The sequence below is a fragment of the Hyperoodon ampullatus genome (assembly GCF_949752795.1).
Source record: "Hyperoodon ampullatus genome assembly, chromosome: 5".
NCBI lineage: Eukaryota > Metazoa > Chordata > Mammalia > Artiodactyla > Ziphiidae > Hyperoodon > Hyperoodon ampullatus.
The window spans coordinates 86454089-86598267 of NC_136918.1; the positions used below are offsets into that span (position 1 = coordinate 86454089).

The 144179-nt window shown below is 37.6% G+C and overlaps 2 protein-coding genes across 2 annotated transcripts; both read right to left on the minus strand.

Annotated features, from left to right (window-relative positions):
* Positions 1-1125: 1125 nt before the first annotated feature.
* GRAMD1C (GRAM domain containing 1C) lies at positions 1126-94004 on the minus strand (the record flags this gene model as incomplete). Its single annotated transcript, XM_079704153.1, has 18 exons — positions 1126-1206; positions 6743-6848; positions 7067-7177; positions 9117-9174; positions 10293-10469; positions 12048-12151; positions 13125-13267; positions 14701-14819; positions 18989-19126; positions 25403-25562; positions 29067-29199; positions 31597-31715; positions 53945-54025; positions 59290-59385; positions 59978-60081; positions 70380-70464; positions 88202-88351; positions 93978-94004. 18 exons carry the CDS (start codon positions 94002-94004, stop codon positions 1126-1128), a joined length of 1992 nt encoding a protein of 663 aa, XP_079560279.1.
* Positions 94005-109153: 15149 nt separating this feature from the next.
* On the minus strand, positions 109154-139995 carry ATP6V1A (ATPase H+ transporting V1 subunit A; the record flags this gene model as incomplete). Its single annotated transcript, XM_079704868.1, has 14 exons — positions 109154-109304; positions 111065-111236; positions 113230-113324; positions 114429-114632; positions 116519-116582; positions 117179-117293; positions 117387-117509; positions 122223-122331; positions 122859-123021; positions 126838-126989; positions 129809-129946; positions 130226-130440; positions 132520-132648; positions 139911-139995. The coding sequence occupies 14 exons, from the start codon at positions 139993-139995 to the stop codon at positions 109212-109214; spliced, it is 1857 nt and encodes a 618-aa protein (XP_079560994.1). The 3' UTR covers positions 109154-109211.
* Between the last annotated feature and the right edge of the window lie 4184 nt (positions 139996-144179).

A 144179-nucleotide genomic window follows, 5' to 3' on the forward strand; every position in this document is an offset into this window, starting at 1 on the left:
GACATCACTTGTATTGAGACACATACGCCTAAAAACTTTTAATGAAGAGCCAAAGCTCATGTCTGATTTACAACTTGTCAGTGCACTTATACTGGGAGATAATGCCCCCCCAAAGTCTTTCTTAAAGAGCTAAAGTTTGTGTCTGGCTTACAACTGACTGACTAAAGCCACACATGTGAATGAGTAAATGAAGCCATACGTGGCTACTGAAAAGTAGTCCACAAATTATAATATTTTCAACCAGATGGCTCATTTCCACCATGAAAGTTTGCTAAGCTGAAGCCAAGCTTAGTTCAAGTATTCATTTGATCTGTCACTAAAATGCCCAGATTTTAACATAATCTTCTAGTTTTTAAAACTCAGAGCATGGTTCTTCATTTTGAGAGGTGGTATCCTACATGTTCCCTTTTCCAAAATGGACTCTTCTGCCATATAATGTATGAAGAGGCAAGATAATCTCACCTCTGAGAGCCACCTGAAGAAACACCTATTTCTTTCATAAAGATACCACATGGCTGAAGAACCTTTCAGATAATAATCATCAACATGCAGATTCAAAAGGTTTGACTACTGAATTTACATGCTAAATAAATGAAGATATTGTATTGATAATATTTACAGTACAAGAATCTATAAATGTTATAATTGATGCCTGAAAACTGATCCTTCAGAGTTAGTAATGATTTAGAGACTTCTTATATTGTCTTCTTTATCCTCTTGAATGTATCTCAACTGTGAAAGCAGCCTATTGGACACACTGATTCTGTGCTAACAGATAAACTTAAAGCGTCAAACTTCAAACCTCACTGTGAAAATGAGGCCATACCACTCAGTTCAGAATGTCTCATTTTCTTTTTGTATCATAGAAATTCAAATCCACAATATATTTCACGCTTCACTGGAGAAATTCACAGCTTAGAATAATGTATAAGAAATGAAAGGATGGATTCCTAAGAGACTAATTCTCCAATAAATGTTATTAAAAAGAATGTTCACATTAGAAGTACAAATAATGAGAAAATATGGAAATGTTCCTATGACAATTCAAATCCTTCACCCTCTAGTTTTCTTCAAGACGTTTTCTTTTGGTTCCACATATCTCTATAATTTTGGTCCTTAAGATCACTAGCTTTGGACAGCCATGCCTGTCTTGTTCTTATTTAGTAGATCAAAGGTTCTCTGTAGCATAATGAGTGAGCTCTTCAACTGCAAAGAAAAATTTTCAAAATCAGATTGTTTAAATTTTTCTGATTATTTGTATGCCAAAAGTTTGCATTTAATAAAATTCTGTCTATACTGATGCCCAAATAAAAGACTAACTATAAAACATCTGATTCCTTTGGTTATCTGTCAGTGTGACTGCTAGCGTTCTTTTCATTTGCTGTAGTATTGCACTTCTTCCTACAACATATTACTGTGTGCTTTACCTCCCAATAAGTCTATGTATCAAATGATCCAAAGTGAAGGGCTTGTTTTCTGAAATGGTTTCTGAAGCTACAGTGGTCTCCCCACCATCCCCTAAACAACTCAAGTTCCACTCAAGGCCTTTGCTTGCTATTATGCTCATGTTCATCTTCACCTATCTAAAACTTACCCGTCCCCACCATTTCCATGCAGTTTTCCCTAATCATCCTGCCTCTAAACTCCTAAAGCTTTACTACTTACTTTGACACTTAATTTTGTACTTTTTTTTAATAGTCTTTAACAATACACATGGATATCTGACTTCTCTAATAAAATTGTAGACAACTTGAGAGCAAGAATTATGTCTTACATATGGACACAAAGGGGGGAAAACTGCGGTGGGGTGGGGATGGTGGTGTGCTGAATTGGGCGATTGGGATTGACATGTATACACTGATGTGTATAAAATTGATGACTAATAAGAGCCTGCAGTATAAAAAAACAAACAAAGAAAAACAAAGAATTATGTCTTATTCTTTTTTGTATTCATTCACTCATTCATTCATTCAACAAATATTTTTTGCTTACCTGTTACATGCTGGGCACTGTGCTAAGTACTGGGTATACAATGGTGAACCAAATAGGCACTGTCCCTGCCTTCATGGAGCTTACAGACTAGTGAGGGACTCAGAACTAAAACGAATAATTACACAGATAAATATATACTTACACACTGTATGAAGTTTTTCACTTGGACAACTGGAGGATAGTAGTATCATTTTTTGAAATTAGGTCAACTAGAGGAGAACCAGGTTTGGCTCAAGATGAAAACTTAATTCTGTTTTGGACATGATCAGTTTGGGATGCCTGTTAGCCTCGAGGTAAAGATGCCAAGTCAGCAAGTGGCTGTATGAGTCTGGACTCAAGGAAGAGGTCAGGATGAGAGACATGCTTTGGGAGCCATTGGTGCATATGGTATTCCAAGTTAGGGGAGCAGCTAAGATCACCTAGAGGGCAGTAAAGGAGAAGGGAAGAGAATCTAACGCAAAAGCCTGCGGCACTGGGAGAGGACGAGGTCAGGTAGCAGAGATGGTTTTAACCAGCAAAAAGCAGTTTTACATTATGCTAAGTGGAAGCCAGGCATGAAAGACTGTATATTATATGATTCCATTTATATGAAATGTCCAGAATAGGCAAACCCATAGAAATAGAAAGTAGATTAGTGATTTCCAGGAGCTGAGAGAGTGAGGGATGGGAATGACTGCTCATGGGTACAGGGCTTCTTTGGGGGATGATAAAATGCTCTGGAATTAGATAGTGGCGATGGCGGGACAACCTTGTGAATACACTAAAAATTCTTTAAAAGGTGAATTTTATGGTATGTGAATTATATCACAATAAAGCTGTGTTTTTTTCCATGGTTCCAAGGAAGGGAAGATTAGATACATTTCAAGAAAGGAATGGTCAGCTTTGTCAAATGCTGGCACTGTAAGATGAAAACTTAAAAAAAAAAAAAGAAAAAAAAGGTATATTAACTTTAAAAGCCAGAGGTCACTGGGGAGCTTAGCTTGAGCAGTATCAGTGGAAGATATGGGGGAAGAAATCAAGACAGTGTGAGCTGAAGAGTGAGTGAGCAGATTAAATACAGGCATCCAATTTTGCTCCCTCCTGAAACACCACCAAAAGCACGGTAAAGGGATTCTTTTTTAAGACATAAGTGCACAAGGACAGAGGAAAACAGAAAAGGTGACAATAGCAACACAACTTTGGAAACTGGGTAGCGGATGGATTACTTAGCAGCCCTGAAAACGCTGAATCCTAAACTAACAGTAGGGAAAGCTGAGAACCAACTGAAGCTGAAGAATCCTCTAAAGCCTCGGGAATTGACAGGCATCTGTGGAAATGGGAATAAAGAGGAAGGGACTGAAATAAGGATTGGATGAACTTTTGGACATGTGGCCTCTCCTACTACCTGGGCAGAAGTCTGAAGTCCTATTTTCTGGAGAGGATAAAAAAGAGGGTCTCTGGCAGTCTGGCCAGGAGGACACCAACACATCGTTAAAGATAGCAGTACCATACCAAAAATGGGGATTATACAAAAAACGTGTATACTGCATGTTGAGATCATCCCTTTGCCCTGCCCTCCTCAATCTCTCTACTCTCACTCACCTAAAATGCTGGCAGCCAGCTCTTAGTCCTTCAGGAAGGAGACTGGAAGAGTCTTCTCTGCGGAAACTGACCAATCCAAGAGAAAAGACCTAAAGATACTGACATCAGGATTTCTTAGCCAACGGCCAGCCAGATCTACCAAGAAGTTCAGAGTAGACCAGCCCAACCCACACGATAAGAACTTTGGATCTATACAAGCAGACAGCAAAGGACTACAGACATCTAAAGAAATCCTCTAACCCTAAGGATAGAAATCAAAACAGGGCGAAAGGACCTTGCTGGAATGTGGGTATGCAAGAAGAAGAAAAAAAAATTTTTTTTAATTATCAGTAATATGGTCAGAGAGAAAGATATTATGGCCACTTTAAAAGTTCACAATGCCTTAAAAATGAAAATTCAGAGAAATGGCAGCTCTTTGAAATTAAAAACTTGTTAGCAAAAACTGAAAAATTCAGTAAAAGAATTTGAAGATTAAGTTAAGGAAATCTCTGAGGAAGTAGAACAAAAAGGCAAAAAGATGGAAGCTGGAAAGAAAAGGTAAGGTCAGACAACCTATCCAACAGAAGGCAGACACCTGATTACAGGTGCTATAGAAAGTCAGGGGAGAGAAGGTGGAGGAGAGAAAATCATCAGCCACATAGCTCAGTATATCCCAGGACGAAAGGGCACCAGTTTCCAGACGAAAGGATCAGGAATCTGGCAGCCTCAGAATTCTCAGTAGTAACACTGGAAGCCAAAAGGCAATGGAGCAATGCCTTCAATTTTCTGAAGGAACCTTATTTCCAAGCTAGAATTCTATCCCCAGCCAAATAATTAATCAGAGGGGAAGGACAGAATAAAAAAGTTCAGACAGGTGAAGTCTTAAAATATTTACCTCCATAGCCTCTTTCTCAGGAAGCTACTAGAGAATATGCTCCATTAAAAGGAGGGAGGAAACCAAGAAAGCAGAAAACATGGGATATGAGAAACAGGAGGTGGGCAACAGGAGCCCCAAGATGATAGCTGTGCACCTGCAGAGAGGGCCACTGGCCCTGCCTGGAGCCCGTCAGAGGCTCCATGGATTGAAAACCTGAGGTGACTGAAGATGATGAGAGGAGACAGAGCATCAGGGCATGAAACACTTATAAACAATACAATAAAGTAATCAACTGTAATAAGAAGACAATTTCAGGGGTAAGAAAAAGTAGCCGCGGTTCATTCTATGGCTCAGCTCAGAACAGTAAACTTAGTCAAAACAAAGCCAACACTGAATACTGATCCAACCAAAATTACAACTTCCTTTGGAGGATGGGGGATTAGAAATGGGAGCATGAAGAGGTGAAAGAAAACAAAATCCCAGTCTCCATAACAGGAAGTCAAAAGATAACGTCTAAAGCTGAAAAATCAAGAAGTATCAACACATGCTTGTTGTTTATAAATATGGAGGTAAACACCAGAAGAATAAACCAAGAGAGTTAGATTGTAGTCTTTGGGAAAGAAATGGAGAAGAGGATACCAGGATTGCTATTTTTCTGAAACAACCCTGTCGAACAAGTTAACTCTTCATGTGAATGAGTGACTTTGGTGAAAATAAAACCTCAAAAAAGTGAAGGAGTTATAAAGGATAATATAGTGACAGCCAGAGTAGGCAGCTCCGAGAGTGCCTGACTGTGGAAGGGAGGAGAGCGATAGATGAGCAGATAGAGAAGGATGTGGATGACGCGGGTTTTCTAATGTAGGAGATAAGAGAGCAGGGGAGGTGCTGATGGAAAGATCCAGCTGAATGAGGGAGTCTGAAGATGGGGAAGCTAGAGGGGTGGATGGAGTCTCCTGCCAACTCGTGCTGAGACTTGCGTCCCACAGGCAGAGCGATGCTTCTAATGGAGTGCAGAACAGGATGGGTGCAGCAACAGGGGAAGGTCTGTAGATCTGGTTATGGAAGGAGAGGGAGGGTCTCTTTTCTCCTTGAGGCATGGTCATGAGTTCAGAGTCAGCAGGAAAGGAGCGGAGAGGATGAGAAGAAAAGTGAGAGTATGATCTACTCCTTGCTGAGGGGGAGGAGAAAGTTCCTAACTGCAGGCACTGTGCATCTGAAGAGTGCCTAGTGGAAGCACCTTTAGTGCCCCACATGATGTTCTAAGAAATGCTCAATAATTGAATCTTCTAAAAAACAAACCAATGCATAGAAGAAAAGGATGGAAGCAAATAAAACAAAATTTTAAAAGTGATTAGGGGTTTCCTTGGTGGCGCAGTGGTTGAGAGTCCGCCTGCTGATGCAGGGGACACGGGTTCGTGCCCCAGTCTGGGAAGATCCCACATGCCGCGGAGTGGCTGGGCCTGTGAGCCATGGCCGCTGAGCCTGCGCGTCCGGAGCCTGTGCTCCACGACGGGAGAGGCCACAACAGTGAGAGGCCCGTGTACCGCAAAAAAAAAAAAAAAAGTGATTATGTCTGAATGCTAGTAGGTTCTCTTCTATTCTCTATTTTTCAATTTTGAAAAGTACCTATGTATTACATTATAATGGAAGTATTTGTCCTCATTTTTCAAAGGGAATCCTAAGTTTTGGTTCATAGAACCGAGCAGCACACATTGATGACACTATGTTCAAGAGATAACGCTTATAGCAAAACACCAAAACAACCTAAATGCTCATTCTTCAGTGGAGAACTGGTAAAATAATTATGCCACATATGTACAGTTGAATTCTATGCAGCTGTTAAAAGAAGAGGATATGGAAGTATCTCCATGATACATGGTTAATAGATAAAAACAAAATAATGAGCAGGTTAATAGATTAAAAACAAAATAATGAGCATGGTTAATAGATAAAACAAAATAATGAGCAATCTACCACTTCTATAAAAAGCTGATATTGAGCATGAAATTTTATATAGAAGGACCAATAAAAAGAATGAGGTATATGTATACAAGCTGATAGGGAAACATCTTCAAAATATATTACTAATTGAAAAAAGAGGGTATGCAACGGTAAGTACAGTACGTTCCCATTTTGTTAAAAACAAAAAGTACAACTGACTATAAAATGTATAATCCAGAAACTGGCAAGGGTAGATGCCTCTAGGAGGGGGATTTCTTCAAATAATGGTACAGTAAATATTCTCTCGAAACCAGAGGAGCAGCTGATTCACTGGGATGACTACTAAGTAACGTGGTACACAGAGGTGCTGACCTGTTCCAGCATCACGATGGAGTCCCGGAGCACTCCTTTTAAGCGATGGGCCTGATCTTTGCTCTTTTGAATATTTTCTGCTCTTGACACCATATCAGAGGCTAAACTGAAAGAAAAATACCATCTTAAAGATCAAGGGAATAGCTTCTAGGCTTTCATCTCTAGAAATCATCAGTGCCCTATAAATTTGCAAATAAAACAAAAAAGTAAACAAAAAAGTTTGACTAGGGAATAGTTGGCAGACCAAAATCTCTGAAATTGGAATTAAGTTCCCTGCAGCAAAGGAATTATTGACATAATAAGTTGCGAGGGAAGAAGACTTACTTTACAGATTTCTCTTCCTGGAGGTGAAGACGGTAAAAGGACTGAGCAGCATACTCTATCTTTGACAGCTTCAGAAACAGCGTCACATTCAATAAAACCAGCAACAGCAAACTAGGCAGAGCAAATCAGACCTGGTTAATCCACTATTACTCAGACCTAAAGCGTTGCTAGTGCAGAATAGATACACAAAACCTTCAAAAATGTATATTATCCAGACTAGTTTCCAATTATTGTTATTATTTAAATCAATTACCCCTATATTATTGTATGAAATACCTATTTCTAAGTATTCAGTGGATGTTGAGGGAACAGTTAGAAGATAACTAGTGACAATAAAGTCTCCAAACAAGCAGGTTGGGATTGTCCCTGACGTCTCTTCTCTGCTAGGAATCCCAGCCAGTGTGGATGTGCGACCACCGGCTTAGAAATCTACCATGTTAGCTTTCAAGATCTATTTTGGGGTGCTTTTGTCTTAAGCAATTATACATACATAATACTGCACTTCAGAAAGGAAATGAAGATCAATATGGATTTGATCTTAGATAGATCATGATGTACCTCTTATTCTCAGCAGAAGCCAAAACAAATTCACATTCACAAAATCACCGTTCAGCAAAAATTTCTTCTAGTTCAACTTAGACAAAATTTCAGATCCCAAACATATATTAATTGAATCATACATAAAACGTTACCTGCTAAATAAACTTACTCTGTTGGTTCTCACAATAGTATTTCAAGTGAATGAACGTATCTCATTACACATACATGTAAATACATAGGTGGCATAATACCTCTCCGATTTTTTCTGTTAAAATATTGATTTGCCCTTAAAAATGCATCATATTCCGTTTTACCCATCCAGAAGAAGATTTTTCTTGAATGAAAACTAAGGTAGTAGCAAGAAAATCAAATCTATGAAATTATTGTGTCACTGAAATGGGGTATAGATCAACATTTCAACATCTGACTGTAAATCTTCTACAAAGTAATACAAAAGATCACAGATAATATTTATTATTCAAAATTGTCACAGCAAACCAATGGAAGCAGAATATGAAAACCTTTTATAAAACTCAAAGGCACAACAAACATTTTGTATGTTCTGAAATCTATAATTAGAAAAAACAGCTGATATAAGAACTTCATTCCAAAACCCAGAGTGTATCATCCAGTCAGAACTAATTCAATTAAATGTGATGGACTACCTCAAGATCCAAGTACAGCCATGGAGATAACAGTAGTCTAAATAAGACTGGCTGAGTAAATTCCAGTAGAACACTCTGAGATGCAGACTAATTGCCCCAGTATTTCTCACCCTACAATCCTCAGATTATTTGCATCAGAATAACCTGCACGTGCGTTTTAGAATACTACTGATTCCTGATCCCTACTCAAGACCCATTGACTCCATCTGTAGGACTGGGGCTGGGAAGTCTGTATTTCAGCAAGTGATTCTTATGCACAGTAAAGGGTAAGGACCACTGGTCTAATCAAGTAGAGTAAAATAGCATTGTTGGGATTTCATCAGCCTGCATATAAAAATATCCCCTTGGGCTTCCCTGGCGGCGCAGTGGTTGAGAGTCTGCCTGCCGATACAGGGGACACGGGTTTGTGCCCCGGTCCGGGAAGATTCCACATGCCGCGGAGCGGCTGGGCCCGTGAGCCATGGCTGCTGAGCCTGCACGTCCGGAGCCTGTGCTCCGCAATGGGAGAGGCCCGCGTAAAGCAAAAAAATATATATATATATTCTCTTTAAATTTATGGTACTTCCCTAAAAATCTATGATGGTAGAAACAAATCAGATTAGTTTAAAAAACAAAAACATTTACTGAACGTGTATTTGGTATTCCCTTTAATTTAACAGTTCTTCTGAAAATCATTCAAAAACTATCAGACTGAAGCATATAAAATTACTGTTTTTGTAGGCCAAAATTGGTCAAATTGTGGTAATTTCTATATAATAATATACAAATACGTTCAAATTCTTTTGGAAACCATTAAAAGATAAGCGAGGGCACAAGCAAACTAAGCATTCAACACAAATACTTACAAAATACTCATCACCACAATAAGGACGGTGTTATAGCTTTCAATTTCCTTTTTCTTTCCTGCAAATTAAAAAAAAAAAGGCCATATTAGAATCAGGATTGTTTAATTTCATTTGAAAAGTACTGGAAAAGAAGTTTTTAAAATTATTTGCAAAGACAAAGTGATTTACAGTGAATTCCCTGCACCCCTCTTTTGACTTCTGATATCCTGAGTATTAGTAAACAAATCTACAAAAAGAAACCCTGTATCAGTTCTGCAAATTTGGCCTATATTACAGATTAATTTGTTCTAAAATTAAACAAGCAATTCAATATATCATGTATGATCTCCATGTCTGCAAATAATATTTGAACTAGTTTTACGTATAATCCTTCCCTCCTTAAAAAACAACTTTTTAAATCATCCTCACCTGTTCTCTGTTTCCCAAATTTTGTTGCCAAATCCCAAAATTAAAGAGCTATTAAGTTGAAATGGTAGAAAAACATATTCACACTAAGATGTAAACCTTAGAAAAGGATTTGATAATGTAGAAGGCTGAGAAGGTATGACAGCTTTATAGCACTGAGAGGGAGGGAACAACAGTTAGTAGGGGCAAGATGTCTTCAAAATTGAGAGTAGAGATAATAAAAGTCAACTTCTATCTCTGTAATTTTGCTGGGCTGGCCCTGACAGTACATAAGGATTAAAGCATACAAACATGGTAGTAGATTCAAGGGTAGAAATCAAATGTATACAAATGCTAGGCAGGAAGTTAATGAGTGAAGTGTCCAGCAATAGGGTAAGAGTTGTGGGGAGGGGTGACCTGGGGAGAATGCACGCCAGTCAAATGGGGCAGCTACTACTAAGCTCCAACCACCTGCTGCTATGAAGGGATGTGGGTCCAGGGCTGCCAGATCTGAGACTCTATATAAAAATGTCCAAGGTTTAAAATACCATGTGAACCCAGTAAAATACTTCTACTGGTCACATGCCTGCCATTTTGTAAACTGCTCCTTTATACTTATATATTGGTTTTCTTTAAGGAATTCAGAGTTCAACAAACATTATTGGAAAAGGAGAGGAGAAAGGGAGACCTCCTAACTGACGTGTCTTATAAACAAGAGGCATATTTGGCTTCATATAAAGTAAACTTATAAGGAAAAAAAACTTTCATCTCTGTTTACCAGGTAAGAGCTACCTGTAATATCCCCTTTGGCATCTAAGCCCAGGTCTCCAGAAGAATGCTGAGAAGAAAGTTTAGGAGCTGTTTCTGCTGTTCTGTTGACTGTTCGCCTTCTCCTCCGTAGGCCACTAAGTTTTCCAGGGTCTTCAATGGACTGATTTACCATAGATTCTTCCATTAACAAATCTGATTCTAAGAAGAAAAAAATCTTTAGATAGTGGAGAAACCTTCTCAACTATAAGATACTGGGGGGTTGGTCGTTGTTCTGTTCTCAGTTTGCTTTTTTTTAGACCTTGGAAACTTTCTTTAACTACTACTCAGATTCTCATGGCCTAGATTCAAACTTTACTCTTAATGAAAAGTTTTGGAGTGTATGATGATCCCATAATGAGGCTGCATTATTCTAGGAAGAATGAACTGTATTAATTAATGACAGGATCATCAGAGCAAATTTGCCATGTGCTATATTAAATATTAATGTAGAGATTTCAGTTATGGAAACAACCCACTTACATTGGATCATTAGAAAGATTTCCAAAATAGTTTATAGTACTTGATTGTCAATCTCAAAGGAAGGAGAAGCATATAATAGTTCTAATTTACAATGAGGGTTTGCAAAAAAGGAAGCACTAGTAAAGAAAATCTGCAAACAACCTATCAATAAAAACCTCATTTTTCACATTTCTTTTAACCTTTCCTTTCACCAGATTTTTCATTAGAAGTTCATTGTCTAGTGGCCAAACTCATTTTTGAGTTTCATTTTTCTAGTGATCTGGAGCTTAATAATGAAATAACCAAAGACAAGGAAACAAGGAAAATAAATAATCAACAAGCTGGATGATGAAGCCTTAAATTACCCTGAGTTGACTGGCCACCACCTTTTCTTTAACTAAAATTAATTATGCTCACATATGTATATATATGTTTTTTCCTCATATATTTTAAAGAATATCCAAACAGAACAACTACATCACCTCCCCAGTCTAGTACACACCTAAACCAAATCCACACATGTATGTGGTACCATTGCTAGGTGGGCCTGCGTAAACCCAGGAGAGCTGCATTGGTAAGGGAGATGTGGGCCCGAGGAGGCTCCAGACCTTCGTGGGCACAAGTGCATACTTATGACCGGATTACCCAGTCCCTCACTGCAGTCAGCTTCCTTGGCTCCTTACAAAGGGAGGGAGTGTGACAGCTCCTAACTGTGTGATCTTGGACAAGTCACTTAACCTCTCTCTCTCTCTGTGTTTCAATGGAAAAAAAAATTAACAGTACTTATATTTCACAGGGTTGTAAAAAACAGGTTGATATTTATAAAGCACACAGAACAACGTCTGGCATATCATAAGCATTATATAAGTGTTTGGTAGACCAATGAAAATTAGAAGTTTTGAAATTCCAAGTGGAGTAGTTGGAACCACTTCAGTAGGAGTCATTCCAACATCATCTACCAGTTCCTGCTATGAATCCAAATGAAGAATCCATCCATTCTGTTAATAAATGCCATTTTGGGCTTCCCTGGTGGCGCAGTGGTTGAGAGTCCGCCTGCCCATGCAGGGGACGCGGGTTCGTGCCCCGGTCCGGGAGGATTCCACATGCCGCAAAGCGGCTGGGCCTGTGAGCCATGGCCGCTGGGCCTGCACATCCGTAGCCTGTGCTCCACGGTGGGAGAGGCCGCAGCAGTGAGAGGCCCACGTACCGCAAAAATAAATAAATTAATTAAATAAATGCCATTTTTACAAAAATAGATAAATCAAGAAATTTACAAACCAAGCTGTTTGAAATAGTCCGCCAAGGAGCTCCAGGAATTCTTCTCAATTAAAGATTTGACAATGGCCCATGGTTGTTTTCTGTATTTCAAATCTGTTGAAACTCTAATAGATAAGGAAGCAAGAAGAATAATTTACAAAATTTAATTATATTATTAACATTACAATTAGATGTAGGAATGAATTCAGCGGAAAGCCAAAAGGATTCAAAGTCATTAAGACTATTAAAAAAAAATTGTTCACTGATAATGAATTCTTTAAAAAATTACTGGGCGCTGCTAAAATTTCATCAACTTGGCATTTTATTTCTTTCCTTTCTCTAACCCTGAATTTTCTTTACTTAAATAGCAATAGGGCTTCCCTGGTGGCGCAGTGGTTGAGAATCCGCCTGCCGATGCAGGGGACACGGGTTCGTGCCCCGGTCCAGGAGGATCCCACATGCCGCGGAGCGGCTGGGCCCGTGAGCCATGGCCGCTGGGCCTGCGCGTCTGGAGCCTGTACTCGGTAACAGGAGAGGCCACAACAGTGAGAGGCCCGCGTACCACAAAAAAAAAAAAAAAAAAAGCAATAAAGGCTCAAAATAAATTTTAAATTTCCTAAATGCCTCGTATAAAAAATCTCTAGTGGTCATACATTAGCTGCAAGTCACTACATTAGCTGAGACTAGGCCAATTGTGTGATGGCCCAGCACCATCTTCAACACGCCAACATTTCTGGTCTCCCATCGCAACAGAGCTGTTTACCGCCCACCATGTGCTCCTCAAGTCTCCCAGTCCCCTTGCCATTAAACGGGGTCCTGTGACCAGTTCTGGCCACTGGACTGTGAGCACAGCTCTACAGCTCTCTCTTCCAGTGGCAAATGAAATGACACAAATTCTGGATTGTGTGGCCCCGGGAGGTCAAAGCCTTCATCAGCCTGGGTCCTTGGATCCCCGCCCCTCTGCGGATTGCCGGTGGACACGTAAAGCAAGAAATAAAGCTTTGTTGTGTAAGGCTACTACTAAGTTTTTGGGATTGATATGTTACCAGCACACAATGTAGCCTGTCCTGACTAAAACACTCATTTACAGCAGCTCACCTCAACCGGCATTTCTGCTTTGAAGATCGGATGATATAGTATCTGTTCAGAGTATAGAAGTAATCATGGTAGGGGACATCGTGTGTCAGCACTTCTGAATCTACCAAGTAAAACTGTGCTTCCCGACTTTCTTTATACAGTCTCTGCCAAAATAAGATTAATTTTTTTGCATGTACATGTTTAATACATCAAATTCCTCGCCAATTTAGAGCCTATATACTCGAATTCCTTCTCACCCATTACAAAAAACATGAGAAGCCTATATACAGAGCCAGAAGGGCCACCATGTTGGCTGTGAGATCTATGAATTGAGATGGGACCTGCAGAAATAGTATTTGCTACCTCTCTGTCATTTCACTGTATAATTGTTTTTTTCCTTTCTTTAGGCATGAGGAGGAGAAAGGAACTACATAATCTCTCGTGTGTGTTAGTAATTTATAAAGAATTGTAAATGTTCCTGGTAGGGAAACAATTCAAAATTCAATTGAACAAAGCCAGGACCCCACTCTAAAATTCATCAAAGTTTAACAAAACCACCCTTCACCAAAAACGTGAAGGAAGGAGACAACCAAAAAACACACTGCTTTTCCTAAACAGGATCAGAAGTGGTTGCTGGCCAAATCTTTCTCATTTTCACCTTACCGATTCTACCCATCCTCTAAGGTTATCAAAGACTTTCCAATTCAAAATACAAAACTTCTCTTAAATGTTTGAAAATCTTTGGAAGAAAAATATTTAAGGCCTTGAACACTGACAGACAAAAACTATGATAGCACAACTAATTCAGATGTTAATAAATATTTTCTAACTTTGCAGAACAGTTATACTATATGTCAACAACAACTGGCCAAACATAAACCCCACTGTATGACAGTGCCATGCTGGCCACACAGTAGACAGAGCATTAAATATCTTACAATCTCTTCCTCATATGTCACAGCAGCCATCTAGTTATTTGTCTCTAACCCTTGACATGATCCAGTAAATCAGATTCCAGTAGTGTTCTTTTAAAAACCATTTATTATGGAAAAGTTCAAACATATACAAGAGTTGAAATGAACATTATACAATAAACCCTCATAAGCTCATCAACCAGCTTCAACAATATTAACTCCTGCTCAGTCCTGTTTCATCTGTATCTCTCCCCATATTCCCTCCCTCTACTCCCATCCTCTGCCTGACTAGATTACTTTTAAAAAACACCCTAGATACCAACATAGTTTCATCCAAAAATACATCAGTATATCTCTTTATAAATTCCTCAGTATATCCCTTTAAAAGATAAATATTCTTTTCTTTAAAATATAGCTACAATACCATTATTGCACATAAAAATGAACAATTCCTTAAATCTCAGAAATACCCTTTTACAGTTGGTTTGTCTGAATTAGGATTAAGTTAATTTGGTTGATATACCTCTTAAATCTCTTTTAACCTGTACAGTTTCTCCTCTATTTTTTTCCTTGCCAATTATTTGTTGAAACTGTCCTGTAAATTGGTGACTAGGACCTATGACAGGCATCTTCCCTCTTCCCACATGCACGATTCTTTTGGAATACTGGCAGCATAGACATACCTGCTTTTCAGTGGCCGTGGTGCACTTTCCAGTTAATGGATTATTAAGGACTATAGTGTAGGTCATGGTTCTCAGTTGGTCACCTCCAGGTTCTACATTCCAAGGGGTAGATACTACATCTAATCACAGCAAATATAAAAAGAGTTAGTTCTAGAAGTTTGAGGGGTATGGCTTGGAATGGAATCAAAGAGGGAGTTTTTGAATTATTTCAATTTTTATTTTTGACCAATCCTAACTTCCTTATAACTGTGTTATTAACAAGAGTAAAATCACATGTTAGGCACTCTTCTTGTATGTGACATACGCCCCATCTCTGATCCATTTACTTCTAAATTGTAGTCCATTAAAAAACTTTTTTCTTTTCTCTAGAAGATAAAATTAAAAGTCATTTCATCAGTAGGCTTCTTTTTAAAGTCCCCAGTACCTACGAAGAGAAGTAACGGTGCTGGCCTTATTAAACAGAGACAGAACACTTCAACATTTCCATCACTGAGGACAAGACCTTGAATTATGCAGCAATATGATCTGATCCCAACTTGTGGGGAAATCATGTCGATGAGAAATCATGTAGTGTTAATGGCTTATCTGCCGAGATCTTTAATCAAGGAGGGAGCAATGGAATATAAATAAACTATGTTAACCTTTTCTATATGAAGAAAGCTATAGAATAATCTCTCTGCATCTATGGCAAGATATTGGTCAAAATTCTCTTTTATTTACTTAGCAACAACACAGTGAGTAAAAATACACTTTGAACGGAAACATATCTTTAGAACATAGCACCATACATTAACAAAGGTCCTTTAACAAGCCAAACACTAGGAAAATATAGGTAACAGCATCATGAACTCTATTCAAAGATCTGGCTAAGCTGGCTAATGTTGTTGGCACAGTGGATTTAGGCAATTAGTATGTCTGGCTGCTATTCATCAATGTCCTAAAACATAGGAGCATTTATCTAACCCACTACCCATTATCAAAGGATTGAAGCAAGGCTTTATGATATATCCAATTTTGCTCAACTTCTTTCATTTAGTTAGGCCTAGAGATTTAATGAGGGATCCTGAAGCTGCCTTTTGCATATCTAGAAAAATTGTGCAAGCAAATTAAAAAGGCAACATTACAAACCATGGGATCTACAATACAGAATTTGCTGTAAAAATGATTTATTTAGTTGTCCAAGAAAGAGATATAAAATTAATTCTATAATACTTTTCAAAAGATCATTTTGGTCATATGTCAGCCTGTTTCAGAAAAATTATACAAATAGTCCATTGTTAATCAGTAACAGAATTTAAAGATATCATTGAATTCTGCCATTAAAACTGCACACCATTCAACAAAGCAACTATCAACAAAGATAAAAGTGTCTCTTCCACTTGTATTTTCACCAATGTTGCCAACAAGCCTATTGAACATAATGTGCCAGAACATCGTCTACTTCACAGAGACGGAAAGTAGAATGGTGGTGTTCAGGAGTTGGGGAGAGTGGGGAATGGAGAGTTATTGTTTAATAGGTACAGAGTTTCAGTTTGGGAAGATGAAAAAGTTCTAGAGATGGATGATACTGATGGCTGCACAACAAAATGTGAATGTACTTAATGCCACAGAATTGTACTTTAAAATGGCTAAAACGGTAAATTTTATGTTATGTACATTTTACCACAAGAAAAAAGATTGGTGAATCTAGGTAATGGGTATAGGTTTTATTATACTATTCATGCAACTTTTCTGAAGGTTTACATTTTTTCAAAATTAAAAAGTTGAATAAAAAGACTTAAAACTGAGCTTTGAATTACCAAAGTAGTGTCATACAATAGTAAACAACGATTTAAAAGAATCCAATTTGATAATTTTTATTGAAAATTATTAAGAATTACCATCATTTTTAATAATTTTAAATAATTATTAAAAAAATAGATCCAGCAGTAGCCATTTTAATGCTGAAATTAGGTTAAATCCACAAATAACTGACCATACTAAACTTTCCCATTAAATTCTTGATATTTTTAGAAAGGAGCCTTTGAGACCCATTCTGAAGAAACACAACTTTGATTACTAGGCAACAAGTTCAGAAGATAACATAATAGTGTGCAATCATAGCAGATTATCTCTTTTGGGGAAAACCTTCTGACTAATTCTAGGTCTAAAGTCAACATGCCTATAACTATTTATACTTGTGATTAGCAAGAAGCCTTTGCTGCCCAAAGCCATTTATAGCATCAGATAGCAAACACAGTCATCCATATTGAAGCTAGATATGATATCAGACACCAAATGCAGCTATGATTCAAAAAACAAACTTCATTTAGTACCAGCGTGGAATAACATGCTAGTTTCTTGTGGGCCTTTTCAGCCATAAAAATAGTGGTGCAATATCAACAGGCATCATCTTAGAAAATTAAGAGAAATAATGTATCCTACTCTTCTGAAATAGCAAGTTCTCCAGGTAGACATGAATGGCAAGAAGATACAAAATAGATTCAGAACAGAAATAATAAGTTAAATATAAGCTACTGAGTGAAAAGAAAGATTTATATCCCTCAGGTATTATACATTTTTAAAACTGGAAGAACTGGGACTTCCCTGGTGGCTCAGTGGTTAAGAATCCACCTGCCAATGCAGGGGACACGGGTTCGAGCCCTGGTCCGGGAAGATACCACATGCCACGGAGCAACTAAGCCCGTGCACCACAACTACTGAGCCTGCACTCTAGAGCTGGTGCTCCGCAATACGAGAAGCCACCGCAATGAAGCCCGCGCAACGCAACGAAGAGTAGCCCCCACTCTCCGCAACTAGAGAAAGCCCACGCATAGCAACAAAGACCCAATGCAGCCAAAAATAAATAAAATAAATAAGTTAAAAAAAAACTGGAAGAACTGAAAAAAGTAATGATTTTTGAAAACATGACATTCTTAATATAATCACAAGACTCAATAGCTATCAATTAGAAACTGCTTTGCTACTCTACTATAAATAATAAGGAAAAATTACTCTTTACAACTGAATCTATATCAATGATATAATCTATGAATATGTAATTATGTTTACATAAAAGTTTCAAATAAAGGAATAACATCTAATTGTTACTAAAATGTCTAAATTATAAACTATATTTAAATTGATTGTAGAGTAACTTTCTCTTTGACTATGTCAAATGACTCAGCTTATATGGATCTCTGCCACTGCTGATTTCTAATTTTATATAGCAAGCTAAACCACATGCTCCCAAAGTTTTAAAATATCTTGAAATATTTAGGATAAATTCAATTTCAAATTGACTATAAGCTTATTTGAGATGTTTACCAAAATAGAACTTTTAATACATAATCAATAAAATCTTTTTTATAACTAATTTCCTAACTGGAATTTTTTTTTTTTGGTATTTTCATTAAGGTAGACCATAGACACTGCAATCTCAAATTTCCATGAATTTGCACAGAGAAAACACACACATGTACCACTAACCAGATCAAGACAGAGAACTTTACCTGCATCCCAGAAGTCCCCTCCCAGTCTTTACCCACCCAATTACCAACAGCAGTTAACTGGTATGCTGATTTTATGCCCATAAATAAGTTTTACCTGTTTTTGAACTTTATATAAAGAAATCACAGTATGTACTGTTTTGTGTCTGGCTTCTTTTGCTTAATACTACAGAATATCAGTAAGATTTACTCATATTATTATAAGTAGCAGGAGTTTTTTTTTCATTGCTATACAGTATTCTTTTGTGTGAACATACACAATCTGTTTATCCATTCTATTATTGGTGGATATTTGGGCTGTTTTTTGAGTTTGGGGGCCATTATAAATAATGCTGCTATGAACACTGCAGTACATGTCATTCAGAGTACACATGTACCCATTTCTGAAGTTTATATATACCTAATAGTAGAATTGTTGAGTCAGCTTTAGTAGATACTGCCAAACCATTTAGCAAAGTGATTGCACCAATTTATACTCTACTAGAATCCAATTTTTCCACAGTAGAACCCTTTTAAAGGTGGTTCAACCCAACTAAACTGCTATGTTAATAAATAAATGGAGTTTTAGTTCTCGAAGGGTCTGAACTTAATTGTAGGTAGGACCTGACTAATTCGACAATTATACTATTTACATGTGATTTTAGCAAAACACCTAAACACTAGTTTATACATCACCAAAATAAAACGGAAGCCTGTCTAAATTTTCCCCTTGACAACATAAATCAATTTATATAGGCTCAACCCTCTAAGGATAATAAAATTCTCCCCAATTTATCATTAGATAAGAACACAAGACCAACCTATTATATTTCTAGAACTGGCAAATATCTGCATAAAGCGTGAACTGGTGAACAGCAATTCAAACATTCTCTCAGCACTGATATGAAAAACACGGTTGATATAAAGTCTTCCATGAAGATCTTCCTCAGGAATATTTTCTGGGAAAACAAAAAACATGGAACAAAAAGTGAAGAAATCAAGGAAAGGTAATTTCAAGGTTTTGTTTTGGGCACAAAATGGTTTTTAAATGTGATTACAATGATCAGCACATTACAGGACACTATTAAAACTCTAAATTGGTATTATATACATATGTACTATGTAAAACTATACATAATAGTATACAGTAATTAAACTATATATGATCAATAGTTCAGTCAAAACCCAAAAGATATAGAAATATTTAACTTGAATATCAAACTCCCATAATCTATCATTCAAAAGAATATTTCATGAATTTGTGTGTCATCCCTGTGCAGGGGCCATGCTAATCTTCTCTGTATCATTCCAATTTTAGTATATGTGTTGCCAAAGCGAGCACTCAAAAAACTATTTCAAGAGTGACAAGGGCAGTTCTGAGACACATACGGGGGTATCAACCACGGTGAATAGCAGGTCCTATTTCTGAATACGCAAACATTTGGTAATTACTAAGTCATGAATGACTCGAATATCTCTCTGCTGCACTCACTAACTTATTAGCCTGAACAGTGTTTCAAATTTGACTTAAAGCTCACTCCTCCAAGACAAGTATCACTGTATCCACTACCTACTCTCAATACCACACATTAAAAGAAATCCTTCTGAAAAGTATTCTTCAAAGCTAAATAAAGCCCAACGGAATATTATATTTTTCTAAGAATTTGACAGCGATAATTATGTTGAAAACTCCTGGTAGCAAATGAAGAAGCAACATCTGCTCACCTCTCCTCATGTTCCCTGGAAACACTGCATAAAAGAGCCCAGAAATCTATGGTGCTTAGCATATGGCAGGTATTGTGCTAAGCACGTTACAAATATTCACTCTTCTTATCCTCACAGCAATCCTGCGAGATAAGAGGTATTAACATCTTCATCTCCATCGTACAGATGAGAAAACTGAGACACTGAGAGAATTGCTGAAACTCGCCGAAGCTCTGTGGCTAGTGAGTGACTGAATTGGAATTTGAATTCACTGTAGCTCCAGAGCACACAAACTAAACCTCTATTTTATAGTTCAAGGAGTTTAACTTAGAAGAATTAAAAAGAAATTTTTTAAAAAAGGGACATCTAGGAATAGGAGCCTGGTAGAATAAAGGAAATAAAATAAAGCAATCCAATGTGAAATTTTAATGATTTCAGGACTGGGATTATTTATTATTTCAAGGATTATGCCTGTCAGTACAGAATGACAACTGTGACAAAAGCTCCCCACAGTTCACAAATCAAGCTCTAAGAATTATCTGTGTCAAGCATCTGTCCATGTTAAGCCATGAGAAGCAGTCACTTAAAGTAAAAGATAGTGGTCTAAGAATCAGAAAAACTCTTCTAGCTCTGCCTTCACCCCAGCTATTGGTTTTTCTCCCTCATGAAATGGTCTGTGTCTCCCTATTTTGCTACAGGTGCAAAGAGCTTAGGGACATCAGGTAGATACTGATTTACCTTCTCCTTGCAACAATACTATGTGTAGGCAAAAGCTATTCACTGCAATTTCAAGTAATGGCTCCTTCGGCATAGAAATGAATCACTGAAACTAGGCAATTAACTAAGGTTCTGTGAGGCAACTTCCTAATTAGGCTTGAGAAATAGCTTTTTCTGACATAGAAGTAATATATGTTCATTGTAAAAATAATTCATGTATTCACAAAGAAAGCAAACAAGTACATGTGATTCTATTAATCCTGCTCATCACCTTCACAGAACTTATCCCAACTTGTAATTATATTTTTATTGGCTTAGTGACTTGTGTATTGTCTCTCTCCTGCACTAGACTCTAAGTTCTATGTGAACAGGGATCATGTTGATTTCAAACACCTAAGTACATTACATGTTTGGCACACAATAAGTGTTAAATAACTTTTTGAATGAATAAGTGACTATGGAAAATGCAAAAAATCTTAGGGTCTACTTTTATTTATAGGACTTTAAATTTGCAATCATATTTTTAAACTTTTTAAAAAAATAATTTTAGAGGTACAAGTAACTAAACTAGGCTTTATTCCTATTTTTTCCAGTAATGTCCCGTTCTGTTCAAGAACCCAACCCAAAGTCCCATGTTGAATTTAGCTGTTATCTTCTTAGTCTCCTCCAATCTATGACAGTCCCTCACTTTTTCCTTGTTTTACAGTGCCCTTATACATTTGAAAAGTACAGGTCAGGTATTATGTAGAAAGTCCCTCAATTTGGGTTCATCTGAGGGTTTTTTTTCATGATTAGACTGGGGTTTGGATTTTGGGGAAGAATACCACAGAAGTGAAGTACCCTTCTCCTCAAACTCAGGGTGTACACATATCAGCATGACTTATGTGATGTTAACCTTGATCACTTGGTGGTGTCTGGCAGGCTTCTCCACTTCAAAAGTATTATTTTCCTCTTTCCACATTCTATTTGTTAGAAATGAGTCACTAAGTTCAGCCCATACTCAAGGGGAGGAGAATTAAGCTCCACCTCCTGGAAGGGGGAGTATCTACATATATTATTTGGAACTCTGTGAGGAAGACTCGTGCTTGCTCCCCCATTTATATATTTATTCAATCATTGGTATCAGTATGGACTTATGAATAATTATTTTATACTTGAGGTTTTAATGCAGTATTATCATTATTTATTTTGCTGCTCACAAATTTTTTTTTTGTTTGGCCATTAGAAGCTCTTTCAGGTTGACTCCTATGTCCTTTCGACATGCCTCTTTTTTTCTTTTTCAAGCACTTCTTTATATTCTGGCACTACAAGATGTTCCAGGTTCATTTTGTATATTCCCCAACTGGGCCCCAGAAGCAGCCATTTCTCTAAGGAGTCCTGGAACTCTAATTTTTCAAAAGTAAGTTTCCCATTTAAGAAGGACATAAATTACACTTATATAAATATTTCAATACAATATCTTCATATTTCATTTAAACTCCATTATTCGATACAATGTTCTATATCATGACTGATAAAACATAATCTGTGGTATTGCTGCTGGAAATTAACAATAATACTTTTTGTATGTAAATGTGTTTGAGGAAGTAAGGATATGAAATAAACTATTTCCACCTGGGATTATTTTTTTTAATATTTATTTATTTGGCTGTGCCGGGTCTTAGTTGCGGCATGTGGAATCTTTGCTGCGACGTGCACGATCTTTAGTTGCGGCATGCATGCGGGATCAAGTTCCCTGACCAGGGATCGAACCCGGATCCCTGCATTGTGAGCGCGGAGTCTTAACCGCTGGACCACCAAGGAAGTCCCTGGGATTATTTATTTATTAAATTCATGGTACTTTAAAGCTTCCTACCTAAATAACATCACCAATAATATTGCTGGAAATTTATTAAGCTAGCAGGTGGCATTTTAAATGGGGAAAGGAACACTGCTCAACTTAGTAGCAGGTTACTATTTCCAATAAAGAAGAAATACTATTTCAACCATATAAGTTTGAAAGTGGCCAGTGGAAATCGTGGGGAAATTGAGACATAAATATGAGAAGGATCTGGACATGAATAAAACTGAAACCAGATGTTGATAGTATTTTGAGGATGTGTGAAAAATGTATTAGGTAGGTATGCAAGAAAATTAGGTAATTTGGAGTTTAATTGAGTAACTAAGGACACACAATTTGTTTTATCTTCCATTTTCTAAAAATGGGTGATTAGGGCTCATATGCAATATAGAAACTACGTCACTATTATTCTTTGTTTATTTCTAGATAAAGACACAGCTTATATGAGTTTTAATGTTATCCTTTAATCATTAATGTTAATTTTATAGGAACTCAATAAAGAAAGTAAGGCATTTTTTTTAAAGGACCATTCTTATAAAAAAGCAGGTGAGAAAGAAGGGGGGAAAAAATCCCCGTTTTGCTGTCACTTACATGTCTGGCCACTGGGTGCCAGAGTAGATCTTCCTACAGTTAGAGGTTCAAGCAGGCAGGGGATAACTAATTCACAGGGCTGCATACCCAAGCGTGAATGGTAAGGACACGAAGAGAGTCTAGTCATTCCTGGTGCTCGATCCTTTTTTAAAAAGACTTCCTCTCAACTATCTTTTCAAAAGAACACATCAACTGTCTTCTTAATGCATTCTATGATATTTTAGGGACTTGTTTATATTTATTTACGTTTTTAAGAGCGTGGGTTTAGTTTTCATCAGAGATGCTTCAGTGTTTCCAAACCAAGGTTGAACCTGATTTGGATTTGGTTTTCAAGGATTTGGTCTTGGTTTGGTTTTGGATCTGATTTTAGATTTGGACTTGATTTGGATTTGATTTAGATTTGCCTTGGATCTAGTTTTGGTTTTCATGGATTTAGTAAACAGCCTTCAGGGGTTCCCAAACCAGGCCTAAGCCGAACAGTAAGTGGACTAGCAAATACAATCATGCCGGACAGATCCAAACCACTACAACGTCCCCATCACCAATATCCTGGTAGGAATATTAATATAACTTGCTGGTACAAAAGCAAGTATAGCAAAACTCCACTGGCATTACTCCTTTCTTGAAATTTGAAAGTAGTCACTACCCTAGATCTTTCCCATTGTCTCCTCACTTCACTGACTTTAGTGTCAATAATCTTACAGCTAAAAAGAAAAAAAATTCCTTGAAATGCCCACTTGATAAGCATGACAAGCCCTAGGTTATTGGTTCTAACTTAAGAGAAATTAAAGAGAATATGATTTGCTATAAAGTTTCCCTTAAGCAACTGCTTTTTATTTTTATTATATTCTCTACTTTTGAATCTCTCTCTCTTTCTCTTTTTTCTTTTCTGTGGTTAAGGAAAGTAGTAAAATTATAGTATTACACCATGATTTTTATTATGATTTTTTAAAACTCAAACGGTATTAAAGACTCGAATGTAAGACCTGAAACCATAAAACTTCTAGAAGAAAACATAAGCAGTACATTCTTTGACAGCTTTCTTAGCAGAATTTTTTTCTGTATATCTCCTCTGGCAAGATAAATGAAAGCAAAATTAAATAAATGGGACTAGATCAAACTAAAAAGCTTTTGCACAGTGAAAGAAACTATAATCTAAATGAAAAGGCTGACTAGAATGGGAGATGACATTTGCAAACAATATATCTGATAAGGGGTTAATATCCAAAACATGCAAAGAACTCATACAACTCAACAACTGAAAACCACCTGATTAAAAAATGAAATGAGCAGAGGACCTGAATAGATATTTTTCCAAAGAAGACATACAGATGGCCAACTGGCACATGAAAAGATGCTCAACATCACTAATCATCAGGGAAATGCAAACCAAAACTACAATGAGGTACCACCCCACACCTGTCAGAATGGCTGTCATCAAAAAGACAGCAAATAGCAAGTATTGGGGAGGATGTGGAGAAAAGGGAACCCTTGTGCATTGTTGGTGGGAATGTAAACTGGTGCAGTTACTGTGGAAAATAGTATGTAGGTTCCTCAAAAAATTAAAAATAGAACTACCATACAATCCAGCAATTCCACTCCTGGGTATTTATCTGAAGAAAACGAAAACACTAATTCAATAAGATATATGTGTCCCACTAAGTTCACTATAGCATTATTTACAGTAGCCAAGATATGGAAGCAACCTAAGTGCCCATCAACAGATAAATGGATAAAGAAGGTGTGGGGTGTGTGTGTGTATATATACACACACACACAATGGAATATTGAGTAATGGAATATTACTCAACCATAAAAAAGAATGAAATCTTGCCGTTTTTGACATAGATGGACCTAGAGGGTATTATGCTTAGTGAAATAAGTCAGACAAAGACACATACTGTATGCTTTTACTTATACATGGAATCTAAAAAACAAAACAATGAACAAACATAACAAAAACAGAGTCATAGATACAGAGAACAAACAAGTGGTTGCCAGAGGGAAAGGGGGTTGGAGGAGGAGAAAAACAAGTGAGGGACATAAGAAGTACACCATCCAGTTACAAATGAGTCATGGATAAAAAGAAAATAATTGCTTTTCCCTTGCTACTGCTTCATCTCCCCCATCTTAAGGCTTGGGACATTAGAAGCTAAACGTGATGAAGATTTTCAAATTCCAGGCTTCTGAAAAGTGGAGAGAGGTTAGATTTAGCAGCCCCTTTCCTCTATTTCTTATTAACTTCCATCCTTTTTTGGTTCATTATAGAGTGAGTCTGTATCTAATGCAAAAACCAAATGCTCAATTTGCACACACCTAATATAAAAGTAAACATTAAAATACGTAACTGAAATTTTACTAAAATTTATAAGAAATTCTTTACCTTCATCAACAGAATCTGAAGTGCTGCTTTTGTCCAAAGAAAGATATTCATTTTTATTCAAGTCCAGTGATTTTGATGACAGTCTACTTAACCTCTTTTCTGAAGTTAGTGAAGGACTTTTGATCTGTTTCTCACTTTGGGGTTCCTCTTTCCCTAACCCCTAAAAAGCAAACAATGAGATCTTTAATAATAAAGACACTTTGAAATACTACTTTTTGAAAAATTTATGTTTGTATCACATTTCCAATTCAGTCCAAAAAATATTGGTAGATAACATAGACTATCCTAAAGTCATCTTCTTATACATTAATGAACAATAAACTTATGAAGATCATAAAAAAAGAACTCACAGACAATTAACAACCTGTGAATCACTTAAGTCGAAGAGAAAGGGGACAAAGGACAAAAATAATAGAACAGTCAGTTCTTTGGGGTGTGCAAAGGAAAGGAGTCACACCCAGTTAGTTTCCCCAGACAATACCTGCCCCATCACCTCAAGGAAGAGAACTCACCCATCTCTTAAGACCAGTAACTAAAGGGGAAAGGGAAAGAAAAAAGAGAGATAAAAGTCACATAAGAGTACAGTGAGGGAGAAAAGATTAAAAGGGAAAATTAATTTCACAGCAAACCCATAAGAACAGAGTTGGCTTTGCTGTTAAGGGACTAAGGAATTGGGCATTAAAATATATTCAGTATATACTGCTATCCATACTTTCTGGGAATGGCTTAATAAAGATATGTCATTTCTATAATAAATTTAATATTAGGCATTAAAGTATGAACGCTATTGCTATGTTAGTAGTATTCAAGTAGAACAGTATTATAATTAGGCTTAATAGAACAGTGTGATAAATATAAACTACACAGCAATGTACTTTCTTGCATTGTCTGTGTATAAGCAGATGAAAGACAGCAAAAGCGTATCTATAACTTCCTGCCCCATGAGATCTTTGAGCAGCACTGAACAACAGAAGCAGCTCCAGGGAGGAGACCGGCTTCCATTGGCCACTCAGAAAGCAGAATAACAACCGGGCCTCAGGACTCAGTTTATTAAAGGATTATACTATCCTAGTTGAGGACTGATTTTTCAATCAGAGAGTACTGTTAAAATCAAGACTTGATTTATTTCGGAGTTCCACACTACGAAGCAACAGGTTTATTAGCTGACCCAGGGTCTCTTTAGATGCTGAGTAACTTTCCACACATATTTCTCCTGTTGTTTCTAATTAAGATATAGTTCCTATTATAAAGAACATGGACAGATACTTATAGGAAAAGTAACAGTCCCTATTTTTGAATGGTTAGCATCTGGACAATTTTTATTTCTTTGTATATTTTTCTATATTTCCTGAATTTTTACAAAGAGTATTAATTTTATAACTTAAGAAAAACCTATTTTATTCTTGGAAAAAAATGTTATTTCCAACTTTTTGTTATTTCCAACTTTGTTGGAAGTAAAAATGAAACAAACTAAGTGACATATGATATTCATGATATCTGAGAATCTCACTTTACTGCTCCGAGAGCAAAAGGAAAAAAAGGACCAAACTTCTAAATTACTTGTGTTCCATAACCTGAAAATATCTATACTAAACAACAATGAATATATAATCAATCTTAAAACATTAAATTATTCCTCTACATTCCATTCCCTTTCCTTAGAGAACATATGACTTCCTTTAGGGACAAAACTAGAAGCAAGGACCATTGTCAAAGAGGCTGTAGGAAGGACTCAAGAAATATTAGTAGTTCTGAGAACCCAGTCCTCAAAGTCAGACTTTTGTAAAAGGAAGAGGGGACTGTAAGAGATCCCCTGTCCTGTTACCACCCCAAAATTGAGTGGTTTGGTCTTCTCAGTGAGAACGTACAAGGGGATTAGCATTCAGAATTACCTCCCTTACACCAGCAGTAAGTTCCTAAGGGTCTCTTGATGAATAAGTTTTACATGAAATCCACAACACAAAATCAGACTGAGAGAGGTGCGTGATGATTGCCTGAGACAAGTTTATAACTTGGTGGCCTTTTACATAAATATATTCTGTTTCAATGTTTCCCCAACATTTATTCACAGCAGATGCTGGGAGCTCAAGAGAAGGTAGAAAAGGTCCACTGCTGGCCACACACAGATTCACCTTCAATCATAATAGCTCATGGTTATTGAATACTTAATACGTGCTAGGGACTGTTCAATGCATTTTCACATATATTAATTCATTTAGTTCTTATTAAAAAACCCTGTGGGGTATTAGTGTCCTCATCTTATAGTTGAGAAAACAAAAGCATAGAAAGGTTAAGGAATTAAGTTAATTTATTTAAGGTCATACAGTTAGCAAGTGGCAGAGGTAGGATTTGAAGCCAATGCTCTGATCTAAAACAAGAAATTCAGCATTGGCCCCAAACTTGCATCCCCAATCAGAAGAACAAAAGTTGTACACTCTTAGCACTCAGAATGTGGTCTAAGTACCATTCTTCATTAAAACTATGGCTCACTAGAAAAAATGGCTGATACTATGTCTGGAACAGAAAGTATACAAAATGTGCCTAGGACACATTATTGTACCAGAAAGAAAGGAAGTCATCAAAGATTATTGATTATTTCAAAAGGACAAAGGAGCCAACCTGAAGGGGCTCCCATTGGCAGAGGGGGCAAACTGAGTATAAAAAGTAGTAACAGGGCTTCCCTGGTGGCACAGTGGTTGAGAGTCCGCCTGCCGATGCAGGGGACACGGGTTCGTGCCCCAGTCCGGGAAGATCCCACATGCCGCGGAGTGGCTGGGCCCGTGAGCCAGGGACGCTGAGCCTGCGCATCCGGAGCCTGTGCTCTGCAACGGGAGAGGCCACAACAGTGAGAGGCCCGCGTACCGCAAAAAAAAAAAAAAAAAAAAAAAAAAAAAGTAGTAATAATAATGACTTCAAGTGATAGAAACTCACTGAAATTTAAAAAAATTGAAGGGCTTATAATAATACTTGAAAAAATAAAGAAAGAAACTAACTGACTATGAAGCCCAGTAATTAACTGGATGTGCCTGCTTTAGTAATCAGTTTAACAAGCATCTATTGTTATTCAAGCACGGTGCTCAGAGTTCTCATCTCCCCTTCAAAACAGATTCTTTCCATTACGCACACTACCTACTACGGGAAAAATTCTGCTAACTATGAATTTCTCCACCTTATTATATTTTTAATGATGTCTATCCCCCTCACAGACTGATGCTCAGGGAGCTGCCTGGTAACTCTGCACCATATCCAGCTCTGAACAGAACCACATATTATTCCCACACAACCTCTGCAACTTACAGGCTTAAAACTCTTGTCCTAAAATAAAAGAGCAGCCTGACTCTTAAGTTTTTAAACATTTTGTATATTGTTTTGTTTTGTTTTGTTTTGCAGTACGCGGGCCTCTCACTGTTGTGGCCTCTCCCGTTGCGGAGCACAGGCTCCGGACGCGCAGGCTCAGCGGCCATGGCTCACGGGCCCCGCCGCTCCGCGGCATGTGGGATCTTCCTGAACCAGGGCACGAACCCGTGTCCCCTGCATCAGCAGGCGGACTCTCAACCACTGAGCCACCAGGGAAGCCCTGTATGTTGTATTTTTATTTGCTCTTCCATTATGATGAATACATGGGAGTATCAGGCAGATTTTAAAAGGGATATCATACACTAACCCCTTTTTGTGAATTTCCATCAATTGACTCTGTTTCTGAAACCCGACTAATTGATTCACGGGTTAAACTGATTGGCTTGGATAATTTTTCATCTCTCTCCCCACAGCCATCCAAGCTGCCTCTTCTTGTACTTCTGTAAGAAACACATCATAGAAACATAAACAAGGTCACTTCCGCACAAATAGCTGTTTTTGTTTCCTCACTGAGGTCCTTTTCTATTATAAAGCATTTTGACAACAAATTTTTTTTTGTAATGTAACAAATAAGCTTCTACTTATAACAAAGCTATCTTCTTAATTCACACGCAAATTGACTTCACTGCTGAAAATAAAATATGCTCATATAAGATTTTATAAACTTCAGAAACCATTAAGAAATTAACCAAGTACAAGTGGCCGTAACAGCAACTAATAAAATGAACATTGCTTATTTAAATTTCAGGTTGTGGACAATGAAGAAGCTTCGAAAGGTGCAGGGTAGGTGTTTGAGTTGGATGCCAGGCAACACCGGAAGGCAGTTCTAGATCTCATCTCCTTCCTTCAGATTCAGTCCCAGCTGAGATGGCACATCACTCCAGGAAGGGGAAGCTCCTGATGTCTGAGCACAGAGCCCATCCATCAATCCATGCCTCCCTTCTTGTTCTTCTCGTTCCTGAGAACAGGAATTCCTAAGGTTAAAGGAAAAGCTTTCAAAGGGTCATAGGGACAAGATTACAATAAATGTCTTGGGACCTTCTTTTCCTCTTTCAGGGAGTGGGGGGAAAAACAGGAAAGTGTATTAAATATAAAAGCAGCACAATGAATCTAATTTCCAGACCTCAATTTTATTGAGCAATTAGCATTCCCATGTAATCATTGCTATGTTTAGGCTTAAAGCTCTCCTAAAATAAAGTGGCTGCCTGACATCTGAATCCATATTATCCTGACAAAGAGACAGAAAAGCTAAAAAAGCCTATTCTACTCCACCCAAATAATACTTAGGTCTACTACTCAGTTGCTCCTGGCCAGGCAGAATAGCAGGACTCTGAGGAAACCAAACAAGGAAAACGGCTCCTGGAGACAAGACCACCAGCTGAGTATCTGTACTTGAGGATTTTAAGGATGGAGGTGGATTGTGGAGAAATGAAGAAAAAAAGAGGAAGGAGAGTGAAGGAAAGATTGAAAGTGAGAAGAAAGAAGATGGAAGAGCTGAGGAAATACAGGTGTGAGGTAGATATGCTTCTCTCAGAGATTGCAAGAATGAGAAAAGAGTAGAAGAGGGAATGAGGATCCAGGGAAGTCCCAAGCCTAGTACACTTTACAAGGAGAGTAGTCCAATGGAAATTTTTAACTTTACAGAAAACTAATAAAATATACATGTGTAACCATGTAAAAAAGACTGTAAAATATTAATGCTGAGCTGACACAATAAAAATAGCATCAGTATAACTAGAAGATTTATCTAGATAGAATAAAGTCTTGTACACACATGAGACTTTGAAAGATTTCCATCTTAAGACTTATTTGCTACAGAATTTTTAAATAAATAATTTACCTAATTTTTTATTAAGGTATAATTCATATATCATAAAGTTCACCCCATTTAAAGTGTACAATACAGTGATTTACAGAGTTGTGCAGTCATCACCACTATTTAATTTTAGAACATTTTTATCACCCCAATAGAAGCCCTGTGCCCATCAGCAGTTGCACTCCTCACTCTCCCTTTCTCCCAGTCCCTGGCAACTGCTCATCTACTGTCTATCTCTATGGATTTACTGATTCTGGACTCTATTTCATATAAATAGAATCATACAATATGTGGTCTTTTGTGACTGCCTTCTTTCACTTAGCATAACGTTTGCTCTAGAATTTTCATGTATTATCCTTAGTTGTTTTTATTGCTCTGACCTCAATTACCACTGGACCAAAAGCACTTTTATTTGTACAGGTTAATAATAATGTCCACTCTTCCAAGTGAATTCCCATCAGTCAAAAATAATCTCTCTCCACTCTGAATTTTTCCCACATTATCTATTGCTCTTTTTGGCCCTTATCATTTTCAACCCTGTATTATAATTTTTTGCATTCCCTGTAGCGCTATAAGCTCCTTTCATTAATGCATTCAATATTTATTGAGTGCCAACTACATGTCAAGTACTACGCTAGGGTATCCCTGAGGAACAGTCATATTATCTTTGTATCCCTTAAAATATCTTCCAGCTAATTTTCTTTATTGTTATCTATAGGTGCAGAGATTTCACTAGGTACTTCTCCATATCCTTAATAAAAAGGTTTACTAACCCCATGCTTTAAGCAAATCCTAGGTGACACAGTTACAAAGTTAACATTTCCTCATCTGACCTGTATTTGCTTACCAATTTAGCAAACTATTCACTGTCCTCACCTTTCACTCATTCCACTACAGAGAAGCAAGAGGCAAATTTCACTGGTTGGTGAATAAATAGAAAGCCTGAATTAGTAAAGTCTAAAATAATTCTGCTTTGATTAATGATTAATAAATCTTGACATTTCGAAACATTTTGCAGTACCTTGGCTGCACATTATCCTCAATCGACAGGGACAAGTTCTCCATCTCTTCAGCATTTAAGCCTAGCTCAGTGCCATAGTTCTGCTGGAGCAGCTGCCAGAATTCCTGTCTGGTCAAGCTCTAGAATGACAGAAAGATTACCCTGACTATTGGAAAACATAACATAGTATACAACATAGTGATTCAAAACATGAATTCTGAAGTCAAAATGACCTGTTGTGGAGTTACCAGTGTATGGCTTTGTTAGTTATTTTACCTTTCTAGATATCAGTTTTCTGTATCTATAAAAAGTGGGTTAACGAAACGTATCCGACATAGTTGACACTGGGAAGAGGTAGATGATGATTTTAAAGTGTGTAATATAGTAACTACTGTCAATGGGTGTAAGACATTTAAAACCCTCTTTTTAAAAAATAATTTGTTCATCGTTTCTGGCAATTACTAATCTGTGATTTAAATTCTGCAATCCAACCAGTCTACCAGGATGACTGGATCACCATTCAGAATACCAAACGTCAGTTCAGAATCCCTCCCCTTAATTCATAATGTATCTGAATATTTTAACTATATTTGAAACCTCACATATCAGTAAATTTAAAATTATATTTTCCTAAAATATAAAATGCAAGAGTCTGGAATTCAGAATATTTCCGTTTTTATTTTTATTTATTTTTAATAAAGTCCAGCTTGTTCTTTCTTTGCAGGTATCATATCAGTGTTAAATAATCTAATATAAAAAATGCATGTGTTACAAAGGAAAACAAAAACAATAATAGTATGACAACCAACAGTCTGATTTTTAGAAACATTATAGATGGTTAATTACATAATTAAGCAAGGTAGAGGGAGGCAGCCTAACACTTGAAGCAACTGTTGGCAAGATTCTTTACATCTCTCATTCATTCAACAGATATTTATTTAGAACCTACCATATGTGTATCACTGCACTAGATGCTAAAACGGATAAAAATGATGTCCTACTTGCTCTCAAACAACTATAATTTAGTTGAAGAAACACTGCAAACTTTTAAGTAAAAGTTAAATATGACAAGCTATATCATTATTATGTACTAAAGAACTGGTAGAATCAACATGATACAGAAATCTAAAGGAAAGAAATATTACTGTGGTTTAGGGTGATCAGATAAGGCTTCACATTGCAGAAGGGTCTTCAGCTAAGCTGAAGGAAGGACATGAATAGAGGAAATGGAGAAATAAAACAATTTGGGAGAGGGAAGCTACATAAAAATATAGAATAAAATACATGAAAAACATAAGCAATATTTGTTTTGAAGTCAGTTATCAATTTATCAGACTAATCAGAGTAAAAATTTTAAGTGGGTAAATAGTAGCAAAAATATAGGGAAATTTTATGGGGCAAAAACATACAGACACCTTGAATTCCTCACAGACATTCCCAATGACAAATACCACACTTCCTTTTTTCTTTTTCCCTGTTTCTCTTCTCTGTCTAGTAGCTATGGTATCTTTGTTTGTTACATTACACTAGATGACCTTCATTACATTTCATGGAAACTCAAAGATATTAAGAACAGAATTTCTGCACTTTAGACTGCTAGTTCCCAGATGACTAAGATTCCATAAGAGTAGTCGTTGAAACTTCAGATGCTACTATCAGTATTTCAAAAAGTCAAAAATATCCAAACAGTTACCTACAATAAAGTTTTTCAAGCTAGATAAAATGTCAGGCCTCTTCGTTTGGAGCTGAATTATATTAACCTAGAGTGGTTATCTCAGGCTGATAAGAAACTCTCATTGGAAATAATGTATCCCTAATAAACGATAATGTTCTAACATTTTATTATTTAATATACACCACTTATTTGGTTGACAAAAAGTCTTTTGAAGCATAGTGTCCACAGAAGAAAAATAAAAAGGATCACTAGTGGTAGAGAAAGAAACCACTGTTCTTGATCCTAAAGATACCCACACACATTTCTGATTCCCACTCCAGAAGAACCATTTGTGAATGGCTTTTTTTTCACAATAGCAGTTAGCTCATACTAATAATTAGCTCAATATTCCAAAGATGTTATCTCTGAAACAATTTTAGTGTCATAAATGCATGGTTAACTTTATAAAGAGAAACAAACAATTTTTCAATATACTTGTGGAAGATTAACCTTTTATAAAAAGTCTTCTGAAATAATAGGTATCAAAGTATTCCAAAAACAAACTAAAGCAAGTAGATAAACAATGAGCTAAGCACTCAGACAGCTTTCTAAGAGTGAAAGAAATGAAACTTATAAGTAAAATAGTATCAACAAAAATATAATTTTAATTGACTACATCAATAAATGTTTTAAATATATTATCAAATACTATCAGGAAGTTAATAGAGTAATTTCAATACACTTTTAATCTGTTAAATTAAATTTAAACATATAAGGTTAATAGAAAACAAAATAGAACTCATTTAATTTGTCACCTCATAGATTTGCTAATTTGTTAAAAATGACTTTTTCTACAAAGTTGGCACAAAGTCACAAAAATGATTATTTACAGCCATGCTGAATATTCAAACATTAAAACATATACCCAGACTGATATTCATAATCCTTTCAATAATCAGCAGCAGAACCAGGGTTAAGTAGCCTTAAAAAACAACTTAAATTTTAAACAAAGGCTGACCACCTACCTGCTAACAATGGGGAGGAAGGCTCCCCGTTCAACCTGCTGAGCACTTGAACAAAATAAAGACGAATCAAGCAGTAATCAGATAAGGCTCAAAAGTCAGATCAATTTCTGGCCCAGAAAGCTTTGTATTCTAAGTACGCTGCAAAGTCTTTATCTGCAGCAGAGTTCCAAACATTTAGTGACAACCGTGCTTCAATCTTCTAGTTTTGTTATGAGAAGTTTTCCTTATAAAAGACAAGCTCTACTATAATTTAAGGCAAATGATTTGTCACTTCCTGGCTTGTAGTATCAGCACTCTTATCCAAGGCTGCCCTTCAGAATGCAGAATTGGAAGTTACACCTCACTCTACAGGTTCCTAAGCCACTCCTACCAGAATAGGTTAGGTAAACAGGGTTTTATTAAAGAGACAGTTCCCAATTTCTTCTGTTCTACACACTGATTAGAAACAAAAAATGCAAATGAAAATATATTGCCTATGCTCAATTATGTAAAATGCTTATTGCAATATGATTTTAATCTCATTTTTTAAATTAAATATATTAAGGGTTAAATTTTCCTCTCCATGCTAATACTTCCTATTCAATTCGGGCAATATCATCGCTTCTTCATACCCCACTTCTTCAGTACTAATGTCACAGCCCCATCAGACTCCTGCATTAACCCTTTACAACTATCAAGGATTGCAACTCTTGAGTACTGTAAATGGAACGTCAGGAAATGTCAAGAAGAATGAGCTATTCAGGTGGAGCAATTCCAAGAAGCAGTCGGCATAACTTTCATCACTGAAAAGTTTACATGTTGATTACTCAATAATTCTTTCCTTTAGAAATATTTTTTCCTTTATTCAGAATAATTTCCTGGCAGGGACCTACCTGGACTATAATAAACACTATAGAGAGTCTCATCTACCAGTTCTAATTTATTTCCCAGAAGAAAAATTTTCTTCTAAGTGAAAAATCAAATCTTGCCCTAATTTCTACCTAGCTAGAAACAGCTACCTAGCTGTTCCATCTAGTCTGGTAAATTGTGTAGACATGTCAAATGCTACTTGATAGACTGCAAGGATCAACCTTTTTGGGGGAGGTAGGGTTGCTAAAATCTAATCATTTTATACAACAGCAGAATGAGGGACCAAAGCAACACTGGAGGATACTACTCGCTCAAACTGAAGAGAGCTCACTATGGGGCTAGCTTTTACTCCCTAAAAACCAGTGCTCTTGGCATATTATGGCAGGTCTTACTGACCTAAACCATAGATACATATCCTCACTGTACCATGGTAACCAAATAGCTATGAGAAAAATATACATTAATTGTACTGTAAATGATTTTTATATACTTTTGCTAAATATAAAAATCCCTTATAGTAAACCACTGGATATGGAGCAGAGCTGAGCTCCGTAGGTTGAAGAGGGAAAACAGAACCTAAGACTGGGCCCAAAGAAAGTCTGGCATGCAGAGGCTGAGTGGAAGAGGAGGGAAAAAGGACAGAAAAATACAAGAGAGGTAGAGCAAAGTTCAGAAAGAATGATATGGAAATCAAGGGGAAAAGGTGTTTCAAAATAGAGGGAGTGGGGCTTCCCTGGTGGCGCAGTGGTTGAGAGTCCGCCTGCCGATGCAGGGGACACGGGTTCGTGCCCCGGTCTGGGAAGATCCCACATGCCGCGGAGCGGCTGGGCCCGTGAGCCATGGCCGCTGAGCCTGCGCGTCCGGAGCCTGTGCTCCGCCACGGGAGAGGCCACAACAGTGAGAGGCCCACGTAACGGGGAAAAAAAAAAAAAAAAAATAGAGGGAGTGTGCCATGGTGTGAAATGCTGCTGAAATATCAAGTAAGATGAACTCACATACACCAAATGCAAGTGTGCAGAGAAGTGGAGCGGCCGTGCAAGCCAGTTCACCATGACTCGGGAGGGCGGGGAGAGGAAGACCCAGAGAGGAAGAAGGAAAGAGTCGGTGGGGAAGGGGGAAGCAGCCAGGTCATGAAGAGCCTGTATTCCACGCTAAATAGAAAAAGCTACCTACTAGTTACACATAGAAAGGCAACAAGTTCAGAAGTGCATTTTTAAATGATCCACTTTTTAAATGACTACTTTTTTGGTAACAACCTAAAGCAGTGGTCCCCAACCTTTTTGGCACCAGGGACCTAATGTGAGCAATGGGGAGCATCAGATGAAGCTTTGCTCACTCACCTCCTGCTGTGTGGCCCGGTTCCTAACAGGAACCTAACAACCCCCCCAGGGGTTGGGGACCCCTGACCTAAAGGACAGATTAGAGTGTTAAAAAGAGATCCTTAGGAGACTACTGTAATGGTTCAAGCTAGAAATGATGAGGGCCTTGATGACCAACATGACATATTGGCAAAGAAGAGGTAAGAAACAAGGATGCACCAGGTTTCTGGCTTGGGTGACTGGGCAGGAGGAGGTATACTTCACTGACCAAGGGAAAATAGGTGGAGGAGTTCTGCCAACCAGAAAGGTAAAAAAGAGGGAACAATATACAAATACTAATACTTCTACACTGCCAGGTTATTATATAGAATATGTGACTAAAATACTTAGCAATTTGCATTTTTTTCCTGGTAAGTTTGAATATTGTACCTATTAGATTTATAGGACTACTGGAAAACTTCTAGATTTCCAAGTAATTCCAAAAGAAAGAATCACTGGAGAGGGGCATAAGCAGTAATAAGAGGTTTGATAAGGCTGAGGAGTCTGCAGGAAAAAGCTGTATGACACTCTTCTGAAAGGTCTCAAAGGTGACACTAACTTGATAAACTAACCACTGTTTGCAGAATGGCCTCAGCACTGTTGACATCCCAGAGATGCACTCAGATCAGCTGACTCAAACCAGCCACACTCACAAGCTGCATGTACATGCTCCGTAGTAAATATACTAATGCATAGTAGGGGAACGATCTTTTCTAATCATCAGAATTTGTTCATCCTACCATCCAGGTAACTGAATACCTTGGAAATCAGACTAGTAATCAGAAATTTGCATGATAAGCATGAAGTCGGAGCAAAGGTAGACAGTTTTAAAGGAAAAATTACTGTGACACTGATGGAGCCTGATGATTCATCGCTGTCCCATCTTTGTACATTTCTCTAGTGGTCAAAGTCTGTCTCTGTGACTTCGCTTTTCTGGCCTAAGTCTTAAGTTCTTGGCCCAAGTCTGGCCAAGCCCCCTTCAGACCAACACATTCTTTCTTTATATATACTAATACAATCAGTAAACTGTTTTAAATCCTTTTTTCCCCAACCCACTTGAGGAACAGGATACTCTCCTGTCATCCTTCAACTAGAGATTCCCAAAATAGGAGATGGAGTGACATGTATCAAAATTGGAAGATGGTGGGTCTGTATACATTGACAAAACACCCCTCATAACCTCCTCCCTAATTCTGACGCGTGCCTCCTACTTCTGGCCTTTGGGAATAAGCCTGAAAGCCATTCTGTCTCTTTAAGCTTTATTTTTTTTTTTTTTTTTTTTTTTTTTTTTTTTTTTTGTGGTATGCGGGCCTCTCACTGTTGTGGCCTCTCCCGTTGCGGAGCACAGGCTCCGGATGCGCAGGCTCAGCAGCCATGGCTCACGGGCCCAGCCGCTCCGCGGCATATGGGATCCTCCCAGACCGGGGCACGAACCCGTATCCCCTGCATCGGCAGGCGGACTCTCAACCACTGCGCCACCAGGGAGGCCCTCTTTAAGCTTTAGAATTTAAAATGAGCACAGATTTCTGCTCTGTTAGGCCCTGGATTTAAACATCTACTCTCAATATGTACTCTTAAATTTCCATGGAGAGCTAGCTTCCCAGTAGCCCCTGTGTACTGGCAAGAGATATCACTATTATATCTCTCAGAGAAAAAATAATACAAAAAGAACAATTTCATTCTGTACACATCCTGCCTGTATTATTAGCATGAGTAATCCTAAATCTAATAATATGATAATATCACTAGAAACATAAAAGTATTAATGAGGCTGGAGTGGTGGGCTGGGGCCAGATCATATAGTCTCTATAAACAATTAAAAATTTTTATCCAAGGGTGATGGGTATTAAGCAGGAAGCTAACATTAGCAGGTATGCATTTTTTTTTTCAAAAAAAGATGAGTTTGGTTTAGTATTGTTCAGAGGTTAAAAAACTGTTTCTGTAAAAGACCATGGAGTAAATATTTCAGGCTTTGTGGTCCATTTAGTCTCTGTTGCAACTACTCAACTCTGCCTCTGTAGTGTGAAACCAACCACAGACAACACATAAAGAATGAGCATGGCTGTGTTTCAATAAAATTTTATTAATGGACATTGAAATTTGAATTTCATATAATTGTCATGAAATATAAATGTAAAACCACTCCTACTTTGTGGACCATACAAAAACATGCGGGAAGACTGTCTGGTTCTGATACAAAACATGGAAGGGGGAGGGGCTTAAACTCAAACAAAAAGTGGAGGGCTGGAGTGGGGAAGGGCTGAGAGGTTCTTTACAAAAGACAGTAAACATCAATTGTTTGTAACCGAGAATGGAGCTGCCACAGTCTCCTGGCCTCACAAATCTCAAACACTCAATGTGCTATCTGCAAGAAGGGTGCTAAACTCAAAGGTTGTGAACTAAGCTGAAGTGCTATTAATTACAGCATGAATGACATGGTGACAGTTTAGACACGTGTCTAAACATTGAAGACTTATGGTAAGCTAACTCAAATACCTGAAATAAACTGTCCTTTCTGAAGCAATGCAACAGAGGAACCTTACGAATGAAAAAAAAAATGTACTTTTAAAAGCATTCTTTCTCAAAGGCACCATATTTGCCTCCAGCTTTTTCCCCTTTTGTAGATTTATCTTACTGGAGAATTAAATAAAATACACACACACACACACACACACACACACACAGATTTAAAATCACTCTATTGTCTTAATCAATCTTAGTGGAATAGTCTTTTATCTAGATTAATATGCTATGCCTTTAAGGCTTTATTACGCAAACAGCAAGCAAAAGTAACACATATTTACTTTTACTCTCAAATTCCCTAATTAAAAGTAAACATGATTATAATATTCTGAACTTAAATTCCCTAAAATAGTTTGAATATATACAAAATTTATTATTCAAGTTACTTGTATTGTTTTCTAAAATTTTGTAGTTAGGCTGTGTATTTTATGAATTTTGGGTTTTACCCTCTCTTTTAAAAAATAGTATTACAAAAGATCAAGGAACCTAACCAATGTGGCTTTATCACTTTAAAAAACTAGAAGACAACTGAGGCTCGTAAAATTACAGACAATACTAAGACTACACCAAGCACCTAGCACTATGCCTGGCACCTAATACTTCCTAAGTGGGAGTTACTATTATTGTTATACATATTAGCATGTTAAAAAGAATTGTTCTTCAAAGATCACTAGAACACAGGAAGGGTAGCTTTGTTTTTTATTTTGTTTTCTAATTCCTTTTCTGGGTGAATTTCTACAGTGTTCAAAATTCCAATTAGGACAGTTTTAAACCTGAGATCTCACCTTCAACTTTCATTACGGTCTGTATAGTACTTAACATATGGTATATGCATAAACGTTGATTTTTGTCATAGTATTGAGCAGAAATGGTAACTGTTCTCTTTATTAAAATGAGAGTATAGCGATATTTCCTGGCGGCGCAGTGGTTAAGACTCCGCACTTTCACTGCCGAGGCTGCATGTTCAATCACTGGTGGGGGAACTAAGATCCCGCAAGTCGAGCAGCATGGCCAAAAACTTTTTTAAAAAAAGGGGGGGGGGTATAGTGTCCACTTGAAATAGAGTTGCATGTTCAATGTTAAAGATAACCAAATAGGGCTTCCCTGGTGGCACAGTGGTTGAGAGTCCGCCTGCCGATGCAGGGGACACGGGTTCGTGCCCCGGTCCGGGAAGATCCCACATGCCGCGGAGCGGCTGGGCCCGTGAGCCATGGACGCTGAGCCTGCGTGTCTGGAGCCTGTGCTCCGCAACGGGAGAGGCCACAACAGTGAGAGGCCCGCATACCGCAAAAAAAAAAAAAAAGAAAAGGTAACCAAATAATCCAAAGATCTGAAAGGTATAACTACAGTAAGGATGGTGATACTCCTCGTGTACACATCAAGAACACAGGTGACATGAGGATCTTTTCAAAGAGCATTAGATTTTACTCCCAGCCAGCATACAAGACATTTCTTGGCTATGGTGGCCTCAGAAGTATTCTGGAATTCCCTCTCTTTCTCCCACTTCAAAGAGCTTTTTGGGGGCTTCCCTGGTGGCGCAGTGGTTGAGAGTCCGCCTGCCGATGCAGGGGACACGGGTTCGTGCCCCGGTCCGGGAAGATTCCACATGCCGCGGAGCGGCTGGGCCCGTGAGCCATGGCCGCTGAGCCTGCGTGTCCGGAGCCTGTGCTCCGCAACGGGAGAGGCCACAGAAGTGAGAGGCCCGCGTACCGCAAAAAAAAAAAGAGCTTTTTTTTTTCATTAAATTTCAGATCTCAGTTTCTCCCCGGCTCACCTGTAAGCCTGAACTTTATCATTTCCCAGGAGGTATTTGTTTTCGTGAAGATGCATCCCAACTTACCCGAGTGTGATAAGCGCAAAAGTGATTTGCAGAGGACACTCAGATCTAGGGTATAACCAAACGTAGGCTGCATAGCAGTCTCTGGTTCCTTGTTAGCACGAGAGAACGCACCTGGAGGATTCCCAGAGTACTCGAAAAAAATTGGTATTTGGGAGCAGGGTTAGCCATGCATGTCCCTAGAGCAACACTAGAGTTTTCAGCCCCCTTCCTGCAGCATGACCTGGTAGGGCAGAGTGGAGCTGCAGGGGGGCTCATACCTTAGCACATCTGCTCGGTGCTCTCCCAGGTGGCTGCCATGCACCGCTGGACCTGGCACCCGCGGGCCCACCGCCCTAAGCATCTCCCAGGTTAGGAGCATGGGCATGGGGAGACTGGGCGCCCAAACTCCAAGAAAGACTCAAGGGGGTGGGGGGAGCTTGGGCTTGGGGCTGCCCTGCCAGCCTTAAACGTTCCCTTAAGGAGGAAGGAGGGACTGTGCTTGGCAAGTTCCCCCACCCCCACCCGCTTCTCTCCTCCATCTCCCAACTTCCAGATCACCTTGAGTCCCCCAGCACTCCTGCAAAGTGAAAGCACCCGAGCAGAGCACTGTTTGAAAGACACAGACCTCAGCAGCTGCCAGAAAAACTGGAAGTCATTCAATCCTAAGAGCCCTTAGGCAAAAGCTGTGCACTCCAGTGAGGAGCTGAGCTGGGTAGCGGGGAGGAGAGGAGGTCAAGTTTCCACCAGTGGTGTTTAAGCTCCTGTTTAAGCTCCTGCTGCAAAGAAGGAGCCTTTCTTATCAGCTGGAAATCTCTACTCTTCCCCCAAACCATTTTTTAAAAAAGTAACAGTTTTACTGAGCTATAATTTACTTACATAAAGTTCACTTTTCTAAAAGCATACAGTATGGAGGTTCCTTAAAAAAACTAAAAATACAGCTACCATATGATCCAGCAATCCCAATCCTGGGCATATATCCGGAGAAAACCATAATTTGAAAAGATACATGCACCCCTATGTTCATTGCAGCAAGATTTACAATAGCCAAGACATGGAAGCAACCTAAATGTCTATCAACAGAGGAAGGGATAAACAAGATGGGGTACATATATATAATGGAATATTAATCAGCCATAAAAAAGAATGAAATAATGCCATTTGCAGCAATATGGATGGATCTAGAGATTATCATACTAAGTGAAGTAAGTCAGACACAGAAAGACAAATACCATATGATATCACTTACATGTGGAATCTAAAAACTGACACAAATGAACTTACAAAACAGATTCACACACTCAGAAAACAAACTTGTGTTTATCAAAGGGGAAAGATGGTGGGGAGGGATAAATTAACAGTTTGGGATTAACAGATACACACTACTATATATAATACAGATAATCAACAAGCACCTACTGTATAGCACAGGAAACTCTACTCAATACTCTGTAATAACCTATATGGGAAAAGAATCTGAGAAAGAATAGATACATGTATTTGTATTGGTATAACGAAATCACTTTGCTGTACATCAGAAACTAACACAACATTGTAAATCAACTATACTCCAATATAAAATAAAAATCTTTTTTAAAGTTTTTACAAAATAATGGCTATAGAGAAATAAATGTCTGTTTAAAAAAATTTTTTAAATAACAAATAACAGCTTTACTAAGCTATAATTCACATACCATAAAATTCACTTTTCTAAAAGCATACAATTCAGTAGTATTTAGCATATCCTGAGTTGTACAACTATCACTACGAATTTTAGAATATTTTCATCAACCCAAAAAGGTGGCCAAATTCATTAGCAGTCAATCCCCATTCCTCCCTCCCCCAAAAACAAATATATTTTCAACTTCTATGAATTTGCCTATTCTGGACATTTAATAAAAACAGAATCATACAATATGTGTTCATTTGGGACTGGCTTCTTTCACATAGCATAATGTTTCAAGGTTTACCATGTTGTACCATGTATCAGTAATTCACTCCTTTTATTGCTGAATAATATTCCATTTTATGAATATACATTTTGTATATTTTTATGTATACTTTCATCTGTTGATGTTTCTATTTTTGGCCACTATGAATAATGCTATGAATATTTGACTGCAAGTTTTTGTGTGAACATATGCTTTCAATTTTCTTGCATACAACCCTAGAAATGGAATTGCTGGGTCATATGGTAGCTCTATATTCAACATTTTGAGAAACGACCAAACTGTTTTTCAGATTTTTCAAAGTTTTACAATGCCACCAGCAATGCATGAGGGCTCTAGTTTATCTACATCTTCAACATTAGGTAATGTCTGTCTTTTTATTTTAGCCATCCCAGTGGGTGTGAAGTGGTATCTCACTGTGGTTTTGATTTATGTTTCTCTAACAGCTAATGACACTAAGCATCTCTGCATGCACTTAGTCATTTGTTTATGTTCTTTGGAAAAATTACAATTCAAATCCTTTACCCACTGTTTAATTGGCTATTTGTCTTTTTCTTGTTGAGTTGTAAGAATTCTTTATATACTCTTAACTTGCACATATTTCCTCTCCAGATATATAACTCTGGATGCAAATACCTTATCAGATATATAACTTGCACATATTTTCTCTCCAGATACATAACTCTGGATGCAAATACCTTATCAGATATATAACTTGCAGATATCTTCTCCATGAGTTAGTTGCCTTTTCCCTCTCTTGATGGACTCCTTCAAGCACAAAGTTTTTAATTTTGATGAAATCCAATTTACCTATTTTTTTCCTTTTTCACTTGAGCTTTTGATGTCATATCTAAGAAACCATTGTCTAATCCAAAGGTCATGAGTATTTACGCCTACAGTTTCTTCTGAGAGTTTTATACTTTTAGACCTTGCATTTAGGTCTATGATCCATTCTGAGTTAATTTTTGTATATGGTATGAAGTAGGGGTTAAAATTCATTCTTTTGCATGTTGATATCTAGTTATTCCAGCACCATTTGGTGAAAAGACTATTTATTCCCCACTGAATTATTTTGGTAACCTTGTCAAAAATCAATTTATGATTGATAATTAATTTTAAGATTTTATTTCTAGATTCTCAATTCTATGCCATTAATCTATGTCTAGACTTTTGCCAGGTATACTGCCTTGATTACTGCAGATTTGTAGTACACACTGAAATCAAGAAGTGTAGAGCTTCCCTGGTGGCGCAGTGGTTGGGAGCCCGCCTGCCGATGCAGGGGACACGGGTTCGTGCCCCGGTCCGGGAGGATCCCACATGCCGCGGAGCGGCTGGGCCCGTGAGCCATGGCCGCTGAGCCTGCACGTCCGGAGCCTGTGCTCCGCAGCGGGAGAGGCCACAACAGTGAGAGGCCCGCGTAACGGAAAAAAAAAAAAGAAGTGTAAGTCCTCCAATGTTATGAACCAAACACAGGGTATACTGCCTTGATTACTGCAGGTTTGTAGTAAACATTGAAATCAAGAAGTGTTAAGTCCTCCAATATTATGAACCAAATTGTAGTCCCCCAAATTCACATGCTGAAGCTCCAACCCCCAATATGACTATACTTGGAGACAGAGATTTTAAGGAGGAAATTAAGGTTAAATGAAGTTGCTATGGTCTGAATTGTGTCTCCCACAAATCCATATGTTGAAACCCCAACTCGCAATGTATTTGGAGATGGGGCCTTTGGGTTCCAGAACTCTAAGAAAATAAATTTCTGTTGTTGAAGCCATTCAGTCTATGGCATTTTTTTAATGGCAGACCTAACAGACTAATTCATCCAACTTTATTCTTCTTTTTCAAGATTGTTCTTGCTATCCTGGGTAACTTCCATTTCCATATGAGTTTTAGAATCCACTTCTCAATTTCTACAAAAAGGCCAGTTGGTATTCTGATACGGATTGCACTGAATCTGCAGATCAATTTGGGGAGTATTGCCATCTTAACAATATTAAATCTTCTAATCCATGAGCATGAGATTCTTTTCATTTACTTAAGTCTCCTTTAATTTCTTTCAACTATGTCTAGTAGCTTTCAGTATACATGTCTTATACTTCTGTTAAATTTATTCCCAAGTATTTTATTCTTTTTTGATGCTATTGTAAATGAATTTTTAAAAATTTTTATTATCAGATTGTTTATTGTGAATGTATAGAAATATAAGTAATCTTTGTATTTTGATCATGCATTCTGCAACATTACTGAACTTATTTATTGGTTCTCGCACATTTTTATTGGTTTACTTAGGATCTTATATACACAAAAACATGTCATCTGTCAATGGAGATAGTTTTTATTTCTTCATTTTTTTTTTTTGGAAATGACAGATCTTTCTTAGAGCTTTTATTCAATTCATGTTGTGTATATCTCTATAGTATATAAAATAGATACATGTGTTGAAATATAAACTTACCAAAGAGAACTTATCTCCAGGCAGTTTTTCTGTTTGAAGAACGATAATAAATAGTTCCTAAAATTTTTTTTTAATTTAATTTTTTTATATAGCAGGTTCTTCTTAGTCACCAATTTTATACACATCAGCGTATACATGTCAATGCCAATCGCCCAATTCATCACACCACGACCCCCACCACCCCGTGGCTTTCCCCCTTCATGTCCATACGTTTGTTCTCGACATCTGTGTCTCAACTTCTGCCCTGCAAACCGGCTCATCTGTACCATTTTTCTAGGTTCCACATACATGCATTAATACGATAATGCAATATTTGTTTTTCTCTTTCTGACTTACTTCACCCTGTATGACAGTCTCTAGATCCATCCACATCTCAACAAATGACTCAATTTCGTTCCTTTTTATGGCTGAGTAATATTCCATTGTATGTATGTAGCACATCTTCTTTATCCACTCATCTGTCGATGGGCACTTAGGTTGCTTCCATGACCTGGGTATTGTAAATAGTGCTGCAATGAACATTGGGGTGCATGTGTCTTTTTGAATTATGGTTTTCTCTGGGTATATGCCCAGTAGTGGGATTGCTGGGTCATACTGAAATTCAATTTTTAGTTTTTTAAGGAACCTCCATACTGTTCTCCATAGTGGCTGTATCAATTCACATTCCCACCAACAGTGCAAGAGGGTTCCCTTTTCTCCACACCCTCTCCAGCATTTGTTGTTTGTAGATTTTCTGATGATGCCCATTCTAACTGGTGTGAGGTGATACCTCATTGTAGTTCTGATTTGCATTTCTCTAATAATTACTGATGTTGAGCAGCTTTTCATGTGCTTCTTGGCCATCTGTATGTCTTCTTTGGAGAAATGTCTATTTAGGTCTTCTGCCCATTTTTTGATTGGGTTGTTTGTTTCTTTAATATTGAGCTGCATGAGCTGTTTACATATTTTGGAGATTAATCCTTTGTCCGTTGATTCATTTGCAAATATTTTCTCCCATTCTGAGAGTTGTCTTTTCATCTTGTTTATGGTTTCCTTTGCTGTGCAAAAGCTTTTAAGTTTCATTAGGTCCCATTTGTTTATATTTGGTTTTATTTCCATTACTCTAGGAGGTGGATCAAAAAAGACCTTGCTGTGGTTTATGTCAAAGAGTGTTCTTCCTATATTTTCCTCTAAGAGTTTTATAGTGTCTGGGGTTACATTTAGGTCTCGGATCAATTTTGAGTTTATTTTTGTGTATGGTGTTAGGGAGTGTTCTAATTTCATTCTTTTACATGTAGCTGCCCAGTTTTCCCAGCACCACTTATTGAAGAGACTGTCTTTTCTCCATTGTATAACCTTGCCTCCTTTGTCATAGATTAGTTGACCATAGGTGCATGGGTTTATCTCTGGGCTTTCTATCTTGTTCCATTGATCTATGCTTCTGTTTTTGTGCCAGTACCATATTGTCTTGATTACTGTAGCTTTGTAGTATAGTCTGAAGTCAGGGAGTCTGATTCCTCCAGCTCTGTAATTTTCCCTCAAGACTGCTTTGGCTATTTGGGGTCTTTTGTGTCTCCATGCAAATTTTAAGATTTTTTGTTCTAGTTCTGTAAAAAATGCCATTGGTAAATTGATAGGGATTGCACTGAATCTGTAGGTTGCTTTGGGTAGTACAGTCATTTTCACAATATTGATTCTTCCAATCCAAGAACATGGTATATCTCTCCATCTGTTGGTATCATCTTTCATTTCTTTCACCAGTGTCTTATAGTTTTCTGCATACAGGTCTTTTGTCTCCCTAGGTAGGTTTATTCCTAGGTATTTTATTCTTTTTGTTGCAGTGGTAAATGGGAGTGTTTCCTTAATTTCTCTTTCAGATTTTTCATCATTAGTGTATAGGAATGCAAGAGATTTCTGTGCATTAATTTTGCATCCTGCAACTTTACCAAATTCATTGATTAGCTCTAGTAGTTTTCTGGTGGCATTTTTACGATTCTCTATGTATAGCATCATGTCATCTGCAAACAGTGACAGTTTTACTTCTTTTCCAATTTGGATTCCTTTTATTTCTTTTTCTTCTCTGATTGCCATGGCTAGGACTTCCAAAACTATGTTGAGTAAGAGTGGTGAGAGTGGACATCCTTGTCTTGTTCCTGATCTTAGGGGAAATGCTTTCAGTTTTTCACCATTGAGAATGATGTTTGCTGTGGGTTTGTCTTATATGGCCTTTATTATGTTGAGGCAGGTTCCCTCTATGCCCACTTTCTGAAGAGTTTTTATCATAAATGGGTGTTGAATTTTGTCAAAAGCTTTTTCTGCATCTATTGAGATGATCATATGGTTTTCATTCTTCAGTTTGTTAATATGGTGTATCACATTGATTGATTTGCATATATTGAAGGATCCTTGCATCCCTGGGATAAATCCCACTTGATCATGATGTATGATCCTTTTAATGTGTTGTTGGATTCTGTTTGCTAGTATTTTGTTGAGGATTTTTGCAACTCTATTCATCAGTGATATTGGTCTGTAATTTGCTTTTTTTTGTAGTATCTTTGTTTGGTTTTGCTATCAGGGTGGTGGTGGCCTCATATAATGAGTTTGGGAGTGTTCCTTCCTCTGCAATTTTTGGAAGAGTTTGAGAAGGATGGGTGTTAGCTCTTCTCTAAATGTTTGATAGAATTCACCTGTGAAGCCATCTGGTCCTGGACTTTTGTTTGCTGGAAGATTTTTTATCACAGTTTCAATTTCAGTGCTTGTGATTGGTCTGTTCACATTTTCTGTTTCTTCCTGGTTCAGTCTTGGAAGCTTATACCTTTCTAAGAGTTTGTCCATTTCTTCCAGGTTGTCCATTTTATTGGCATAGAGTTGCTTGTAGTAGTCCCTTAGAATGCTTTGTATTTCTGTGGTGTCTGTTGTAACTTCTTCTTTTTCATTTCTAATTTTATTGATTTGAGTCCTCTCCCTCTGTTTCTTGATGAGTCTGGCTAATGGTTTATCAACTTTGTTTATCTTCTCAAAGAAGCAGCTTTTAGTTTTGTTGATCTTTGCTATTGTTTCTTTGTTTCTTTTTCATTTATTTCTGCTCTGATTTTATGATTTGTTTCCTTCTGCTAACTTTGGGTTTTGTTTGTTCTTCTTTCTCTAGTTCCTTTAGGTGTAACATTAGATTGTTTACTGGAGATTTTTCTTATTATTTGAGGTAGGCTTGTATAGCTATAAACTTCCCTCTTAGAACTGCTTTTGCTGCATCCCATAGGTTTTGGATTGTCGTGTTTTCATTGTCATTTGTCTCCAGGCATTTTTTGATTTCCTCTTTGATTTCTTCAGTGATCTCTTGGTTATTTAGTAACGTATTGTTTAGCCTCCATGTGTTTGTGTTTTGTACGTTTTCTTCCCTGTAATTGATTTCTAATCTCAGAGCATTGTGGTCAGAAAAGATGCTTGATATGATTTCGATTTTCTTAAATTTATTGAGGCTTGATTTGTGACCCAGGATATGATCTATGCTGGAGAGTGTTCCATGCGCACTTGAGAAGAAAGCGTAATCTGCTGTTTTTGGATGGAATGTCCTATAAATATCAATTAAATCTATCTGGTCTATTGTGTCATTTAAAGCTTCTCTTTCCTTATTAATTTTCTGTTTGGATGATCTGTCCATTGGTGTAAGTGAGGTGTTAAAGTCCTCCACTATTATTGTGTTACTGTCGATTTCCTCTTTTACAGCTGTTAGCAGTTGCCTTATGTACTGAGGTGCTCCTATGTTGGGTGCATATATATTTATAATTGTTATATCTTATTCTTGGATTGATGCCTTTATCATTATGTAGTGTCCTTCCTTGACTCTTGTAACATTCTTTATTTTAAAGTCTATTTTATCTGATATGAGTATTGCTACTCCAGCTTTCTTTTGATTTCCATTTGCATGGAGTATCTTTTTCCATCCTCTCACTTTCAGTCTGTATGTGTCCCTAGGTCTGAAGTGGGTCTCTTGTAGACAGCATATAGATGGGTCTTGTTTTTGTATCCATTCAGCAATCCTGTGTCTTTTGGTTGGAGCATTTAATCCATTCACATTTAAGGTAATTATCGATATGTATGTTCCTATGACCATTTTCTTAATTATTTTGGGTTTGTTTTTGTAGGTCCTTTTCTTCTCTTGTGTTTCCCACTTAGAGAAATTCCTTTAGCATTTATTGTAGAGCTGGTTTGGTGTGCTGAATTCTCCTAGCTTTTCTTTTCTATAAAGCTTTTGATTTCTCCATCGAATCTGAATGAGATCCTTGCTGGCTAGAGTAATCTTGGTTGTAGGTTCTTCCCTTTCATCACTTTAAGTATATCATGCCGCTCCTTTCTGGCTTGTAGAGTTTCTGCTGAGAAATCAGCTGTTAACCTTATGGGAGTTCCACTGTATGTTATTTGTCATTTTTCCCTTGCTGCTTTCAATAATTTTTGGTTGTCTTTGATTTTTGCCAATTTGATTACTATGTGTCTAGGCATGTTTCTCCTTGGGTTTATCCTGTATGGGACTCTCTGTGCTCCCTGGACTTGGGTGGCTATTTCCCTTCCCATGTTAGGGAGGTTTTCGACTATAATCTCTTCAAATATTTTCTCGGGTCCTTTCTCTCTCTCTTCTCCTTCTGGGACCCCTATAATGCGAATGCTGTTGCATTTAATGTTGTCCTAGAGCTCTCTTAGGCTGTCTTCATTTCTTTTCATTCTTTTTTCTTTATTCTGTTCCACAGAAGTGAATTCCACCTTTCGGTCTTGCAGGTCACTTATCCGTTCTTCTGTCTCAGTTATTCTATTATTGATTCCTTCTAGTGTAGTTTTCATTTCAGTTATTGTATTGTTCATCTCTGTTTGTTTGTTCTTTAATTCTTGTGGGTCTTTGTTAAACATTTCTTTTTTTTTTTTTTTTTTTTTTTTTTTTTTTTTTGTGGTACGCGGGCCTCTCACTGTTGTGGCCTCTCCCGTTGCGGAGCACAGGCTCCGGATGCGCAGGCTCAGCAGCCATGGCTCACGGGCCCAGCCGCTCCGCGGCATATGGGATCCTCCCAGACCGGGGCACGAACCCGTATCCCCTGCATCGGCAGGCGGACTCTCAACCACTGCGCCACCAGGGAGGCCCTGTTAAACATTTCTTGCATCCATTCTTTTTCCGAGGTCCTGGATCATCTTCACTATCATTATTCTGAATTCTTTTTCTGGAAGGTTGCCTATCTCCACTTCATTTAGTTGTTTTTATGGGGTTTTATCTTGTTCCTTCATCTGGTACACATAGCCCTCTGCTTTTTCATCTTGTCTATATTTCTGTGAATGTGGTTTTTGTTCCACAGGCTGCAGGATTGTAGTTCTTCTTGCTTCTGCTGTCTCTAGTTCTTCATTTTTAATGTGGATGTCTTTTACTTCTTTTTCTTGCCTAATTTCCCTGGCTAGAACCTTCAATACAATGTTGAACAGAAGTGGCAAGAAAGGACATCCTTGCCTTGTTCCTGACCTTAAGGCGGAAGCATTAGTCTCTCACCATTAAATATGTAGGTGTGAATTTTATCAGGCTGTTGAAATTTCCTGCTAGCCCTAGCCTGTTTTATTTTTTATCATGAAAGGATGTTTGATTCTGTCAAATATTTTTCCTGTATTGATTGAGATGATCATGTTTTTTTCCTCTAGTGTATTGCATTGATCAATTTTCATATGTTGAACAACCTTGTAAAACTCATGGCATATAATCTTTTTATATGTTGCTGACTTTGGTTTGCTAATATTTTCTTGAGGATTTTTGCGTCTACATTCATAGACACAATGAACATAAATATTGGTCTGTAGTTTTCTTGTGATGTTCTTTGTCTGTTTTTGGTATCAAGGTAATATAGGCTTCATAGACTGAGTTGGGAAGTGTTCCCTCCTATTTAATTTTTTGGAATACTTTGTGAAAGACTGAAAGATTGGTATTAATGCTACTGTAACATTTGGCAGGATTCACCAATGAAGCCATCTGGGCCTGAGCTTTTCTCTGTAGGTAGATTTTTGATTACTAATTCAACCTCTTTCCTTGTTATAGGTCTATTCAGATTTTCTATTTATGATTGAGTCAGTTTTAATAGTTTCTGACATTCTAGGTATTTGTTCATTTCATTTAGGTTAACTAATTTTTTGGCATACAATTGTTCATAGTATAAACCCTTTATTTTTGTAAGGCCGGTAGTAATGTTACCACTTGCACTTCTGAATGTAATAATTTTAATTTTTTCTTGGTAACCCTAGCTAAAGGTTTGTCAATTTTGTTGATCTTTTCAAATAAAGAACTTTTGGTTCTGTTGATTAACACTATTTTTCTATTCTTTTTTTTTTTTTTTTTTTGCTATACGCAGGCCTCTCACTGTTGTGGCCTCTCCCATTGTGGAGCACAGGCTCTGGACGCGCAGGCTCAGCGGCCATGGCTCACGGGCCCTGCCGCCCTGTGGCATGTGGGATCTTCCCAGACCGGGGCACGAACCCACGTCCCCCGCATCGGCAGGCAGACTCTCAACCACTGCGCCACCAGGGAAGCCCTCTATTCTTTATTTCATACATTTCTCTTTTTTTAAATAAATTTATTTATTTATTATTTTTGGTTGCATTGGGTCTTTGTTGCTGCAGGCGGGCTTTCTCTAGTTGCGGTAAGTGGGGGCCACTCTTTTTTGTGGTGTGCAGGCTTCTCTTGTTGCAGAGCATGGGCTCTAGGCACACAGGCTTCAGTAGTTGTGGCACACAGGCTCAGTAGTTGTGTTTGCAGGCTCTAGAGCACAGACTCAGTAGTTGTGGGACACGGGCTTAGTTGCTCCATGGCATGTGGGATCTTCCCAAACCAGGGATTGAACCCGTGTCCCCTGCATTGGCAGGCAGATTCTTAACCACTGAACCACCAGGGAAGTCCCATATATTTCTCATCTAATCTTTATTATTTCCTTGCTTCTATTTGCTTTCAATTTAGTTTCCTCTTCTTTTTCTAATTTCTTAAGGTAGAAAGTTAGTTTATTGATTTGAGATCACTCTTCTTTTTAAATATAGGTGTTTATAGTTATAAATTCCCCTCTTAAGCCCTGCTTTAGCTGTATCTCATAAGTCTTGGTATGTTGTGTTTTTGTTTTCATTTAGCTCTAAGTATTTTCTAATTTCCCTTGTGATTTCTTCTTTCACCATTGGCTTTCTAGGTGTGTTATGCTTAATACCCACTTTTTTGTGAATTTCCCAAATTTTCTTCTGTTACTGAATTCTAATTTCATTCCATTGTGGTCAGAGAACACATTTTGTATTATTTCAATCCTTTTGAATTTATTAAGGCTTGTTTTATGACCCAGTGTATGGTCTATTCTGAGAATATTCCATGTACACTTGAGAAGGATGTGTATTCTGTTTTGAGTGGAATGTTCCACAGATGTCTTTTAGTTCTAGTTATATAGTTTTGTTCATCTTCTATTTCCTTGTTGATTTTCTGTCTAGTTATTCTATACATCGTTTAAAGTGGGGTACTGAAATCTCCCAACTATTATTGTTAAATTGCCTATTTTTCTCTTCAGTTCTGCCAGTTTTTGTTCCATGTATCTTATTTATTTATTTATGTTTATGTGGTGATTTATTTCTGTTCCATATATTTTAGAGTTCTCTTATTAGGTGCATATAAGTCTATAATTATTATGAATTCCAGATGGATTGACCCTTTTATTATTATAAAATATTCTTCCTTGTCTCTACTAATTTTTGTCTTTAAGCTTATTTTGTCTGATATTACTATAGTCACTTCAGCTCTCTTTTGGATATTGTTTGCATAGTATATCTTTTTCTATCCTTTTACTTTCCATCTGTTTCTATCTTTAAATCTTATGTGTCTATATATGGAATCTAAAAAAGAAAATGGTTCTGAAGAACCTAGGGGCAGGACAGGAATAAAGATGCAGACGTAGAGAATAGACTTGAGGACATGGGCGGGGGGAAGGGTAAGCTGGGATGAAGTGAGAGAGTGGCATGGACATATATACACTACCAAATGTAAAATAGATAGCTAGTGGGAAGCAGCCACATAGCACAGGGAGATCAGCTCGGTGCTTTGTGACCACCTAGAGGGGTGGGATGGGGAGGGTGGGAGGGAGACGCAAGAGGGAGGAGATATGGGGTTATGTGTGTATGTATAGCTGATTCACTTTGTTATAAAGCAGAAATTAACACACCATTGTAAAGCAATTATACTCCAATAAAGATGTTAAAAAAATAAAAACTAAATAAATCTGATGTGTCTCTTATAGATAGCATATAGTTGGATCATGTTTATCTCTGCCTTCTGCTTGAGGAGTTTAATCCACTTATGTTTAACAATTTAATGTAATGTCTGCTATCTTGCTATTTGTTTTCTTGCTAATGTAATGTTTGCTATCTTATTAGGTCTTTTTTGTCCCTCTATTCCTCCATTACTGCCTTCTTATGTGTTAAATAGATATTTCTAGTGTGCCATTTTCATTCCCTCTATGTTTCTTTTACCATATTTTGGATGGTAAGTTATTATTAAGTTATTTTCTTGGTGGTTACTCTGGGGATTACAATTAACATCTTAACTTGTAACTATGGATTTTGTTTTGCTTCAGGTTTCTTCTTGGAATTGAATACTCTAGTCAAAATTAACCACAGAAAAATAAAAAGGAGCTTTCAACTCACAAACACTGTATAGGTACACACAGGGAGGCTGCTATTATAACAACCACCAGCCTCTGGTATGAACACTTACCTTGTCTAACAGTACGTTCTGCCACAACCTAAAGATACTGAGGTAACTTCTATCCCTGGCAGCAAAAGATGTGAAGAAAAACTGCGAAGACAAATAATAGGACAATTTTAATGTCACGGAAAAAAAAGGGAAAGTATCTGTCATGACAGTCTGCTGTGACTTGATATGGTCAAAGCAAACTAGTAGGTCACCATTGCCTACTTTACATACTAATTTTTGTTAAACTTTTCATTATAATAGAAAAAAACCACATAACTGGTGCATGAATAAGGTGTCTTTTAAAATTGTACCTTACAGCAAAATAACTTTATCAATATTTACTAGGGAAAGGAGCTTGAACTGGGTAGCTATTTACATTCATTGTAGTTTAATTATTAAAATCAATCTAAATAAACTTATTAAAACATTAAAATTTTATTTATTCTGAACTTTGCAGAGAGATATAATTTGGTGGCCATTTGAGCCAAATATACACAAAGAATAAGAGAAAACTACAAGTGGACTTCAGAGATAGATTTATTTTAAGGATCTTAATTTAAAATTATGTCATCTTTCATAGTCTTCTAAAAAAATCCAGAAATACGTAATCTCAATTAATTATAGATATAGAACACCCATGTTAACACTAAACTTTGCTTTCAATGTTGTAGAAGAAAAATAGCATACTTCAATCTATAATTCCATGTTTGCTTTTAGCCCCATCTCTTCCTCTGCATGTAAATGATTTTTGCAAAGTCGTATCTTATAATAGGCTTTTATGAGAAAATATGACAAGCAGCAGCACTAAATACAGTCTCTCAGTGTATCGTCTCTTCTGATCCCCTAGTTAGTGACTTTGAATGACTGACTGGCTATTTTTAGGAATGAGAAAGCTCAGTTCCATTTTTGATTTATTAAATAAAATGCCAAACATAATAGTATTTGAGGTGTTTATATTTTTCATAGAAAGGTTTTAAAGTAGTATTTTTCCAGTTAATAAACTGAAACCTAGTTTATATAATATTCTTCAAAAAGCAAAACTTTTTATCATGGGGATATATCTAGGAGCTCTTCCAAACACAATTACACATAAAATATTGTGACCTAATGATCACTATTTACTACCCTTTATCTCCTTTTCTTAGACCAAATTTTAATAATCTTACAATCTTGTACGTAGACATATAGATAAGAAAAATCTCCTAGTCCATCTCTTTTTCACCATGGTGTTATGCTTACTATTCTCACTTTTTTTTTTTTTTTTTTTTTTTTTTTTTTTTTTTTTGTGGTACGCGGGCCTCTCACTGCTGTGGCCTCTCCCGTTGCGGAGCACAGGCTCCGGACGCGCAGGCTCAGCGGCCATGGCTCACGGGCCCAGCCGCTCCGCGGCATGTGGGATCCTCCCAGACCGGGGCACGAACCCGTGTCCCCTGCAGCGGCAGGCGGACTCTCAACCACTGTGCCACCAGGGAAGCCCTATTCTCACTTTTTAAACTAAATACTTTGTTATCAACTTTATCCACTCTTATATACCAAAACCACATTCTCAACTCCCTAACACTCCCATCTTTCTGGGCAATCTATGTAAATTACCATCTTATTTTATTCCTCGTTAGATATCCAACTTCAAAAATTTACTAATAGGGCTTCCCTGTTGGCGCAATGGTTGAGAATCCGCCTGCTGTTGCAGGGGACGCGGGTTCGTGTCCCGGTCCAGGAAGATCCCACATGCCGTGGAGCGGCTGGGCCCGTGAGCCACGGCCGCTGAGCCTGCGCGTCTGGAGCCTGTGCTCCGCAACGGGAGAGGCCACAACAGTGAGAGGTCCGCGTACCGCAAAAAAAAAAAAAAAAAAAAAATTTACTAATATATCTTGCTTCCGTAATAACATTAGAGAGTTCCCTGGTGGCCTAGTTGTTAGGATTCAAGGCTTTCACTGCCGTGGCCTGGGGTCAGTCCCTGGTTGGGGAACTGAGATCCCGTAAGTTGTGCAGCGCAGCCAAATAATAATAATTATTATAATAATAACCTTAATTTGTGAGGAGTTCTGGATAATGACATCTCTAAGCTGCTGGGGCATAGAACGTATGCTAGAAACGAAAACAACTAAAAGTACCATGATTAACCTTCCCTTAACCATACAGTACATGGAGGGATAAATACTTAGTAGTGTAGATTTTTTTTCTCCATGATGATGGTAAAAGAGATCACTGAATCAATACAGTGAGGTAGTTAGGACCAGTGTCTCTGCAATTAAACTACCTGGGTTCATATCCTGGTTCTACCACTCAGTTCTATGACTTTGAGTCACTTTTATTTTCTTTAGTTTCCTCATCTACAAAATGAGAATAATTTCAGTAGCAAATTTTTGTGAGAACTAAATGAGAAAATACATGTAAAAAAAAACTTAGCACAATATTTAGAACAAGTATGTTTGGCAAATACTAGCTGTTGTTACCATTATTAAAATTTAAATGCTTGGGCTTCCCTGGTGGCACAGTGGTTGAGAGTCCACCTGCTGATGCAGGGGACACGGGTTCGTGCCCCGGTCCAGGAAGATCCCACATGCCGTGGAGCGACTGGGCCCGTGAGCCATGGCCGCTGAGCCTGCGCGTCCAGAGCCTGTGCTCCGCAACGGGAGAGGCCACAACAGTGAGAGGCCCGCATACCGCAAAAAAAAAAAAAAAGAATAAGCTTATTTTAGGTCTTGTTTCCTTCTTGAACAGTTTGGCCCTAAAGCTGTTTAGCAGAACAGAGGAAAGCAAGGCATCCATGCTAGAGGTAAGGGCAGGGGCAGAGGAGCTGCAGTAGCCCAAAGCAGGGTGTCAGCACCAGAGAAGAATGAGGAGATTGTCCTCATAGAAGGGCTGCCCTGTGTGGAGTATCAGAGCCCAAGCAGGGTGAGGAGAGCTTTTTCAGGATGAGAGCCCTAGTGTGGTGGGGAGATGGGCAGCAACCTGACTCTACATGTCAGAAATCAAGCATAGGGAAGGGGCAGCAGAGGAGATGAAGATGCGTTACATACAGGTCCACTGATCAAAGTAAATATATTAAGGAGAATGGGAGCCTGGTTTCTCTGTCAGGGAAAGGAGTTACAAATACAAAAGGAAAGGGATTTCCCTGGCAGTCCAGTGGTTGAGACTCCGCACTCCCAGTGCAGGGGGCTGGGTTCCATCCCGGTCAGAGAACTAAGATCCCACATGCCGCATGGTGCAGCCAAAAAAATGAAGGGGAAAAGTAAAAATAACTCTGTGTTGTTGGACTAGAATTAGAGGTATTTGTGTGAATTGGTGATTTATTATTCATAGATAGACAGATAAACGTAGATGTATAAGTGGGAATATATGTGTGTGTATTATGTACATAGGTGTGTAATTTATATATATACATTGTATATCCCCTTGTTCTGCCCAATTAGAGGGCTCAAACAGTGATACCCTATAGCAATGAACAAACTGGCTTCTAAATATCAGTCTCCCCTAAAAGAAAACAGGACTCCTTGGAGAAATGGCTCATTCCAGGACTGAGGCAGAGAAAACTTGTAACATCTTGTGCTAAAAAGCAAGAAAGTGCTCAAATAATGCTGAGAATGGTCAAAAGGACACCGGAGCCAGCTTGAAGGGGCTCCCACTGGCCAAATTTGAGACAATTTGAGCATCAAAATAAGTAATGATAGCAATGGATTATAATTCATTGAATAAAATAAGAAGCTATGAGGTCATATTGATATAAGTAAATAAATGAATAAATTTTATGAGGCATAGTATATTTACATAGTTTCAAAGTAGTTGACCACAAAACATTATTACAAAGGAAAATAGACTAACTTTACAGTAAAGTCTGGCAGACACCACCTTATTCAAGTGATCAAAGTGAATATCACCAGTAATCATAGAAATTAAATCATGTACCACTTGATAGGACACAATGGAAAGAAGAGAGTATCACTTCTGTGTTATTTCTGTCAAAATTGTATAACTTAAACTTAATCATAAGAAAATATCAGACAAACACAATTGAGGGATATCCTACAAAATAACTGACCTATAATCTTTAGAAGCATCAAGGGCACAAAAGTCAAGGCAAGACTAAGGGACTAGTCCAGAATAAGGAAATTAAAGAGCATGACAGCTAAATGTAATACGTATTTCTGAACTGGGCCTATTTGCTATAAAGGATTTTATTGGGATAACTGAGGAAACCAAAGCGGGTTTGAGAATTGAGCAGTGATAATGATCAATGTTAATTTCTTGAATTTCATGGTCATGTTGTGGTTATGTAGGAGAATGTCTTTGTTAGAAATACATGCTATATTTTCTTTAAACACATATTAGGTTCATTTCCATCTGCCAACTTTTTGGGGGATGAAAAACTCCCTAGCTGAAATACGTTTGCTAATAAATATAACCTGAGATTTTTCTTTGAAATTAAACTGTAAAAATGTTAAAAAAAAAAAAAAAGAAATACACGATAAACTATCTGGGATCATGTCTGGAGTGATAAGTCTTCAGAGTGACAACTTATTCTCAAATAGTTCAGAGGGGAAAAGTTCTTTGTACTGTACCTGGCAGTGTTCTGTAGGGATGAGATTGTTTAAAAAGAAAAATGAAAGTGCATGTGAAAGAAACTTTACAAGATTAAAAAGTATCATCATAATGATTCAATCTCATGATCGTGTTTCTATCCTGCTCTCCTTCCTCTTTTCTCTTTCATTTCCTTCCTTCCTTCCTCCTTTCCTTCCTTTCTTCCTTCTTCTTCTCCTTCATTCCCTTCCATACTTTCCTTTTTTCCTTCCTTCCTTCATTTCTTTTTCTTTCTCAACATTATGCTTCTAATGTCATATACAGAGCCCATATCAATTTTCCAGGTGGGTAGAAAAAGATTCTTCATACCAAGAAATGATGGATATTGTAGGTGGATAATAAAAATGATGGCAGTTAAAGAAAATCACCATTCTAAAAAAGATTGTAGTGATTATGTGTTTTCTTGTATGCTACCAAATCTCTGTTTCCTCTGGTTTTTATTAGTTGCTATTGTGCAGGTATTACTGACCAAACAACGATCATGGAATTATAGGGTATTTAGAAATAATAAGGATATTTGCTACGGCTTACCCTACCTACCTCTTATAATGAAGAAATGAAAAATATGAGAGAAAGTTCTCTGTAAACTATAAACTACAAAAAATTTTAGCAGTCATTTAAAGTTAGTCACCAATAAGTATTTAAGTATACAGAAATCTAGTATTAAATACTATTAAATACTCCTAACTCCAAGAAGAATTGCTTACATTCCCAACATTGATGATCAGTATGAGGCAGATTTTCTCCACATTATGTTACAAGGCAAAGGTAGAAAAGTTTTTCACCTTTTCACCCTCTGTAAAGATCTGGATAGCATTTGGGATGAGTCGAGCGGTCTTCTCCTTGGTCATAAAGGTTATGTTCTTTAAAGCAATAGAAATCTAAACACACAAAAAAGGATAAAAAATTGCAAAATGAATTTCTCAGAAACATACACAACACAAAATACCAAGTATTACATCAATCTAGTCCAGAATATTCAGGTGAAAAACCTAAAGGAGTTAATAAGCACATGCCCGCATTCTCTGAGATAAACACAGTGAACAGATATTCTTCCCTTCAGTAATTTCCTCCATCAGCTCCTATACCTAATATTAGGATGAAGTGTGAAAAGACACATGGGTATTTATGTTCCACATTAACACACACACAGACACACAAATATACACAAAAAATTCAGAGTCTGTCACATAAGACATGCTTTTGGCAGCCAAAAGGAGGTATGTTTCAAGATTTTTTCAACCTGAAATCTCTCTTCTCAACTATATTAAATATGTACATATGGAGCTCAATGTATTAAGAAAAATATATTACACACTTATACTACACATAAATATATTTAGATGTATACAAGTATAGATAAATACATGTAACTTACTTTGAAATCTAAAGTACATTGTTTTCAGAAGGACTGTATACAGTTCTATCTATGCAACTATTTGTATCAGCAAATCAAATGAAAATAAATCTTACTGTAGTTTCCCATCTGAAGATGTTGCTATAGAAACATAGCCAGTTTTCTGAAAGGTATAGTCGTCCCTGAAGCAAAATGTCCCTCTGAAGAGCACAAGCATAATCTACATTAAAAAATAATAATAATAAGGAACAGCTTAGTAACAAAAAAATGTGGCAACTTCATAAATCTTATACTACTTGAACACATGGAAAGTCATCACTTTGTTCATTAGTTCATTCATTCATTCATTCACTTATTCCTATACTTTGGGCACCATACACCAGATATTTTGCTAGTCACTAGGGTTACCAGAAATGGACCTTGCCCTCATGGAACACTGTCTAGAGGAGAAGGCATACAATAAACAAATAGAAAAATAAGTATAACGACCAAAGTGTGGAGAAAGCTGAGAGCATATAGCAAGGGTTATACAGGTATGGGGGAGTGGGCAGGGAGAGTATACATGGAAAAGTTCTCCAGAAAAAGTAATCTGTAAACTGAGATCTGACGATTAACAAAGGGTCAGCAGGAACATGAGGGAACAGCATGTGCAAAGGCCCTGTGGTAGATAGAAACAACATCTTTGAGCAACTATACAAAGATAGATCTCTTGCTAGAGAAGCTGGAGAAGCTAGCTCATGTAAGGTCTCACCGGCCATGGCATAGCGTGGATTTTATGAAAAGCTATCGATGAGTGGGAGGACATGATCAGATGTATGTTATTAAAGACCACTTTATTCACACTGTGAGTATGGATTCAGATAAATCAGTTGGAAATCCGGGGGGAATTGATGGTGGCTCAGACCAAAAGATGACAGTACTAGAGAAAGAAGTAGTTAGATTCAGAGATATTTAAGGGGTAGTACTGATGGGGAATTGGTAATTAATTAGATGTTGGATGAGAGTGAGGGAGGGAGCAAGGATGACTCTAAAGATTGTATACATTTTAAGTTTAGTTTCAAGTTTGATCCTCTCTACCTCAGCACTATAATCCAGCAAAATCAAGAGTGCTCTGGTAAATGCCACTGTCTACAAGCAAGTTAATACCATGCCTCTAAGATTAAGACCGGTCTCTGTGACTAAAGTAAAAAGCATTGCTTAATTATTAATAATATAAGATATAAAGAGCTGCTGTGAAGAGATTTAGTTTAATTGATAAATTTTAGAACTATATAGTGATTAGCAATTTTAGGAAAAAGTTATTGAGGTTATGAACCTTAAAATATTTAAATTTGCTTGTGTTAAATTTCTAAGCAAATACTAAAAATAGAGCAAAGGAATGCAGTCTTTCACAGTGCTTCCTTCAGCAAAACAAAACTGAGATGCCATCAAACCAAAAAAAAGAAAAAAATCCTAGTAAATAAGCAGATTAAGTTACTCTTTTACTAGTATGCACCTCTAAAACAGGGATGGGGCTAAAGGTCACCTTGAAGTATCCTGAAATTTTTATCTAAAGCGCTGAAACACTTTATTAATTCCATGCTTCTCAAATATCAGATCAGAAATACCTGGTAGATTTATTAAAACACAGACTGCTAGGCCCCTCCCTGAGTTTCTGATTAAATACATCTGGGCTGGGGGGAGAGTTGGCACGTCTAGCAAGGTCCCAGGTGATGCCAACTTTGCTAGTCTGTGGACCACACTTTGAGAACCGCTGCACTATTTTACATTAACTCTATTCAAAGCTATGCTAATATTTTAACTGAAGACTAATTGATATAGATTGACAGATTTTTTCCAGTGGTTTTTAAAAACAGTCTCCCTAAAACAGGTGTTTTACTGTAGTAAACTTATACCTCATAAAAATTGATTTTTTGTAAGATAGTTTCATAGCAATATTTCCTAGGCAAGAAATGAAAAAAAAAATTTTTTTTTCATTTATTTTTTTTGGCTGTGTTGGGTCTTCATTGCTGCACATGGGCATTCTCTAGCTTCAGTGAGAGGAAGCTACTCTTTGTTGCAGTGTGAGGGCTTCTCATTGCAGTGGCTTCTCGTTTCGGAGCACGGGCTCTAGGCGCGTGGGCTTCAGTAGTTGTGGAGCTCACGCGGGCTTAGTTGCTCCACTGCATGTGGGATCTTCCCAGACCAGGGATCGAAACCGTGCCCCTTGCATTGGCAGGCAGATTCTTAACCACTGCGCCACCAGGGAAGCCCAGGACTAGTTATCATTTATCTTTAGAACATGTAATGGTTGTACCTGCCTGCCTATATAAAAGGGGGAGATTTCTTTCTGCCTTCACAATGTCTTTTGCAGATTGCCTGTGATGCACATCACATTCTAGTTTAATGTTTATTCAATAATAAAACCAAGTGTTTTCTTTCTCTTTTACTTTTGTGGAGAGGTTTTCTGGGGTGGTAGGATATTTTGTTTTTAATTATATTTTCCCAACACAACATTTTCCAGCATGAAAATCTGCCTTGTTCACTCATTTAATCAGAGAAGTTAAAAAATGTTTTGAGCAATGACATCACTGAAAAAAGCATTCTCCCAAGGTGAATACATTCAAATCAACAAACATATTTAGCAGTATACATATTGTTATTTTAGTACAAAACTAGTACACAGAACTTCCGGTCTAAGTTAACACGTGTCTACTTCCCCCCTTCCTCCAAAATTCCTTTGAAATGACAGGGAAGATGTATGAAAGAGATTAAATTCGTAACAATGCTGAGGGGTGGGTGTAAAAACTAGAAGTTTTGATAAATTTTAGAAGACAAAAAGTGGATAAAAATGTGTAAACCACAGCGTGGAGAAAGCCTCAGCTCAAAAAATATACGGGAAGGCTGCAGCAGAGATAACAGCCACTCTTCCCTATGCCACCCCAGAGAGACTTCACACTTAGAATCAGCAGGTACAAAGAGGGATAGCAAGAACAGGGACAGATATCGAATAACTGCCTGGTGAACTCCCTATGGTAGAGGTCAGCCACAGTCACCCACATCTTCCAACACAGAGGAGTTGCTATAGCTTTGCAGCCTCATCATCATTTGGTGTTGTCAGTTGTTTTGTTTTTGTTTTTTAATCTAATTTAATTTTTTAATACTTTTTATTCATTTATTTTTGGCTGCGTCAGGTCTTAGTTGCAGCACGTGGGATCTTTTGTTGAGGCACGCAGGCTCTTCCTTGTGGTGCTCAGCTTCTCTCTAGTTGTGGCATGCAGGTTTTTCTCTCTCTAGTTGTGGCGCATGGGCTGCAGGGCACTTGGCTCTCTCGTTGAGGTGCGTGGGCTCAGTAGTTGTGGTATGTGGGCTTAGTTGCCCCGAGGCATGCAGGATCTTAGTTCCCTGACCAGAGATCAAACCCACGTCCCCTGCATTGGAAGGTAGATTCTTCACCACTGGACCACCAGGGAAGTCCCTGTATTTAATTTTAGTAAGACTATTAGCTATGTTGTTTATTTAATTGTGCTTTTAATTTGTATTTCCCAATGACAAATGATAGTGTGCAACCTTTTTTTTTTTTTTTTTTTTTTGTGGTACACGGGCCTCTCACCGTTGTGGCCTCTCCTGTTGCAGAGCACAGGCTCCAGACGCGCAGGCTCAGCGGCCATGGCTCACAGGCCCAGCCGCTCCGCAGCATGTGGGATCTTCCTGGACTGGGGCACAAACCCGTGTCCCCTGCATCGGCAGGTGGACTCTCAACCACTGTGCCACCAGGGAAGCCCATGTGCAATTTTTAATATGCTTATTTGCTATCCATATATCTCCTTTGGTAAAGCATCTGCCTATTTTTTAATTGGGATGTTTGTGTTCTTATTGTTAACTTTTAAGAATAGTTTCTATTCTGGATAGAAGTGTTTCTTTAAAAAGAAAAAATCAGATATGTGATTAACAACTGTTTTCTCCCTGTGTCTTATATTTTCACTCTCTAAAAAGTATCTTTTGCAGAGCAAAAAAGGTACAATTTATCAATTCTTTTCTTGTATGAATCATGCTATTGGTATTACATCTAAAAATTCACTATCAAATCCAAGTTCATAGAGATTTCCTCTAGAAAAACCCAGATGTTTTCTTCTAGAAGTTCTACAGTTTTACATTTTACATTTAGTTCTATGATCCATTTTGAGGTAATTTCCATAAAAAGTGTAAGGCAGGCATCAAAGTTCGCTTTTCTGCATATGGACGTCTAATTGTTCCAGCACCATTTGTTGAAAAGACTAACTTTTCTCCATTGAATTGCCTTTGCACCTTTGTCAAAAATCAGTTCACAATATTTGTATGAATTTATATCTGGGCTTTTTTCTGTTCCATTTATCTAAATGTCTATCCTTTGGCAAATCTCAGACTTTCCTGATTACTGTAGTTTCATAATAAGTCTTGAAATTGAGTAATGTGTGTCTTCCAGCTTTGTTCTTCTTTTTCAGAATTATTTTGGCTATTCTAATTCCTTTGTTTTTCTGTATAAATTTTAGAATCAGTGTGTCATTTTACTCATCTATGAAAAAGCTTGCTGGGATTTTTCATTGAGATCTTAACAATATTAAGTCTTTCAATCTATAAACATTTATTTAGACTTTTTTTGTCAATGTGTTACAGTTGTCAGCATATAGAGCCTGCATATGTGTTAGATTTATACCTAAGTGCTTCATATTGGGAAGTTCTGATGCAAATGGTATTTTTAAAATTTCAATTCCAATTGTTCTTTGCTAGTACATATAAATATGACCCTTTCTTTTACCTTCAAATGACCTTCAATCCTGAGACCTTACTAAATTCACTCATTAAATCTAGAAGACTTTGTAGATTATGAGATTTTCTACATGATTAATCATGTCTATTGGCAATAAAGTTAGTTTTTTTCCTGTTCTTCTAATGTATTCTTCTAATGTATATGCCTTTTATTTCCTTTTCAAGTCTAATGCACTCATTATACTTACAACTTCTAGTACAATGCTGAGTAAGAGTAGTGAGAGAGGACATCTTTGCCTAGTTTCTAATTTTAAGTGGAAGGCATTCACTCTCTCATCACTAAGTATGATGTTAGCTGTAGGTTTTTCATAGCTACTTCTAAGGAGATTGAAGTTCTATCCCTAACTTGCTGAGAGATTTCTTATGAATGAATGTTGAATTTTGTCAAACACTTTTTCTGCATCTATTGAGATGATCACATGGTTTTCCATATTTGGTCTGTTAAGATGATAAATTTCATTGGTTTTTTTTTAAGTGTTTAACCAGCCTTGCGTTCCTGGAATGAACCTCACTTGGTCATAATCTATAATCCCTTTTATAAATGCTGAATTTCATTCGCTAATATTTTGTTTCAACTTTTTATTTCTATGTTCATGCCAGATATTGGTCTTTTCTTGGAATGTTTCTGTCTGGTTTTGGTATTTTGGTAATACTAGTCTCATAAGATGAGTTGGGAAGTGATCCTTATTTTCTGGAATGGATGATACTACTTCTTCTATAAATCGTTGATAGAATTCACCAGTGACACTATCTAGACCAAGTTTTCTTTTTATGGAAGGTTCTTAACTACAAATTCAATTTCTTTACTAGGTATAGGACTATTCCAGCTATACGTTTCTTCTTGTGTGATGTTCAGGAGTTTGTATTTTTCAAAGAGTTAGTCTATTTTATCTAAATTACTGCATTATGGGCATAGAGTTGTTCATAGTATTTCCTTATTATCCTTTTACTATCCATGGGATCAGTAGTGATGGCCTCTTTTCCATTCCTGATATTGGTAATATGTGTCATCCATCATTTTTCTTGGTCAACCAGGCTCTCAGTCTCTCAATTTTATTCATCTTTTCAGAGAACCAGCTTTTGCTTCATTGGTTTCCTCTATTTTTAATTTCATTAATTTATGCTCTGGTCTTTATCATTTCTTTCCCTTTGTTTGCTTTAAGTTTAGTTTCCTCTTCTATTATAGATTTATTAGGTGTAAGCTAAGGTTACTGATTTTACTTCCTTTTTGTTTTTTAATATATTCATTTAACACTATACATTTCCTCTATATACTTACTTTAGATCAATCCCACAAACTGTTATTTTCATTTAGTTCAACTGTATTTCACACTGTTAAATTATTCTGATTCTTACAACTCGTTGCACCCTGAAACACTGAGATACTCCTTTCTTCTGGATCTTCACACATTATTTGACCTTTCCTTCTGAATTTTTTTACTGGATTTTCTTCTTCTACTGCTGCCATGATTCTTTTGTTAGTGTTCTTTTAACTCTATATGTTGTCCATGGTTGAGCTCATCTATTCTCCTGATTTTAAGTGACATTGATATTCATTTACTCACTCATTCCTCTATCCATCAACCATCCATTCAAGGGGCTTCCCTGGTGGCGCAGTGGTTGAGAGTCTGCCTGCTGATGCAGGGGACACGAGTTCGCGCCCCGGTCCGGGAAGATCCCACATGTCGCGGAGCGGCTGGGCCCGTGAGCCATGGCCGCTGAGCCTGCGCGTCCGGAGCCTGTGTTCCGCAACGGGAGAGGCCACAACAGTGAGAGGCCTGCGTACCGCAAAAAAAAAAAAAAACCATCCATTCAATCATTGAGCACCCATTATTATAAGTCGAGTACTGACCTTGGTATCAGGGTTACAATAGCAAATAATATAGATAATGGTTATGTAAATATATGATAGAGAAAAGTGCAAGGCACTTAAGGGAACACAGAGTGGAGGCATCTATCCAGAGGTGATATTTAAAGTAACAGCACTGATCACCAACCATAGTGTTGGATCAGAGTTCTACAGGGACCTTTCTATGTCAGATATAAAACCTTTCATTGCTGGATCATGGGAAGGCCCTGGGAATCCTAGAAGGGAAGCCAGGAGAGCTAAGGTATGAGGAGTCAGTTGGGGGGCTAAAGGCAGTGGCTATTTACCAGTCAATGTTTCAGTATTTTAACTACTACTACTGTTACTCTGGTGAGCAGTAGCTGAATACGAGAGCTGTACCAATCCAGTCAAATTTACAGTAAAGGCACTGCTAAATGAGAAATATACAAATAAAATATATATGTAAATATATATAACACATAAATATATATTTAAAAATATATAGGGCTTCCCTGGTGGCGCAGTGGTTGGGAGTCCGCCTGCCGATGCAGGGGACGTGGGTTCGTGCCCCTGTCTGGGAGGATCCCACGTGCCGCGGAGCGGCTGGGCCCGTGAGCCATGAACGCTGAGCCTGCGCGTCCGGAGCCTGTGCTCCGCAGCGGGAGAGGCCACAGCAGTGAGAGGCCCGCGTACCACTAAAAAAAAAAAAAAAAAAAAAAAATATATATATATATATATATAGACAAAAGATAGCCAGGTACAGAGGAGGGAAAACAGTTCTAGGCAAACTGAAGTAAAAAGGCCTGAAAACAAAAGGAAATGACATGTCCAAAGAAGGTTGCCTTCAGAAGGCTAGAGACTGAAGGGACCTTGATGAAGGATGAGGAATGAGAGGATATTTAACATATATGAAAAGCCACGTAAGTCAGGCAGTCAAGCTTTATTCTAAGGTCATTGGAATACTATCCATGAAGGGTTTTAATCTGATCAGATTTGCATCTTAGAAAAACCACTACAGCTACAGTATTGAATAGATTGAAGGCACGTAAGAATAGGGGAGAGACAAGTTAGAAGATTACTGTGGTGTACACTAAATCTTTATTTCCAGATAATATTTATACAATATATATATATACACATATATATGTGTATATATATATATATATATATATATATATTTTAGTTGTCTTGGCAACTCAACCTCAACGTGCCCAAAATTAAAATACTTGCCTTCCTCCAACATGTTATGTCTTCCTTTGTACCACTTCTGTACCTTGTTAAAACTGTTCATATCACCCTGAATCATAGTGATTTGTTTATATGTGTTTGCTCTCCCACCGCACCCCAAGTTCTTCAGAAACAGTATGGTGTGTGGCACATACTGAGTACTAATAAATATTTATTGAACTAGCCTATAAAGTATGATATTGTGGATTTGAAATGACAATGAGTTGTTTTTTAAAATAAAAGTTTAAATTAAATTTAAGATTCTCTGTTTCAGAAGACAGTGATCCAATATGTGGTTAAATCGAAGAACTTAAAGCGATTTGTACAGAATGATACGAATTAGATATTTTAATTTGTATAGATATGTGTATCACTGACATTATTTCCAGATAGTACAATTATAGATGGTTTTAGATTTCTACTTTGTAAATGCCTGTATTTTCCAAATTTTATACAATGAACAAGTTTATTATAGCAGTGAGTGAGGAAAACCACAAAAAATGTAAATTTTTAAAAGCAAATATACATACTGAAAGATATCTACAAAATATTAAGCAAAATTACATATAGGTGATAGGATCACCAATGATTTTCAATTTTTTCTTTATACATTTCTGTATGGCTTTAATGCTTTATAGTGAGTATATATCACTGTATTATCAGATTAATTTCTTTCAAGAAAGCAGTGATGAGTATAAAATATTTTATAAAGGTTTCCATGAAAAGTATTTGATTTCAAGTGACAAAACTGGCAAGACACATTTGCAACAACAGGTGAAAAATATCTAATTTCTTTTAACATCTAACAAGCTATTACAAGAAAAAGACAAATAACTGCTAGAAAAATGGGCAAAGTTTATGAAAAGAAAGGTTCACAGAAAAATACAAATGATTTATAGATGTTCAACCTCCCTCATAATTAAAGAAATGCATATTTAAATACAATTTCTATATACCAAATTTTGCTAAAGCAAAGTTCCTGAGGTGTGGCACAGCAGATACTTACATACACTGTTGATGAGAATGAACATTGGTGTAGCCTTTTTGGAGGATAACTTGGCAACAGTATAAACCTTTTAAATGCTCATTACCTTTTAGTCACAATTCCACTTTAAGGAATTTAACCTACAATACATGTGGCACATACGTGCCAAAACAAATGAACATGAAGGTTCAACGTAGCATTAGTGGTAATAGCAAAAGACAGGAAGCAATCAAAACGTCCATGAGTAGGGGATTTATTAAACAAATTATGGTACAAAATTCATTCAATTGACTGCTAGGCAGCCATTAAAGGAATGCAATGGATCCATAAGTAGTGCTAATAGAGCTCTAAACAAGACTGAAAACAGTAAGCACAGTGTGCTCCCATTTAAGTTCTCTTAGGAATATATTCCTCTTGATATACATACAGAAAATTTCTGGATATATACATAAGAAATTGCTAAAAGTGGTTATCACCCAGGAAGAAGGTCAGAGTGGCCTTGGGTGTAATGATCTTTCACTTTTTTACCATACACTCTATTATCGTGAGACTATATTACATTCCAATCTTTTAAAAAATTGTTTTGATTCATTTCTTTGATATTTAAAGAACTAAACTGAACTCTCTAGAAATTCAGTTACATTGAATTGAATATTAACCAACATCACCAGAAATCTGAGAAATTCCTATGAATAAATGGTTTAAATGAAATATGTACTAAAACTAAAGCCAACTTCAGTATTTTGATGGTAAAGAATCTATATTATACTTATAGCAAAAATAAAGCACTTTTTTAAGTACTATGACTAAATTTTTCCTCTTAAGGCCTATTTAAAAAAAAAATCTACCTGAAAGGCTATATGAATAATGATAAAGCCCTAAAAGTTTTTATAAAATTGCTCTATAATCTGCTAAGGAGCACTTTTTTCTGAGGAACAGTAATATATACTGAACATCAAATTTAAATTTTCCCTACAAAACCATATGAAACAAGCACCAGAAGAAACTGACAAATCATTTCTTCTTAGGTCTATTTTTTAGCAAGTATAACTGACCCTTGAATAACATGGGTTTGAACTGTGTGGGTGGACTTATATGCAGATTCTTTTTTTTTTTTTCGGTACGTGGGCCTCTCACTGTTGTGGCCTCTCCCGTTGCAGAGCACAGGCTCCGGACGCGCAGGCTCAGCGGCCATGGCTCACGGGCCCAGCCGCTCCGCGGCATGTGGGACCTTCCCGGACCGGGGCACGAACCCGTGTCCCCTGCATCGGCAGGCGGACTCTCAACCACTGCGCCACCAGGGAAGCCCAGATTTTTTTTAATAGTAAATACTACAGTACTACAAGATCTGTGGTTGGTTGAATCTATGGATGCAGAACCACAGACACAGAGGGACAGCAGATATGAAGGGCTGACTATAAGTTATACGTGGATTTTTGACTCTGCAGAGTCAGCGCTCCTAACTCCTTCAATGTTCAAGGGTCAATTGTACTTAATACTGCAGAAATCACTCCTCCCTGAATTACAACTTAGTTTTACATTGTCTAATTACAGATGATAAGATGCTGCTTATCTCAAAAAATAGTTTCTATGTAGCATAAAGGCTTACATTTTCTACAAATATTGTCACTTATCAGCTCTACTTTGATGAGGTAGTAAAAGGGTTTTTTGTAACTTCCTGGTTTTTTACCTGCTATCAGCTTCTCTGTATCAGGTAGATGTGTGAACTGTCTTTTATACTCCTCATTCTTGTCTTTATAGGCAGAACTTGAAATCTGCAACAATAAAAAAATTAACTTTCTGTTTAATTATGATCATCATTAAATGAACTGAATTGTGGTAACTTAGAAAATAAAATTAAAATGGACTTTAAAATCATACACTTTTTATGCAATATTTTTGTTTGTCTTTATATGAAAAACCACATAAACATTTCAAAAAACACCAAAAGGAAGCAAAGGATGCTTCCAGGATGATGGAGTGAGGACTTTGGCAAATCCTCCCTGCAAAGTCAAATATATAGCTGGGGAAAAAATAAACAAAACAACTGTCAAAAACAATCATTTCAAATGATTGGAAATTGACTAAAGGCATACAATAAATGGAGAAATATTTTCTCAGGAAAATCTACTGAACCTGGGTATGAGCATCAGAAGTCTGTGGCACTCTTTCCTGGGCCTGCTCGCATTACTCTTCCTCCCCCACAAGTTAAGTCAGTATAGTACTTCTACAAAGGTGGACCAGGCCATGAAAACTAGCAGCGATGCTGACAGAGCAGGACTCAGCTGATTCAGAGTGGAAAGCAGAAAACCTATCCCAGAAGTGAAAGGAAAAATTCTGAAGCTATCCAAGTGCGTGGAGGTTGAAGTCCCAGTTAGAACAACAAACAAGCAGACTGTCAGATCAGTAGGGGGTGTAACAGAGAGATCTTAGAAGAGAGACAGTCACGGATGAACTTGAAAAACTCTCCATGTACTGCTAAATAAACAGGGACTACATGCATGTGTAACAGAGATTGGAGAAATCCCAAACTATCCACACATTCCAGGACGGAGATACAAGAAGTCTCAGTGGAACATTAAAACTGGGACAAACTTGAAAATGATCTGAATTTCGAATGCGCTACCCAATCTCTACACAGATCTGTCAGCAGAAGGGAAAAGCCTTACTGGCTCTCTGTCTTTGAGCACAATTTTTCACCAATGACTGGCTGATATAAGGTGTGACACCAGAAACCAGCCTTAAAAATAAAACAACAACAATAATAATAAACTGAGCAAAGACATTTGCTTCCACATGCCACAGGACAAACATATTTCACAGATTTACTCTAGGCAAGTTACTAAACAGAAATTAGCAATGACAAGCTTTAGGGGTAGAAAGGATGCAATCAGAATCCACAGCTGCTACAATATGTTATCTATATTGTCCAATTTTCTTTTTTTTAAATTAATTTTATTTATTTATTTATGACTGTGTTGGGTCTTCGTTGCTGCACGGGCTATCTCTAGTTGCGGCGAGCAGGGGCTACTCTTTGTTGCGGTGTGCGTGCTTCTCATTGCAGTGGCTTCTCTTGGTGTGGAGCATGGGCTCTAGGCATGTGGGCTTCAGTAGTTGTGGCTCGCGGGCTCTACTGCGCAGGCTCAGTAGTTGTGGCACAGGGGTTGAACCGTGTCCCCTGCATCGGCAGGCGATTCTTAACCACTGCACCACCAGGGAAGTCCTTATGTTGTCCAATTTTCAAAAAACTTATGAAACATGAAAAGAAATAGGAACATGTGACTCATAATAAGAAAAGAGAAAAGCAGGCAATAGAGTCTTTCATGGTTCCCAGATACTGCATCTAGCAAAGACACCAAAGCAGTTATTTAAAATATTTTCAAAGAACTAATGAGAAGAAAAAGAGAGAGAGGACTCAAATCAATAAAATTAGAAACGAAAAAGGAGAAGTTACAACAGACACTGCAGAAATACAAAGCATCCTAAGTGACTACTACAACCAACTCTATGCCAATAAAATGGACAACCTGGAAGAAAAGGACAAATTCTTAGAAAGGTATAACCTTCCAAGACTGAACCAGGAAGAAACAGAAAATATGAACAGACCAATCACAAGCACTGAAATTGAAACTGTGATTAAAAATCTTCCAACAAACAAAAGCCCAGGACCAGATGGCTTCACAGGTGAACTCTATCAAACATTTAGACAAGAGCTAACACCCATCCTTCTCAAACTCTTCCAAAAAATTGCAGAGGAAGGAACACTCCCTAACTCATTCTACGAGGCCACCATCAACCTGATACCAAAACCAAACAAAGGTACTACAGAAAAAGCAAATTACAGACCAATATCACTGATGAATATAGATGCAAAAATCCTCAACAAAATACTAGCAAACAGAATCCAACAACACATTAAAATGATCATACACCATGATCAAGTGAGGTTTATCCCAGGGATGCAAGGATTCTTCAATATACGTGAATCAATCAATGTGATACACCATATTAACAAATTGAAGAATAAAAACCATATGATCATCTCAATAGATGCAGAAAAAGCTTTTGACAAAATTCAACACTCATTTATGATAAAAACTCTTCAGAAAGTGGGCATAGAGGGAACCTACCTCAACATAATAAAGGCCATATACGACAAACCCACAGCAAACATCATTCTCAATGGTGAAAAACTGAAAGCAATTCCTATAAGATCAGGAACAAGACAAGGATGTCCACTCTCGCCACTATTATTCAACATAGTTTTGGAAGTCCTAGCCACGACAATCAGAGTGGTTAAGACTCGGCACTCTCCCTGCCAGGGCCCTGGGTTCCAGCCCTGGTCGGGCAACAAAGATCCCACAAGCCACGCAGTGTGTCATATATATATATATATATATATATATATATATATATATATTTGTGTGTGTGTGTGTGAAGTATATATAAAAATATATATACATATTTTTTAAAGTATCTGTCCTTGAAGGTCCCAATTTCTTCTTTCTCTAAAGCCATTTTCAAAATATAACAATCTTCTCATTCTAAGTAATTCCAACACTTTTGGTGCATATTTATACATGTCAATACAGTAAAATTCAATAAACTAGCATCTTGCAGTCCAAAAATCCTAATGGCTGGCACCAGCTAGTCAAACATGATCTGGAGAGTCTCACTGATTAGTATCTATGGCACACTCCATAAACTCATAAGCAGATTTTTAAAGCAGTTTTGATAGCAGACTGGAATAAGAGAAAGTGTAAAAATTAAGAGTAAATTAACTTGGTACATTAGTCATAGAAGACTAGATTGTACTGTAGTAATCAGCAACGCCCAAATCTCATTGCTTACAAGAACAATGGTTTATTTCCCATTTAAGCATAAATGAACAATGTGGGTTGGCAAAAGGCTTAGCTCCACACTGTCCTAACAGGGGGACATACGCTAATAAAGGCTCCACCATCCAGGGACAGGAACATGGCAAAGAGTGTACTAACTCTAACAGCTTCCCCCTAGAAATGACACACATCATTTTGTTCATATTTCATTGACAAAAAAATAGTCACATGGTTACACTTAATTCAGGTACATGGAGAAACAAATATCTATCATGGGCCCAGAAGGAAATGAAACAAAAATCCTGATGAACAGAATGAATGATTATTTAAGATTACTGAATGGGCTAAATCAAGAATTACTGCACTACTAGAGAGGCAATGAATCTCTTCAGAGAGCCCATTTCTACCCATTCAATGCAGAAGAAGACAGTAATTTAGAGTTCCATGCCAACAAGGCACTCAACTTTTAAAATGGAAATATTCACATACCATAAAATTCACCCTTTTACAATATACAATTCAGTGTGTTTTGGTATAGTCACAAAGCTGTGCCACTATCACCATTATCTAATTCCAAAAACTTTTATCATTCCCAAAAGAAACCCTATACCAATTAGCAGTCATTCCCCACTTGCCCCTCCACCCAGCCCCTATCAACCACTAATTTACTTTCTGTCTCTATAGATTTGCTTATTCTGGGAATTTCATATAAACAGAACCATGCAATATTGTGGTCTTTGTGTCTGTCTTCTATCACTTAGCATAATGTATTCAAGGTTCATCCATATTGTAGCATGAAACATTACAACATTTCAGTTTATGGATATTATTCCACTTTATGAATATATTATACCACATTTTATCTATGTATTCATCAGTTGATGGACATTAGTGTTGTTTCCATTTTTTGGCTATTATGAATACTGCCACTATGAACATGGATGTACAAATTTTTGTGTGGATATGTTTCAGTTCTCTTGGGTATATACCCAAGAGTCGAATTGCTGGCTTACATGGTAACTCTATGTTTAAGATTTTGAGGAACTGCCAAACTATTTTCCAAATTGGCTGCACCATTTTACATTCCCACAAGCAATGCATGAGGGTTCCTACTTCTCCACGTACTCGCCAACACCTAATGTCTGTCTTTTTCATTACAGTCATCCTAGAGGGTGTGAAACGGTATCCGATTGTAGTTTTGATTTATGTTTAGATAATGATGATTGATGTTGAACATCTTTTCCTGTGCTTATTCACCATTTGCATATCTTTGGAGAAATGTCTATTCACATTTTAATTGGGTTATTTGTGTTTTTATTATTCAGCTATGAGTTCTTTATACATTCCAGTATAAGTCCCTTATCAGATATTTGATCTGCAAATATATTCTCAAATTCTGTGAGTTGTCTTTTCATTTTCTTAATGGACTCCTTGAATCACAAGTTTATAACTTTGATGAAGTCTAACATCTATTTTTTTTTTTGCCCCTTGAGCTTTGTATCATATCTAAGAAATTATTGCCTAATCCAAAGGTCATAAAGATTTACATCTATGTTTTCTTCTAAAAGTTTTACAATTTTAATTCTTACATTTAGGTCTATGATCCATTTTGACTTAATTTTGTATTCAGTATGAAATACGGGGTCCAAATTCATTCCTTTGTATGTGGATATCTAATTGTCCCAGAACAATCTGTTGAAAAGACTATTTCCCTCAATGAATTGTTTTGGCACCCTTGTCAAAAATCAACTGACCATAAATGTGAGAGTTTATTTCTAGACTCTATTCTATTCTATTAATCTATGTGTCTAGGCTTATATCAGGGCCACGTTGTCTTGATTACTGTAGCTTTGTGGTAAGTTTTGAAATTAGAATGTTTATATTTTCCAACTTCACTCTTTTTCAAGATTGCCTTGGATATTCTTGGCCCTTGCATTTCCATATGAACTTTGATTCGGCTTGTAAATTTCCACACCCAAAAAAAAGAAAAATCAGTTGGGATCTTGATAGGGATGGCACTGAATTTGTAGATCAATTTAGGGAGTACTGCCATCTCAACAATGTTAAATCTTTCAACGCATGAACAAAAAATATCCTTTCATTTATTTATAGAATTTAAAATTTCTTTCATGAGACTTCATAGTTTCAATGTTCCTGTCTTACATTTCTTTTGTTAAATTTTTCCTAAGTATTTTATTCTTTTGATGCTATTGTAAATGGAATTTTTTAAAATTTCATTTTCAAGTCGTTCACTGCAATGTATAGATTTTCAATTAATTTTGGTTTTAGAATCAGGGTAACACTAGTCTCAGTGAATGATTTAGGAAGTGTTCCTTTTTTTTTTTTTTTTTTTTAAGGGAAGGGATTTTGAAGGATTTGTGTTAATTCTCCTTTAAACAATGTGGTAGAATCTGCCAGTGAAGCCATCTGGTACTGAGCTTTACTCTGTGAAGTTTTCTTGCTTTGGTTTGGTTTGGTTTGGTTTTCTTAGTAATTCAATCTCTTTCCTTGTTATAGGTCTTTTGAGACTTTCTATTTCTTCTTGAGTGAGTTTCAGTAGTTAGTGTTTTTCTAGGAATTTGTCTAGTTCATCTACGTTCTCTCAGGTATTATTTCAAATGTATAAGGTTAGCAAAACTTTAAAGACTGATAATATCAAATGTATTGGAACAAAAACCAAGATAGACTATATGTTCAGCCACATCTCAACAAATTAAGAGAAGTGAAACCATACAGAGTGTGTTTTCTGACCATAATGAAATCAATCTAGAAATCAGTAACAGGAAGATAGCACAAAAATTCCCAAACACTTGGACACTAAATACTAAATACTAAACACTAAACACTAAATCTAAATAATCCATGGGCCAAAGAGGAAGTCTCAGGGGATATAAAAAAATATAATGAACTGAATGAAAATAAAAATACAATATATCAACATTTGTGGGACACAACTGAAGCTGAGAAACAAATTTACAGCAGTAAATGCACCCATTAGGAAAGGGGAAAAGTCTAATAATCTCAGTGTCCAACTCAAAAACTTAGAAGAGGGAGAGCAAAATAAACCCAACATGAGCAAAAAAAAAAAAAGTATATAATAAAGGTAGGAGAAATCAATGAAACAGAAAAACAAAAATAGAGTATCAATGAAAAAAGAGATGATTCTTTTAAAATAATCAATGAAACTGGCAAACCTCTAGCAAGACTGACAAAGGAAAAAAAACCTTGAGCAAGAAGATATGAATTACCAATATGAGGAATAAAACAAGGTATATAGCACTACAGACTCCAAAGACATCAAAAGGAAATAAGGCAATACTATAAACAGCTCTACACATATAAATATGACAACTTAGATGAATAGACACAAACTATCACAACTCACTCAATATGAAATAATTTAAATAGATTTACAACCATTAATGAAATTGAATTTATAATTTAAAATCTCCCAAGGAAGAACTCTCCAGGCCCAGAGGGCTTCTGTGGAGAATTTTATAAAACTTAAAAAATTAACTCTAAGTTTATACAGCCTCTTCTAAAAAACAGAAGCAGAGGGAGCACTTCCCTACTCATTATATTAAGGTAGTATTACCCTGATACCAAAACAAGATAAAGACAGTACAAAAAAAAAAAAAGAAAATTACAGAACAATATCCCTCATAAATATAGATGCAAAATCCCCAACAATGTACTAGCAACTGCAATAAAACAATATATGAAAATTATACAACATGACCAAGTGGAGTTTATTCCAGGAATCCAAGGCAGGTTCAACATTCACAAATCGACCAACGTAATCCACCATACTAACATGTTGAAAAAGAAAAATCACATTACCACATCATTTGAAATGGAAATAAAATTTTACAAAAGTCAATGTCCATTTCTGATTTTATTAATTAATTAGTTTGTTTGTTTGTTTATAGCTGCGTTGGGTATTTGTTGCTGCACGCGAGCTTTCTCTAGTTGCAGCAAGCAGGGGCTAGTCTCTGTTGTGGTGCGTGGGCTTTTCACTGCAGTGGCTTCTCTTTGTTGCAGAGCACAGCCTCTAGGTGCGCGGGCTTCAGTAGTTGTGGGTCGCGGGCGTAGCTGCTCCGTGGCATGTGGGATCTTCCCGGGCCAGGGCTTGAACCCATGTTGCCTGCATTGGCAGGCAGATTCTTAACCACTGAGCCACCAGGGAAGTCCCATTTGTGATTTTAAAAACTCAGAAAAATAGGAATACAGGAAACGTACTCAACTTGATAAAGAACATCTACAAAATACCTATAGTTAACAAAATACTTGAATAGTGAAAGACTTAATGCCTTCTCCCTAAGATCAAGAAAAAGCCAAGGATGTCCATTCTTACCACTCTTATTCAACATAGCGTTGCAAGTTCTATTCAGCACAATAAGGTAAGAAAAGGAAACAAAAAACATACAGATCAATAAGGGAGAAGTAAAACCATCTTTGTTTATATATGACACGATTGTCTAAACAGAAATCCCAATGAACACAATGAACACAATATGAAAAGATGTGTATGATGAAACCTAGAAAACACTGATGAAAGAAATCAGGAGATCTAAATACACAAGAGAAACATACCATGTCCCTGGATTGAAAGACTCAATGTAGTAAAAATGTCAATCTTCACCGAAGATATATAGGTTTTACACAATTTCTATCAAAACCCCAGCAAGATCGTTTGCAGATATAGACAAGATCACAGGCATACCTCAAAGATACTGCAGGTTCAGTTCCAGATCACTGCAATAAAGTAAATATTGCAATAAAGTAAGCCATTCAAATTTTTTGGTTTCCCATTGCATACAGAAGTTATGTTCACACTATACTATAGTCTATTAAATGTGCCATAGCATTATGTCTAAAAAAGAACAATGTAAATACCTTAACTAAAAAATACTTTATTGCTAAGAAATGCTAACCATCATCCGAGCCTTCAGCAAGTCATAATCTTTTTTCTGGTGGAGATTTTTGCCTCAGTGTTGACAGCTGCTGACTGAACAAGGTGGTGGTTGCTGAAGTTGGGGTGACTATGGAAATTTCTTAAAATAATACTACAATGAAGTCTGTCACATTGACTGACTCATCCTTTCATGAATGATTACTCTGTAGCGTGCAAATACGGTTCGATAGTATTTTACTTACAGTAGATGTTCTTTCAAAACTGTAGTCAATCCTCTCAAACCCTGCTGCTGCTTTATTAACTAAGTTTATGTCATACTCTAGATCCTTTCATTGTCATTTCAACAATCTTCACAGCATCTTCACTACGAGTAGATTCCATCTCATGAAAACATTTTCTTTGCTCATCTATAAAAAGCAACTCTTCAACCGTTAAAGGTTCATCCTGAGATTGCAGCAATTCAGTCATCTCTTCAGGCTCCACTTCTAATTCTAGTTCTCTTGTTATTTCCACCACATCTGCAGTTACTTCCTCCACTAAAGTACTGAACCCCTCAAAGTCATCCATGAGAGCTGAAATCAACTTCCTCCAAACTCCTGTTAATGTTGATATTTTGACCTCTCCCCAAGAATCACAAACGTTCTTAATGGCATCTAGGATGGTGAATCCTTTCCAGAAGATTTTCAATTTACTTTGCCCAGACCCATCAGAGGAATCACCTCCTATGTCAGCTATAGTTTTATGAAATGTATTTCTTAAATAATAAGAATTGAAAGTCGAAGCTACTCCTTGACCCATGGGCTGCATCATGAATGTTGTGTTAGCAGGCATGAAAACAACATTAATCTCCTTGTATATCTCCATCAGAGCTCCTGGGTGACCAGATGCATTGTCAGTGAGCGGTAATATTTTGAAGAAATCTTTTTTTTCAGCAGTAGGTTTCGACAGTGGGCTTAAAATAGTCAGTAAACAATATGGTAAGCAGATGTGCTGTCATCCGGGCCTTGCTGTGCACAGAGTAGATTTGGCATAATTCTTAAGGGCCCTAGGATTTTCAGAATGATAAATGAGCACTGGCCTCAACTTAAGTCACCAGCAGCACTGGACCCTAACAAGAGAGTCAGCCTGTTCTCTGAAGCTTGGAAGCCAAGCATTGACTTCTCCTCCCCAGCTATAAATGTCCTAGATGGCATCTTCTTCCAATATTAGGCTCTTTTGTTTACATTGAAAATCTATTGCTTAGTGTAGCCACCTTTGTTAATTATCTTAGCGAGATATTTTGGATAATTTTACTGCAGTTTCACCTTGGACTTTGATGTTATGGAGATGGCTTCCTTCCTTAAACCTCATGAAACAGCATCTGCCACCTTCAAACTTTTCTTCTGCAGCTTCCTTACCTCTCTCAGTCTTTGCAGAACTGAAGAGAGTTAGGACCTTGTCGGGATTAGGCTTTGGCTTAAGCGATTGTCGTGGCTGGTTTGATCTTCTATGCAGACCACTAAAACTTTCTCCGTATCAGCAATAAGGATATTTTGTTTTCTTATCATTCCTGTTCACTGAAGTAGCACTTTTAGTTTCCTTCAAGAACTTTTCCTTTGCATTCGAAACATGGCTAACTGACGCAAAAGGCCTAGCTTTCAGCCTATCTCGGCTTTCAACATGCTTTCCTCACTAAGCTTAATCACTTCTAGCTTTTTTTCTTTTTTTTTAGAAAGAAATGAAATCCTTTAGTTTATTTATTTATTTTTGCTGTGTTGGGTCTTCGTTTCTGTGCCAGGGCTTTCTCTAGTTGTGGCAAGCGGGGGCCACTCTTCATCGCGGTGCGCGGGCCTCTCACTATCGCGGCCTCTCTTGTTGCGGAGCACGGGCTCCAGACGCGCAGGCTCAGTAGTTGTGGTTCACGGGCCTAGTTGCTCCGTGGCATGTGGGATCCTTCCAGACCAGGGCTCGAACCCGTGTCCCCTGCATTAGCAGGCAGACTCTCAACCACTGCGCCACCAGGGAAGCCCCACTTCTAGCTTTTGATTTAAAGTGAGAGATGTATGACTCTTCCTTTCACTTGAACACTTGCAGGGTTATTAAACGGCCTAATCTCAATATTATTGTGTCTCAGGGAATAGTGAGGTCCACAGAGAGGAAGAGAGACAGGGGAACGGCAGGTCAGTGGAGCAGTCAGAACATAAAAAACATTTACTGATCAAGGTAAATGTTTTATGTTCTGACATAAAACATCCCCAAACAATTACAATACTAACATCAAAGATCATTGATCACAGGGCTTCCCTGGTGGCGCAGTGGTTGAGAATCTGCCTGCTAATGCAGGGGACACGGGTTCGAGCCCTGGTCTGGGAGGATCCCACATGCCGTGGAGCAACTGGGCCCGTGAGCCACAACTACTGAGCCTGCGCGTCTGGAGCCTGTGCTCCGCAACAAGAGAGGCCGCGATAGTGAGAGGCCCGCGCACCGCGATGAAGAGTGGCCCCCGCTTGCCACAACTAGAGAAAGCCCTGGCACAGAAACGAAGACCCAACACAGCAAAAATAAATAAATTAATTAATAAACTCCTACCCCCAACATCTTTAAAAAAAAAAAAAAAAAGATCATTGATCACAGATCACCATAACAAATATAACAATAAAAAAAAGTTTGAAGGGCTTCCCTGGTGGTGCAGTGGTTGAGAGTCCGCCTGCCGATGCAGGGGACACGGGTTCGTGCCCCGGTCCGGGAAGATCCCATGTGCCGCGGAGCAGCTGGGCCCGTGAGCCATGGCCGCTGAGCCTACGCGTCTGGAGCCTGTGCTCCACAGCGGGAGAGGCCACAACAGTGAGAGGCCCGCATACCGCAAAAAAAAAAAAAAAACGTTACATAACTGAATTATTCCTTTTATATAATATTCTTGAAATGAAACAATGATCAAAATGGAAAATGTTTTCCACTAACCTGGAAAATAGGTTAGTGGTTGCCAAGGGTTAAGTAGGGGCAAGGGGCAGAAATCAAGTGGCTGTGTCTATAAAAGGGTTGTGCCTATAAAAAGGATTCTTGTTGTGAAAGAAATGTTCCATATCTTGACCTTATCAATATCAATATGCTAGCCGTGATGTTGCACTACAGTTTTGCAGGATGTTACCATTAGGCAAAACTGTTTATAGGGTACAGAGTATCTCTATTATCCTTACAACTACATGTGAATGTAAAATTATCTCAAACTACAAGTGAAAAAAAAAGAGTTAAAGAAGGAAAGGTTGGTTGGGATAGAATAAAGGTGTTAATTCTATGTAAGAGGGGAAAATGTTTAAAGTGCTTTTAATGCTGATTCAGATGTCAATACCCCATACCCTTATTTGTACTGCCTACCATTAGGCCATTTTACTACTTAGTAACATCTTGGCCAGAGAAACAGTGCAATTAAAATAACAATGATTGAGCCAAGTGTGACTAGGGTAATAGAAGCTCACTCTGGTAGTTCGACAGGAAGTTTTAGGGGGACTAACATGCTATTTATTGAATCTCCTTCTGCTCACTCATACAGTATTAAATCCAAGTCCCAAAACTTCATAGGAGATGAACAACAGTTAGTCCCAGTTTCCCCCACCACCGCAAGCCCAAGTTGAGACAGATAAGCTTCCTTGTCTTCAACCTGCCCTTTCACAGAGGGTAAAACTCTTCAAGAGTCATAGCTTTGTAAACAGTTCTCAGTTCCAATTTCTACAAATCCAAGGCATCATCCCCTATCCCGGGGTGGCCATTAAACCTTTGGTTACTGAGACTAATAAACTCCTCAGGGCTGCCTCAGCATTAATTCTCATGCTTACAACTCTGGCAATCAGTTCCCTCTTCTCCTTTAGCCCTTAGTTATTTCCCTTGCTATCTTGAGAGCCGAGAAAAGCATTTTATTAAAAAGATATCTGTAACATTTCACCCAGAATTTCTAGGTACTTGGTAGCAAAAGAGCTTTTAAGTTAGACAGTCCTCTCTCCATATTGCTAGAAATGTTAGTTCCTACCCCTTTATAATTAAATCTAAAAGTGTTAAAAAGAGATCTAGGTTTTTCAAACAATATCTATAATTGAATTTTTTTTTATAATTGAAATTTTTAATTGCATAAAATATGTTTTTTAAGCCAACAGAAATTGGAAAATGAGTTTACTCTTTTTATCAGTTTCCAAAGTGAAATTACAAAATATCATTTTTAGCTTGAAAAAAATCCAAGATGTGTTGTGGAGGACAGCATATTACAGGAAGCCTCTTAGTTGCCAAAGTTTGTTACAAACATACTAATTAATCCTCGTGGGCTTTTAAAAAAAATTTACAGTGAAACATTAATTAATCGTCATGATGTACCTATAAATCCGGTTTGTGGCAAGTTTTATCCCCCAGTTATAAGTGGAAAAGTTTACCTGTGAATAACAATAATATGATCATGCAATACGTCAATGACAAAGCACACAATCAAGACTTCTGATTTCTTGTACAATTAGAAAAACTAGATTATGATCTAGAAAACTTCAAACATAATATTTTTTATTAAAACATAGGTATACTACTTATTATCTGTACATATGTAGATAATATTTTAAAATCTAGACTTGTTTTGCTCTTAAAATGTTTTATAGCAAAAAAAGAAACAACAGATTTTCTAATCTCTTTTAAAATTCTCCTACTCCACCTTTTCTTTTTCCTATTTCCCTTACTAAATCAAAGAACTGAGGGATCTGATATCACATATCTTCTTTACTCTATTTATATTTTTCAAGATTTCCAAATACACAATTATTTAAAGAAAAACATATCAAGGATCTCTTAACAAATTTAGTTTTAATTTTACTTACACAATTCAGAAAACTTTATAAACCCTTCCACTTTTAAAATGCAAATATCAACTAATCAGCTATTAAGGAATAAGTATATACAAGTGACAAATATTTTTAAGTGGGAACTTTATTAAGTACCTTACCCAAAGCACTAATGCTTCTATTTTAAAAATCCAGTATTGCAGCAACATGGATGGACCTAGAGATTTTCATACTTAGTGAAGTAAGTCAGACACAGAAAAACAAATATCGTATGCTTATATGTGAAATCTAAAAACAAAGGGTACAAATGAACTTATTTACAAAACAGAAGTAGAGTCAGGATGTAGAAAACAAACTTATGGTTACCAGGGAATAAGGGTGGGGAGGGATAAATTGGGAGATTGGCATTGACCTGTACACACTACTATACATAAAATAGATAACTAATAAGAACCTGCTGTATAGCACAAGGAACTCTATTCAATACTCAGTAATGGCCTATATGGAAAAGAATCTAAAAAAAACAAAAAGAGTGGGTATATGTATATATATAACTGATTCACTTTGCTGTATGCCTGAAACTAACACAACATTGTAAATCACCTATACTCCAATAAAAATTTTTAAAAATCCAGTAAAGGATGTCATCTTCTAAACATACATAACAGAAAATCTCAAAGGCTTTTTTCTACTCCCAATAGTTGCTAGCTCTACATCACTAAGAGAAGTTAACACTAAATAAATGAATCTGCTGCAGATCTCTGTATGCTCTTCCTCTGGGACCTAATCCACAGGGACTATACCATTACTTTAGTCAGGAAAAAAAAAAGTTTTTGATTTTGGGTTTTTTTCTTCTGCTGTGTATTTTTGCTAACCAATAAAGGGCAAAGCATAAATAGTTATTTGCTATTAACTTCATTTTAAATTTCATTTCTTCATTTCACATCATTTTTATTGTTACATTAGGATTTAAAAATTAATGATAAAACTCATCTCCCACATACTAGGATTAAATATTTTCATTTTAAAATAAAAAAATAAAACAAATGTAACAAGATTCCTATGTTTATATCATAAGATGGAAATAGAAAATCTGTAGCTTTTGATCTCAGTATCAGTTGCTACGGTGATTTAATCATATTCATTTAAATTAAAGTCCTACTGTCAGAAAGACACTAGCTAGTCTATTAAGTAGCACAAGATTAAAGGGACAGGGTCTAAAATAAATTAACTTCGGGGGGGGGAAAACCTTAATAAACTTTGGTTCACTTTCTTGTATCCTCTTGTTAAGTTTTCACAATTTTTTTTATTTGCGGGAAAGCATCAAAATAATTTTCCAATAGTACAAATATTATGTCCTCTTATCTAGAACTTTTCAACCGTTTTACAACTGGGACAATGTTAAGGGAAGGTGTTCCCCATGTAACATACTCCCTCATGACTGACACAAGGCTTTCAGGACTGTAAATTATGAGCACTTGCTAGCCATAAACCTCTTTTGTCTTGATTCAAGACACACTGGTGCTGCAATATTATGGCCCAATCTCGAATTTTACAAGTGAGCCACCTGAGGCCAAACAGGTTAAACAACATACTCAAGAGCACTACACAGTGATATCACCAGGGGCAGAGCACGCACTCTATTCCAGATGTTTTGTTCCTGATCTCCAATTTGTTCAATTATATCATGCTGGCCTCTAAATTCATTACAGTTAGATCAATAGAGTTAGCCGGGCCAGAATATATGAGATATTCCACATAAGTGAAGTTTTCAGATCCCTGGGGCTTAACACTTTAAATACCAAAAGTTTACAAAGTGCTCAATCTTTTTTGGTAGAAACTTTCCCAAAGTGAAAAGGCACAAAACTAAGTTCATTGGGTGTTCCAGTGAAACGGCTCTGACACTCTACTAATTCTTTGCTTAACTACCCAGTCATGTGCCTCATGAATATTTTCCTGTTATGCTATTGGTCTTCGTTCTGTTACTTTTGGATCTCTCGGTGAACTCTGCCATCTTAATGTATTCATTCAATTCCTACTTTATTGCCGGGAGAACATGAAAATGGCAACATGGTGTAGAGTGGTAGAAGCATATGGATTTAAAATGGCAGAGGGAAAAAAATGCATTATTTATTTTCCAGACTTCTTAACCATTTTTACCAGCTACAGTACTGTATTAGAGTCAATGATCTGCATAGACCTTTGGCCTCCACATTGACAGGTTCTGCTATCTTTTTGAGCTTCTGCTATCATTTTTTTTTTTTTTGAGCTTCTGCTATCACTTCTTGCTACTGTCCATGTGTCATCACCAAATAATTCCCATCTCCAATAATCCATTCAATTACACAATGGGAACCTACTTATTTAGACTTATAAAAAACATGTCAAAAAATACATTAAAGAAATTCCAAATGAAGGCTTAGGGATTCTCCTTTTACAAGATCCACCCGTATGAACTCTGATTTAGCTCTTCAGGTTCTTTTTTGGTTTTGTTTGCTTCTAAGTTCTGATAGTTCTAGTTTCTGGATAAGTGACCTCTGGAAAAGTCAGTAAAACTTCTGAGATGTTGTATTTGTCTCTAAATCTATTCCATGTGAATTCATATAAAAAGTCCTCAAAATAAAGTGTTTGCAATCATCATAGAAACTTAAACTGAGCCAAAGTGAACATTCGACACTCTAAATCAGTGCTTCTCAAACTTGAATATGCATAAAAATCACCTGGAATTCTTGTGAAAATGAAGATTCTGATTCAGTAGGTCTGAGATTGGGCCCAGGATTCTGCATTTCTAATCAGGTAATGCCAAGTCTGTTAGCCCCACATACTAAACTTAAAGAGTAGCAAAGCTCTAGAACACATACCTCTTTTTTTCTCTCTACTTCTATTTCTAAATCCTCTCATTCCTTTGCTTTTTCCTTTTCTTGCTTTACCCTTTTTTGTTGTTTTAAGTCTGCCACAGGAACTGCTACAGTCTAGCCCTGTAGATAACACTTGGAGCTATAAAGGTTTTCCAAACTATAACATAAGCTGTAAAAATCACAGTGCATAAGGGTGAAAACACTACAGCAGTCATAAACTTCCTCAAAATGTGACCAAAAATGATACAATCAATATAGATGACATGATTTTTAGGATATGTAGCTATTTTAGTGCATTTCTTTTTTTTTTTTTTTTTTTTTTTGCTTTATAACAAATTTAATCAGTTATACATATACATATGTTCCCATATCCCCTCCCTTTTGCGTCTCCCTCCCACCCTCCCTATCCCACCCCTCCAGGCGGTCACAAAGCACCGAGCTGATCTCCCTGTGCTATGCGGCTGCTTCCCACTAGCTATCTACCTTACGTTTGGTAGTGTATATATGTCCATGCCACTCTCTCACTTTGTCACAGCTTACCCTTCCCCCTCCCCATATCCTCAAGTCCATTCTCTAGCAGGTCTGTGTCTTTATTCCTGTCTTACCCCTATGTTCTTCATGACATTTTTTTTTCTTAAATTCCATATATATGTGTCAGCATACAGTATTTGTCTTTCTCTTTCTGACTTACTTCACTCTGTATGACAGACTCTAGGTCCATCCACCTCATTACAAATAGTTCAATTTCATTTCTTTTTATGGCTGAGTAATATTCCATTGTATATATGTGCCACATCTTCTTTCCCCATTCATCCGATGATGGACACTTAGGTTGTTTCCATCTCCGGGCTATTGTAAATAGGGCTGCTATGAACTTTAGTGCATTTCTTAGCAATTAAATATTTTCCTTAGGATATGATTCCAAAAAAAAATATGTTAATTTTTTTTTTTTTTTTTTGTGGTACGTGGGCCTCTCACTGTTGTGGCCTCTCCCGTTGCGGAGCACAGGCTCGGGACGCGCAGGCTCAGCGGCCATGGCTCACGGGCCCAGCCGCTCCGCGGCATGTGGGATCTTCCCGGACCGGGGCACGAACCCGCGTTCTCTGCATCGGCAGGCGGACTCTCAACCACTGCGCCAGCAGGGAAGCCCTGATGTTAAATTTTTTAATGGGCAGTAAGAACCTGTTATTTATGCTAAGATTCAATAGCATTCAATAAATGAGCTGCTAATTATGAACGGAATAATGGTGCTTAAACTGATCCTTATAACCTGGTAATATTGTTTTTCCTTAATCTAGTCTAAAATTATACGAAATTCTGCTACCAAGTACACCTAATCCTCAAGAGACGAGCTTTCTAATGAATTCGTATTGGAACTACATATGCCTTAGAATCTTATGTAAATTTCACTTACAGTTGCATTACACCAGATTCTATCAAATGGCTCATAACACTCATAGGAATTGCTAGATTTAGAATGAGCCCTTTAAAATAATAACTGCTGGCATTCATATGGTAACAGAAATGTTGTCCTTACCAAAGACTCTGTGCTCCTAATCAACATGCAGGAGTCTCATTTTACAGTGGGGAAACCTGAAGCATATCCAGGATATACAACCAGGTGAACACAGGGCAAAAAGAATATGGAACTCCTACTTTTAAAACCTATCCTATAATCATTACACACTACAGGTCAAACATTGTTAAACCTCCTTTTAGGTACAGGAACTAATTCTTTAAATCAAAATTATGTAAAGTGGCTGGTTTCTCAGTAACATTGAGAAATACAGTTTCTGTATGATATTAGTCTCTTGCCAATACAAGGCACAACAATGTAAGTGGAATCCATTTCTGTGGTGTAGTTTTCTCCCAGGGAAACTGAAGCAGATAATTCTACTCCATCATTGCATCACAATGCAGTGGCCACAACACTGCATTCTAGTGGCCAAAGGAGAGCATAATCAGAAATGTCTTTGGGACTCTGGATTAAAACCTAAATATCTAAAGTCTAGAAGTTAATAAGAAAATATTATAAATAAGAATTGCTATAGACAAAGAAATCTTGCATTTAAGATTAAAATGAAGGTATAAGAAAGAAAATATATTACCCAAAAGCTCCAGTCACCACTCCAGTTATGTAAATTTGGCCCCTGTTTTGTAGCTGACACTATATTATTCTCATCCACAACTGGACTAAGATTTTCCTCTAACTCTTCCTGTAACTCAGCAGCAAAGCTTGAATCCCTTTCATTTATTAGCTGGAAACAAGTATCAAACAATTAAACTACTTACTGAGAAATGCCCCATTTTAAAAAGAAAACAGTTAATGTTCAAAATACTCAAATGAATATAAAAAGGACAATATTTAAGCTTTTAGAAAAGAGTAATTAATATGTTTTTGCTTCTATAGTTCATATGTTTATACATGCAACATATACTTTCCAACTACTACTATTTATTAGGTAGTTTAGTTGGCACTAGAGTGAACCAGGAGTTCATAGTCAGCTAGAAGAACAATTAAACAGAAAAAAAAAAAAAGTAATGGGAGTTAAACATTCTCTCTTTGGAGAATAATTTGCAATGCCTAGTAGGGTCTAAGATGGGTATACGTGTACTACGACCCAGCAATTTAATGTACATGAAGTTAACAATGTTTGTAATACTAAGAAAGTGGAAACAACCTTACTGTCCATTGGTAGGGAAATTGGTAAATTAACTCTGATTTATACAAACATGAAGAAATAAAATAAATGAATCAGATGTCTCAACCAGGCACTGGCCTCAACCTATAGAGTGCTTAGGGGAAAGGTTATACCCTATGCAAGATATTGGCCCATGGGGTGGTCACTCACGAAAGAGCAGTCACTATGGAGTTAAAAAAAAAGGGGCGGGGGTGGAGCGGCATCCATCATAAGACCACAAAGCTCACCAGGACTCTTAAACACTGCTGCCGCGACTGCAGTCACCACCTATGCCTCTTTTAACAAAAATGCTGATCCTCAGGGTTACAGGGAAAAGCTCCCACAGCACCCATGTGGCACAATAAAGGGGTAATTCAAACACAACTTCAGCTTGAGTTTCCTAAACTCTATGAAGTAACCACTGCCATGGGGGAAGCCCCTAACCCTGGTGATTCTGATTTGAGGTTCTCTGGAGGAAGAAATTTACAAATAGGAAAGGATAGAGAGGACCCCCTCCACAGGAAGTACATTCACTAACCATCAAAAAGAGAGAGAAAAAAAGAAACAAACAGGGCTGGATACAGGGAGAAGAAACCAACCAAAAACAAACAAAAAAAATTGAAATAGAGGTCCACAATTTGACGCAGTTGGAAATCCAAAACGTATTAAAATAATTTATACAACAAAAGGCAAAGATCGGGTTTCATACCTCTACAGCATAGGGTTTTTAAAAAATATATAACCATTCTTTTTATTGAAGTATAGTTAATTTACAATGTTGTGTCAGTTTCAGGTGTACAGCAAAGTGATTCAGTTCTAAATATATATTCTTTTTCAGATTCTTTTCCATTATAGATTATTACAAGATATTCAACATCAGTAGGTCCTTGTTGTTTATCTGTTTTATATATAGTAGTGTGCACATGTTAATCCCAAACTCCTAATTTACCTCTCCCCCAGCACCATACCCTCTGGTAACCATAAGGTTGTTTTCTATGTCTGTGAGTCTCTTTCTGTTTTGTAAATAAGTTCATTTACATCATTTTTTTAAGATTCTACATATAAGTGACATCGTATGATTTTTGTCCTTGACTTACTTCACTTAATATGATAATTTCTAGATCCATCCATGTTACTGCAAATGGCATTATTTCATTCTTTTTTGTGGCTGAGTAATATTCCATTGTATGTATATGTACCACATCTCCTTTATCCATTCATCTGTCGATGGACACTTAGGTTGCTTCCATGTCTTGGCTATTGTAAATAGTGCTGCTATGAACATTGGGGTGCATGTATCTTTTCTCTAGATATATGCACAGGAGTGGGATTTATAGCATAGGTTTTGAATGAACTTCAACATCTGCTGAAATGCACTGATTGGCAAATCTTCATGGCTCTAATCAATACTGGGCTCAAACTACAGTTATACCTGAAGATCTAAAGAGCTAAATTTAAACAAGTTACCCTCTATAATCTTAGAGGAATTACTCAACATAAAATAGACAACAAATAGGTGTGTCTCACCTTGACTACCAGAACTACTATCTTGCCTACATTCTCCCTGGTCATAGAACACATTGCCCTAAAATATCCTGTAGTGGCAAAGGATGCTCTGACCCAATGAGTAATAAATTTATATCAAGTCTTTGGGGCTTACAAAATGCTTTATAAAAGTCGGACCCTATGGACCACCCCTCAACCCCTAGTTAAAATAGCTAACATAGCTCAATGTAAAATAAAACAGGGCCTTCAAAGATTGAGATTTATTATATAAGACTTAATTAGTGAAAGAGTGATTATCCCTATTGCTTCTCCATTTAACAGCCCAATGTGGCCTGGTAAAGATGGAAAAATGAATAGTGCCTCACTATTGATTACTGTATCCTTGATGCTATGGTCCTACCCGTGAAGGCCCCTCTACCCAATACTATTAAAATTACTGACACCATCCAATCAGAAACTGGTAAATATTTTGATAAGTTTGACAAATATGTTCTGTTCAGTGACCTCTCAGTCACAGTTTGCCTTCCCCTCCAGAGGGACATGATATACCTTTACCTGGCTACCCATAAGGTATCTCAAAAGCCTTGCCACCACATACAACCTTTACAGGTAACTGTATCCAATTCTCTCCAGGAGCACAGGTATGATGTACATCGATTACATCCTCCTCTGAGGACATTCTTTTGACACACCCATTCAGGACGTACAAATACTCATGAAAAGAGGATGGGTCATTGCCCCACACATAGTGTAAGCCCTGCTACCTTGGTTACATTCGTGAAAACTATTTGGTAAACCAAGGGCCGCTCCACCCCTTACAATGTCAAGGAGCAAGGTTAAAACAAGCCCAACAAGGAACAGTATATATTCAATATCCTATGATAAACCGTAATGGAAAAGAATATGAAAAAGAATGTATATATCACTTTGCTGTACAGCAGAAATTAACACAACATTGTAAATCAACTATACTTGAATAAAATAAATTTAAAAAAAACAAAGTCCAACATCTTTTAGGTCCTTTTGGATACTGGAGGCTATATATTACTCATTTACAAATTTTACTTAAGCCTGTTTATGCTGTTATTTGCAGGTCAATCCACCCTTAATAGGTGGATTCCCAAAAAAGATTCTAAAATTTGTCAAAATTATAATATAACAGACACTCCCAACAGTGCTACTTCCTCCCCCATACCCCCACACACGAAAAACCCCACACACAAACACACATATAAACACACAAAGAATCCTTCACTGTAGAGACTTTAGCAGCCTCTTTTCATGACTCCTGGAGTCTCTGGACCACCCACAGTGTCCGTAAGTTGTCCACTGACTTCTGATGCAAGAAACTCCCTCCTCACCTCCACACAATATGCCATTTAAACAACAATGACTGACAGCACACTGGACCCTCCTAGAAGTAGAGGCTCTCACAAGCCCTGAGCCTATGACCCTCCATACCCAGTTGCCCATTACGCCTTGGGTCCTGGAAGCAACACCTTGCAAGCTCAGCATAGCCACCAAGTTCTCCTTGCTGCAGGATAGAAACAAATCTGGGCCCTCTGGCATATCCCACTTACAGGCAGGCATGGCCCTCCCCTGTTCTCATTCAGATGTCATGGTGCTAGAAGAGGTCGCCCCTCTCCCGAACCCCTTGAATACCTGGAGACCAGTTTGGATTCAGCTGAGTGAAAACAATAGGAGTTCAACACTTCTAACTCCCATCTTAAGTCTGATGGACAAACTTGCTGTTCAGTGGAGAGCATCACGACCCCTACACATGCTGGAGCTCACTGGAGACCTACTGCTTTTCATCCCTTAACCAGGATGTCCCTGATGAAGGAAAGGACCCAGAGGTCAGCACAACTGGCTGAACTTCCCACAGTTTTCTTAACACTGAATGCTCTGGCCAAAAATCGGCTCCATCTGCACATTTTCACAGACTCTTGGGCCATTGCCTAGGAGTTGTACCATTTGGAGTAAAGAACTCTGGAACTCTCTTGCTTTGATACTCAAAATATAAATCATGGTCCAAGTGTCTATACATATACTAAAGCCACAATAAAAGGCCTCACCAAGACACTCCTTATCCCCATCAAGAGTTCCAGACATTACTAATAGTGACCAAGGTACTCATTTTATTTCTCAAAATACACATCATTGGGCTCTTGAACAAGGCACTCCATGGAACTTACATTTTCCTTACTGACTTCAGGCTGCAGCCCTCATACCACAGCCATGATGGCTTAAACAAGTTCAAAATTAAACTCAATGAAAAATGGTACATTTCAGTCATCAGTCAGACACCAACAGTGAATTGTAAACAGTCTCATTCAATTTTTTTAAGTTTGCCTGCTGACAGCTTTTAGGCCTCACCCCCTCCTTCTTCCTCTCGGTCCCTCAAATGGGCAAGTTGGTAAAAAAAAAAAAGCCTGGGTGCTCTTTCCTTTGGTGTGGGTGGGAGAGTCAAACCAAGCAGGACCCTGTAGGCACACAGGAACCCCTGACCCCACCCCGTAACCCCAATAAAAGCCCAGAGCCAGCCTCCTTCCCTTGCCCTTTCAAATCATTTTGGATCTTCTTGAGGAGACTGCCCTGCTCCTCCCTCTTCACTATGCACCTATATAAGTAATAAGCCTTTAAATAAAAGTAATAAACCTCCTCACGGTGTGTGTGTGGCACGGTCAGTTTCTCTCTCCAAATCAAATGTTGGGTAGGAGTCCATTCTGGCTTCACAGAGTGGCCACAGCAGAATCCTAGCTATCTAAGGTATTAGCTACGCGGTCACTTGCAGTCGCTCAACCTCTCTAAATCTGTTTTCTCCACTCCACAGTCTGGGTAACAATGCTCTCTAGTCTAGACAATAAGCTCACTGAGAGCAGGGATCACGTCTGTGTTGCTCCCCATTTATCCCAAACACGCAGTGCCAGGGACATAGCTGAATGAGTGACTGCTTCGGTCCATAAATACCTACCTGGCCTATTTCGTAGTAATGTTTTGAGACTCAACTGACATAGCACATTCATTTATTTGTTCATCCAACAATTATTTGAGTGCCTCTGCCGTTTTATAAACTATAAAATGCTCTGGATTAAAAGGGACTGCACTGACTGCAACTCCCTAAAAGTAAAATACACACACACAACCAAGGTAAAAGCAATGAGGATAATGTTGAGAAATGCAGGTATCCCTGCAACAAAAGTGGGCTTTCACCCTAGAGATTAATCATTAAGTTCTTCCGTTAATCAAATAAGGTAGTAAACAAATAAAACTAGCTGAAACCAAAAACGTGGTTGACAGCACAGTGATTTAAACTATCTACAGTTCTGAGCCCTTTTATCAAGAGCTGAAAGTTAAGGGAATGGCGTGAGACTGGATCGACGTGATCCCAGGTCGGAATCATGACAGTGGGGCCTTAGGCTGGGGCGTCCGGACTAGCACATCTCGGGACCAAATGCCAGCGTTCCACGCCCACAAACAAGCAGATCTTCCCACCACCGCGCAGACGGAAAGGCTCCCAGGAAGCACAGGACACCGTTTCCTCGGTAACAACTTGGCAAATTACTCTAAAGAGCACCAAGAAAAGGAAAAAGACGAAATAATTTTCATAATCTGAGAGGGTTCAAACAACCTTCGTGAAGAAAACTGCCGGGTACATCCCCCGCTTGAGAACTCATCCCAGCGCGGCGCCGCTTACCTGGCGGACCATCAGAGCGCCTTCCATCGCGGATCCCTCCGCCGCCGAGGTACGGCGCACGCGCGCGCCGCCGCGGGGAGGGGGCTACAGGCGCGCGCCCCGCTGCCCCCGGCGCGCGCTCCGGGCTCCCGGCCCCGCGCGACCCTCCCTACCGCCCTCCGAGGGCCACCTTGGGCCCCGTCGGCGCGTCTTGCGCCCTCTGGCGGCCATTCACGACTTGCCCCCTCCACACACACCCCAACCCCAGGATGTAATGTTAATTTGTTAGCCGGCAGGCCTATCTTTGCTAGGAATCAGGATGAGTCCCTGTCCTTACCTACCTCCCAACCTCAAACTCATGTGCCTACCGTGAAGTGGGTTCTAGGCACAAGTCACTCCTCAAAAAGCCTCCACTCTGCTTCTCATTTATACGTACCCTGCTCCAATGTGCAGAAAAAGTGAATTGCATGGCAAGGTCTGTTCCTTCAAATAAGCAATTGAAGTTATTGATAAAAAGCTATTGAATGTTGTTGCAGATGCTAGTTCCAAAAAAGCTATAAAAGACATTTCTAGAACAATTGAGGAATATTGAATACGGAACGTTTATTAGAGCTGGTGTTACAAAATAATGAATGACAGATAAATTTATTGATATTTGTTTATGGATAATTAATACTTTTGGTTATGTTAGAGAACGTCTTTATTATTAGAAAATTCGTGCTCGAGTATTTAGGAGTGAAGTGTCATGATGTCTGCAACTTGATTTCAAATGCTTCAACAAAGATAGATGCCAGAGAATGGATGTGTCCCCCCAAATTCATAGATTGACGCGTAGTCTGCTTCCACCGTGTGAGGACACAGTGAAGAAGACTGCCGTCTATGAACAGGTCGCCGGCTCCCACCAGACACCGAATCTGCTGTTGACTTGAACTTGGGCTCCCCAGACTCCACAACCCTGAGAAATAAATATTTGTTGTTTAAGCCACACAGTCTGTGGTATTTTTGTTTTGGCAGTCTGAGTGGACTAAGACAATACATAGAGAGCAAAATAGCAAAATGTTAACAATTATTGCATCTTTGTGGCAGGTATACCTTTCTATTTCTGTATGTTTGAAAATAATCATGTAAAGTTGAGGAGGAGGAAAGAGTCAAATCCAGTTCCACAGAAAGTCAGATATTGAGTGTATTTTTAAAATATATAATACATGCTAAAGGACAAATTACCTAATAAGATAATCAAAAAGGATAGGTTCTTGTCCTTGTCCTGCAAAACTTTGCATAAGCTGTGTTTTCCTTCAATGTTGTGTACAAGAATAGGCTGAAGAAAAAATGACTGTCTATTCTTTGAACCAGAAGCCACACACTTCGTTGGATTGAAAGAGTTTAATAATGCCAGTATTTTTCTTAATAGTACTTTAATGGTAAGATGAAAGGGATCAGTATACAAAGTAGTTTTTAACTATTTAAAATTTTCTAAAATTTTGAAACAATTTCAAACTTACATAAAAGTTGCAAATATGTTACAATAACCTTTTCCCTAAACCATCTGAGAGTCAACTATGGACTCAGAATACTTTGGTGAATACTTTCTACATACAAGGACATTCTCCTAAACAGTTACAATATGACCAACAAAATTGAGAGATTAACATTATAATACTGGCTTCTAATTCACACACCCCACTAAAGTTCTACCAATTGTCCCAATAATGTCCTTTATAGCAAAAGAATCTAGTCCCAACTCATGTTACAATCAGTTGCCATATCTGTTTCGATGTGCAATATATATTAAAGCTGTCCACTGCACAGAACCGCTCCTCATCCATCTCACCCTAACACCCCTTGCCCAGCCATTCCAGTCACTGCATACTTCACTCTCCTCACCCTGCTCTGGTTCTAAATCCCCTCACAGTGCTGCCCCCACTAAATAGTTTAAACTATTTGTAAAGGCTGAAAAAATGAAAATCATCTGATAAAGGAAGATCCTGTGGTTGGGCTGAGCGAATCGCTATTCAGGTTTTAGACCCAATTTAAAGTGACTGGCATTGGTTTTAAAAATCTAATTTTTAAGAAAAAGAAGGGGGGCTTCCCTGGTGGCGCAGTGGTTGAGAGTCCGCCTGCCGATGCAGGGGACACGGGTTCGTGCCCCGGTCTGGGAAGATCCCACGTGCCGCAGAGCGGCTGGGCCCGTGAGCCATGGCCACTGAGCCTGTGCTCCGGAGCCTGTGCTCCGCAAGGGGAGAGGCCACAACAGTGAGAGGCCCGCCTACCGCAAAAAAAAAAAAAAAAAGAAAAAGAAGGGGAGAATAGCACTGAATATCAAATTTCTGCAAGGGTAAAACTTATTTATGTTGTAAACAATAGAAGATATCATAAGAGAAAAATTAATAATGTCCATTAAAATATAAAATTCCAAAGGTTAAAAATTCCAAAGTTTGAAAAAAATAACACATTTTTAAAAGACAAAGACTTGGTATCTTTTTTTTTTTTTTTTTTTTTCCGGTACGCGGGCCTCTCACTGTTGTGGCCTCTCCTGTTGTGGAGCACAGGCTCTGGACGCACAGGCTCAGCAGCCATGGCTCACGGGCCCAGCCGCTCCACGGCACGTGGGATCTTCCCGGACCGGGGCACGAACCCGTGTCCCCTGCATCGGCAGGCGGACTCTCAACCACTGCGCCACCAGGGAAGCCCCGTAGTATTTTTAAGTTAATAAAAAATAAACAACTAACGAAAGTAATTCCCTTTTTATTTAAATGTTGCTTGTTGAATATTGGATTGACAGAAAGATTTTGGTTTTGATTTGAATCACTTTTGTAAGATGCAAGTGGCCTGAATGTACTTTTAGCCTAGTAGGAAAGAGCCAAAAGAGAAAAAGAGGATTGAGAAAGGGAAAGGGATAATAATGTTATCTGGGAGAGTAGCATAAGATCCACTGGACAGAACAACTTTAGAGACTGGCAAAATCTAAGGGTACCTGTGAAGTAGAAGCTAGTGTTGGGATAAAAAGAGAGAAGAGCAAGCTGAGAGAGCTCCTACGTCATTTGCTAAAGGTATTGGGTTTCTAGATTTCATTTCATTAAACCGTGAATTATTTAAATCCACCTTGAGCCAATTTCTGAAATGGGATGCCTTATATTATCTAATGTAGCACTGTAACCTATGGTGTTAAATAAATAAACATACCTAAATTTGACCTGCCATCTCACACCCCTTTCCTATTCCTTTGCTTCAATGATATCACTTAACCTCACAATTTTAGCATTGCTACTTTAAGTAGAAATGCTTTGCTTTTACAAAGATATAAGTAAATGTTTTCTAATAGACTATTGATAGTGTAATTAAATTTAGAGATCATCAAACATGTTGAGACAATGTTTTCCCTTATATAACACTCTTCCTGGAAATTAGACATATTTAGAAACTATATTATCTATTTTATTGAATCTAACAGGCCACAGGAGTATTATTTTTTTAAATCTCTATTAAGATCATTAGCAGTTTAACATTGAATTATAACAATTCATGGATAAGTGTTAATTCTGCCTACAAAAGATAAGAACACAAATTGTGCTCACGGTAGTTAGAACTCAATGTTAAATATATACAAATTGTAAAATATGTAGTATTTTTTGTGTAGCTCTGTTTGTTGGGGACAGAGAATAGAGTACTAATATCAGTGAGTATCTTGCCTTGGACCACACAACGGTGCATTTAAAAGTAAGTCCAACCCCTGGGGAACAGCATCTGTATGTGTTTCAGATCCTAGACAAGAAGAAGGTCATAGAAGAAAAATATGTGGCTTGAATTCTCAATTCTTTCAAAATGAAGATTACAATTTGAAGGATTTTTTTCAGTGAAAACTTCTCAGAACAAGATGCCTGACCATGTTCAACATGGCTGGAAAAATCCTGGTAGTTATTTCTACTCAGTGAGAAATTCTGTGGAAGAGAAAATGGTCCAAAGGGAGGAAATGGAAGGTGATGTGTTTGGTTCCATTCTCTAGAAATTGAACCTGAGAAAGAGATTCCCGTACAAGTGACCTGCTGAGGGAGTGCTGCTTAGGGGAAACTTATAAGGGAAGCAGGAAAGGAGAGGCAAAGTAGACACTCATGTGGGTGCAGCTGAAGTTCATCCTGATCCCACAGGGAGCTCTAGAGCATGAATGTCATCACAGGCACACATGATGACATTCACCTTGAGGCAAGAGGATTGGTCTTTGATACCCTCGTATTGGCTTGGGACCACCGGGCGTGGGGTGGTGGGAGAGCACAGGCACAGAATGCTTAACCTTCCAGGCATTGCCACATGTGGCAGCTCTTTTTGGTTGAGGGCAAGTTTCAGTACAAGTGTGCTGCTGTGCATCTTAGCGGTCAACACTCAGTTGGAGGCAGTGAACCGGCCTGGTAAATGGACTATGGGCAGTTCACCAACAGGATCAACTACAGGTAATATTTTTATTTGTGTTCTTTTCTCTTTTTTCCTAAGCTGTCACCATTTCCTTCAGTTGCATATTCTAACTCCAGAACATTTTTGGTAGTTGTCATTAATATAATTGTTCAAAATAAAACTGGATTTGATCCCGGGTTCCAGCACCAAAAAGAAAAAAACAAAAACAACCGGATTCTAGTCTTCAAACATCTTTTTATTTAGCATCCGGGTTCACCGTTAACTAATACTTTAAAAAAGCAAAATAAAAAGGTTAAATTACTTTTCAGAAAAGTTACCAAAAGTCTTCACTCTGCGTAAGGCATATTGTTGGGTAGATAAGGGAAAAAGCTTTGAGCAAGATAGAGTGGATTTTTTGTTGTTGTTGTTGTTGTTGCACCTTGCAGCTTGTGGGATCCCTGACCAGGTATTGAACCTAGGCCTTTGGCAGTGAGAACACCAAGTCCTAACCACTGGACTGCCAAGGAATTCCCAAAATAGAAGTGAATTTAAATTCTGGCTCTAATATTCACTAGCTGTATGATTGTGTGTAAGTTTCTTCTATGTGCCCCATCTGCTTCTTTATCTGGAAAAAAGAGGAATAGTAATCCCTTCTTAGAATTGTTGTGAGGTTTAAAGAAAACATGGTAGAGTTCTAATTGTATTTCTGGTGATAGGGTGGGCCACTTACTTGGACCAACTTTCCCACTAAGAATAACTACAAATGCTTTATAAAATATTTTTTCAAAAATCTTCTGTAAATTATCAGAGAGCTGACAAGATAGTAAGAATTATCAGGCCAGTATCTAAGGAACCTAGAAACATGGGTGAAGTAATGAAGACGCTTTTGCTTTGAATCTGGCCAAACACTAAGTTTTAGTTTACAAGGCCTGGTGAAGAGAATGACAGAAGATAAAGTCCCAATGTGGAGAGTCTAATGGGAAACCACCTTCTCATAAAGCTGGGCATGAACTTGAAGAGAGCCCATCCCATGCTCTCACCTGTAAGAGATTAGAAGGTGAGTTGGGGAACGCATACTTGAAATTTTGTTATTATAGACCAACCATTACACTGCTTTGCAGACCATATTCACACTACCTAGGTGGTCCAAACAAATTTCAATGTGAATTTAGTTTAAAACCATCCTGCAAGTCCTTTTTATATAGAAAATTCCAAGCTAATAAATATAGAAGAAATGATGAAATTGGATATCACAAGTATGAAATAATGGATCTAGACTTGTGCTCTCCAGTACAGTAAGCACACCCACAATTTGCTAAATTTAAATCAATTAAAATTAAAATTCAGTTCCTTAGTCACACTACCACACTTCAAGTGCTCTATTGACTCTAGTGGCTGCCATATTAACAGCACAGATGTAGAATACTTCCATCAACTTAAAGTTCTATTGGGCAGCCCTAATCAAGACAATGATCATCAGTGGCTGCTATTTCACTACTGAGTGAAATATGAGGATGTTAAGGTAGATGGATTGGCTGACAACATCTAAATCCACCATCAGTTTTAACACACACACACACTCAAACACATACATTCATTGTGACAAATTTTAAAGACCTTCACAAATTTCCAGAACTCCCTTAAGGATGATGCTACCGTCACTGAGAAACCCTGATCTTTGTCTTGGCTCACGGCTACCTGGAATAAAAACTATATATCTCCCAATTTCTTTGCAGATAGGTGTGGCCTTGTAACTAATAACTGGCCAATTTTATGTTAATAGAAATGTTCTAAAAGGGAAGGACAGGGGCTTCCCTGGTGGCGCAGTGGTTGAGAGTCCGCCTGCCGATGCAGGGGACACGGGTTCGTGCCCCGGTCCAGGAGGATCCCGCATGCTGCGGAGTGTCTGGGCCCGTGAGCCATGGCCACTGACCCTGTGCGTCCGGAGCCTGTGCTCCGCAACGGGAGAGGCCATAACAGTGAGAGGCCCGCGTATCGCAAAAAAAAAAAAAAAAAAGGGAAGGACATATTCTTCTTGTTTCTGATGGTTGGGATATGTTATGCAGGCCTAAATGGCAGGAGCTGCAGCTGTGTTGGATGAAAGACATATGTTGAGGATGAAGAACAAATCTGAGTACCTGAAGTACTGAGTAAAGTACTGGAATGCTTACATTTATGTGAAAGAAATAAACTTTAACCTTATTTTAACCACTTTGTTTTGGATTTCTGTCACTCATGCTGAACCTAACCCTAACTAAGACAGGTAGATATTTTTATCATCTCTATTTTACAGATGGGAAAACAGAGGCTAACTTGACTGCCCAAGGTCATACAGCTAGTAAGTAACAGACTTGGGATTTGAAATTGGACCATCTAATTTAAGAGCTTATGCTCTTACTGACCATGATATTTTATCCCTGCTACTAGATAAAGGGGAAAGAGACTACTGGAACAGGAGCAACTGATGATATATATATATTTTTTACATTTTATTTATTTACTTATTAATTTATTTTTGGCTGCATTGGGTCTTTGTTGCTGTGCACGGGCTTTCTCTAGTTGCGGCGAGCGGGGGCTACTCTTCGTTGTGGTGTGCGGGCTTCTCATTGCAGTGGCTTCTCTTCTTGCAGAGCACAGGCTCTAGGTGCGTGTGCTTCAGTAGTTGTGGCACGTGGGCTCAGTAGTTATGGCTCGTGAGCTCTAGAACACAGGCTCAGTAGTTGCGGCGCGTGGGCTTAGTTGCTCCGCGGCATGTGTGATCTTCCCCGATCAGGGCTCAAACCCATGTCCCCTGCATTGGCAGGCGGATTCTTAACCACTGTGCCACCAGGGAAGTCCCAACTGATGATATTTTAAGTATGAGATAATTGTTGGAACAAATTTCTCAGGAGATGATGGGGACAGTAATGAGAATTGCTCATGTTTCAAAGCTTAGAAAGAAATTACACTTACCTTTAGTTTAACATATTATGTAGCTGTAATTCAGGAATTCTTTTCCAAAAGAGCAAGCCCATCCTTTTGGCTTCTGTTATGTTTATGAAGTAAGTTATTTTAATGATGTATAATTTTAAAATCTTCACTTCATAACATTTAAATGGATATTGCTTATACTTCAACCCAATTTGCTGTAAAATCAAGGTGCATGTTTCCCCTTCTGCTCAATATACAGACTCAATAGCCTGTGTTTCTGTTTACAAAGTTTCTAGGGATTAATTTAAGTTTCTCATGAACATACATTTTGAGGACAATGTATAGTGACTCTTGCTATGACATAGGCCCTTTCTTTATGGGCAAAGAATTGTTAACTAAGAATCTAATGAATGGAGGGTTCAAATAAGTTAGTCACTGAATTTGGGTTAAAATACAGGCAGTGTGGCACATGCAAAATTCCCTTTGGGAAGCCCAAAAAGACACCTCAAAGACACAAAGCAGCTGCAGAGGTGCATTGTGTTATTTCTTAGTTGAGCAAATCTATAAATACCAGAGATTTATTTAATTATGTTTATCACAGAACTACTGCTTACCTCGCGGTAGTTTAATCTAAGTAATACCAAGAGGTGCTGCTACAAGAAAGAAATATATTTGAAATGGTTCTTGTCGGTTCATTCTATTTAATTTTTAATTTTAACTATTTGACTAGGTAAGTCACATGATTCAAATGTGAAGAAATATGTTTTATTATTTTTGAATTAGTCACTTCCTGAAGAGTTTTGATTTGATGATGAATTTCTATATGGAATCAGGCCAACATTGGTCCTTTCAGAAGTATTCAGTAAGCACTGACATTTTAACAAGCACTAAAAGAGTCCGGCTTTTCACTTGTAGGGGTTGTTAAACTTTCTGGTTTGAAGACTGCCTTCATGATCTGGCCATATCTTCTTATTGCCTGCACTTTTCTGAACTTAATATTTTTCTTTAGAAATGGCTCAAAAAAAATTTTTTTTACTAGTTTGGCCTCCTCCCTAAGCAAATGCTTGAAATCTTGGATATGAAGTCCATTTTCATATGTACATATGAAAATGTACATATTTCATAAGTACATTTTCATGAAGTACATTTTAATGTACAGAGGCAAAAATGTACGTTTTTGCCTCTGTACATTAAAATGTACACTATACATCTGTCTCTCCCCCAAAACTACCTCATGGGCACAGAGTTGTGCTGTGCAATCCCCCATCAAGGAAAGACTTGTTGGTCAGCTGCCAGGAGTGTGGTCAGCAGACAGCTGCCAGCTGTCAGCTCCTTCTAGGCTAGGTCTGCAGATGCCACCTCACCTGAGGTCACATCCTCACAGGGCAGCCTGAACCGGGATTCTGTGAGGTGAGGGAGAGAGAGAGAGAGAGGCACTGGGGTATTAAGGCCTGGCCGTCTCAGTCTGATGCATGTCAACTCTGATCTGCAATATTTCCTCCAGCGCTTCCCCACTGGAGTGGCTAAGGCTTTGCCAAACCTGCTTTGTATTTTGATTTCCTCTCTGCCCAATCCCGCTTCACCCCTTTCCTTTCTTGTGTTGATTCCAAATAAGCAACTTGTACCTCCATCTCTATCTCAGCATCTGTTTCCAAAGAACCCAACCTACAATACCATGCTTGAGAAAATACTGTCCTAAATCATATTTTTAGGACAAGTGTCAAAAGGTCTTTATAAAGACTGAAATAAAGCATGCAATTTAAAAATAAATGCCATGGAGTTCCCTGGTGGCGCAGTGGTTAAGAATCCGCCTGCCAATGCAGGGAACACTGGTTCGAGTCCTGGTGCAGGAAGATCCCACATGCTGGAGCAACTAAGCCCGTGCACCACAACTACTGAGCCTGCACTCTAGAGCCTGCAAGCCACAGTTACTGAAGCCCCGTGCACCTAGAGCCCGTGCTCCACAACAAGAGAAGCCACCACAATGAGAAGCCCGTGCACTGCAACGAAGAGTAGCCCCCACTCGCTGCAACTACAGAAAGCCTGCGCATAGCAACGAAGACTCAACGCAGACATAAATAAATAAATAAATAAATAAATAAATAAATAAAAATAAAGGCCATGAATATGATTTTATGTGATTGAAAGTAACGTGGCTTTTATACAAGATGTCTAAAACTCAGTGCTATTTTAAGTCATCTAGTAAATGCTAGATGTACTACTTGGAAGTTATAAAAGTATACGAGCTGTTCAGATGATGGTTGAAAATCAAACTAAAAAATTATTGTAATGGATTAAAGAAAAAGGAATTTTAAATCCCAGGACAAATGCTGTTTTTTAAAAATGAGACTAAATTATATTCTTCTATCATTTTATTTACAAATTAAGCCTGTGTATGAAAAAATTCAAATATATCACAGAATTTTGATTCCTTTCTGAAATCTCCTGCATACAAAGAAATAAGCAGAAGAGAAACTGCTAGTCCATGCAGTAAATACCTGAAACCACTGTAACAGAATCCTGTTTGAAATCCATAGGTATAACAATTATTATTGCTCAAATTTCGTGATTTAGGAAAACTTTGTCTTACTGCCAGACAATTCTGAATCTAAATGAGTCAGAATACACATGAATCAGTAGAGCATTCTTTAAGGCCAACAGGGGATGTCTTAAAGGATAAATGGTTCAGTAAAATCTTAAAATACTGAGATTGTGGTAAAACTGTTAGCATTCAGAGAACACTTATTTAAGTCTCCTGGGTTACCTTTTATATCTAAGCATTGAATAAAGACACTTATGTCCTAAAACTTGCCCCATAGTAAGAATTATGTGGGATATTTATTAAATTGACTCCTATACCTTTTCCCTAGAATGGATTCCAATTCAGTTGGTTTGGTGCAGGGCCTAGGAATCTGTATCATTAACACAGTCCCATATTTCCTATATTCAGACAAGTTTGAGAAACAGCTCATTAAGACATCTATATTTAAAACATCAAAGCTGCTTTTAACAGTCATCCACTGCTGCTTTAAGGGCTGTGATGTGTATTCAGGGACACCTGAATACGTATTTGCATGCGACTGGCTATAGCACTGTTAACAAGCCAACAGTGTCTGCATTCTATGACTGTGTGGTCTGGTTAGCTTCATTCTGTTCCAAGAACGTACTTTCCCCAAATCCTGGTCAGCTGTCTGGCAAAGTAAGTTACTTGTTGCAAACAGAACTGAGAGCTCCTGGATTGAAAAATTCAAATCTATCACCACTGCTAGAAAAGTGCACATTTAAAAATCAAACAAACAAAAATGTGATCATTTTACTAGGTAAAATTCAAAAGCACTTTAAAACCACCACTTTACATATCTTAGTGTGAAACTACTTTAAATAAATAGAAATCCCTTAAGTGTAATGTTTTTGGTAAACATTATTTAAGTATGATATACATACAGGAAAGTGCTTGAATCATGTGTGTGAATTTTTACCAAATGAACACACCCATGTATGGCAGGATCCACAAGAATCAAAACATTACCAACACCCTGGAAGGCCCCCATATTCCACCCTCTTGATGACACTCCCTTCCCCACATGTGTAACTGCTATCCTGACTTCAAACACCATATATTAGTTTTATGCTTTTGAATTCTATATAAATGGAATCATACAGTATACTTTCTTTTGTTTGGCTTCTTTAAACATTATTAGTGAGGTTCATTCATGTTGTTGCATTAACTCTCACGTCTATATAGTATTTCACTGTGTGAATATACCACAACCCACTTATCCATTCTTCCATACTACCATTTAGGTACTTTCCAGTTTGGGGCTCTTACAAATAGTGGTGCTATAAACGTTTTGGGTCATATCTTCTGGTTGTGAACATGTATGTATGCATTTCTATTGTGTATTAGGTATTACTAACTCAACTTTGTAGATACCACCCAAAGTAGTTCTCCAAAGTGGCTGTAGAAATTTATGCTCCCACCAAAAATGTATGAGTTCTGGTTGCTCCACATCTGTATCAACACTTGATATTCTCTGTCCTTTCCATTTTAGTCATTCTAGTGTATATAAAATTGTATCTCGTGGTAATTTTAATTCACATTTTCCTGATGACTAGAAGCTGACCATCATTATTCAACGATTTTGTGAGGTGCCTGTTCAGGTCTTTCATGAGTCATGACAATGTCCACAAGCACCTTGGCTAGCCAGTCATTTCTCCCTACTTTTCTTCTGATTACTTTATCTGTCTCACATTTATAAACCCAACTTCTTGGTTCTGAATGAGAAGTACATAATAAGGAAAAGATGTACAGTATGATTGAGTACAAAGAGACCCTAGAAATCAGGAGGTCTGAATTCTGATATTAAGTGGCTGTGTGACACTGGGCAAATCAGTTAAACTTCCATTTCTCTTCTGTATTATGAGGGGGTTGGAATATATGATCAAAATCCCCACTAATCCAAGAACCTGCTTTACTTTCGGGAGCATTAAACCCCACATCTGCCTATTTATAATCATAATTGGTGTGTGTACTATCTGCTCTTTAAAAGACATCTTTTCTCTTTGAAGAGATGCTCTTTTAAAAACTCTTTTCAAAGAGTGTCCCGGATCCTTTCACAGGGTGCTTCTTTATGTTGCAGAACAATGGCTTTTCAGTTATTGATTGAACAATCCTTTTTTCCTGTGTTCTTAAGAGGCCTGAAGCAGATGCTATGAGTTCCCCACCCAAATCTCTTCAGCCATGAGTACCATTTCAGTGCCCACCAGCTGACCTCCCAACTGCCGGCACCTAAATCTCTTTGCAGAGGGTTTCCTGTGGCCACCAGAGCCCGATCTACTTATACTCATGTGCTGGGCACTGACTCTCCCTGTCTTTGTGGGAACAGCCTTCAGTGGACGACTGACAGCAGGTGGCTGTCAATCAATGATGCTGAAAGGATGCTAGTTCCTTTGCACCCCAGGTGGAATATAACGAGGTGCATATTTTTCAGTTGTTCCCACAACTCCCCAGCAGGATGGTGCTCCAAAATGTTGACTTGCTTGATAAGAACACGTATTGGCTTCCTTCAATTCTGTCTTAATTCTCTATTCCCCTACTGGTGTTTTCCTAGGATCACATCGCAAATAAACTGCCTGCATGCAAATACATGTCTCAGTGTCAACTTCTGGGGAACTCGAACTAAAAGGGAGCCCTTAGAACAACTTCAGAGGCATTTTATCATACCTCACCTGGGAAAATTGGTTCCCTTCTTCATACTCTTATATTGTGGCAATACATTAAAACTAATAACCTGAAAATATTGTATTACCAAAAAAGACTAAAAATCACCCATTCTATAATGAATAAACTTTCCCATGAATTTTTAAGTATTTCTCTACATAAAGTTGGTAATGTAGAGTTTTTCATTTCACACTGCTTCTTACTCCTTTAGAAATTGTTTAAAATATACTTAAGGAAATAAAATCCATGTTGCTACACTGGATCTTAAATAATTTGGCTTGCAGAATTACGAATTACAAAGCTTTAGTTCATTTGCCAAAAGTAGAGATGAGTACACTGATTTCCTTTCATTTATAAGTCTACTTTTAGAAACCATTCATTTTTTCAATTTAAAGTTAATATTAGAATGCTATGGGATTCCATGTACTATATTTCCAAATCACAGTGGTACATGATTATAGGACTTTTTGCAGTCTATAGTGAGGGCACCAATTCAATTTCATGATCTTAAGTAACAATCTATAAAGAGGGAAATAAAAAACTTTAAAGTTCATACTGGAAACAAGCCAAAATACAATAAGGTGGCACTTTTTTTAGCAGATCTTGCCACACCCACAAAAAAAGGGAAAAATGTTAATTTAAATCCACTTTTTATTCTTTGATTTTAACAATTATACACAACTTTTAACATAAAGATAGTGAAACCTCAAGGATAAGGAAGCACTATATATGACCTCTTCTATTCGTTCGTCAGGATGGAAGGAAGTTTCCAAAGGGTACAATGTGTGAGATTTAACACTGGAAAAATACATATGAAACTTGTTAACTGGCTCCACTTAGGATCAGGCACAGCACAATAAATAGAGAATTGCATCATCTTTTTAAAAGACTGTTGTTAACTTTAACACATTCTTACTAAAGAAATGTGATCAATGACCAATGTGAAATTCTACAACATATGGGTGAAGGGACACTTACAATGAGGCTCTGAGCAAAGTTTCTCTAGCATCTTCACACCCATACATCAACATTCTTAAAAAGGAGTAAGAATGTACATTTCAAATTCAGAAAAACACATAAGAAACTTGGTCAAACTTTCTTTGTCATATCATTCATTACTAACACAATCCTAGTTTGCTGGTAGGTTTAAGGTAGGAATTGAAAGTTTTTGAAATTCTTTTAATTTCCACTGGTCTTTGGGCCTCTGGGTAGGAGGCCACATTGGAAAGCAAACTGATTCAGCAGCACCATTATATCCATGTCTCAACAAATCACTGCACAATTTTTATCTTCCACTATTCTGAAAGGTTAAAAAAAGATACATGGCAGAATACTTATCCTGAACAGCAGGCCACTGTAAGAACATGTAATCTGCAAGGATTTAAACAAACATAGCTGAATTCTCTAACTGCATCTTTCCTTAACAGACCAAAAGAAATACATTACCTAATGTGCCTTATCATACAAACACAGAAGCTTTTATTTTAAAACATATACTTAAAAGATAGGAGGAAATGATCTTTTTTCACATGACCCAGATTCTGTTATCAGCAGATATAAGAATTAACTTCATCCCTATGAAACAGAATGGAAACTGTTATGCTGCTACCGCTACAGGTATTCTGAGAAATCTTTTGAGCCAGTGAATCAAAAACCACATGGAAGAATATTTTTTACAATCAGGAAGCTGTTGTTCAAAAATTCAATTAGCAAACAAACAAACATGTGACACATGTCATTATCTTGTAAAAACATAATGCCACTCTGGCCCCAAGAATCACTAAAGCCCAGCTGGTCCTTAAAGGTGCTAAGAGCCTTTAACCACTACTAAATATCTTCTCTGTGGCATTTTACTGCCCATCACATTGCCACATGATTCTTAGAAGCTTAGGCTTCTATGACGTTTGAGGAAAAAAAAAGAGGGTGTGATGTGGATCAAGTTCTTGGTGATTGTTTTAAACATAACTTTAAAAAGAATTTCCTAGTAATGTAGTATAATAGTCCTTGATACCGAATTTTTCCTAGTGAAGTAAAATAGGCTTCAACAAGATGATGTTAATCTAAGTTTGATCACCTGGCTCCTTTTTCACTTTTTTAGAGGGCACTGATTCATCTATTGTGCTGAGTCCCACAAATGCCTGCTTTAAAAACAGTACAGTTCTCAACAGTTTCCCACAAATATTCTTGATTTATACTGGGGGAAGCAACACATAATAGAAACATTAATTATTCATGTTTTAAAAAAGTAATTACTTCCTACAAAGTAGGTTACTTAGCAAAATGCTAAGCTGCAAATAACTTTACCACACAGATATTGAGTCATTTCACAATGAACCTGACAAAATGTATAGAAATCTGGCCTTCCATTCCAAATCCATTGCAAAGAGAGTACATGCAGTAGTCCTGTTTACAATTTAATGGCGATGAGGAAAGGGCAAACCTAGGACAAGGAGAGACGTCACCCTACATACACGTTTACAGTAGTATAGCCATTGTATATCCTATTTACTACATTCACCACTTTGGAGAAAGGATCAGGGAGGCCCTTCAAACACTGGAACAAAGGAATGTTTGTTTTATATAAGACCTACCAAATAAACAGGGAAACAAATGATAACACACATAGGCACTAGTCTCAAAGCTGCACAATAAAGAAGCAAAGGGTTTGAGATGAGAAGTTTAGGAAAATATACACATATGAGAGCTTGCTGAGGAAAAGGAGGAAATAAATCACAGTTCTAATCTTCAAGGCTACGGAATGCATTCTGCATATCTTCAAGAAGTTGTGCATAGTCGGCCTTGATCTTTGCCTCACCATCTTTCACTGGATCCTGAAAGAAGACATGACAGAATTCAATTTACCTTTGGAAAATAATTTTCAGAACAAATAGTGAGTTATTTATATTTACTATATTTGAGTACTAGGTTGAGGTACACTGGTAAAACACAGGCAGGAGGCAGAATTAACCTTATTTTTCTTTTTTCCTTTAAGGGTAGAAATGTATAAAGTAGTCATCCAACCAAACAGAAGACAAAATTTCTGTCTTGTGTCTTGCTTGCTAACTGTATTCAACAACCAATGGATTTACCCTCAACAATATGCAAAATATTAGGAAATTATGCAGCAATGTGTATTAGATGCATTCCTCTCTGTGTATATGATAGTTGGAATTTAATCAAAACAGAATTTACTATTCAAGGTCTGGTAGTATCACGTTGGGATGGGGGAGTAAAATTTCTAAAATAACCTCAAAATGCACCCCATTTAAAATCTGTATGGAAAGGACCTTAATTGAGTAAAATGTATGAAAGAAACCTTAAAGTGTTTAAGCCTTCTGACCCAATCATTCCACTTCTGAGAACATATACTAGGAAAATACACAAAACCAACTACATGAACAAAGTTGTCCATACCAACAACTGGAAATTTCCTAAATGCCTAAGAATAGGAAAACATTATTCTCCAGCCACAAAATAGTGCTATAGAAAAATACTTAATGATATTAAAGAACAACTGAAATGTTAATTTGATACAATGTACCTGTAAACAGAAAAAAGACAGCACCTTTAGTTATACTACCAGAAGTCATCACTATTATATTATTGCATATATTTTTTATCATCTTCCCATGAATGTATAATTTTTAAAAATAAAATTTGGATCAAATTACATATGGAATTTCTTTGCAACCAAATTTTTCACTAATTATACCATAAGCGTTTCCCTGTGTCTTTGGATATTCTTTGAAAAAAAGATGTTAATGCCTTTATAATATTTTTGCTGTAATGTACATGCCACAATGGCTCTGTTCACTTCTGGATGACATTTAAAAGTTTAATATACAATCTTCTACATACATCCATATAAAAATCTCTAATTATTTCCTTGGGTTATAAGTTTTGAAATGGAAAGACAGGACTCAAAGGGTGTGAATATTTTTAAATCCTTGATACAGTGAGTGTCTACACAAATTTACTTCCAATCTATAATGCAAACACTATATACATAACATACACATTCAGAGAATCACTCTTAATTTCTCAGTAGGAGATTAGTAAATATACTTGGATGTCATGACTTAGAAATAATTAAATACAACTCGACTGATCAAGTATTTTAAAAACAATCTTACACATTTGAGTTTCTACAGATAATTTCACTTAATTATCTATTTATGTCTTGTGTACCTCCCAAAGAATGAGAGTCTACTTAAAAGTAAAAATGACGTGTAATAGGATACTTGAAGTAAGCAGCAGAAATCGTTTCAGAAGAGCGCTGGGATTAGATATTAACAGGCACTTGAGGTAAGGTAATTGCTGCTTAGCAATGATTTTAGCTCTAAATTGCCTGGCACTTAAGACAAAAGGGAAAACACGTCAGCGTTTATTTTAGACATGACATACTACAATCTTTATCATGTGAATTCCTATTTGAACATAGCTTTGAGGTCTCTTCTGGTTTTACATTACCCGAGCATGTATGAAAATGATAAATGCCAGTTTCACACACCAGGTTTGGGACCCAAATATTTTAAAAAATCAAAAAGACACACTTACTACTAAAAAAAGTTTATGGTAGAAACAAATATACCTTGAATTTCATGGAGGAAAGCTTATAGAGGATCTCCCCCATGTGCTCACGGATAATGGACCATGTGATTTTATTGTCACTCTGGGCAGTGGTTTCAACAGCTCTGCGGGCCATGTCATAAAATGCAATCATGTTGGACAGCATCCCTACTGTCTTGTAGAATGGGCAGAACCTAGGATAAATGAAAGTCAAAATAATAAACAAAAACAAAATCCAAGGAAGTTCATAGTTTTTTCTTCATCTATAAAATACCAGAGCATTAACATCTTTATTTAGATATGCACACTACTTATATTTATTGCATGATACATAAGGAATGAAAAAAGAATAGTGGAAAAGATCAATAATACTTAACCAGAGTTTTTGGACAGAGATGTCTCAGGAATAGGGGGTGGATGGAGAGATGGAGCTATGAATTCCTTTATTTAAAGAGTGACGTTAATTTTTGTTAACACAATCAAACAGGAAGAACAATGAAACAGTACTGCTACAATCTAATGACTCTCTGAGGGTTTGTGTTTGTACAGTGCAGTTAAAGCAGTTACCCAAATGGTAAAATAACTGAGTTGTAAAGACTCCCTTGTGACAGTCAGTGAAGGTTTAATAAATAATAGGAAAGCAGGGAACTGTAATTTCCTAAAGTTAATAAGCATTCCCTTTCTCCATTAATGTGTTCACTTTCATTTACACATATCTTTTAATAATGAAGACACAAGTTAATATTCAACTTGCATCACATGCATTCTAATCAAATTTCCAACTCATTTAAACTTATTTGCATACACAATTTCATGCACACTCTCTTACACTCTTTTCAAATAATTTTCCCTTTGTGGGGTTATCTTTGTGTGGATGGTTCTTAGAGCTTCTTAAGTTCCTGAAACAGACTTTTTTTGAGCCTTACTGATTATACTGTCATATTTTCTGCTTGTCTTACATTCTGGTAATCTTCCTATGTGTTCAGTTTCCACAGTTTCAGTCTTATATGGGGCCAAATATGATTGAGGGAGAAAAACTAGCCTATGATGAAAGGGTTCAAATTATCAAAGTTTAAAAGAAATGGGAACTTTTAAATAAGCCATGGAAGTAGCAGAGACAATAATGAAAAACAAGCACTGGGCAGGAGTAGCAGGGACTGGTGAGACGTCCAACAGGGACTTCAGTAGAAAGAAAAAGAATAGGACTCTTGGGCTTCCCTGGTGGCGCAGTGGTTAAGAATCTGCCTGCCAATGCAGGGGACATAAGTTCGAGTCCTCGTCCAGGAAGATCCCACATGCCGCGGAGCAACTAAGCCCGTGTGCCGCAACTACTGAGCCTGCACTCTAGAGCCCACGAGCCACAACTACTGAGCCCACGTGCCACAACTACTGAAGCCCACATGCCTAGAGCCTGTGCTCTGCAACAAGAGAAGCCACCAAAATGAGAAGCCCGTGCTCTGCAACAAAGAGTAACCCCCGCTCTCTGCAACTAGAGAAAGCCCGTGCGCAGCAATTAAGACCCAACGCAGCCATAAACAAACAAACAAACAAACAGAATAGAACTCTTGGGAAATGAGGCACGAAAGTATATTATTTAGGAAAAGAGTAGAAGAGGCACAGGCTGTGGTAACAGGTAGTGAGAAAAACTTCTGAAAGAGGCAACGATCCCCAGGCTCCGTACACTACGCCACAATTTAATCTAATTAAAGATGGCTGGATAATGAGTGAAAACACTGTCATAACTGGAAAAATGAGCCAACTCAAGACAAGGGAACATAGTGGATCACTAGATGTCTGCTATGAAAATATAAAATAAACCTATACACTGAGTCAGAGTGTGTCTGTATGAGAAAAAAAAAAGGCAGGGAGGGTTTTGTTGTTTGGGTTTTTTTTTTTTTTTTTTTTGCGGTACGCGGGCCTCTCACTGTTGTGGTCTCTCCTGTTGCGGAGCACAGGCTCCGGACGCACAGGCTCAGCGGCCATGGCTCACGGGCCCAGCTGCTCCGCGGCATGTGGGATCTTCCCGGACTGGGGCACGAACCCATGTCCCCTGCATCGGCAGGCGGACTCTCAACCACTGTGCCACCAGGGAAGCCCCGAGGGGAGGGTTTTAATGTGTAGGCAGCTCCTTCTTCAAAACCTGATAGAATATCCTCAAATTAAAAAAAGAAAATCAGGCTAGATTACCTGTCATAAGGAGTATATCCATTTTGTTGAAGGAAATCATCTTTGATAAGTTTTGCTACCTCCAGAGTGATTTTATCCGTTTCTGCTAGTGATGCCTAGAAGAGGAAAAAATACATTTTTAGAAATTTACTGCCACAACGTGGGACCAATAGTTCTAATCAGTTAGCATGCAGAAACCACATAATCAACACATGATCACCTATCATTAATAAATTCACTTCATAACTGCTTCCTGATTGATGTTCTTTTTTGGATTTTGTTGTGAAAACATATAACATAAATTTACCATCGTAACCATTTTTAAATGTAGTTCAGTAGGTTAAGTATGTTCACATTGTTGTGAAACAGAGTTCCATAACTTTTCATCTTACAAATTTGAAACTCTATACCCATTAAATAACAACTCTCCTTCTGCCCTCCCGGTCCCTGTTAACCACTACTCTACTTTCTATTTCTATGAACTTGACTACTTCAGATATGTTATATATAAGTATTTGTCTTTTTGTGACTCATTTATTTCACCTAACATAATGTCCCCTCAAGGTTCATCCATGTTGCAGCATGTGTTAGAATTTCCCTTCCTTCTCAAGGCTGAAATGGATTATTAATTCCATTGTGTGTGCATGTGTGTGCGCGTGCACACACAAGTGTGTTGCAAAGGACATCTGGGTTGCTCCCACCTTTTAGTGCTTAGATGTTTCTATGAACATGGGTACACAAATAGGCTGATTTTTTTTGAAACACCACATAGAGAGAGAAATGCCCAGCCAACCCTTAGCTATTCCAGTCATCCTAGCCCAGGCACCAGACATGTGAGGGAAGAAACTTTCAAATGACTATGGTCTCAGCCACCATATGACTGCAAAAACTGTATGAGGGGACCCAAGCAAGACTTCTCATCTGAGCCCACTAACCCCAAAAACCATGAGCAAAAAAACACTATTTAAGCCACTATATGTCGGAGTGGTTTGTTATTCAATAATAATCTAAACACCAGTCATCTTTCTACTTTCCATAACACAAGCAGGTCCCTCAAATATCTGCTGGATAAAGGAATAATCTAAAATTCTATTAGTTTAAAAAATATTTAATAAATACTCATTCTCCCAGCAAGAATCCGCATATCCAAGGTTCTGTTTGTCCTTAAAAAGCTTCAGTGCAACTCACAGACCTGTCTTCCACAAGATTTTACAACCTACCTTTCCCACAAGCTGTACAATTTCTGCCAAGTCTTCTTCTTCCTGCAGAATCTCCTTAGCTTTGGTCCTCAGAGGAACAAACTCTGTGAAGTGTTTGTCATAGTACTCATCCAAGGCACGCATGTACTTGCTGTAGCTGATCAACCAGTTGACAGATGGGAAATGCTTCCGTTGAGCTAGTTTCTTATCTAAGCCCCAGAACACCTTATTTAAAGACAAAATCAAAAACAAAACATAATGAAGTACTGAAATATATTTGTTTGTCCTAAATATGCAATTCTATACTTTTCTGGTCAAATTATTTATCTTTTTAGTATATAACAAGTATAAATGAAATAGAATAAAACTGCAAATAGGAAAATGTATTTCTTTTCATTTCAGTATGGGTAATATCTACAAATCAAAAATTCCTCAATAGTATGTCAAATCTGAGAGCAAAACACTGACTCCTTTGAAGATTATGATGGTGCAATATAAACAGATGAACCAGAAAATGCTTATTAAGATAGATACTTCACTTTAATGAAAACCTCTAAATGTTCTGAATAAATTCAGTTCCATATCATTAAGGGCCAATCCTAAAAGATCTGACAGTCATTTTTCTGAGGCCAAACATACAAATGTATTTTATGCGTTCCTAACTTTGCTCCCCATTTCCCTGTAATTAAAAATTCAAAATTTTAGCAAAGGTTAAACATCTTGAAAGTTGTAAATTTAGCCTCTGCCACTTCCTTTTATCTGAAACTGACAGAAATATAGGCAAATATTCTATTTTTCCCATATGAATAATACATATGCTTTTAAATGTATCAACATTAAAAAAATTATAGCTCTGATTTATATACATCTTTCATTTAGGCTTACTTTTTAAAAATTATTTATTTATTTATTTTTTATACAGCAGGTTCTTATTAGTTATCTATTTTATACATATTAGTGTATACGTATCAATCCCAATTTTCGAGTTCATCCCCCCCACCCCACCCCCTCCCCGGCTTACTTTTTTTTTTTTTTTTTGCGGTACACGGGCCTCTCACCGCTGTGCCCCTCCCTCTGAGGAGCACAGGCTCCGGACGCGCAGGCCCAGCGGCCATGGCTCACGGGCCCAGCCGCTCCACGGCATGTGGGATCCTCCGGGACTGGGGCACAAACCCACGTCCCCTGCATCAGCAGGCGGACCCTCAACCACTGCACCACCAGGGAAGCACCCCCCCCAGGCTTACTTTTAATGGCCAAGTTGGCTGGCTATCCACTAGAATTCATGCCCTTGTCACTAGGAAGCTGCCTAGGCAGAAACTACACTTTCTAAGTTTTGCTTTCATCTGGGTGTGGCTAACAGAATGAGTGGAGTGACCAGGCGTGAGCCCAAAGTAGGTGTGCCTTCTACACAGTCCCCCTGTACCAGCCAGATGCAGACAATTACCAGGCTAGGTGGAGCCCAAGGTGGAAGAAGTGCTGGTTCTGGATTACTATGGAATGGAAAAGAGCTGCCCTCTAATAGCGTTACCTGCCTTGGACCATACCACGAGGAGAAACTTCTATGGGGTTTTTGCCATTGTATCTTTTTTTGTTTTGTTTTTTTGCGGTACGCGGGCCTCTCACTGTTGTGGCCTCTCCCGTTGCGGAGCACAGGCTCCAGACGCGTAGGCTCAGCGGCCATGGCTCACGGGCCTAGCCGCTCCGTGGCATGTGGGATCTTCCTGGACTGGGGCACGAACCTGTGTCCCCTGCATCAGCAGGCGGACTCTCAACCACTGTGCCACCAGGGAAGCCCCATTATATCTTTTTTGGGTCCATTTATTTCTACTCATAGGGTTACTCTAACTCAAAGTGTAGTATTACTCTAACACGAATAAAACTTTGCTACCCGAATGTATTTTCCACTTACAGAATATTAAGTCTATTATAAACTCTAGATAAAGAGCTAAGAAAGAACAGACAGCACTGAAGACTTTCAGTAGTAAGAATGTTGCTAAAACAGACTTTACCACTGCCTACTCTTCAGTGACCAAATGAAATATTTCACAATGATGTGGACAGCCTGGGGTGGGGTGGAGCTCAGAAGCTGACTACACTAGGGAAAGATATACCTGAACAATACCAAGAGTAGCAGATGTAACTGGATCAGAAAAATCACCACCAGGTGGAGAAACTCTAAATTTAAAAGAAGAAAAAGTCATTAGAAATACTTATGGAAAATAACTTGTATATAAAAGCAATTTTTTGCAAGTCAATTTTAATGTAAATAACTTTAGAAATATGACCTTTGGAAAGAAAATCTTATACAAAAATCTTAAATAAAAACCAGTACTAAGTTGAAAATTAAGAACGACAACTATTAAACACCTTCTAGTTTGAGAAATGAGACAGGTTTAATTATAATCTGTGTCACTATTCTAATCAAACAGATGAAGCAGGAAGGAAGGAAAAGGTCTGAGAACAACGTATGGCTTTATGTGGGGATCGTGAATCTTCACATTGTTTTTATCATGATACAGTCTTACCTTAACATGTCTATAATTTTCTAAATTATTTCTATGATATCGTGACTTGAATATAATAAATCAGTCAAGTCAAATCTATAGAACCAGAACATGTAGAGATGACCTAAACATGTGCATTTTAAAGAGCTCCTTGGATGACTCGAGTGCAACCTTGGTTAAGAATCACTGCTCTCAGGGGGGGCTAAATATTGTCTCTTTAAAATAAATAACCTTTTTTCTTATAAAAAGCACAGTTTTGATACTTACGCTCCTACAATGCTGACACTCCCTTCTCTCTCAGGATTTCCAAGACATTTCACTCTGCCAGCTCGCTCATAGAATGAGGCCAGACGGGCACCGAGATATGCAGGATATCCACTATCTGAAAAATGAAAAGAAATTTTAAAGAGAGGTTCTAAGCCAATCCCCAAATCCTAACAGTCTTGCTTATGTAATAAGCAACACAAAGACTTACCTGCAGGCATTTCAGCTAAGCGACCAGAGATTTCTCTAAGAGCCTCAGCCCATCTAGAGGTAGAGTCAGCCATCATACTGACGTGATAGCCCATGTCACGGAAATATTCTGACAGTGTAATTCCTAAATTGGGAAGAATATTACAAGTCATAATCCTATAAAGTATAATCCTGACTTTTTCACCCTTAAGAAAAATTTAAAGCAATAAGTTCCTAAGACTTCTAGCTGTTCATCATAATCTGTGCTCCTTCTTTTGGGCACACAGCTGAATTATATTGTCTAGCCTCCTCTGCATTTAGATGTGGCAAGTAACTGACCCCTATCTAATGGAATGTAAGAGTCATGTGTTCCACCACCAGGCAAGCCACACATCCTTCCATGCTACTTCTTCCTTCTGGCTTACTGAGAGGGTGAGAACTCCCAGGACCCATGGAAGATATGTGTTGAAATGAAAGAGCTCTTTTCAGCCTGTGTCCCAGCCCAAAAATGACAGAATAATGAAGACTGCCCTGATCATCTGAAATAAATGTCTATTATATTGAGCAATTTGATGTTTGGGTTTATCATAGCCTAGTATACATTTTTAAAAGTAGGAAAAGACCTTCCTCCCATTCTTTGTTGAGATAGTTAGACATAGGCATCAAAAAAATCTTCAACTAATTAGCTTGTTTGGTTATTTTTCAAAAATAACAAGTGTTATTTTTTTTAAATCTTTTTTTTTTTTTTTTTTTTTGCGGTACGCGGGCCTCTCACTGTTGTGGCCTCTCCCGTTGGGGAGCACAAGGCTCCGGACGCGCAGGCTCAGTGGCCATGGCTCACAGGCCTAGCCGCTCCGCGGCATGTGGGATCTTCCTGGATCAGGGCACGAACCCGTGTCCCCTGCATCGGCAGGCGGACTCTCAACCACTGCGCCACCAGGGAAGCCCTAACAAGTGTTATTAACGTGAGTAATAATCTTAATTATCCAGATCATTCTGCTATGCAGATTGGGTCCTCTCCTGTAAAATCACATACAGTAAACCACTTAGAAGAAGCTAATATACAGAAAGAAGTCCTGGGTTCTACTTCCTATTCTGTTAATCTTAGCAAAATAACTTCATTTCCCAGTGTGGTTTCCTAATCTGTGAAAATGGAATAACTCTCACCCTATCTATCGGTACATATCAGATGAAATGGTTTCTATAAATGCCCTCTGCAAAGTACAAAGTACTATACAACTCTAAGATATTAGAAATGTGTATTTGTTGCTACATCATAAGCATCCCCAAATCTACTGCCCTAATTCCCTTATTTTACCAGTAAAGAAACAGATGCTTATATAAGTAAAACAAAATAGTTGCTGGAAAACTCAGAACTTTACTATTTATCATATTACATCCTTCAGAATAAAAAATACTGACTTAGGCTTCCAAAACATGATCCAAGGAACAAAGTCTTTAAGAAATACCACTTATCATTATTAAGGCTTAAAAAACACAGTAATTATCACATATTTCAATCTGATGGTAGAATCAGATCCTCTCTTATACAAGTACACTATGTCTCTGTGATAACATTCACTAATGCCTGTGTGTATGTATTTATTAAAAAGACTTGATAGAAGAGACAGATACACATGACTAAACCTCAAAGAGGTCTCATAGACCACTTTCATAGACCTAAAGATATCAGTGCCTACAAGAAAAAAAAAACAAACCCTCAAAATCAAAAGATAAGCAAACTAGGACAATATCTGCAATTCGTAACAGATGAAAGACTGATTTCAAAGAACTTTACCAATCCATATGATAAACAACTACTACCAATACAAAAATGGACAGAAGGCAGTTTGCAAATGGTTAATACACACAGAAAAGATGCTAGCTCACTGTAAGAAATACAGACCGAATAGGCATCTAATAAAGCAGGGACAGTAAAATGCTAACGATCAGATCTAGGTGTGGGGTCCATGGGTATTCACTGTAATATTCTTTCAACTTTTCTGTATGATAATGATCATAAGAAAGTGTTGAAGAAATTAGCATTGGTGAGTATGTGAAGAAGCAGAATTCTTGTCCACTGTTATTCCTTTTCAAGAGCTATTAGAAACTAAAATCTAAATTAACAGTTGTATTCTTAGCAATTTTACTTCTAAGAACTTACCTGACAAAAATACAAAGAAACATGCACATAAAACATACAAAGCCACAGTGTAAAAAACATGCTTAAGAATGTTTTATGGTGTGAAGTTTGTGGGAGCAAAAAAATTATCAATAATCCAAGTGCCCCCTAAAAGGATGCTGGTTAAATAAATTATGATATATCCATACAAAGGGATACTGTGCAGCCATTTAAAAGAAGTAGGTAGACTTCTTGTCCTAAAATAGTAGATGAGTATGTCACTTTCTCCTTCTCCTCATACGAGTAACCACCAAACAAGGAGAACAAGAAATATAGAAACACAAACTCCATAGTCAAAAACTAGGGGCCATGTTTAGCTTTACAACAAAATAATGAGGAAAGCCAACTAAATGAGATAAAAAACAAACAAGGGGGTGGAAAGACACGAAGAATTCACCTGAGGCTGCACATCTCAGATTAAGCTTTTGCAAACCAGAAGTACATCCTGAGGGGCAAAACCAAGAATCCGTTGTCTGGAACACAGTAAAAGGGGTACAGGGCTAGTGGCAGGGGTTCCTTGGACCCAGTTTGGCATCAAGGGGAAGTAGAGAGATGGGGACAAATAAAACAAAGGCAGGCACTCCTTTTCAGTAAGTAAAAAGTGAATGAGGCAGGGTAGAAGAGAAAGAATTCATTGTAAGTGGCCTTGTAGCTGTGGATTTTTGTTGGCAGGAAAGAAAAAGTAAAATAACTTACACAACTCTATGCTATAACAAACTTCACAGATTACCAGGAAGAATTCCTGCTACCCTGGACCATAGTAACAACCATTCCCTCCCATCTCCTGCAAAGATGATTAATAGTAATAATAAACATCAGCACAGGAACTAAACAAAAATAAAAGAAAAAAAGAGACAGAAGAGCAGAGTACAACAATGAAACTGCCAAGAAACAAATGAAAACTGTGACCACAATTAATTAATAAAAGAAAATCTTAATATTGCATCCTACCACAAAATAAAAATCTCAAAGAATATACAGTAAGATCACAAAAGATGTTTCATGAGCCAGCAGAACTCAGCAAAGAGCTAGAAGGACATAAAGGCTTCATTGGAAGCAATACAAAGAATACACGTTGATTACCCTGTTAAAAAATGGATAAAAGGCTAAATAAAAAGAATTAGAGGGGCTTCCCTGGTGGCGGCAGTGGTTGAGAGTCCACCTGCCAATGCAGGGGACATGGGTTCGTGCCCCCGTCCGGGAAGATCCCACGTGCCGCGTAGCAGCTGGGCCCGTGAGCCATGGCCACTGAGCCTGCACGTCCGGAGCCTGTGCTCCGCAACGGGAGAGGCCACAACGGTGAGAGGCCCGCGTACCGCAAAAAAAAAAACAAAAAAAAAAAAGAAAACAAAAAAACCATAATGGAAGAGAATAAGTTTCAGAAACAATTCTCAAAAATTTTCCAAAATAAAAGACATATTCATAAATTGAAAAGGTACACTATGTCTCAGGAAAAAATTATCAGAACTATCAATACAGGGATATATCCTAATAAAGTTATAAGACTTCAAGGTTAGGACTTCCCTGGTGGCCCCATGGTTAAGAATCCGCCTGCCAATGCAGGGGACACTGTTTTGAGCCCTGGTCCAGGAAGATCCCACATGCCGCGGAGCAACAAAGCACGTGTGCCAGATACTGAGCCTGAGCTCCAGAGCCTGTGAGCCACAACTACTGAACCCATGTGCCACAAGCACTGAAGCCTGCACAGCTAGAGTCCGAGCTCTGAAACAAGAGAAGACACTGCAATGAGAAGCCCGTGCAACGCAATGAAGAGTAGCCCCCACTTGCGGCAACTAGAGAAAGCTCGTGCGCAGCAACGAAGACCCAACAATGAAGGCCCGACACAGCCAATAAATAAATAAATAAATAAATAAATAAATAAATAAATAAATAAATAAAAAGAAGACTTCAAAGTTAAAGAGACATTCCTTTGGGTAAAAAGAAAAATCACCTATAAAAGGAAAAAAAGTAGGCCAGCGTCAGGTCTCTCCCCAGCACTTAATGCTGAAATAAGAGTTCTCGAGGCAAGAAATACTGATCAAAAAAGTTTATACTCTGCCAAACTGTTAAAATTTAAAGGCAGCTGAAAAAACCCAGACTTACAAAGAAACAAGAATTCAAATTTTGTCCAACCATGAAACAAATGGAAAAACTGTAGTCAAGGGACTGCCAGTGGGCATGACTCCATTTTACTAGGTCTAAGGCTAATACAAATACTGGATTTATGGTTATAGAAAAGAATATGAACATTATAAATCCTGAAAATGTAGAAATCAAAGCACCAAAAGCTGGATGGAAGTGGGAGCAAAGATGAAAGATAATATATAAACATACTGATATTCAAAGTATTTCAGTTCGAAGCTGATAATTCAAGTTATAGAGATACAGATATATTCAGAGATACAGCAATGATAAAACATATAATGAAAAAAAAAACCAGTAATACATCAATACATCATTTTAAAGTCATCAAAAAGATTGTGGCAGCTCTATTAATGACATTCTCAAGATATAATAATATGTGAAATATTAAAAAAAATATTCTAGGAACATAGCTGTGTGTATGAAGGTACTTTAGAATGAAAGAAAAGTTCTTTGGAAAAGAAAAAGTTTGGTGCTAGCTTTAAACTTAAGAACAGATATGTTAATCACTTTTATTCCAATTCATATACTCACCAGTATAAATAGAGGCTTCTCTAGCAGCAACAGGCATATTAGAGGTATTGGCTACCAATGCTGTCCTCTTCATGATTGACTCTACCTTACCATCAACTTCCATCGTGAGCTAGAGGCAAACAATCTATCAGTGATCCCCAGAACATTTCAGTCCCCTTTTCATAACTTGTTTATATTTAATCCCTCTTATAATCTGTATTCCCAAAGCCATATTCCCATCACTCCAACCTCTTCCCTCTATCCCACTGTGCTGTAAAGAAAACAGCCAGTATTTCCATTTCATAAATGAAGCCCATTATTTTATGGAAAAAGGAATATTACTACAGTAACCTAGTAGATCATATAAAGGCTATGTAAAGTTCACACCTATAAATATTTTGCCTATTGTACCTTTCTCCCAATAACTGAAAACCACCAGACCACAAAAAGAAACTTTCAAGTGTTTGACTGAAAAATTCAAATTCCTCTCCTTGAGTATACAAACTGAATCACAGATATAATTAGAAAATTCCTTGAAAGATCCTTGACAAATGAGAACACTGCTCCAGATCCAACACAAAGCTTTATTAATTGCCAATTAAAGTTGATTAGTGGTATTTTCTCTAGAATAGTATTGGAAGCTTTATAGATACAGACCTCTGGGAAGTCCCGGAGGACTTCAGACATCTCATTTCCTCTCTCACCACATCCTACGTAGATGATCACATCACTGTTGGAATACTTGGATAGAGACTGCGATATCACGGTCTTTCCACAGCCAAAAGCCCCAGGGATTGCAGTAGTTCCTCCCTGTACACATCTATACAAATAAAACAAGCACGGATTACTTTACTCGCTAATACATACCAATAAATAAAGTAGGTAAGTGACACAGAAATACAAGTTAAAGAACGAAAGCACTTTATAATACTGTCATCTGTATCTATATATATATACTTACAAAGATAGATATACAGATAGATATATAACAATTGCTCCCCTAGTTTCCACCTAGAGTAGTATATGTTGTTTATTATAAATTAATCATTTCTATCATCTTTAATAGCGAAAAGTGAAAGTATATTCCATAAGGTAACTGGGGAAGAGGAATATGAAAATAAATAAAATAGTACTAATGATATTCTGAATGCTTAAATAAATTAGTTTAGGGAAGGACAATATAAGAATTAAAGCTGAAAGAAAAATATAAATGCTTTGAAAGTTGTCTTCTGAGGTAAAAAATAAGATCTAAGAAATTCCTATCTTGTTACAGAGGTTAATAAATGAAGACTTTTGTTAAGGTGTTAAGTCAGTCCCCTTTTACGCATTCAATAGCGATTTATGAGGTACTTCCAAGGTACTACAAACTATGCTTGAGATGCTGGAGAGACAACAGCGGAGAAAATAGCTATGTTTCTATATTCAAAGAGCTCACATTCCAGTGGAGTAAACTGGAGAGTCAGCTTGTGATTACAGTACCATTTAGCAACCACTTTCAAACTTTCCCTAAAAGGTGTCAGTGGAGAGTGAAATACCGTTAAGGGCAGAGGGAAGTGAATGTCACAGGTGTATGTGTGCGTGCGGGTGAGTGTGTGTGTCAGGCAGGAGTGTCTGGGCAGGAGAAATGAGACATCATGCTAAGGGAAATTCCTTGGTAATAGTGTGTTTTATCATAAAATTCACACAAACACTGCATCCTTAATAATAATAACAGACTTTTCTCATATGAAACTAATACGCATTAAAATGTTTTCTCCTTCAAACCTTTCAGTGACTCTGATACACTAAGAAGCCATGTCCATTCCGCCTATGGCTTTGTATACGTCTTTCAAATCACCTTTAAGCCAGGGTGGGGAGGCAAGGCTGGGTGTGCCCCACTTTAGAAGTTCAACAATCCAATGTGGAAAGTGCTATCATAGAGACCATCCAAGGTTTGTGGGAGTACACAGGAAGGAGTACAAAGTCTGACACTGGATGGGAGTGGGGTTAGGAAACTCTTTCCAAAAGAAGCTAAGACCTGAAAGAAAATAGAAATTAGCCAGATACAAGGAAATAACATTCCACATAGAGGGAATAGAATGCCCAAAGGTCCAGGGGCAAGAGGGAGCATTGCTTGAAGAATTAAAAGTCCTCCATTAAACCTGGAAGATGGTGTATAAGGAAGCAGTTGGGCAGGCAAGTGGCTGAGACAATACTGGAAGGTAAGCAATAGTCAGATCATGGGTGGCTTTGTAAGGAGTTAAGGAGTGTGTGTTTGTCTTGAGAGCAATAAAGAGCTCTGAAGGGTTTCAAGCAAAATTGTGCAGGATCACATATGTGTTTTAGTTGGATCACTATGTAATATGGACAACCACTTGGAAAGAAGGCAAAACTGAAGATGGGAAGTCTGATTAAATGTGTTTATTACAGGAATTAGGGTAAGATCCTTAATTATAGTCATGGAGTAGAGATGACAGATGCAGATAAAAATATTTAGGGAATAGAATAACAGCATTAGTTCACTAATTAGATGTGGGAGGGTAAAAATGATACTTGAGAGAAGTCATAGATTTTAGGTTAGGCATTTACTGGATGTATGATAATGACATTGGTTGAGAGAGGCAGCAAAGTTTCAAGGAAAGGAGTGGTGATTAAGATGATGATTTTAGTTTTAAACATACTGACTTTGAGGCACCTATAAGATATTCAAAAGGAGAGGTATAATCAGAAGTGGATATATGAGTCTGGAACTCAGATGAAGATACAGGTTTAGAAATCTTCATATATAGATGAACATTTAAGTCTCGAGAGAGAATGAAGTCATCCACAGAGGGTAAGACATATAATGAGGAAAGAAAAGGGAAAACCTCCAAGAAATATCAAAATTAAGGGAGAAGGAACCTGCAACAGAGAATAAGCAATAGCTTCTTGTAGACAGAAGCTTACTGGAAAAGCAAAGAAAGAGGGTGTTTCAAAGAGGAAGGAGTAGAAAGCAATATCCAATATCCAAAGTTGTAGGAATTAAGAAAACACTAAAATGTACTTATTGAATTGGGAGTGACTGATGATGTTAGTGAGAGTAGTTTCGGTTGAGGGGTGGCACCACGGGCAGAGCAGTACAGTGAATTAGAGTGGGAAAAGTGGAGATAACTAATTTACTTTTTTAAAGAGGTTTGGCTGTGAAGATAGGGAGAAAAGTAGTGGAAGGTAGAAAGGGGAAAAGGGTCGAAGGTAGATGTCTTCTCATTAGATGGGAGATAAAGAGAATATCACTTAATGGGAGGTCTTTGAGGAAACATGAGGTGGGATAAACTCCAGAAAAAGGAGAGAAGTAAGGGATGCATGGGAATGTACATTAACTGATGGAGTTCCAAATCTCATGGCCTCTCAATTGTCTGTGAAGGATCTAGCATGATCATTTGTTGAGAATGAAGGAGAAAGAAGACTGGAGTTGAAGCTCTGAGGCAAGTGGAGAGGTTTGAAATAGTCACTGAGGAGAGCAGGAGAATGATAATTAGGGAAATGCTGAATGACTGTGCCACAGTGGTGAGATACCAACTTGCACTTATTTATTTTTCTCAGTAGCCTGTGTGTAGATTTGGGAAAAGGAGATAGCAGGACTGATTCACAGTTGATATTTTGCCAGGTGGGCGTGACAGAAGACAAAGGAACCAAGAAAATTTAATATACTGATAGATGTTAGTAAAAGTGATAGACTATTAAATTTAAACTGGATAGTGAAGGATATGGAAACAGGAGGTACTGACTAAATAAGAAGAGTCCAAGTAATGAAGATCTTATGAGAGAGTAATAGTGAGAACAACGCACAGAGTAGGTTTAAAGGTAAGAGGCTGAAGAGTAAGTCATACATGGGTTGGTGATCAGAAGTTGAAAGAATTACTACATCACTGCTTCAGTCTTCTCTGTGAATTAAATGATGAAGTTATTTGTTAAAAGTAAAGCAGGGTAGGGTTTCCCTGGTGGCACAGTGGTTGAGAGTCCGCCTGCCGATGCAGGGGACACGGGTTCATGCCCCGGTCCGGGAAGATCCCACATGCCGCAGAGCGGCTGGGCCCGTGAGCCATGGCCGCTGAGCCTGCACGTCCGGAGCCTGTGCTCCGCAACGGGAGAGGCCACAACAGTGAGAGGCCCGTGTACCGCAAAAGAAAAAAAAAAAAAAAAAAAAGTAAAGCAGGGTATGCTGATGCCTAAGATTTAAAGAGAAAGGAAGTTTTTAAGCAGGTGATGAAGAAAATGGCAAAGAGCAGACTACAAAGTAAGAAAGATTGCTGGGTAGCATAGAGAACCCAGTTGATGTTAGAACCCAGTTGATGTTAGAAGTCATCCATTTATAGTGACACCAATCTACTAATTCTGGGATAACTTAAGAAAAATAGTTATATTGTTTTGGCACAGATTTCCTTCTGGAAATTTCATTTTTTCAGAAAGTTTTAGAAATAATGCTTTCCTTTTGCAACTGTGAAAAAATAAATTTTCTTCAACAGTTTGATTCTCTAAATAAGCACTGGTAAAATACATTACTCTAGATAAAACGTATTACAGGATGAGCACATAAAATTTTTATCTATAAAGAAGTGAAACAATAAGCACATATAATAACTCTGAGGGAAAACCATGGGACACAAATCAAACTTACGGAAAAAGAGCATCAAGGACTCTCTGGCCAGTCAACAGAGGATGATTAGCTGGCAACTTCTCAGTGACAGGCCGAACCTGACGTACAGGCCATACTTGGACCATGCTGAACTTCTCCTTTATACCTTCAAATTCAAGCTCCAACACAACATCCTACAAAAATACAGCAGGACTTTAAGTACATTATAAACATTTCTTCCTCTAAAATCAAAGTAATGTCAGATTTCTCTTGGGGGGTTAGGGAGGTGGTATGTGGAAGTGGGGAGGGAGATTTACACTTTTTTATTGTAAATCTTTACATACTGTTCTAATTTTTTTTAAGTGAGTTTGTTTTTATTTAAACAAAGGCTTGACTATCACAGTAACTAAGAGAGTCACAAATAAAAGTACATTCAGTAGCCATAGTTTTCATAACTGAGGATCTAAAATTAATGTGCAAATGGAAAAAAGGTGACTGTTCCCAAAGGGCTATTTCTGGCTACATAGATTGTACACAGGGTAGCCATCTTTAAGATCAAATAATGTGCCCAGATGTGTGAACCTTGTAGTGAGTTTTAACATTTTGATTCTATACATCAATAAGTGAATTCTACATCAAGTATAAGTTAGAATGATTCTTGAATATCTTCGTACTGGTAAGAAAATGATGTTAAATTCCAAAAATTTACCAAGCTATTAAAGAAATTTTTTTTTAAGTTAGTTCAATGTACATCTATGTAATATGTAGGACTACTTAGCTTATCATAAATTTAAAGGCAAATTACACTGTTTAATGTTCAACAAGAAGTAAAAGGCAAGATGAAAAATGAAAAATCTATAAAAAATGAAAAATCCAAGGGGAAAAAAATCACAATCTCACTCTAGAGTAGACTTGTGAATAAATTCTGATCCAATTTAGTTTAGGAAGTATGAGAACCAGCATGCAGTCTGCCTTTCGGAAGTAGCAGTAGAAAGTTCATACAGGTAAAATGCACACACAAGTGAAGATTTATAACATTTTACATGTTAGTTGTGGTTCCTCAATTTCTACCAACAGCTGTTGGAACCCCTCCACTTATATAGCCCACAGTTTGAAGAGCCCCACCCTAAACTCATCACCTCCTGAACCCACACAGGGAGTGTTCTCTATCACAGGCACTTAGGTTAGATATCTAGATGTCGACTCACTGTTCTTCTTCACCCTCTTGACCCAACTGTCCATCAAGTCATGTTGACAATACCAGAATCTCGTTTTCTTCATCCCTGCCACAATCACAGATCAGACTACCATTAACACTCGTCGAATAATGTCTTTGAAAGTGTGGTCAAACATGCCAACTTTTTTCAATAGCCTGGATTCTCGCGGAATGCTTGATTCAGAATTTGATAATAAAAATGGTCTGGTGCCAATCCTATGACCACAGCATTAGGATCACTTGTTTGTATTCCTTTAAAATCAGGTAGGGCCCGATCATCAACCAGCAGCATGGGTCGGACTTGTTTCTGCTCTACCAAGTTTCCAGCTGCAGTCATCTTCAGAGATAGCAAACTCCAATTTTTTCAATCTTTCCAAGAGGTCTTTCTTGCTCTCTTTGGTTGTATTGGTCACAAACCTAACCATTACAGAAGTAGCAAGTAACCTTTGAAGAGCTTCCTGTGCGCCTGGCACAGCTGTATCTTCAATGTGAAGTGTGCCACTGAGATCCACCAAAACAGCTTTTAATGTACGGCGTGCTGCCATCCTTCATTCCCGGGCTCCGCATGCTGTCCTCAGCAAAGGCAAACGCCCCGCTAGCAGAGAAGTCAGCACAGAAGCTCCGCTCCGCAGTGTCCTTGGCGGGGAAAAAGGTGCGGGGGCGGCTGCCTGAGGACACCGGCTGTTCTAATTTTTTTTAAACTAGGTGCATTATTACTATTTTAATGATTTTAAAAAAAAAGCTTAGAAGTTTTGGAGAAAGGAGTATCTCAAGTAATAGAGGGATAGTTAAATAAATTACATGAATATGCATAGGAAAAATTCTTGAAGGGTACAGAAGGTACTCCTGGGACTGAGGGAGGGAAGAAATGAAAGCTTTCATAATTTATTTTCCATTCTTTATTTTGCTTACTTTATTATAATGCTCTTATACTGCTTTCATGAAAAATAGTGATCTACTAAGAACCCTAACATATTTAATAAAGTTAAATATTTTAAATTACTTACAAAAGCAAAAAGATGACTAGTAATACTCTAACATTTGTGAACACTGAGATGGTTTTAACTATTCACAAACAATCTCAAAGTCCATAGACCTACAGAAATCTGTAATCTTGTTGATGCATGAATCTGAATTGTCTACTTCAGGGTTTTCTTTCAAGTATAGGTGAGTCTCTAAGCTAGTAAGGTTAGCTGACTGCCCAGAATCCCGATCTTAATTCTTTTGTTCTGTATATGTTGTAGAGCACAGACTAATTCTTGTGAAATGATTAGAAAATTATTATCTTTTATCATATTTTATTGGGAAAAACTTATATGCTACAATGATCTTCTCAATAAAGCTATCTTCATACCCACAAAGATTATCATTCATCTCCTGTATTTGGTATGATGTGACTATCAATAACATTAAAGGACTAAGTTTTAAGTGGCTCACCCGGAGTAAGAACTTATATAATCCATTCTACAATTCATTATGTGAATAGAGATTGACAAAAAGATCAAAGTCTATTCTATGCCTAAAGAATCAGAGGTTTAAATAATGTAGCATAAGTTAAGAAGGTAGGAAAATACTATACTAGCTATTTCTCTTGAAAAAGAAATAATATATTTTGCTTTTTATATTCCCAAGCTCAAGTTTTAAAGAAAAAAATCTTAAATAAAAAAATAATTATGGGAGTAACTTAAAACATACACATTAAATATGAATTCTGTAACTACTCAGAGTACTAAAACTGGGCAACTATCACATATAAGTGGGGCCACTCTTGTAAGATAAAGTTTATATGATACTTACAGAGGTATCGTAATTTCCAGGTGGAGCAATGTAAGTGACAGTTCCTCTGTTTCGTGGGGGCAACATGATTTTGTGTTTGATGAGTGAGTTCTCGTTGACAATCCCATAAATATCTCCACCAGTGATGTGACTACCAACCTAGAGAACAAATGCACTTGTTTAATGTTCAAATAAATGTCAAGCCATTTAATGTTCAAGAAACGTCAAGCAGACTCACCCTTGCTATTATTTAAATCATTTGCTTCATTTATCAATAGAACACATTTGTTCTATAATCCTTCTAGTGGAGCTAAAAAAAAGATGTAAACTATGCTTCTGTGGTCTATTTTTATTTTGACTAAGAGTACAAAATAGTTCAGTAAACACTCTTTTCACATTCTTTCACCAATTTTAGAAGTTTAGGTTACAAAGACATACCCGTAGGTTTTTGCAAGGTGTGAAATCCCATTTGACATCTCTGCTAAGAGCAGACACATTTACTCCTCTGGGAATGTAAATACTTTGAGTCTGACTGCTGATATCCGACAAAGGTCTTTGAATACCATCAAAAATGGCTCCCATAATGCCAGGACCAAGCTCTACTGAGAGGGGTTTACCAGTGCGGAGTACAGGATCTCCAACAGACACACCAGCTGGAAACAGCAGTTGAGAAAAACTCACTATGAAAGATTAGAGATACTATAAAAAGGAAATACCACAGTTTAACAGGAAATGATACATAAGACGCTAAACCTGAGATTCTCAAACTTTTAGTCCACAGCATCCTTAGTGTTTCAGTAACTTTTTCATAGTGACCTACAACAAAAGATATATGTGTGTGTGTGTGTGTGTGTGTGTGTGTGTATATATATATATATAAAATAATAATTCCATCTATTAAATAATTATGTCCAAACATCTTAATATATGTGTATGTCCTAACAACTAAGTGGTACTTCGAAAAATATACATAAATTGAAAGAAAAAAGAACATTTTAATTTCATTTTAAAATAACCTCGGGCTTCCCTGGTGGCACAGTGGTTGAGAGTCCGCCTGCCGATGCAGGGGACACGGGTTCGTGCCCCGGTCCGGCAGGATCCCACATGCCACGGAGCGGCTGGGCCCATGAGCCATGGCCGCTGGGCCTGCGTGTCCGGAGCCTGTGCTCTGCAACGGGGAGGCCGCAACAGTGAGAGGCCCACGTACCGCAAAAAAAAAAAAAAAAAAAAAAAGTAATCTCAATTCTTACAAATGGGATTTATGTGCCTGTTGGGTATTCTACAATTTCTAAACCTTGGAGTCACACTGAATACTCATCCCACATCATTTTTGTATCCCACTTGGTTTTTGGCTTAGCAATTGCCAAAACTCAGCTTCACAAAGATATGATATCATCGACAAGAATATAGTACAGTCAAATAATAAAAGTGTTTATTATCTCAAGCTACTAGTTCTCATGGTGTCTGACAAAATGTCTAATATTCCCGTGTTTACCGTAAAACCTTAAAATATCCTGGAGCACCCACATGAGTTTGCTGCAGCTGCCCAGAGTGCCCTGGTGCACAGTTTGGGAACCACAGGCTTAAAAATAGAAGCAAAAGCCTCTCCATCATACTTTGTTTCAACTACACAGGTGAGGAATATCAGTTCCCTAAAAAGGATATTAGGACCTGGACAAAAACTTAAACTCTTAAGACTAAGAAACAACCAAAAAAATCTTTAGACTTAACAATCATTAAGGGATTTATTAATAAATGTTGCTATATTCATAAGCTGGAATTCTATGCAGCTGTAAAAAAGACTAGGCACTTCTATGAATTTTTCAAGAAAGATCTCCAAAATATATTTTCACTTCCAATATTTGATTATGAAATATTTCAAACCTACAGCAAAGCTGAAAGAATTTTACAGTGATCTACCATAAACACTGTACTATATTTATCACATATTTATCCATCTTCCACCATACATATATTTTTAAGTGAAAAAAACAAGGTGCAGAACAGTGCATATAATATGTTATCTTTTGGGGGAAAAAAGGAAATAAAAATAAAAAAATATATTTATATTGGTTCATATAACAAACTAGAAGGATACAAAATAAATGGAACTAACAAAATGGGCTGCATGAATGCACGTCTGTTTTGAAAATTGGCCAAATACATGATAACAAAGGCAGAGAGGGTTCTCACTATACACATGGTCATTTGTTTATTTTAAACCTTCAAACCATGTAGAAGACTAAATAAAAGATAAACCTAACAATAGAAAAAAATCCTTTTGATTAGTGATGATTTCATAGCTATGAAGACTCTTAATTTTATTAAAAATTTCAAATTAAAAATTTTAATTTTATTAAAATTTTTCAGATTTTGTTTAGAATTAGCACTCCAATACTGACAAAGAGAACAGGTACCATAAGCATATATTTTAGTATGGCAAAAAACCTGTACCAAATAAAACTTAATTAAGTAGCCAAAGAAGTAATGCTGATCTTGAGAATAAGAGCAATGAAATATTAAGAGCAATGAAAGGTCAGGAGATAATACTAATTTCTTAAAATAAGAGCACTAATTCTTAGTACCTTTCTTCAATAAACTCCTACATATCAGGTTTCTTCAAAACACCAATATTCCACGTTTCTGATACCATTGGTGCTACTTCTACCTTTGCCTAAATCTTTCAATTCTGATTTACAGAAAATGGCTAGAAATTGAACCAAAAAGGATACAGGTTTCTTCATACACCTGGATAGTGGCCATGTCACCCTCCAATCGGATAATCTCTCCAACCAACTCACTGTGGCCCACTCTCACCAGTTCATACATGGCTGCACCTGCCATGTCACAAGCTGTAACCACTGAAAAGAACAAATGAGTATTAAGATAATTAAAACATCCAATAAATCCTATAATACACCTCTCTCATGTATTCATAGGAAAAATAAAATACCTACTATGGAACACACTATCTCATAAAAAGACAGTTTTTAAAAGTTATACTTGATTTAAAATACTGTGTTAGCCGCAGAAATACAAAGCATCCTAAGAGACTACTACAAGTAACTCTATGCCAATAAAATGCACAACCTGGAAGAAATGGACAAATTCTTAGAAAGGTATAACCTTCCAAGACTGAACCAGGAAGAAATAGAAAATATGAACAGACGAATCACAAGTAATGAAATTGAAACTCTGATTAAAAATCTTCCAACAGGGCTTCCCTGGTGGCACAGTGGCTGAGAGTCTGTCTGCCGATGCAGGGGATACGGGTTTGTGCCCTGTTCCGGGAAGATCCCACATGCCTCGGAGCGACTAGGCCCGTGAGCCATGGACACTGAGCCTGTGTGTTCGGAGCCTGTTGCTCCGCAACGGGAGAGGCCACAACAGTGAGAGGCCCGTGTACCGCAGGAAAAAAAAAAAAAAAAAAAAAACTTCCAACAAACAAAAGTCCAGGACAGGTGGCTTTGCAGGTGAATTCTATCAAACATTTAGAGAAGAGCTAACACTCATCCTTCTCAAACTATTCCAAAAAAGTGCAGAGGAAGGAATACTCCCAAACTCATTCTATGAGGCCACCATCACCCCGATACCAAAACAAGACAAAGATACTACAAAAAAAGAAAATTACAGGCCAATATCACTGATGAATATAGATGCAAAAATCCTCAACAAAATACTAGCAAACAGAATCCAACAACACATTAAAAGGATTACACCATGATCAAGTGGGATTTATCCCAGGGATGCAAGGATTCTTCAATATATGAAAATCAATCAAGGTGCTACACCATAGTAACAAACTGAAGCATAAAAACCATATTTTCATCTCAATAGATGCGGAAAAAGCTTCTGACAAAATTCAACACCTATTCATGATAAAAACTCTCCAGAAAGTGGGCATAGAGGGAACCTACCTCAACATAATAAAGGCCATATACGACAAACTGACAGCAAACATCATTCTCAATGGTGAAAAACTGAAAGCATTTCCTTTAAGATCAGGAACAAGACAAGGATGTCCACTCTCACCACCATTATTCAACACAGTTTTGGAAGTCCTAGCCATGGCAATCAGAGAAGAAAAAGAAATAAAACGAATACAAATCGGAAAAGAAGAAGTAAAACTGTCACTGTTTGCAGGTGACATAATACTATACATAGTGAATCCTAAAGATGCCACCAGAAAACTACTAGAGCTAATCAATTAATTTGGTAAAGTTGCGGGATACAAAATTAATGCACAGAAATCTCTTGCACTCCTATACAGTAACAATGAAAGACCAGAAAGAGAAATTAAGGAAACAATCCCATTCACCACTGCAACAAAAAGAATAAAATACCTAGGAATAAACCTACCTAAGGAGGCAAAAGACCTGTATGCAGAAAACTATAAGACACTGATGAAAGAAATCAAACATGACACGAACAGATGGAGAGATATACCATGTTCTTGGATTGGAAAAATCAATCCTGTGAAAATGTCTATACTACCCAAAGCAATCTAAAGATTCAATGCAATCCCTATCAAATTACCAGTGGCATTTTTTACAGAACTAGAACAAAAAATCTTAAAATTTGCATGGAGACACAAAAGACCCCAAATAGCCAAAGCAGTCTTGAGGGAAAAATACAGAGCTGGAGGAATCAGACTCCCTGACTTCAGACTATACTACAAAGCTACAGTAATCAAGACAATATGGTACTGGCACAAAAACAGAAATATAGATCAATAGAACAGGATAGAAAGCCCAGAGGTAAACCCACACACCTACAGTCAACTAATCTATGACAAAGGAGGCAAGGATATACAATGGAGAAAAGACAGTCTCTTCAATAAGTGGTGCTGGGAAAACTGGACAGCTACATGTAAAAGAATGAAATTACAACACTCCCTAACACCATACACAAAAATAAACTCAAAGTGGATTAGAGACCTAAATGTAAGACTAGACACTATAAAACTCTTGGAGGAAAACATAGGAAGACCATTCTTTGACATAAATCACAGCAAGGTCTATTTTGATCCACCTCCTAGAGTAATGGAAATAAAAACAAAAATAAACAAATGGGACCTAATGAAAGTTAAAAGCTTTTGCAAAGCAAAGGAAACCATAAACAAGATGAAAAGACCACCCTCAGAATGGGAGAAAATATTTGCAAACGAATCAACAGACAAAGGATTAATCTCCAAGATATATGAACAGCTTATGCAGCTCAATATTAAAAAAACAAACAACCCAATCAAAAAATGGGCAGAAGACCTAAATAGACATTTCTCCAAAGAGAACATACAGATGGCCAAGAAGCACATGGAAAGCTGCTCAACATCACTAATTATCAGAGAAATTCAAATGAAAACTACAATGAGGTACCACCTCACACCAGTCAGAATGGACATCATCAGAAAATCTACAAACAACAAATGCTAGAGAGGGTGTGGAGAAAAGGGAACCCTCTTGCACTGTTGGTGGGAATGTAAATACAGCCACTATGGAGAACAGTATGGAGGTTCCTTAAAAAACTAAAAATAGAATTACCATATGACCTAGCAATCCCACTACTGGGCAAATACCCAGAGAAAACCATAATTCAAAAAGACACATGCACCCCAATGTTCATTGTAGCACTATTTACAATAGCCAGGTCATGGAAGCAACCTAAATGCCCATAGACAGATGAGTGGATAAAGAAGATATGGTACATATATACAATGGAATATTACTCAGCCATAAAAAGGAACGAAATTGGGTCATTTGTAGAGACGTGGATGGATCTAGAGGCTGTCATACAGAGTGAAGTAAGTCAGAAAGAGAAAAACAAGTATCATATATTAATGCATTTATGTGGAACCTAGAAAAATGGTACAGATGAACCAGTTTTCAGGGCAGAAATAGAAACACAGATGTAGAGAACAAACGTATGGACACCAAGGGGCTAAAGTGGGGGGTGTGGGGTGGAGGTGGTGGTGGGATGAATTGGGAGATTGGGACTGACATGTATACACTGATGTGTATAAAATGCATGACTAATAAGAACCTGCTGTATAAAAAAATAAAAAACATTCAAAAATTCAAAAAAATATATATAAAAATAAAATACTGTGTTAGTTTCAGGTGTACAGCAAATGATTCAGTTATATACATTTTTTTCAGATTATTTTCCATTTATAGATTATTACAATATATGGAATATAATTCCCTGTGCTATACAGTAAATCCTTGTTGCTTATCTATTTCATGCACAATAGTTTGTATCTGTTAATCCCATACTCCTAATTTGTCCCCTCCTGCTTCCCTCTCCCTTTTGGTAACCATAGATTTGTTTTCTATGTCTGTGGGTCTGTTTCTGTTTCCTATACAGATTTATTTGCATTATTTTTTAGATTCCACATATAAGTGATATCATACAATATTTGTCTTTGATTTACTTCACTAAGTATAATATTCTCTAGGTTCATCCATGTTGCTGCAAATGGCAATATTTCATTCTTTTTATGGCTGAGTAATATTCCATTGTATATATATACCATATCTTCTTAAGCCAGTCATCTGTTGTTGGGTACTTAGTTTGCTTCTATGTCTTGCCTACTGTAAACAGTGATGCTATGAACATTGGGGTAGATGCATCTTTCGAATTAAGAGTTTTCCTCTTTGCTGGACATATACCCAGAAGCAGGATTGCTGAATAATATGGTAGCTCTATTTTCAGTTTTTTAAGGAACATCCATATTGCTTTCCATAGTAGCTACACCAATTTACATTCTCACCAATAGTGTAGGAGGGTTCGCTTTTCTCCACGTCCCCTTCAGCATTTATTATTTGCAGACTTTTTTGATGACAGCCATTCTAACTGCTTTGAGAAGATACCTCACTGTGGTTTTGATCTGCATTTCTGTAATAATTAGTGATGTCGAACATCTTTTTATATGCCTGTTGGTCAGCTGTGTGCCTTCTTTGGTAAAATGTCTATTTAGGTCTTCTGCCCATTTTTTGATTGGGTTGTTTGTTTTTTCAATATTGAGTTGCATGAGCTGTGTGTATATTTTGGATATTAACCCTTTGTCAGTCACATCATCTGCAAATATTTTCGTCCATTCCATATGTTGTCTTTTTGTTTTGTTGATCAAAAGACACATTTTTAGGGACTTCCCTGGTGGCTCAGTGTTTAAGAATCCGCCTGCCAATGCAGGGGACACAGGTTCGATCCCTGGTCTGGGAAGATCCCACATGCCATGGAGCAACTAAGCCCGTGCGCCACAACTACTGAGCCTGCACTCTAGAGCCCACGTGCTGCAACTACTGAGCCCACGTGCTGCAACTACTGAAGCCTGTGCTCTGCAGCAGGAGAAGCCACTGCAATGAGAAGCCTGTGTACCACAACAAAGAGTAGTCCCCGCACGCTGCAACTATAAGAAGCCCGCACACAGCAATGAAGACCCAATGCAGCCAAAAAAAAATGACATTTTTAGCATATGACATAGTCAGGGTAAACAATAAAATTTGTTAGGCTAAAGATTACTTATTTACATAATATACATGAAAACTATATTCATTTTGAAGTTCTATATGACAAACTCTTACCTAGTAGCATTGAGGCAAGTTTTGATCAACCTAGGTTGCTATAATATATGGAATGATGGGTTTTGGAACAATAGTAATAAAAAAAACCTTTAAAACTAAAATGAGAACAAGAGCTTTAGCTAGTTGCATGATAGAATGCCACACAATTATCAGTTTGCTGTGTTGTCACCATCACTTTGAGAAATATTATATAAAACAACATCTTTACTTTCTAACACTTTATACCAGTGCTTCTTAAAACTCTTCTGGAACAAAGACTCTTGATAAACTAATGACAGATCTATCTAGAAAACCTCCCATTTGCATCAAAAATTTTTTTCATATCCCATAGGATGTTTATTTCATATCCCATAGGATGTTTATAATCAGTCATCACCACTGGGTGAAATCCTAATTAAAAATCCCTATTTCTTATAAATACTGAACTAAAATTTACACTTATTATTTTGGTTTGTTTGTTTGTTTGTTTATTTATTTATGGCTGAGTTGGGTCTTCGTTGCTGTGCACCGGCTTTCTCTAGTTGCGGTGAGCAGGGACTACTCTTCGTTGCGGTGTGCAGGCTTCTCATTGCAGCGGCTTGTCTTTGTTGCGGAGCACAGGCTCTAGGGTATGCAGGCTTCAGTAGTTGTGGCACATGGGCTCAGCAGTTGTGGTTCGTGGGCTCTGGGGCGCAGGCTCAGTAGTTGTGGCGCATGGGCTTAGTTGCTCCACGGCATGTGGGATCTTCCGGGACCAGGAATGGAACCTGTGTCCCCTGCATTGGCAGGCACATTTTTAACCACTGCACCACCAGGGAAGTCCTGATCATGTTGTCTAGTAAGCAAAAATTACTTTTCTGGAAGGAGGGGAATGTTGTACATTTTCAGATATGTAGAAATAAGTCTTTTTTTTTTATTAAGGAATCCACTTCTACGACTGTCATGAAGCCCAGGCTGAGTTAACAGTGACAAGTTATGGAAGTAACAACATCCCACTCTGGACTTGCTGGTTATAACCACTGTCTTCTCTCTCTAACCTCAACCTCTCTACCTCTACCTCTCTCTGTCTCTCTACCAGACTCATGAGGCCTCAATTCCTGCCCTCCTATTCCTGGAAGATGCCAAAGCCAGCTATGTAAGAGGCCTTTTCAGGAGAAGACGACTTCTGTCTTCCCAGAAGACAAAGCCTCTACTATGCTTTATGAGGCGGATAGCATCCCCAAACCACAGACAGGTTGGGACCTGCGCAGGCCTCAATGGAATAAGTCTATTTTAATATTTAGCCTTCTGATACAATTAATTAGAACTATGAATTAGGTAATATTCGAGTGAAAACTATTAAGGTATTAATATTTATTTAACATTGAACAATGGAAATTTATTAATTTTATAAATACTTACCTCTGAACCTATATATAAGAATAGTTAAGATGCACCAAAATACCAGAGATCACTAAAGTTTTAAATCATATTTCATAAACAAAAGTATGCCATTTTTCTACTATCTCATTAAGTACTTAAAAATTATAAATAGGTTCCAAGAGCAGTTAACTACAAGTTTCAGAAAAATATTTTTACCTAAACTCTTTTGATAGTGTTCTTTTGCCTTTTCCCTAAGAGTTCTTGTGTATAGCCTGTCTTTCCTGAAGACCTTACAATCCTCAAGGGGAAAAATTGTTTCTCCGAATGGCAAAAAGAGATTGAAAACAGTGAAATATATTATCTGCTAATAAGTTCAAGCTCAAACACCAATTTCTAAGCGGTAGAAGCTTCTTAGGGAGAAATAGGCACAGTGACTGACAGTGTTTTCTTTGCATTAACACCAAAAAAGGGTCATCACCTCTTCTGTGATTAGAACAAGAAAAAGACTACAACATGACTTTGTAAAAAGATATAAGGAAAAATGAAGTTCCATGGCACTAAAGATACAAGTCAATGAGCAGCTTTACCTATGGAAACTATGAACCACATTTTGCAACAGAAGTGTGGAATAACAAAATGAATACTAGAACAAAATTTATTATTTAAAATGCAGTACCCCAAGTGTGGGCAGAACAAACATAAACTACTTTCCATTCTCATTATCATGTCATAAGACTATTTTCCTACAGGTAGCTTACATGATATCTGAATAACCATTCAGAAGGATTTATACATGCAAAGAGCCAAGGTTGATATTTCTGAGAAATGCTCTGAAAGCAATTATTAAAATTCAAATCCAATTAATAGACATCTAGGCATCACATACAAAAACCTATAAACTTTATAGTCTTTTAACCTCACGTTTAACAAAAAAATTAAGACATATAACACCAACTATACATTTATATAATAAACAGGATATCACAAATTAGTACCTCAATAATTATCAAATTTAGATAATAAATGTTACAGTAGCCCTTATGATGGAGGTATTACCTCAGTCTTACAGCAGCTATGAAATCTTTTAAAGACAGAATTTATGTAGGTGAACAGAAACTTGTGTATTTCTGCCTAAAACACCTTGAAAAGACATTAATTGATGTTAGGAATTTTTACTATTGAGATTATGTGTTACTTACCAGGTCCTGAGACCCCATGCACATAACCAAACGTGCTTTCTTTATCTTCATCACGTATTTTGGGTAGCTTGGAGAAATCCATCATGTTAACTTACCTATGGTAAAAAAAAAAAAAAAAAAATTAAGTTATAATTACAAACTTTAAAGCAAAAGAACCAATATAGGTAGTGAACTTTGGTGTATTCTTGAGTTATTACCACTTCTTCAAAGTAAAATATAAAATTCTTAAGATTTGGTTAAAAGTACCTCATTCTTGGATAGTCTACAGTTACTAAAACTCAGAATTAGATAGCCGTATGCAAGACATTCAATAGAAAATACCCCATGGAATGTAACAGACTGTGAATTCTTTCCAACCTCTTATCTAGCCTGACAACATCTTGCCCTCCCATTATTTCTCTGACCTCCTCTCTAACTACTCTTCCCCTTAATTAGGCTGCATAAACACTGAACTCTTTGCCATTACTCAAAGCACATACACATTCTGCCTCGGGGTCTTTGTACATGTTGTTCCCACTGTCTGGAGTACTCTTCTGCCAGACGTCCGCTTCTATATACCTCCTTCAGGTCTTTACTCAAATGTCCCCTTCTCTGAGAGGCTTCTCTGCCTATCTGCCCATCTGTTTAAAATACCTCCCCTCCTTGCCTGCTTTATTTTTTTTTAATCATCTAACAAGTTATATCTTACATTTAAAAAAATGTTTAAATGTAAAATCTACCTTTAAAATATTTCTGGGATCATTTTTCCCTTTTTTCTTTTTTTAGCAGAACACAGAATAGTGTAAGAAATTTAGTTCAACTTCTTTACTTTAGAGATGTGCTATCTGAAAAACCCAAACAATGAACTACTCAAGTCCAAATAGAAAACTGGTTACAGATCCCAAAGTAGAAAGTTTCTATGTAACTGCTGGTCTAACTTATTGCTGACAATTTAATAAAGAAGATAAAATATATGTACATTTAAAAAGCTAAATAATGTCTCCAAACAACCATAAAGTAAAGGTCACAGGTCAATATGTAATAAAGTATCAAATAATACACACTTATTTACTAAAAGTTCAAAGATTAGAATGTTTGGGGAAAACATCTTGAAGGTCAGGTAGAATTAGCATAGGAAAAGGAGAGCAAAAGGCATTTCAGGTGGGGAAATAACGAGAACAAAAGAAGGGAAATAAAAATTTCAGGAACAGTTAACAGACCAGCCAGACTGGAATAAAAGGTTTATGTTATGGCAACAGTGAGAAATAAGGATTAGAGAGACTAATTTGTGGGTCTTGAAATGAATGCCTAGTGGGCTTTATCCTACAAACAATAGGAAATAACCGAAGATTGAGGGAGAACTGTTAAGAGAAGAATGATGTTTAACCAATCTAATGTTAAGTAGGGGAAGGGATGCAGGCATGAAGAGAAGTTGAAAAGCTCCGGAAATAGTTATGGGTTGAGTGTCAATATGTTACCAGAGTTGTCACCAGACCCTTGCTCAAAACCCACCAACCCCTCCTTGGAATAGGAACTAACATATATCTTTAATCACAGGGTCTGGACACAAAGAAAGGAAGCTATAGGAAGAGAAAAACAAAAACCGGATAGAACCAGCTGAAACCAAGATGGCGATGAATCTTAACTCCAAGAGACCCCGAGTCTCTTTCTACACTGATTTTACTACATTAGTGTACTAAATGACACACCTACTGGCAGCCGTGACTGGAAGTCACTGACCAGAAAAGGACAGAAAAGTGGTGGCATCCCATTTCCAGGAAACCTGCCTCTTTCCCAGAAAACTAATGCATATGCATCCCCATCATTAGTCTCACTCCTTCCCCCTATTGTCCTTATTCCTGAAAAGCAAATCCGGGGTTTCCCTTCCCTGGTGGCGCAGTGGTTGAGAGTCCGCCTGCCGATGCAGGGTACACGGGTTCGTGCCCCGGTCCGGGAAGATCCCACATGCCATGGAGCGGTGGGCCCGTGAGCCATGGCCGCTGAGCCTGCGCGTCCGGAGCCTGTGCTCCGCAACGGGAGAGGCCACAACAGTGAGAGGCCCACATACCGCAAAAAAAAAAAAAAAAAAAAAGCAAATCCGACTTGCCATTAAGGCAAGAACTTGATTTGTGAACTAAGTTCCCACTTATCCATTCTGTGGCCATTGAATAAAGCTTCTGTTCCTTCAATTTCTGCTTTGGTTTCATTTTTTGGCTGCTGGAACCCGAATGGAAAAAACCTTCTCTGTGGAGGCAGAGGGTCTCAGTGGGCTAGGGCCCGAGGAGGGGTCCATACAACTTAACTGGTAACAAATGGACTCAATTTATTAAATGTTTACTGAGCTCCTACCAAGGAAAAGGTACTGTGTTAAACTTAGGGAATAAAAACTATGAATAAAAGGAGATTTCACTGGTTTTAAACAACTGTACCATAAAACAAAATTACTTAAGTGTTCAAAATGACAACACATTGGGGGCAAAGGAGAAATTGATGCAGATGTGGGAAAAGTGTAAACCAATGGGGATGAGTTAGGGGAACAGATAAGAACTGGAAAGTAAGGTTCAAGGCTGAGTTGAGTCCAGATAGAAAGAATACAGAAAGGGAGGAAAATCAAACCCTGAGGCTTAGGTATTAATTCAGGCAGGGTAGAGTGGTGTTTTTCAGTCTTTCTGGAGTCATTGAAGGATGGCTACAGAACTCTACACTCCTTGGAATACAATTTGTAATCCATTAACCAAGGTATCAAAGAATTCGGGAGGGGTGTGTAACAATAAAGTCATTAACAGTGGATTTCTGGTTTGATACACTTAGTGCCTTCAGAAGGGGGACGGTGTACAGGGATAACAGGGAAGAATTAAAGAGTGATTAAAGAAACAAGCAAGAGTAAAAACAATTAAAGATCAAAACCATATGGCGATTCACTTTGTTATACAGCAGAAACTAACACAACATTGTAAAGCAATTATACTCCAATAAAGATGTTAAAAAACAAAAAAACCCAAAAAACACCACATGGCGATATGGGAGACTTTCCAAGTGAGAAGAATATGATCAAAGGGGCAAGAAAAGTACCAATACCTTAAAGATGGTATCAGTGATAAGGTAGAGACTATCATCACTTTGGTCATTTATTGATAAAGATGAAGTTAGTGTATAAGTCCTTAGAAATCATGGAAAAATAATAATAAATCTGATATTACAGTCACAAATGTCAATGTAAAGGAGGCAAGGATTTTGGTGTCAGTAGGAAAATTGGAGGAAGGGCAGTTGAGGGAGGAAGTAAAGAAAAGGGGAAACTGGTTTATTAGGATTTTCCAGCCTCCTAAAGATGCAGGAGGGAACTGTTGAGTAAGTAGGAGTGGGACTGCAAAAGATTAGAATATAAAAAGTTTTTCTAGAAACTACTTAGATAACAAGGGAAAAAACAAAGTTTGAAGATAAGCATTTATTTGGGAAATGGGTTGGGCAAAGTCTTCAAAGAAGTACTAAACAAGCAAAGGAGGTCAAATTTTAATCTCCAGAAAATCAAAGATTTTCAAAGTCAGAAGAGAACTTTTTAATAATACAGTCTAACTTCTTCCCCAAATATGGGTATTTCCTATGATACATGATCATCTGCCTATTAAAGTGGAAATATCATGAAATATTGAGTCAGCAGGCTTAGGAAATATCCTGATTCTACAAGTGACACTCTGCAGGAGATCTTGGACGAATCAAAATCTCTTAATATCTTCATTTGAAAAACGCAAGTACCACCTACCCTGGGGCTATGATTAAATTACAGTTTGTCAAAATGTTCCTTGTGAGATGTAAAATGCTCACAAAAAATTCATCTGTAATACCTACCATTTAAACAGGGCTTCAGTTTTGAAAAAGCCATTCTATTTTTAGAAATCGCCTCTTAGAGAGTTGTTTTGTATCCAACCTAAATCTACTTCCCCAACTTCTACCCTCTGGCTGTTTCTTCCAACTACTGTAGCCACACAGAGTATCTTCCCTCCCTGAGGAATTCTCTTTGGTGTCAACTGTCCCTCAAAGGATAGCCTTTTTCAGATCTTTCTCCCCTGAGGCTACCCTCTTCCGGAAGTATATCACAATGTCAATGTTTCTTTTAAAACAGAGCAAACAAAATTAAAAACTGTATTCTAAATGTCATATGAGTAAGTTCTGAAGAGTACCACTTTCATCTATCTGTTCTGGCTGCTTTCTTTTTATTGAGAAATAGAGACCAAGGCTTTGAGTCAGACAAATGGAGTCTGAAATTATAAATTGTGCCCTTGAGCAAATCAA